We start from the raw sequence: 138,239 nt of genomic DNA, 5'->3' as shown, positions 1-138,239 counted from the left end.
AAAGCGGGAGGGGGGAGGGGGAGGGGAGGAGGAGAGGAAGCCGCTCCGAAGAGTAGAGGGCAATAAATTTAAGCCATGAACATGTCCCTCTAACCTCTGGCCTGGCGACTTCGGGATGACACCCAGTTTAAATTACCAGCACTGCGAGCGAGAAGGGGCGAACTCGGGGCCCGGGTTCGGGGCTCCTCCCCAGCCCTCCTTAATGAGTGAAAAAGCGTGAACGACACGCGAACAATTTTATCAATAGGACCATGTAAAGGCCGACTGTGAGGAAAGTTATTTATTAATATAGCCAATTGTGGCTGGTTCCCAGCCCCGCGAGAAGAAAGAGACTGCGCCAGAGGCATTCACACCAGCTCGCCCAGTTTTATTCTGTCCTGTGGCTCAGAGTTGAAGTTCCCCAAGTGAAATAAATTGTCCACAAAGGAGGAAAGGAACACATTTTCTTTTATTTTTCCTCCCCTAAAAAGCAAGGGTGAAACCAATCTAATGTGCCCAGTGGAGCAAGATGGGCCGTGAAAGGCTGGGTGTTAAAAGTAAAAGCGGGCTGTGCAGCAAATGGGATGGAAAATTAAATGAAATTAAATAGCTTGAACGGCCGTATTGTCCCTTATTAAAAAGACACATTAATTACATGGTCTCAGCCTTATTCAAAGACAATGTTGAGACTCAATCAAAACATTCCACTCGGCTTTTTTTATGAACTTAAAATGGGCGTCCAGCGGCCCTGTTGAAGCGAAATCCCTTCTGCACCGAGGTGCGTGGCGAGACGGCTTTGGGGGCGGCCCTGCTGGTTGCCCACCCCGGAACAGTGCGCGCACGACTCTGTGTCCTGTACCAGGTTGCCCCTAATGAAGCTGGGATGCTGGAGACCAGGGGCCAGGCAGAGGCACAGGCTGCCGGGCGTGAAGTCCCACCCTGTGCTGCTTTCAAACCCGGCTGTGTTGGGGGGGCGCCCCGTCCCACCCGCGCCCCCCACCTGCGCCCGCGCGGGGATGCGCCCGCGCGCGGGACGGCAGTGTGGCTGGCGTCGAGCGCGCGTGACCTGGCTGCGCTCCGCCTAGAGGAAAAGAGCCCCCTCCGGATTTCCGGGCTGCTGTCAGCGAGCCTTTCGCCACCCCATTCTCGAGAGCTGCGGGGCTCCAGCGCGCATAGTCCCGGGACTTCGGCTGCGTTGACTGCCGCCCTCCTTGGACTCTGGCCTCCAGCTCCGGCCGGAGCGCAGGGTCCCCAACGCAGGGATGGAAAGAGCGGCGCCGGCTCAGTGACCGCGCGAGGGAGCAGAGCCGGGAGACTACGGAGTCTGGGTCGGAGGTGGCTTAGGCCGCGCCCCCCAAGGGTGTCCTCATCGGCCGGGTGGGCGGGTCAGCGCGGACCAGCTGCGCGGCCCCCGAGGCGCGGGTGGGACATTAAGGTCGGGTCTGAATGGGGCGGCGGCGACGGGCTCTGGGAACGCCACCAGATGACACGCCGGCGACGGGGCCATTTTCCCCTTAATTGAGAGGCCGGTGGGTGCGCAGCGGCCGGGAGGCTCCAAGCGCGCGGCCAGGACACAGCCCGGACGCCACTGGTGGGTTTTGTAGTGCCTTTTTTGTTGTTTTTTAAGTCCTCCGTTGGAAGCGGCTCAATAAAGTATTCACAGTCCCTCTCAAGTTGCCTTTTAACCGGAGTTCCCCCAACTTATTTCTTGGCTCTTTCGGTTGACATGGTGCAAAGAAAAGTCAGCGAGCGTGTTGCTGAATTGCAATGTCTCGGGGCACCTCCACATTCAACGCTCCTCTGCCGGCCGCTGCCGAATGAGCCCGCGCTCAATTCGATTTTCCTTGCTGTTGGGCACATTTAGGAGCGCCTCTATTTGTGAAGTTCATTTCTAGGCAAATGTATTCAAGAGCTGATGGGAATGAATAGGACCGTGTGTCAGCCGCCCCTAATTGGGATTAAAGCACTTAGGAGCATATGCAGAGAGTGACAGAAATTCTCAGGTTGCATTGTATTCAGACTTCCACCCGCTTGGATACTCCTCCTCCAAGGGAGATTTATAAAGCTTGCAGGGAGAAACTGAGGAAAGAAAAGCGAAACGGAAAAGAACCGGGCTAATGGCTCACGGTGGGGCTGCGGTTCAGCAAGTGGTGGTGACAGCTTATGAGAAAAGATGCTGGGGGATAATTGAAGGCGGGCGGGGGAGCGGGTCTGAACTCTTTAATCAGAAAGGCGGAGAGTTAAAAGGCGAAATAAAGATGTTCTTGAGATTCCCAGACTTTTTTTTCCTTTCCTTTTTTTTTTTTCTTTCCCTTGAAGAACTTGGCTTTCTTTATCGTTGCCTCCCACCCCACTCCCAAAGAATATGTCCTGTCTTGAGACAATAATAAGAACAATTTGGTATTTGAATTAGGAAAAAAAGTCAAAAGAAACAGAAGTATCTTCTTTTGTATGTTAAAGAGAACTTCACACCCAAATAGGTCAGAGCAAGTATTTCCTGATGTGCATGTGTAAAATATACACACACTATCTTAAAACACAAACATAAGTACTCATATACATTCAGATTGTGTATGTAGACACTAGTCTAGTAAATCTCCACCCTAAGTGGTTGCAAGGTTTCAGAGCTCAAGGTGGGAATGTCTTTTAAAAGCTGAAAATCATCCTAGAACTAAGGCTGGGGCAGTCTTCTAAGCAGAGAGTAGTTACAGCTTCTTTTAGACAGTGAGAGGCAGAGAAGCCAGAAATGACACATGAATATTGAACAAAAGAATAGCAAAAGAAAGTGCAGATACTTCCCACATTATCTGGATTTCCTTGTTTGTTTCTTAATTTGTTTAAATCCACCTAGAAACATAGGTACTCTCGTCTGAGCTTGAGGACAGAAGGAAGATTTCTCATTGTATTCCTTTTGAAATCATTTTGGATTTGGTATCATAAGGATATATTTCCAATCACAAGTTACTTTTGAAAAAATTTTTACCAAAATCTGCATCAGGCAAATCAAAAAAGAAAAAGGAAAAGGAAGGTGATATGCAGCTCTGGAGTGGTTTTTGTAATAAATTTCTAATCCAAATTAGGTTCCCCAACCTAATATCTGTAGAAACACCTGTTTACCACACCTGTTGATCAGGCCCCTACCCTCTACCTGAGCCCTAAAGGGAAGGGGGTTCTCCAACTACAAAAGAGATTCTGGCAGCGAAGATGACCATGTGATAGAGGGACAAGCCCCAGTGGTGAGCAAAGAGCCACTGTTCTTTTCAGTTCCTCCACAGATTTAAAAACATCCTTTTCCCTAATGCTAGCCTGACGTCCTAAAAAAAAAGAATTTTAAAGTTTGTGTTCAGGAAGCACAGAAATTTTTTAAAACCACAACTCAGTTTTCAAGGCTTTGGAAAAGTGACACATAATGAGAGAAAACTCTCCTGCACATACCCTTATGTCCCCTAGGACAATCTGTGAGCAATGTCATTATGACAGCAGTAGAAACAAAGCATCAAAAATATCCAGCTTATGTCATAACTTAAAACCAAATTCAGATTCAGAACCAGCCTCTGATTAACAATGAATAAGTTCACTGGAAGGATTCCTGCGTACTCTCCTAATGTTAACACTAATTTGTATTTGTCTGATTTAAAATATAAAGCCATCACTCCTCTTATCCTGCTCTTATTATTCATGTTTTTCACTAAATGATACTTAGTTTCCTGAAAGCATATTTGAATTTTGTATAGCCTTCATTTTACAGTAGAAATTTACATTCAGACATCCTTTCATAATCACAACATTAGAAATTTGGGTTAGGTTACAAAAGATGAATTTTCATGCACATACACACAATTTTCTATATTAAACAGCTCTATTATGATATAATTCATATACCACACATCTCACTCATTTGAAGGGTACAATTCAATATTGTTGTTTAGTAAATTTATAGAATTATGAAACTATCACTGAAATCTAAATTTAGAATATTTTCACCCCCTGGACCCCATGCCCATTACCTTTCACTCTCCATTTGTTCTCAAACCACCAATGTGTCTTCTGTCTCAAAAATTTGCTTATTCTGCACATTTCATTCAGATGGAATTATACAGTATTGGTCTTTTGTGACTTAGATTATTTTTCAGGGTTCACCCATGTTACAGCATTTTTCAATATGGCATTTCTTTTAAGGATAAAAGAAATTTGTATAAATTGTATAGATACATCCCATTTTAGTCATCCATTCATAGTTAATAGGCTTTTGCCTTGTTTTCACTTCTTTGTTCTTATATCACTATGAACATTGGGCACACAAGTTATTTTTGTGTGTATGAATCTATGTTTTCATTTCTTTTGTATATATACTTGTGAACAGAATTGTCAGGTCGTATAATAAGTCTAGGTTCAACTCTTTGGATAACTGTCAAACTGTTTTCCAAAGCAGCTGTACCATTTTACTTTCCCACCAGCAGTGTATGATATTTCCAACTCCTCCTTATCCTCTAATACATCTTCTTAGACCATCTTCTTAGGGGTAAAATGGTATCTCATTGCAGTGTTGATTTGCCTTTCCCTAACGACCAGAACTAATGCTCATCTAATCCTTTCATGTGCTTACCATTTGTATATTCTCTTTTGGAGAAATGTTTATTTAAATTCTTCACCCATTTTAATTGGAGTTATTTGTCTTCTCATTGTTGAGCACACATATTTGTTATGACTTTTTAAATGTTCAACATAAAACAAGCTGCTAGGTTTAACCATCGTAACAACACTATGCGTACATTTTATTATTTATCTTCTATCAATGAGACAAGTTCAGAGAAGTTAAGAAGCTTACACAATAAATAAGATAGAATTCCTCCCACATCCTTCTGAGCTCAAAGCCCAGGCCATTTTCACTTGACACACTGCACTTAAGAGGTTGAACTGACTTTGCGTGTCTACTCTTCTCTATGAGGATCATTACACTATCATGGGATGTCCTAGTGGTTAAAAGAGCGGGTTTTATAGTCAGACTAACAAATTCAAATCCAACTTCTGATACTCAATAGCCATGGACCTGGGCAAGGATAACCTTTCTAGTTTTCAGCTTCTTCATCTATAAACTATGAATAAGATCTGCTTCATAGAGTGGTTGAGAAAATTATGAGATGTTGATGTAAAGACATGTCTAGATCAGTGACAACTCTTATGTATGGAACCGTATCTCCAACCCCAATTCATATGTTGAAGTCTTAACCCCCACTGCTTCAGAATATGACCTCATTTGAAGACAGGAATCTCATAGGAAACAATCATGTGAAAATGGAGTCATTAGGGTGGGCCCAAACCTATAACTGGCGTCCTTGGAAACAGGGGACATTTGAACACAGGTGTGACTGTAGGGAGAAAAACATATGAACATGAAAACAGTCATCTATAAGTCAAAGACTGAGACCTAGAACAGATCATTCCCTCACAACCAAGGTATTCAGGAGAAACCAACTTTGCCAGCACTTTAGTTTAGAACTTCTGGTCTCCAGAACTGTTTTTTATATCACCCAGTTTGTGGGCCCTTTGTTATGGTCACTTCAGCAACTGATCCAGGTATAAACATAGTTGGTTCCAATCTAAGCAAATGCCAGGAAGGCTGACTTAAAGGCTGTTCTCCCAGGAAAACTACCTAAACTAGATAACAGGATGACTCCACTGGAGACTACACAGCAACTGGACAGGACACAGACAGCACACACTGTCCTGCCAAGTCTGAGTGTGGACCTCTGCCATGGCAGCCTCAGGGAGTCTGCTATCTCTGTTGCTGCCCTCACAAAATGGATCCCACATAGGCATTTGCTTTTTTTTTTTTTTCCTTCAGATTCCTTATTTCTAAATCAAACTCCTTAGTGGCATCATCTGACTTATGACATAAACCACACTGCCATGACCAAGATGCAAAATAGAGACTGAGAGAGTAAGCTTCTGACTCAGAGAAGAAGAAGAATGGAGCCACAAGATACTGACAGTCATAGACAGTCAAAAGTCTTCATGATTCGAGTAACCAGAAAGCAAAACAAAAAACATGGTAAAGCACAATTTCACAATAAAATAAATAAATTAACATTGTCTCCATTTTCTGTTTGCTTTCCAAGGATCTATTCTCCTGTCTTCTAAAGGAACCTCTATTACATTGTATTATAGCTGATTACACTGCTATCTGCAACAAGAGCTATGTGTCCCAAACGCTTCGTAACTAGAGGAGATGTAAGCAGAGCATTGTCTGAGAGTAAGAAGAAAACTGAGCCTTCTTTTCCCTTTCCTCACACCTGAATGCAGACACAACAGCTGGCACTACAGAAGACATCTTGGTCCATGAAGTAACCCTGGGTATAAAAGCCATGTGCTGAGGATAAACAGAAATATACAAGGAAGTAGGGTCCCAGATGACTTTTATACCCTGAATTACCTGTGACTGAACTTCTTTAGGTGAAAATAAACAATTCTGTGTTTAGAACACTACTTCGGTTGTGTAGGGAACAGGAACCAGAGGAGGATGGGTCTTATCACTCACACTTGAAAGCAATATCTAACTGCTCTCACTGACAAATGGAAGGTACTGGTTTGTTTCTTTGGGGGGTTTGACTATATGTGTTATAAATAACTTTTTAGATTTCTTTGTAATTTCTGTTAATTTTTATATATGAGAGATTTATAAATAAATCTCAGCCTTTCATGCTGAGAAATCGTTGATTTTATTTTACCAAAAATAAAAACAAAATTTCTAGTTATTATTAAAAGAAGAACCATTCTCCTGAAAACTGCCATCTAATTTTTAAAAATAACATCGTTTGAAATTAGTATACCACTGCTATGCATTCTTGGATTTGTAGCTGTTGTCTAAATTATGGACACTAAGTTGACCCAAGGTTTAAGCACTTTTCATAGTTGCTTTACAACAGATGTTGAGGGTCTCCCCAATGGCACAAGGGGTTAGGGCTCAGCACTATGAAGCTATCTGCAGCCACTGCAGCAGGAGTTCAATCCCCGGCCAGGAAGCTAACCCACATGGCACAGCAGACCTCTTCTGTCTTGCCTGCTGCTCCCCTCAGCAGTGTATTTCAGTCAATTTGTCTCTTCTGCTCCCCAGCTTGTCTCTGGTGAATCTTCTCACACATACCCTACCCCACACCTCTGGCCTAGACCCCAGTTATTGTATGCATAAATAAATAAAATAAATCTTTTTTAAAAATAAAAATAAAAGATGTTGAACTATTTGCATGGCATCTATATTCAGTATTTTACTTTTTAAAATGGATTATTTCCAATATCAAATAGCTGTGTAATATGTTTTAGGTTTCTTAGGGAAAAGTAATAAATACAAAAACTCTACTAAGTGCAAGAAGAAAAAGAAGTTTCCCATCACTGAATAAGGAGAAAATGTTCTCTCTTTTTTTAAAGATTTATTTATTTATGCATACAAGAACTGGGGTACAGGCCAGAGGTGCGGGGTGAGAGGACTCACCAGAGACAGAGTGGGGAGCAGAACAGGAAGATCTACTGAAATATACTGCTGAGGTGAGCAGCGTGCAAGCCAGGAGGTCATAGCTCCTGGCCAGCTGGGGATCGAACTTGTGCTGCAGAGGCTGCAGATAGCTTCATAGTGCTGTGCTTAACCTCTTGTTCCCACCAGGAAAGACCCTGGTTCTCATTTTAATAATGACTTCACTTTTGTTTTCACAACCCAATGATGCTGGGTAAAGTAAAACCACTAGACAGTGAGTAAATCAGGACAAAGTTTGGTAGCTTTTGTTCATGAAAATTATCTAGGAAAAAAAAAAAGAAAAGTATCTAGGAAGATGGGTCATTTAATCCTGTAGCTAATTTTGTAACCTTTGTGCCATCTTTGAATTCACTTTTAGATAATAAACTTTTTTTTCAAGATTTATTTATTTATGCATACAAGAGCTGGGGTATAGGCCAGAGATGCGGGGGGTGAGAGGACTCACTAGAGACAGAGTGGGGAACAGAACAGGCAGACTGACTGAAATACACTGCTGAGGGGAGCAGCGGGAGAGACAGGAGAGGTCTCCCATGCCATGTGGGTTTCTCCCTGGCCGGCTGGGGATCGAACTCATGCTGCAGAGGCTGTGGATTGCTTCATAGTGCTGTGTTTAACCCCTTGTACCATGAGGGAGGCCCTTAGATAATTACCTTCTTATTAATTTTTAAAATATATAAATCACACATAGCAGAAGTTTTAGTCTGTGGACTCCATATAACTCTCATTTTTGCATTTCACTCAGTCACACCTTAGAAAAGCATAGTATTTCTCAAATCAATGACTCTTTGATTTTCACAATTCTCACAGTAATTTTTCTTTTCTCCCCAATGGTTGATCTCTTGTGGTAAAGTGTTATGTTACTGTTCCCAGTTAATCAAACCTCCTGGTACCTATTCTTTTGTATAGCGTCCTCACATAAAGACTCTCAGTTTGCTCTGGTCAATGGAGCCAACATCTGCAAATGTGATGTGAGCAGAAATTTGTTAGATACTTGCACATTGGGGCTTGTCCTTTAGACACACTGTTGATTACCATATCAAAGTCCTTGATCTACTCTCCTTAAAGGTGAAAAATCCTAAGGAGAAAGAGGGAGCAAGTCCCCACTTACCCACCCGATGATTAAAGGATCCATCCTGGTAAGTCCAGTTCAAATTGCAAAGTCTTAAGCAAATACATAGTTGTTCTATACCACTAAGATTCAGGGTGGTGAATCATTTCGCAATAGATTATAGATAGACTTCCTGTACTTGAACATAATTAAATAAACAGATTAATGAGAGAAACTACCTTGATTCAAATGAACAGTTGCTAGGAATGTGAGAGGGCTCACTATTTAGACAAAAGATGTTCAAAAAAATTAAGGTTTTGACTGATCACAAATGTGGAAAACACGGCTAAGATGTCCACCCAACAATCATTGTCTCCACTTCTTTCTTGCTAACAGAACCTTAATTTTATTTATGCATAGAAGTGGTCAAGAGTTCTAGGAAAGTGGTCAAGATTCCAAGATTCCAGGAAAGGAATCTTGATTAAGACAATGAATTGAAGTCAGTCTCTTGCCTGTGATTGCTTTAGGAATGGACATATGAGACAATTGTAGTCAAAAAGATATAAAGACAAGGTTTCTAAGAGGTAAATGGGAAAAATTTACCCTGAACTTCAAAAGCGATGTCCAAAAGGAAACCATTCCCATTATTTCCATCTTTGAGTGTTGTGTGAAGACAAGATTTCTAGAATAGCAGCGATCAATTTTGAGGGAACAAACCTGTGGACAGAAATCAACATAGTAAGCAGATAGGAGACTTGTCATTAATCCATTGTGAGTTACTTTATTTATTTATTTATTTTTTTAATTTTCTAGAGGCATGTCTTATTTATTATTTGTTTGTTTGTTTGGTTTATACATGCACTGGGTACAGTCAGAAGCGCGGGAGGGTGAGAGAATTCACCAGAGCCAGAGCGGGGAGCAGAGCAGGCAGAAGGACCGAAGGACACTGCTGAGGGGAGCAGCGGGTGGCAGGAGAGGTCTGCGCGCCATGTGGGACCCTCCTCCGGTGGCCGGGGAGCAGCCGGGGATTGAACCGGCTGCAGAGGCTGCAGGCAGCTTCGCAACCCAGCGCTCAACCGCTGCGCCACCGGGGAGGCCCTTTTGTGAGTTACTTTAAATAAATAATATGTTCTATGAAGAAGAATAAAGAAAGTGATTGGCAAGAGTCTGATGGAGGAAGGTGGGATGAGTAGGAAAGAGCTCTCTGATAAGATGATATTTGAGATGCGAAGGCAGTTAGGGGAAAGGTCATGTAATATATCTGGGGGTAACAAATAATATATAGACTTCCTGTAAGTGAATACAATTAAGTTAACAGAGATGAGGGCAAAGGCCCTGAGGTAGAAGTGTGCCTAGTAAATTCAAGGTATAGCAAGAGGGCCAATGTGACTGGAATAGAGTATATAGGGGAAGAATTTTGAAGAAATGAGACTAGAGAGAAAATAATGGGGTCTATTCGTGTAGGACCTTTTGAGTCCTCTTTAGGATTGTGGATTTTATTCCGGTGATATGGGGAATCATTATAAGGTTTTAAACAGGGCATGACACAATTGAAATTTTACCTTAAAAGGATTATAATGGCTGCAGCATGGACAATAAGCTAAAAAGGACATTGGCAGAAGCAGAAACTAACTAGGAGAATATTACAATACTCAGAGGAGAGACAATGGCGGCTTGCACCAGAGTAGTAGTGATGTCGAGAAGAAACAAATTTCTTAATTGTTTTTAAGGCAGAATCACCAAGATATCCTGATTGATTGGGCTGGAGTTTGAAAGAAAGAAGAAACAAAAGGATGACTCCCAGTTTTTTGGCACAAGCAAATTGTTAGTATGGATTTGCCATTTACTACAATGACAAAGATTGAATGACACATTTGGGGATGACACATCTCATATTAAATTTGAGATGTTTATTAGATATTCAAATGGAGAAATGAAGCAGAAAGTTAGAATCTATAAAGCCGGTCTTTAAAGGAACAGTCAGACTAGAGATATAAATTGGGACGTCATCACCACAGAGTGTGTATTTAAAGTAATAATGATGATGAGATTGTTAAAAGAATAAATGAAATAAATGAAAACTCCAAGGAATGACTCAGTTCTGGGGCACTTCAACTTTTAGAAGTCAGAAAGATGAGAAGGAACCATCAGAGAAAATAAAGGAGCAACCAGTGACATAGCAGTAATACAAAATACATCTCCATAAAAGAGGGAAGACACAGCAGCACAGCAAATGAGTGCCATTTTTGTCCTCTGCTCCCTGGCTGGGGATCGAACTCGTGGATTGCTTCATAGGTTGGGTCTTAACCCATTGCGCCACCAGGGAGGTCCATTCCCCTTCATTTTTTAGGAAACTGATATAAAGAAGATAATCACACTTGCCCAAAGCCATACAATTAGAGGTACAGCCTGGCCTTTCCACCTCATCATACTTCCTCTAGTGTAGTTTAAAAGGGCTGAGGTAAGTGGGGCCTCCCTAGTGGCACAATAGGTTAAGATGCAACCTATGAAGCTGTCCCCGCCCAGGAAGCTACCCACATGGCACAGCAGACCTCTCCTTACTTGCCCGCTGCTCCCCTCAGCAGTGTATTTCAGCCAATCTGCCTGTTCTGTTTCCCACTCTGTCTCTGGTGAATCCTCTCACCCCCCAGACTTCTGGTCTGTACCCCAGCTCTTGTATGCATAAATAAATCTTTTTTTAAAAAAAGGGGAAGGGCTGAGGTAAGAGAAGCAATGTCTCCTTTTCATCTCGATCCTCTACTCTTGGTGTCTACTCTTGGAAGTCAGAGGAATTAAACTGGCCCTAGCACTCCTCTGCTGCAGGCAGGGAGACTGAACTTTATGTGTCATCCCTCAGCATGGCCACCAGCTCTCCTGGTACCTCACAGTAAAAGGCCCACAGTGAATTTTGGGGGAACCAGAAACTAGATGAGTTGTTAGATACAATTGGAGTCTGAAATCAAGACAGTTTATAGTCTAGTTTGAATTGATCACCTCCTCTGGGTAACCATTATTTTTCCTCCCAAGCCTGCCTAAACTCCCTTTCTTTAATAGCCCTGCCAAATGACACCATATTCTAGTTACTAGGCAACACCTAAAAGTCAATTGTATTGTATCTATGAAACCAATTATCTCAGAACTAGTGGGAAATCTAGAGGCTCCAGATCCCAACCTCCAGCTCTTTTTAAAAAGATATATATGGGGCCTCCCCGGTGGCGCAGCGGTTGAGCGCTGGGTTGCGAAGCTGCCCGCGGCCTCTGCGGCGCCGGTTCGATCCCCGGCTGCTCCCCGGCCACCGGAGGAGGGTCCCACATGGCGCGCAGACCTCTCCTGCCACCCGCTGCTCCCCTCAGCAGTGTACTTCGGTCCTTCTGCCTGCTCTGCTCCCCGCTCTGGCTCTGGTGAATTCTCTCACCCTCCCACACTTCTGACTGTACCCAGTGCATGTATAAACAAACAAACAAATAAATAAATAAATAAAACATGCCTCTATTAAAAAAAAAAATCTTAAAAAAAAAATAAATAAAAAAAATAAAAAAAAAATAAAAAGATATATATGGAAGTATATATGTATATACATATATACATATACATATAAACATATATGTAAGTATAATGAAATAATTGAGCAATATCTAGGTTGCTCAATTAAAATAAATCCCAAAGGACATCTTATTCTGATACATAATGAGTGCTGATACTGGAGCAGGTGGCCATCTAACAGCGGTTTTACTTCTGTTTCTCTTTTTATTGCTGTATTCTAGACATATCTGAACTTCCTTGGTCTTGACATTTTATGATCCAACAAAAGAATAATACTTCTTTCACTATCACAAAAAAATTTACACCAGGAAATGGGGGGATGGCCTACACAGTTCATATTATAGTCACCAACCACATTTATTATTTCCAATCATACCTGTCTGTAGAAATAGCATATAGATACACCCCCAATGTGTTTAAGAAATAGGGTATAAGTAAACCCTTGGTATGTTTAAGGATAGAGCAATTTAAAGGCTTTACTTGAGAGCAATTGAAATATTTAATGTTATTTTAAAAATGACAAAATGTTTAACAGGCAGGGAAAGGGACACCCCAGACCCTGCAAACCTGCCTACTTAAGTGGGTTCTGCCATCCGCCACATCAACACAAAACATATGAGACTATAATGGCAAGGAACTTTAATACAATTAGGAAACAATACAGGAAAGGCAAAGAATATAGTTTCTAAATCAAGCACCCAAAGTTACCCATCCCCTCGTGGGTAAAAGTCCACCCAAGCAGGACTGGCCCAGAGCAAGGCCCAAAAGCCTGCCACAAGTCTAAAGCATCTTCCAGTGGGGACCCACAGAAAAGGATCAGAAACCACCAGACAAGTGTGGAAGGAAAAGAGCAAAATCAAAATCAAGACAAAAACCGCCATTGTCACCTCCCCATGGGTCTCTCACCCACATCTTTTGCAACCAGCCCACAATCAAAAGGCAAGCGCAGTTTCTTCCCGTGTCTCTTGGCTCCATGTGCCTCCTCCAGGTCTCCTTCTGCCTCTCCATCCTGCTTCCTTCCTTCCTCAGTCTCCTTTGCAGCTTCTTCTCTCCCTGCTCAGCACTACCCGCCCTTGATTGGGGCAGGAAACCTGGAAACTTCCCCTTTCCTGGGGACCACCCTGTTATAAGACTACTGAAGAAAGGTTACATTGCATTTTATTTCATTTTAAGGAACTACAGCTACTTAGATATGGCTAGATTACCCAAGATAGTCAATGAAACAACTTTTTTAAATTATTGATACTGTTTAGATGCTAGAGAGCATGACCCTCAAAATTCTAATTTTAATTCTTTTTGGATAATAGACATTTTGCCAGGGGATCAACTAGAATCCACATAACATTTACAAGGAAAATCAAGTAAATTCAGTATGTGCAGACCACTGAAACCATTCCTAATTATTATCATACTGTTTATGTAATGAAGAACAAATGTTCAAGTCTTCCTTTTATTAGAATGGAAAGCCAGGGAGAAAAGATGAAAAAGAAAATTAAATATTGTTTGATCTCAGGAGAAACTTACAGCCTCTTCCAAATTGGTAAGAATCTGTGATTAAGGTTGTTTGTGATTTTTTTTCCAAGTCCTAATCAATGACTTTTCATTCTTGGTATCCAAAGCAATAAACATAAGAGAAAGTTAAAATTAAGAATATATTCTTTTAACAGAAAAAACCAAACCCAAACAAACTCTTGATATCTGACCTCAGATCTGAAGCTACAAGAGAGAGGAGGAGGGGCAGGGTACAAAAAGGAGATGGAGTTCAATGAAGAAAATTGGTGGAAGAAAATTGGTGCTATGGTGGTGGGTGTGGTTTGATAACATACATCTGAGTCATATAGTTCTGTAAATCAACATTACTTAAATAAAAAACAATTATACAAAAACAAAAGGAAAAAAGAATATGTTCTTTTATCCTATCATCAAATACATCCCAAGACTAAGGATATTTAGATCTGACCAACTGAAATGTTCATTTTCATTTTAATTGTATCTTTTTAATTGAGGTAATGTTGGCTTCAACATTGTATATTGACTTAGAAGTATGGATTCACGTCTCTTCGGATGTATGTTACACACCACATCCACCATCAAATCACCCATATTTCTCCACGGTCCTTTGCTCTCCCTTCCCGGCTTTGCTCTCCATCCGCAATTCCCCCGTCTGATAAGCTCACTTCTTAAGTCAAATTTCTAGGGCTTGTTTTGGTTTAGTTGAATTATTAACTTGTAAAGAAAGTATTTGTATAATACTTGCACTTGTAAAGCTTGTTACTTTGCTTGGCAGAATTGCTCCATCGGAGAAAATGAAGGAAGGTTTAACTTTTTTTTTTTTTTTAAACCGGAGCTTCAATTATTGAAAAGTCTTGTCCGAGGGCAAGTTTCGGCCCGCCCTACTTATTATGACTAAGCTATTAGACCTGCACATCCAAAAATAACGTAATATTGAGGTTTTATTTGAATAATTTCACAATAATTTCTGTAATCTAACGTGCGATGAGATGTGCTTTGCTTCTTCCTCTTGCAAACTGGGGGTTAAATAGGAAGAAAATGAATGAGCGAGAATAACAAGGGAAGGTCGGTTTTCAGTAGGTGTTTTAAACTAATTTTTCTAATATTTTCCTTCTGCGCTTTCGGTTAATTTACCTTTCAGTGTTGCTTAGGTTCTTAAAACTGTTTAGAAAACTGTAACATTACAACATTACCTCCTTTTTTAGAAAAGAACTGCGAACCATCGATTCTACATTCTGGAGATACCAAATGACACCGTAGATGCTGAGGCCTCAAAAGAATCCTCTTTCTGGAGCAACTCATCGAGCTGACTTTTCCGGTAATTATAGGGGTTCTTTCCGACAACGCAGACTGCTCTAGGTATAAGATTTTCTGCAAGTCATCAAAGTGACTCTCCGGTGCACAAAGCCCCACCCAAGGTGCCTTTGTTAAACACAGAAAAGGAGTTAAGCGTGCGCCTCCATCAGTAACCTCTTTTCGGTATTCATCTGCGGAAATGCAGATGCAGAACCCCAAGGGCGCGGAAGAACTCGGGGGATTTTGTGGGCGCAGCGGAGGCCCACCCCTTGCCGCCAAAGAATCATGTCCCCAGCATCCCTGCGGAGCTCAGGCGCTGACAAGCGAGCAGGGGACTTGGCCACGCGCCCTTCTGCGGAGGAGGAGCCCCTGGACCTGCCGCAAAGCTTGGAAGGAACTTGGCGCAGAGGGACCCTTCGCCCCCTTCCTGGGTTTGGACCTGCAGACCAGTCGAGCCGTTTTCCTGCAAAGGTGGAGAGGTAAGTCCTCCCCGCTACGGCCTTTTTAGGGGTCAACTCGCGTCGCCTCGTCCCTGGGGCTGAGTTCCAGGAAAGTCGTGGAGGGCTACCGAAGTCCCCGCCTGAAAACCGTGCAGTCCCGCGCCTCAGGTCTGGTTCCGGGAGCTGCGGGCGAAGGGCAGGGGGGGCTGGGTTGACCCACACCTGCGCTGCTCACCCCTGGGCGCCCTGCCCTGCCTGGATCTCCAACCTGAAGCGTGGCTAGCCCGCACGCGGTGAGGCGCAGCCAACTACGCTCAGGGCTCCTGGGCACGCCCTGTTGATGGGGGTCCTGGGAGGAAGGGGCTGGAGTACAGGGTGCTGAAATTCAAGCAAGGCAGGTTCAGGTTGGTGTCAGGCTCCTAAAACAGGAAGTCTTTTACAATAATCTCACTAAATGCCTTTTACTGAAAAGACATAAGTGATAAAGTAGAGGCGCAGGGACTGTCATCTATAAAAGTTTGAGTTATGGCGCCTCTTCATGTAAGTGAATCCTAGGGCAAGTTGGGGATAATTAGGCCGCCTCAAGGACAGTGCAGGGACTTCAGGAGAGTTAAGGAAGGCTCCAGAGATAAGGGCCACAAATTCCAAAGGGGAGGAATCAAACACCCCAGGACTTATGACATTAGGGACTTACTTTATGATCTTAGGGTCAACAAGACATTCCAAATAGAGGGCAATGAAGGAAAAAAGATAAGGGCTAGGACACAGAGACTTAGTTCTGGGCACAGAGACATTTATTTAGGCAGTGAGTGAGACCACCGAGAACTAACCAATTACAAAGAGACTGGTGGAGCTTTAGATTAATTAGGGAAAGAAGGTGTATATTCCCTGAGACACGACTCCACTTTGGCTTCCTTGCCCCTCCCTGGCCTGGTTTCATGGTCTGGGAGTCCCACTTTATTTCTGTTCCTTTTCTCCTCAACAAAGTTTTTCTTTCTCTAAACAAGCTGCCTCTTCTCATTTGCTTGCCTGAGTGTCTGCGAAGTTCCTGCTGCAGTTTCATGAGACACCAACCCATGGTTGTCTAGAGGCTGGGGCTTGGCACTGCCAGTGCAGCCTGGGATCCATTCCTGGCTGGGAGACTAGGCCTGAAAACCTACAATTCTGGTATCATAAGGGTCTCCCATTAAGTCACATTTCCATGCTTTCCATGAAGACAAAATGAGCACTTATTTATCCACAGGCTTGACAAGCATCATTCTAGGCTCTCCCAAGCTCTTCAGATATGATCATACTTGGCATTTTCAGAAGCACTGCAAGGTAAGTAACTTTTACACAGCTTTAGAAAGGGCTGGAGAGCTTGGTGACCATTACAAAGAAAGGCATGATCATGCACAGGAAAAGGCTGTCCAATTCACTTGTAAAGTACCAGGCTCAAGTCCAGAATCAGACCCAGGTTTTCAAGCCTGTGAGAAAAAAGAAAAACCAGCCCCAAAGATTTTATGCATGTTAGTTGCTGCCTCAAAGAAAGCTCTAATCACGGTTTTTGTCATGGTTATTGTTTACTTTTCTCCTCAAAGGGTTAAATGTGTTCTATTTACTTACAGTAAACCTGTAGTCAATGTAAGTATTCATATCCTATAGAAAATTGATGACTGATTGCAGTGCTTGTAGTGGGTGATATAATCTGTGTATTATGATACACAAACAAAAAACACATTCTTATCAATAAGACAGACTATTCTTTTCTTTTGGAAAACGTTGTAGTTGAGATTGTTGGTTAAAATAACTGTTGAAGTCTAATACAAATAAAACACAGTGACAGGAGGTTACAGATGCAGTGTTCCTCATGGGAGCCTAATTCTTCCTCGGCTTGTTCAGCCTCCCACCTCACCACATTCCAAGCTTTGCTAGACAGCAGTGGCAGGGCAGGAAGTCTTTGGGGATGCCAAGCAGATGTATTATAGGGCTTCAGAGCTGTTTGCTTAAGCAGAAGATAATCGGTGCTTTCCCTGTGAGCTGAGCTGAGCTGGGGGTATGCAGGCTGGCAAAGACTGACTCCGTGTCCCCACCAGCTCCCACGCTGACACCAGCTCTCCCTCCTTAGGCTCCCTAGCAGCTAGCTGTTTAGGGTTTAAGATACGGAATTTCAAGTTCTCTTGGGACTGCTCCAGCTCGAGCCTCTGGACTAAGTGGGTTTCTCTGACTCCACCCTAACTTGAGGATTGGTAAGAAAGCCCTTACCGAAGACCCTGGAGTACCCTGAAGGCACGCGGGATAAGACCTGCAGGACTAACAGCTCCCCAGTATTTCCTCATGCTTCAAACCACTCCTATCAGGGAGCGGGACTGATGGGGGTAGAAACTATCTGTTTTGAGGCAGAAGTTCTGGTTCCTTAGCCTGGAGAGGGAACACATTGCTCCTACAGTCCCGCAGACCTGAGCCTCAGTGGATCTGAGTGGAGCTGACACAGTGAGCAAGTATGTGCTGCCCCACCTTGAAGTACAATAAGCATCTGGCCGCTCAGGCATATCGCCCAGGGGCCTGTCAGTAGGAAGACACATTTTGGAGGTCAAGCTACAGAGTGGGGTAGGGGTGTGAGTGGGGGTGGGGGCCTGGTTTCTGATGCTGGCTTTGCAGAACCAGCTGCCAGGAGAGCAGGAGCAGCCAGAATCTGATGGGGACATACCCCACAGATTCATAGGCCACTGGGTACCGCAGGTTGCTCTCAGCCAGAGTTCACTCTATTAGGCAGAGCACTTAGTGTAGTGGCTTTAGTTCTCTAGTGTCTATCTCCAAAGAAACTCCAAAGTTGCTGCCTTCTAATTCTCACCTCCTGCATTGGCCCTTGGCTCACAACAGCAATCACTAAAACAACATTTCGTATAACAAAGGTTTATGGAGTGCCCATTATATGCCAGGCACCAATACCTGTAGCACTGAACAACATTGGTGAGACATCTGACCTTAGAAGTTTATATTTCCAGTTGCTTGAATAATGAAAAAAGACTTGGATATAAAGAGAAGCTATAGAGCAAAGCAGTACTAAGAGGGAAGTATATAGTAATACAGATCCACATCAAGAAACAAGAAAGGACCCAAAGAAACAACCTAATCTCCCATCTGGAGGAACTAGAAAAAGAACAGCAATAACGACAACAGCAACAGTCAGTAGGAGAAAGGAAAGAATAAAAATTGAAGAAGAAATAAAGGAATAGAAATAAAAAAGACAATCCAAAGATCAATGAAACCAAAGGCTGGTTCTTAGAAAAAAATAAACAAAAATGACAAAATTCTAGCTAGGTTTGTAACAGAGTGATCCTCAGGAAAGGGGGGGGAGGTTCCAGGTTTCCTGCCCCACCCATAAGGAGGGTAGAGCTGAGCAGAGAGAAGAAGCTGCAGAGGAGACTGAGGAAGGAAGGAATAAGGATGGAGAGGCAGGAGACCTGTAGGAGGCACATGGAGCCAAGAGACACATGAAGAAACTGCGCTTGCCTTTTGGTCATGGACTGGTTGACACAGATGTGGGTGAGAGACTCATGGAGAGGTAACAATGGCAGTTTTTGTCTTGATTTTGATTTTGCTCTTTTCCTTCCACACTTGTCTGGTGGTTTCTGATCCTTTTCTGTGGGTCCCCACTGGAACATGCTTTAGACTTGTGGCAGGCTTTGGGGCCTTGCTCTGGGCCAATCCTGCTTGGGTGGACTTTTACCCATGAGGGGACGGGTAACTTTGGGTGCTTTATTTAGAAACTATATTCTTTGCCTTTCCTGTATTGTTTCCTAATTGTATTAAAGTTCCTTCCCATCAAAGTCTCATATGTTTTGTGTTGATGCGGCAGATGGCAGAATCTATTTAGGGCAGGCAGGTTTGCAGGGTCTGGGGTGCCCCTCTCCCTGTCCTGTAATGGAATCATAAATGAAAGAGGAGAAATTACAATAGACAGAGTGGATAATCAGAGATAACTATGAACATTTCTATGCAACGGAGTTCAACAATCTAAATGGGATGGACAAATGCTTAGAATTATACAATCACCAAATGCTGAATAAAAAAGAAATAGAAAACTTGAACAAACCAATTATAAGAAAGGAAATTGAGGGGCCTCCCTGCTGGTGCAAGGGGTTAAGCACCACACTATGAAGCAATCTGCATTCCCTGCAGCACGAGTTCGATCCCCAACCGGCCAGGGAGCAGCGCACATGGCCAAGCAGACCTCTCCTGTCTCACCCGCTGCTCCCCTCAGTAGTGTACTTTGGTCAGTCTGCCTGTTCTGTTCCCCACTCTGTCTCTGGTGAATCCTCTCACCCCCGCATGTCTGGCCTGTACCCCAGCTCTTGTGTGCATAAATAAATCTTTAAAAAAACAATGAGAATATATTATAAAAAAAAAAGAAAGGAAATTGAAACAGTAATCAAAACACTTCCCAAAACAGGGCCTCCCTGGTGGTGCAAGGGGTTAACCCCAACATTATGAAGCCTTGGGTGACCACTGTAGCACAAGTTTGATCTCTGGCCAGGGAGCTAACCCACACAGCACAGCAGACCTCTCCTGTTTCACTTGCTGCTCCCCTCAGCAGTATATTTCAGTCAATCTGCCTGTTCTGCTCCCCACTTTGTCTCTGGTGTTCCTCTCCCCCCCCATATCTCTTGCCTACACTCCAGCTCTTGTATGCAAAAATAAAAATAAATAAATCTTAAAGAACAAAAGCCCACTCCCCCAAACAAAAGCCTAGGACTGGATGGTTTCACAAGTGAGTTCTACCAACCTTTCAAAGATGAATTAATACCTATATTGTCAAAACTCTTTCAAAAAATTAAGTAAGAGGGCCTCCCAGGTGGCTCAGCAGGTTGGGCACCGGCCTGTGAAGCTGTCTCCAACCTCTGCAATGCGAGTTTGATTCCTGGCCAGCCAGGCAGAGTCCCACATGGCGTGGCAGACCTCTCCTGTCTTGCCCGCTGCTCCCCTCAGCAGCGTCTCCAGTCCATCTGCCTATTCTGCTCTCCTCTCTATCTCTGGTGAATTATCTCACTCTCCCACGCCTCTGACCTGTACCCCCATGCTTGTATAAATAAATAAATCTTCAAAAAAATTGAGAGAAGGAATACTTCTAAATACATTCTATGAGACCAGCATCACACCAAAACCAAAGACAATACACACAAAAGAAAACTACAGACCAACCTCCCCGATAAACATGGATGCTAAAATCCTCAATATAATTTTAGCATACTGAATCCAACATTGACTCTAAACAATTATATACCATGACCAAGTGGAATTTATTCCAGGAACACAAGGGTGGTTCAACATCTGAGAATCAATTAACATAATTCACCACATCAGCAAAAAGAAAAACAACATGGTCATGTCAAAAGATGCTGAGAAAACATTTGATAAAGTTCAACATCCATTTATGATGAAAGCCCTTGAAAAACTTGGAACAAAAGGAATTTATCTTAACATAATAAAAGCTATATAAGAGAACCCACAGCTAACATCATTCTCAGTGGTGAAAAACTGAAAGCCTTTCCACTAAGATCTGGGACAAGACAAGGATATCAACTCCCACCACTGCTAGTCAATATAATATTGTAAGTTCTAGCTGCAGCAGTTAGGCAAGAGAAAGACATTAACCAATTCAGTAAAGTAGCAGGTTACAAAGTCAATACACAAAAATCAGTAGCCTTCATGCAATCAGCCTGAAGAGGAAGAAGTTAAGAAAACTATCCCATTTGCAAATGTACAAAAAAAAATTAAATACCTGGGAGTAAACCCAACAAAGGAAGTGAAAGAACTGTACAAGGAAAATTATAAAACATTTTTCAAAGAAATAGAAGACACAAAGAAATGGAAAGACATTCCTGCTCATGGATTGGAAGAAACAACATTATCAAAGTAATCATTCTACCCAAAGCAATTTACAGATTCAGTGCAATTCCAATAAAAATCTCAATGGCATTCTTCAAAGAAATCGGACAAATATTGCTGAAATTCATATGGAATTACAAAAAAAAACCAACCTGAAGTTCTCCTAAAAAGGGGAAGAATGGGGGTATTGCACTCCCAGACTTCAACCTCTAGTACAAAGCCATAATAATTAAAACAGCATGGTATTGGAACAAAAACAGACACACAGGCCAATGGAATTGAATTGAAAGCCCAGAAATAAAACCACACGTATAGTCGACTAATCTTTGACAAAGGAGCAGAGAATATGCACTGGAACAAGGAAAGTCTTCAATAAATGGTGCTGGGAAAACTGGATTACCACATGCAAAAGAATGAAATTAGACTACTATCTCATACCATACACAATAATGAACTTAATATGTATAAAAGTTTTGGATGTAAGACCTGAAACCATTAAATATGTAGAAGAAACCATAGGCAAAACACTCCATGACATAAACTTCAAAAACATCTTTGAGTATTTGTTTCCAGAAGTCAGGAAAACAGGAGAACATAAACAGCTGGGACTATATAAAATAAAAAATGGTTCTAAAAAGCAAAAGAGACAGACCAAAGTGAAGAAACACCCTACTGAGTAAGAGAAAATATTTGCATACCATACATCTGATAAGGGGCTCATATAAAAAATCACAACCCAACAAAAACAAAGAAAACAACCCAATCAAAAAATGGGCAGAAGAGCTAAAAAGGCACTTCTCCAAAGAAGAAATGCAAATGGCCAACAGTTATATGAAAGAATGTTCAACATCACTTATTATCAGGGAAATGCAAATCACTACAGTGAGATACCACTCACACCTTTGAGAATGGCCCATATTTAAAAAAAAAAAAAATGCCAGAAACAAGTGCTGGTGAGGATGTGGTAAAAAAGGAACCCTCTATACTGCTAGTCTAGACACTATGGAAAGCTGTGTGGAGGTTCCTCAAAATACTAAAAATGGATCTACCATATAACCTAGCAATTCCACCCCTAGTAATCTACCAAAAAGACACAAAATCACCAATTCAAAAGGAAACCTGCTCACTTAATGTTTATTGAAGCAATATTTACAACAACCAAGGTATGGAAGTACCCCAAAACAAGATGTGGTATATATACACAATGGAATACTACTTGATGATCAAAAAAGATAAACTCATGTCATTTGCAGCAACAAGGGTGGAAACTGAAGGGAAAATAAGTCAGAAGGAAAAAGATAAATATTGGATGGTTTCACTTATGTGTAATATAGAGAAACCAAACAAAGGGTCAGGAAAAAGACAACTTGTAAGCTGATCATAGATCTGAGCCATGGGGGTGGGGGCAAAACAGGGGAGGGAAGAACCAAGGGACTATGGTGATGGATCATGGGTGCTATGGTGGTGTGAGAAACATGGGGACTACACCTAAGGGGAGAAATTAAATACTATCCAAAAATCAACACTGATGTAGGGGGAAAATATGTCTTACCTAAAAATAAACTTTAAAAATTAAAGAACAGGGCCTCCCCTGGTGGCGCAGCTGTTGAGCGCTGGGTTGCAAGGCTGCCCACAGCCTCTGCAGCGCCAGCTCGATCCCCAGCCATCGGCAAGGGTCCCACAAAATAAATAAATAAATAAAATAAAAAATAATTAAAGAACAGCTGTAGAAAAGAAAATGCTATCTCTGAAATACCTTTCTGTTGGTCACCTTGTCAATGGGTACACTGAGGGGCTCCCTGTGAGCTCAAACTTGCACACCTATATAGGTTCTGCCAGCACCATATAAAGACAAAGCAATCTTTTAGTATGAAAAATCTTTAATAGGATTAGTGTGCATAGTGGGAGAGGAGAAAATAATTATTTTCCAATAAAACACCCAAAGTTGCCCATCCCTTTTATGGGTAAATGCCCAGCCGCAACAGAGTTGCCCCAAAGCTTGGTTGCTGAGTAGATGTCAATACCATTGAAAGAAAAATTTAATGTTACCCACAGCTCCCCCTGGAAACAAGGATCAAGGCTCACTGCTCAGGGCCATCAGAGAAACACTGTATATTGGTTAAGAAGCAAAAACAGAAGAAAGCAATGGCTTTATATCAGAGTCTTTATTAAGGTTTCTGCAGGAAAGGTAAGGCAGGGCAAGGTAAACAATTTAGCTTTTAGACTATAGGCTGTGCCTTCACTGTCTGCCACAGGGACCTAGGATAATGGAGCAAGAGGATATTGTCTCCCAGGATTTAAAGTCCAGATGAGGAGGCCTGGCTCAGGGTTGGTTAGTTTGCATATCAAAGACATACTCCCAGCTGGATTGTTTGCTTTCTCTCTGATATGACCAGCCCTGGGAAAGGTAGTCTTTCTTCAGCCAGAAAGACATTTTTAGTTGTGCTATATTTTACTGAGGTAACTTTGGTTTACAAAACTGTGTATGTTTAGGGGTATAGGATCAAACCCTTCATATGTATGGTACCACACCACAGTCACCACCAAAGAACCCACATAATCCTCCACCATAATTCACTGGGCGATCCACTCCATCCCCCACCAAGAGATTTCCCCCTCCCCTTCTAAATCCCGCCCCAATATTTTTAAAGATGTCATGACATCATAATATACAAAAATAAAAAATGTGAATAGAATTTCCCTGAAATTCTAACCTCTGGGTAGTGTGCATTCTTCTCTTCAGCTCTAGAAAATGACTTTGGGAAGAAAGTTGATTGGGTAAAAGTTTGAATGGAGGTGAATGCATCAAGAGGAAAAGCCAGAAAAATAGGTTCAGGGAAGTATGAGCCAATGAGGAATTCCTGAGTAATTAATCAGAATTATGGTGGGAAGTTGAGCTAGGTTTAGACCATCATCAAGTCAATGTCATAGAGGTTGAGTTTATTTTTCCAAAGTAGTTGTTTCCTAGTCAATCACACATCTGTGACTTAGAATTTTTTTAAAGATTTATTTATTTATGCATACAAGAGCTGGGGTACAGGCCAGAGATGAGGGGGGTTGGTGAGAGGATTCACCAGAGACAGAGTAGGGAACAGAACAGGCGGACTGACTGAAACACACTGCTGAGGGGAGCAGCAGGCAAGACAGGAAAGGTCTGCCTCACCATGTGGGTTTCTCCCTGGCCGGCTGGGGATTGAACTCGTGCTGCAAAGGCTGTGGATTGCTTCATAGTGTGGTGCTCAACCCCTTGTGCCACCAGGGAGGCCCTGTGACTTAGAATTTGAAACTGTAAAGTTCCAAAGAACTCCCCAGTCCATGGTCCCTACTTGGGAAGTAGACCCACCAGGATTTGCTATTCTGATTATAAAACAACTTCAGATAAGCAATTTCTCTAAGGCCACATGATTAGCTAGTGGTAGAGTCCTTGTCAGCACCTGGGTGTGATGCTTGGTTTAATTTTCTGTCCACCCTTCCTGAACATTATCACACTTCAGCAAGAACATTAAAGAATTTTAATCAGTAAATGTTATTGAAGAATCACTAGTAACTAAGTGCTCAGTACTGTATGAGAGCCAGGGCCAGAGGAGTGTGATATTTGCTGACCCTTAATATGTTCAATGTTGTCACATAACTGGCTACTTCCTTCTTGGTAATAGTAGTTTGATACAGACGTCATACCCGGACTAGGCACAGTCTGGTACCACATCCTGGCTCCAGCATAATATACATGTAGCCCTGGTCTCCTTACATAACCTTAAGTAACCTTTCAGCCTAAGTTTAGCATCTATAAAACAAACATAATAATGACACCCACTTAATACATTTGTTAATAGGACTAAATAAAATATATACTCTAACAATTATTAACTATGGTAATTTTTCAGGGAGCTGAATTTGCTCTCAAAGATAGAAGATTAAGAATTAATCACCCGGGCCTCCCTGGTGGCGCAGCTGGGTTGTGAGGCTGCCCACAGCCTCTGCAAGGCTGGTTCGATTCCCGGCTACTCCCCGGCCACCGGAGGAGGGTCCCACATGGTGCGCAGACCTCTCCTGCTGCCCGCTGCCCCTCTCAGCAGTGTACTTCGGTCCTTCTGCCTGCTCTGCTCCCCACTCTGTCTCTGGTGAATCTTCTCATCCCTTGTACTTCTGGCCTATACCCCAGTTCTTGTATGCATAAATAAATAAATCTTTAAAAAAAAGAAACATACACAAAGCAAAATATTTACAAATTTCAAATCATTTATAAGTAAGTTTATTCTAATTTTTCAGAAGTAGACAAAGTCAGTGCTGTTTAATATGATGGGCCACACAGCATTTGAATCCCAACTGAAAACCTCAATAACAGCTGGAACTTCTTTGGGGGTTTCCTGCAACAAGTAGGTAGGATTTTAGAGAGAGTTGGTGCCAGATTGGCTATTGCCTCCTGCTCTGGGACACTCTCTGTTTATAGTTCCTTCATATTTTTTGTCCTATTCTTCATCTCTCTCTAGTTTAGTTAGGTCTCTCTTGCCTGTGGGTATCAGAAATGAAAACTAAAGGTTGTTTAAACAACAAAAGAACTTATTTTTATGTACAAGAAATCCAGGGGCATTCAGGGGTTTAATCAATGGCTCTACAACATTGTCACAACGTTCATTGTCACAACTGAAGGACAATGAACCAATTTTTTTTCTGTCCTTCAGTTCTGTCCTTCTCAGCCTGACTGCCTTGTATTCATAGTCATGATATGCCTGTCATACCACACTTATCATATATAGCAGTTTCTCAACTTTAATACCATTGGGATTTGAGGCTGTTTGATTCATTACTGTAATCGGGGGTGGGAGCTGCCCTATGTATTGTGGATTGTTTAGCATTCTCCTCACAGTTGTTACAAGTAAAAATGTCACCAAATATTGCCAAATGTCACATAGGGGTCAAAATCACCCTCAGTTACGAACCACTGACTTAACGACCCAATAGCCTAGTCAGCAACAGGAGAAGAGAAACTGATTTTTCCCCTCTGAGGGCTTCCATTTAATACCTGGAAAGACCTTGCCTAGAAGCTCTCAGTGGACTTCTCCTCTGTTGTATTGGAAGCAGGATACCCATGCCTAAAGCAATTACATACAATGCAAATAAGAACCGTGAGTGCCCTTAGACTTGATCAAGTGAGATGCTGCTTCAGCTCAGGCTTCAGAGGCCCTGTATTTGGAGCGTGTGCGCACGCGCACACGCGCGCGCGCGCGCGCACACACACACACACACACACACACACACACACACACACTTTACAATAAGCCTTTTATTTGGAATAGTTTAAACTTAAGATAAGTTGCAAAGAGGGCCTCCCTGGTGGTGCAGGAGTTAAAGTGTGAGTGCTATGAAGCTATCACCAGCCACTGTGGCCTGAGTTTGATCCGAAGCCTGGAAGCTGACCCACATGGTACAACCAGACATCTCGTGTCTCACCCACTGCTTCCCTCAGCAGTGTATTTCAGTAGATCTGTCTGTTCTGCTCCCCTGGTTATCTCTGGTGAATCCTGTCACCCTTCCACCCCCTGTACCTCTGGCCTACACCCCAGGTGGGTATGCATAAATAAATAAAAATAAATCTTTAAAAGAAGAAAGAAAAGTTGCAAAGATAGTACAGGTTTGTATATATCTTTCACCCACTTCTCCCTAATATTATCACTTCATATAACTATGGTGCATTTGTTAAAATTAAAAGACAAATATTGGTACATTACCTTTAACTAAATTTCATACTTCATGCAAATTTCACCAGTTTTCTCCATTAATGTCTTTTCCCTGTTTCAGGATTCCACAAAGATCACCACATTACGTTTTTTTTTTTTTTTTTCACATTACGTTTTATTATCAAGTCTCCTTAGTTCTCTCTGGTCTATGACATTTTCTCAGTCTTTCCTTGTTTTTTTTAATGGCTTTGACGGCTTTGAAGTTTCCTATGGAATGTCCCTTCATTTGGGTTTGTCTGATGGTTTTTTTTTCTCATGACTGGTAATGGGATTATGGACTTGAGCTATAAGACCACAGAGATAAAGTGTTCTTTCTATCACATCATGTCTGGAATACATACTCGTAACGTGACTTTTCACTGTTGTTAACCTTGATCATTTAGTTAACATAGTGTTTGTCAGGTGTCTTCACTCTAGTAGTATGAGTCAGTACCACCTTGTATTTTCCCTATTCAGAACTTTCTCCAAGGATCTTGGGTTCATTTTATTAGAGAATGATATTTAGAAATCAAGATTTGGGTGTGAGTGCACTCAAAGCAATAGGGTGTGGGGAAAAAGGTCACAGTTTCTATCTCTTTTGAGCAGACAAAACTATATACATATATAGAGATATAGAATAAATTATATATATAATCACTTAATTCTGTAATCTCTGTCTTTAGTCTGTTACAAAGGAATTCATTTTATCTTTCCTCTCTTCATGATATGTAACTTCTTTCTCTGGCAGTGAGAAACCTGGCTCCCATTATATACTATCTATCCATTTACTTGTTTGTAAAACCTCAACACACATATAATCCAAATTCAGAATTGTTAATCTATATGCCTGTAAGATACAAATTTACAAAGCAGAGTACACTGTTTACATATAGTTCTTTTTGCCTTTAGCCTAACAGTTTCCAGGGGATTGCATTTTAAAGTTAGAAAATTTATACTGAAAGAGACCCCAGAAAAAATTTTGCCCAAGACCTCTAAAACTTAGCAGGGACCTTGTTCAATTTATCCCACTAATCCCATTATTATTAATATATTAATTCATAGTTTTTTTGCAGTTCTGTCCATGTTCATAAACAAGTATGTGGACATATAAATACATGGAAATATCGATTTGCTCTATGAAAGAGATTTCATGGGGTGGGTAACATTTGAGGGAAAGAATGTTTTAGAAGCACCCTATAAGTAACTTTAAAATACAGTCACTATTAAGCACTGCCTCTCTAAGGCCGTCATAGTAATTCTAATCAGGGCTGCTTCTAATCAGGGACTGGAGTCTCAGACAAATATTTCATATGCATGACCTCTAGCTACATAAACTAACAGGCAAGTAAAAGAAGTACAGAATGAAGTTAAATAGAAGTGAATCTGAAGTTCAAGATATAGAGGTAAGCTGAAAAGCTTACAAACTAAAATTACAATGACCAGAGACTATGAAGTAGATCCAGAATGGAGAGATAGTGTGGGTCAGTGGGGAACAAGGACATAGAGAAAACACAACTCTGTGTTTTCAATTCTGGATCATTTTCTAGTTACAGTTATATTGTCAATCTCTGTTTCTTCCTATAGTGAACTATAAATTTTTGGATTTTAGCACCAAAGAGTCTTCTTAAAATATGGTTTTGATAAAAGAAAGGGAAAAGAATTAGCCAGTCCTGGTTCCCTGAGAAAAGGATATAGTGGAAGAACTCAGGAGGGCATTCTGGTCATAGTTCTTTCTTGATGAGATATAGTTTAGGTTTTGGTTTGAAAGGCATATTAAAGTCAGTCCTTTAGGAAGACCACTGAGACCAACGAACTTCATCAGGGTATGGGGATGTGGCTTTCATTCCTGCACTCAAAAATCTGAGCTGCCAATTTATCAAGTCTAGCCTATGGACACACAACAAGGCTAGGTATGGACACACAATAAATAACCCCACAGAAATTTATATATTAAAAGCCCAATATAAATATATTGATATATAGGATTATAATTGCCAAATTGACCAGATACTTCACTGCTTAGAGAATTGTATGTCTATAGGCAAAACCATTTAACTCAGAATGAAATTCAGTTAAAATTGGTACTTCTCTTGCATTAAAAAAAAAAAAAAAACAGTTCTAAAAGTTTGCGTTTTTTTTTTTTTTTAAGATTTATTTATTTATGCATACAAGAACTGGGGTAACTGGGGTACAGACCAGAGGTGTGTGTGTGGTGGTGAGAGGACTCACCAGAGACAGAGTGGGGAACAGAACAGGCAGACCAACAAAGTACACTGCTGAGGGGGGAGCAGCGGGAGAGACAGGAGAGGTCTGCTGCGCCATGCGGGTTGCTCCCTGGCCGGCCAGGGATAGAACTCATGCTACGGTGGCTGCAGAGAGCCTCACAGGTTGTGTCTTAACCCCTTGCGCCTCTGGGGAGGCCCTAAAAGTTTGCGTTTCAATGCAAAAAAAATTCTATTGAAAACGTATTGGGGGGCCTCCCCGGAGGCGCAGCGGGTTGAGCACCGCGCTGTGAAGCTGTCCGCAGTCCCTGCAGCGCAGGTTCGATTCCCGGCCCTCCAGGGAGAAACCCACATGTTGGGACAGTCCTCTCCTGTCTCACCTGCTGCTCCCCTCAGCAGTGTATTTCATCAGTCTGCCTGTTCTGTTCCCCGCTCTGTCTCTGGTGAATTCTCTCACCCTCCCGCGCCTGTGACCTGTACCCCAGTTCTTGTATAAATAAATCTTTATTAAAAAAAAAAACCAAACATATTGGGGTTGGTGCGGGTACTTAAATGCCAAAATAACCTTTATTTCTCTTTTCAATTCCAAGAGAAATAGAAACCAGGAAATCTTTTACTCAAGTATTACTACTACGTTATAGTGTTTCTTTGGACTTTAGAGGTCTGCATTACGGAAAAACAAACCCCAAACGGGGCGCTCCCTACCCTTAACCCCTACCCTATTATAGGTACTGCCCACAGACGACTAACTGCGCGGGCTCTAGACCGGAACCAGCTTGACACTCTCGCGAGACTCTCTCGGCTGCCGCGAGCCTTCGTGAGCATCTATTCCCGTCTCCTATCTCGCTGCGCCCACAGGCTAGTCTCCTCCCAGCCGGCTTCCTCCGCTACCGCGGGGCGGGCCGGAACTTTTATCCTTAGGAACCGGTTTACCCAGTACAGTGTTGCCGGCCGGCGTCAAAGAGAATAGGGCGCTATCCTCTTCCTTTCACCGTCGCCGCCGCGGAGCGGAGCCGAGCACATCAGATCGAGGAACGCGGTTACCGGGCGGGCTGGGTCTATGGTCGCTCCGCGGGCCGCTCCACCGGCTGGTGCTTTTTTATCAGGGCACGTTGTGTTCCATGGCAGGGAACTTTTGGCAGAGCTCCCATTAGTAAGTACAATTTCGTCTTCTCTCTCCGGGCTGTCCCCAGAGGGGCGGTGAGAACGGGCCTGCGACTCCCCGTGGCCTGAATCTCGGCCGCTGTCCAGGGCGCCGCGGGGTCGCAAGTGAGGGGCGGCGGCCACCGAAGGCGGGAGGAGCTTTTCCCTGCGATTGCTCCCCCCCAACCCCACGGGCCCGGTGGGAAAGATCTGTGAGCGGGAAGGGCGGGGAGAGGTGTTGTCTCTGAGGAAGGAAGAGTAGAGAGTTTAATTTTGGATTCTTGGGTTAGTAGGCCTGGAAAAGGGGGGCTGTGTGGGAATGGGGTGGGATGGGCACAGGTATGGGAAGTGTGACACCGTTCGGGACTGTGGGACTGGGTCTTCTGGACAGCTGCGGCTCGATTTTGCCTGGGGTCTTATGCTCGAGTGGATCGGCCTTGCAATCTTTTGTCTGTTTGAGTGGATTTAGTATTATTCCTGGGGCCTCCCTGGTGGCACAAGGGGTTAAGACACAACCTGTGAAGCTGTCCGCAGCCACTGCAGCGCAAGTTCGATCCCCGGCCAGGGAGCTGCCCACATGGCGCAGCAGACCCCTCCTGTCTCACCACCTTCTCCCCTCTGTGTATTTCAGTGCATCTGCCTGTTCTGCTCCCCACATTGTCTCTGGTAGATCCTCTCACACACACACCACCCCCCCACATCTCTGGCCTGTACCCCAGCTGTTGTATGCATAGATCTTTAAAAAAATATATATTATTCCGAGGCCGGGGGCAGTCAGATTTGTTTTTGCTTACTAAATACTTCCTGTTACTACCTTACGCCCACATGGAGTTTTATGTCGGTAAGGCGTAGGACCGGTGATCTGATCTGAAAATTTGTCCATTTCATTAGTCTGTACCTTATCATTTTAAAGTGTTTTTTTTCAGGTATTAGCCAATTTCTTTGACCTTTGCTATGAGTAAGTTTTGTTTTTATCAGTGACTATAAAAGAACTACAGTAATATTGAAATATTTCCCCCCAAATGCATTTGTTTAAGCACTGGTGAAGGGAAGGTAAGTGATGGGATTAATTGTACTTTGACTAGGTTTTCTACTGTACTATATTGAAAGATGAACAGAACCTGATAAGGAAGGTACCTTAATGTAAATTTTAGTGCTAAAAGAGCATTAGTAGATGTGATTTAAATCTTGATTCTATAAAGATGAGGGAGTCCTATACATTTGTCTTAGCCCTTTGCACCAGAAAAAAGGAACCAGGAATAGATTTGGAGACCTATTTTCAGAAAAGCAGGTTTTCCTCTTGCTATAAAGTGATTTTGTGGAAGTGAAATGCTAGGGAAGCTTTACTTCCAACCATATTTTATTTTGCACATTTAGATATCATTCAATGAAGTATTTACTTGAGCAAATTGAAATACAGAAACTTCAGGTTTAGTGGATAAGAAAGAAGTTGAGAAAATTGACAAGTAGCTAGTGACTAATTGTGAGAAGGCATAACCATTTCTCAACTTAAAAAATTCTTGCCTCCCCCCCCATTGATAAGCATTCTCATTATACCACAGTAAAAGAAAGCAATAACACTTACCAAAAGGTGCTTGTATTTATGGTTGGCATAATGAGAACAAGTTATCAAAAGATCTGTTTCATAAATGCAATTATTTTTTAATCTTTCAAATATAAACTTATTATACCATTAAATGTGCTTTTTGTGGAAATGTCCCTACCTGCCAATTAAAAAATCCTGGGTGAAGGGGACATTTTGCCTTACTCAAATCCCTTGAGAATTATATAGGTTTCTTATTCTGCAAAAGGTAACAAGTCTGAAAAACCAGTTTTGGGAAAAACAAATAAAAAGATTGTGAAAGCAGTGTTTTGGGTGATTTTGATGAGAAAAAATGGACTCGAAATATGCTGTATTTCATGGCTTTAGGGTGCACATTTTAACTTTTCTGAAATCAGCATAGCAATTTTTCTTGGTAGGACAAATAATGGTAAATCTTGAAGTCATGCAGTTGATTTATATCATCTTGATTTATTCTTTATTCTGTGTGCTGTGAGGAAAAACTAAAGTATTTGTGAAATTAATTTTTTTAAACATAAAATGGTAATGGAGATGGAATTAATGATAATTCTGAAACAGAGTCTTTTTTTTCCCCAGAAAATCAAACACAATACATTCTTTGACCAAAATGCAGTAAATATAGAAGGTCACTAAGTCTTGCTGGTTTGAGTGAATGGGTTAATGACTAGGTAACAAAAATAAAAAGAGCAAAAACAACTCTGGGCATCTTATTGTATCAAAGAGGAAGCTGAAAATACAGTTACATAATATCAAGGAAATAACATTTCCTTGATCAACATATATCCACACTTCTAGGATATAGCCAAAACCAAATTTGTAAGAAAATCACCATCTTGAATGACTGAGAAAAAATCTAAACAAATCAAATATCCTACTTAAGAATATTAAAAAGGAAGCAGTGACATAAACCTGAGGAAGCAAAGACTTAGTAAAGGTAACATTGATATTAATGTATTAAAAAGGGAGAACACTCAACTTATAAGAGCTGTTCTTTGAAAGGGAAAACCAAATCAGTAGACTAAAATGCTAGTTGAATCAAGGAAAAAAAAGGAATTCTACAAAAATATAAAATGAGAAAGGAGAAAAGTAAATAAACCCCAGGAATATAAAGTAAATAAACCCCAGGAATATATTTATATTTGTGTTGTCTTTATGATGATACATAAAGCCTTTTTGCCTTTTGGTAGAGGCCAAAATAAGAAAGTTACCGGAGAGCTCCTCTTTAAAAGCGCCAAGTCCACATTATTTCATTGGTAAATATTCTCCCACTTTCAAGATCTGCAATTGAATTTGCTCAAGTTCACACAGAATGAAAGAAAAATTTTCAGTTCTTTTTATGAATCCATGATAATTCTGAAAATATAGCAAATGTAACACTAAAATAACTTTTGAATGGAAACATCCTAAAGTATTACCAAGTAGAGCCCAACTTTACATTAAAAAGTTAAAAAAAGTGAGTTATTTAATTTGTTTTTTAATTATTTATTTATGCATACAAGAACTGGGGTACAGGCCAGAGGTGTGGGGAGTGAGAGGATTCATCAGAGACAGAGTGGGGAACAGAACAGGCAGATCGACTGAAATACACTGCTGAGGGGTGCTGCAGGCAAGTCAGGAGAGGTCTGCTATGCCGTGTGGGTTATCTCCCTGGCGGAGGATGGTCTGCAGTGGTGCGGACTGCCCCATTAGGTTGCATCTTAATCCCTTACACCACCAGGGAGGCCCCATGAGTTATTTTATTATAGAAATATTGCCAATATTAGGAAATCTACTCATAAACAGTGCTCATATAAAGAAGATACCTAATAAAATTCAACATCTATTCTTGATTAAAGCTCTTGCAAATAGGATTCTTTTTTCACATGATAAAACAAGTCAAGGCATCAACAACAGATGCTTAATAGTGAAACATTAGAAAAATACTTGTTTAACATTGTTCTGAATGTTACTTACTGCAATTGATAGAATGAGATGTAAAAAAGATAGAATTATTGACATATAAAGATTAAATTAACTAGAAATTTTGCATAATTGTACTTACAAGGTATTTTTTTTTCCTTTATTGAGGTAACATTGGTTTACACTATGATTTAGTGGAGTAGGCTCACATTTCAGATGCACACACCTCCCCCACCCACACCCAGTCCTTTACCATTAGACCTTTCGTTGCCTCCCTGCTTTGTTCCCACCCTGCCTGCCTTCCCCTCTAGTACACTCACTTATGCAGCCACATTTCTATGGTTTGTTATGGTTTAGTTTTGTGCTTTTCCACCCTTTTACATTTTGCATGAGTGAAATCATCCAGTATTTGTCTTTCTTCTTATGACTTAGCATAACCCATCCCCCTAACCAGTTCCATCCCATGTAGTCACAAATGACAAGAGTTAATCTTTTTTTTAGAGCTGAGTAGTATTCTTTCTGCATATAAACCACAGCTTCCTAATCTACTCATCTGTTGTTGGACACTTACGTTGTTCCATATCTTTGCTAGTATATATAGTCCTACAGTGAACATAGTAGTGCATATATGCCTTTGAATTAGTGGTTTTGTACTCTTCAGGTAAATATCTAGGAGTGGAATTACAGGGACATATGATAAAAATGTCTATTTTATTATTTTGAGGAACCTCTTTACTGTTTTCCATAGGACCTGAACCAGTTACATTCCCACCAACAGTGTATAGGGTTCCTTTTTCTCCACACCCTTGCCAACATGTGTTGGCATGTGTTGTTTGTGGCTGTGTGTGTGTGTGTGTGTGTGTGTGTACACATGTATATGCCTTTCTCAAAGGAGTGAGGTGTGGTGTCTCATTGTGGTTTTGATTTGCGTTTCCCTGGTAATAAGTGATGTTGAACATTTTTTCATGTGTCTGTTGGCCATATAAATGTCTTCTTTGGAGAAGTAGCTATTTTAAAACTGTCCATTTTTTGATAGGATTGTTTTCTTTTTGTTGAATATATGATTTCTCTATAGATCTTGGATATTAGTCCCTTGTCAGAGGTATGATGTACAAATATTTTCTTTCATTCTACATTGGGAGTCTTTTTGTTTTAACTAAGTTTCTTTTCACTGCACAAAAGTTTTTTAAATTGATGTGATCCCATTTGTTTATTTTTGCTTGTGCTTTCCTTGCGATTGGTAAAGAGTCCCCAAAGACATCACGGAAGCCAATGTTGTGGTGTATTTTGCCCGGATTTTCTTCTGTGTTTAGGGGTCTTGGTTTTTGTATCCATTTTGAGTTCATTTAGTGTATGGTGTGAGAGATTTCTTTTCTGCATACATCTGCCCAGTTTTCCCAGCACCATTTGTTGAAGAAAGTTTTCTTTATTGTATACTCTTGGCTCCTTTATCATAGATTAACTGTCCATATAAACATGGAGTTTTTTTTTTTTCTGGGCTTTCAATTCAATTCCATTAGTCCGTATGTCTATTTTCCCCCAGTACCACACTGTTTTACCTACTATTGCCTTGTAGTATAGTTTGAAATTGGGAGCACGGTAACTCCATTCCTCTTCTTTTTTTGTGATGAATCTGCTATAGGACAAGGAGAGGGGCAGCCCAAACCCCAGCAAACCTGCCTATTCTAAATGGGTTCTGCCATCCGCCGCATCAACACAAAACATGAGACTTTAATGGGAAGGAACTTTAATAAAACTAGGAAACAATACAGGAAAGGCAAAGAGTCTAGTTTCTAAATAAAGCACCCAAAGTTACCCGTCCCCTCGTGGGTAAAAGTCCATCCAAATGGGACTGGCCCAGAGCAAGGCCCCAAAGCCTGCCACAAGTCTAAAGCATCTTCCAGTGGGGACCCACAGAAAAGGGTCACAAACAACCGGACAAGCCCAGAAGGAAAAGAGCAAAATCAACATCAAGATAAAAGCTGCCATTGTCACCTCCCCACGGGTCTCACCCACATCTGTGTCACCCAGTCCACGACCAAAAGACAAGCGCAGTTTCTTCACATGTCTCTAGGCTCCATGCGCCTCCTCCAGGTCTCCTGGCTCCATCCTGCTTCCTTCCTCAGTCTTTTCTGCAGCTTCTCCTCTTCCTGCTCAGCTCCACCCTCCCTTGGATGGGGCAGGGAACCTCCCCCTTTCCTGGGACCACCCTGTTACAATTCCTCTGGCTATTTGGGGCCTTTTTTTGTTTGTATAAATTACACTAATATTTGCTTTGTTTCTTTGAAGAATTCCATTGAAACTTTGATAGTGACTATATTATATCTATAAATTACTTTGGGTAAAATGAACATTTTATTTTATTTTTATTTATTTATTTATTTATATTTAAATTTTATTTTTATATTCCCCATACAATTACAACCCCATTATTTTGACCCCAATCCCTCCCCTCCCCACCCCCTACCCCCGATAGAGTGTCTCTGGTTCATAGTTGTTTGTTGATTTTGATATTTTCTTTCTTATAGTTATTCTTTTTCCTGGTCCCTTATTTAAGTTTTCTAGATTCCTGCTATGAGTGAGACCATCCATATTTTTCTTTTTCTTTTCTTTTCTTTTTTTTTTTTTCGTATTTTTCTTTTTCTTTCTGGCTTATTTCTCTGAGCATGATACCTTCCAGCGCCATCCATGTTGCTGCAAATTGCATGTGTTTATCTTTTTTGAATGCTGAGTAATATTCCATTGTGTATATGTACCACATCTTCTTGATCCAGTCATCTATTTTTGGGCATTTGGGTTGTTTCCAAAGCTTAGCCATTGTAAACAGTGCTGCTATAAACATAGGGGTGCAGGTGCTCTTTGGAATTGATGTTTCTGTGTCCTTTGGGTAAATACCTAGGAGTGGAATTGCTGGATCATATGGAAGCTCATGTTTAGTAGGTCAAGAAATCTCCACACAGCGCTCCATAGTGGTTGGACCAGTTTGCATTCCCACCAACAATACAAAAAAATTCCTTTTTCTCCACAACCTCGCCAACATTTGTTGTTGCTAGTTTTTTAAATATGTGCCATTCTCACTGGTGTAAGATGGTATCTCTTGTAGTTTTGATTTGCATTTCCCTGATTACAAGTGATGTTGAACATAAAATGAACATTTTTAACAATGTTAATTCATCCAGTGCATCAGCATGGACTACCCTTTTATTTCTTTGTGTCTTCTATTTTTTTAACAGTGTCTTATAGTTTTCATTGAATAGGTCTTTTATCACCTGTCTTAGGCTTATTCTTAGGTATTTAGTACTTCTTAATGCTGCTGTAAATGAGAATGTTTTCTTGAGTTCTTTCTCTTCTATTTGAATATAGGAAACCAATTGACTTTTGTGTGTTGGTTTTATAACCTTCCCCTTTGTTTTATGATATATTGTTTCTAATAGTTTCTATAGTGTGTATTGTTAGACCATCTGCACGTGGTTGGAGTTTTATTTCTTTTCCAATTTGGATTCCTTGTACATCTTTCTCTTGCCTAATTACTCTAGCTATTAGTGAGAGTGGACATTCTTGTCATATACTGATCTTCGAGGAAAAGCTTTTATCGTCTCACCATTGAGTATGATGCTACTTAGCAGCTGTGAATGTGGCACATAAGTAAGGGCTTTACTATGTTGAGCTATGTTCCTTCTGTCCCCATTTTATTAAGAGTTTTTAATCATAAATGGATGCTGAATCTACAAATAAAGTTTGAGAAGTCATACTAAACTTAAATGTTTGCCTTGTACTTGACAAATGATTTATTATCCATAATAGAAGTTTTAGATTAGAAGAATATCTTAATTGTAAAAATAAGATCTCATTAGAAAAATAGTCATATTAGAAGTACAGAGTACAAAAGAAGAGCTATAATTGGCTAATAAAGGCAAGGAAAGTATTTAACCTCAGAAGTAAACTTAAAAAAAAAAAAAACTCAGTAAAATACTATACCTTCTAGTGCTAAACTGTTTAGATTGATAGTAATCCATTGGGATATGTATTCTGTAAATCAGAATTGAAATTGGTGTGACTTTCATAGAATGCCAACTTTGTGTCACAGTTACCAGCTAAATTGACACATCAGTATTACTTCTAGGAAATTATTCTAAATATATTATAATTATAATTGTTATTAAATGTATGAGGTTGAAGTGCAAAGATATTCATTTAATTATTATGTTTAATAGTGAAAAAATACAGATTAAATAATGATCCATCTGTAATGCTGTGCAACAATTTAAAAGGATGCTAGGTAGTGAATGAATTGACACAAAAGGACTTCTAATTCACACTGATTGACAAGCAGGTTGAATAATAGTTTTTTTGGGTCATAAACAATTTCTTATCTCTGCTTGGAAATAGTAGTCTTAACTAACCAGAAAGAGGGCACTATGAATAGTCAATTCTGAAGCAACCTTTAACATGAATTTGTGAAGTAGGAAAATTACTTATGAACAACTGAGAAAAGATAATTCATTTATCAAATCCTAGATACCATCAGTTTACAGCAAATTACTTCACCATTTTATGTATTTCTAAGAAAGAAATAAATGTACTGCCAATTAAATACTACTGAGGCATTGCAAATTATGAGATCCATCTTTTTTTTTAAAGATTTATTTATTTAAGATTTATTTATGCATACAAGAACTGGGGTATAGGCCAGAGGTTGAGGTGGGGGAGTGAGAGGATTCACCAGAGACAGAGTGGGGAGCAGAACAGGCAGATCTGGTGAAATACACTGCTGAGGCCAGCAGCAGGGAGAGACAGGAGAGGTCTGCTGTACCATGTGGTTTAGGTCTGTGACCTGGTTCGAACTCATGCCTCAGTGGCTGGTGATAGCTTGGTTAGCTTGATAGCACTGAGACTTTAGCCCCTTCACCACCTGGGAGGCTGGTAAGATGTGTCCTAATACTAGAGTCTTAGAATCAGTGAAATATAGTAAGAGCTAGTGATGTGGAGTGGAGAGAGAGAGAAAAAAGGAGGGGAAAAAGGGGGCAGGGAGAGAGAGACTGAGAATGAAGAGAGAAAAGATTAGAGCGGAATTTTTTCCCCAGGACTTATATACATTTATTGGTGAGACAATTCTCATTGCCAGAATGTCAAGAAATATAAGCCATACTGTCTTTCAGAGTTATTTCTTGTACATTGTATTTCTCATGTTAATAGCCTGTTCAGGGCCTCCCCGGTGGCGCAGTGGTTGAGTGCTGGGTTCCGAAGCTGCCCGCGGCCTCTGCGGCGCCAGTTCGATCCTCTGCAGCGCAGGTTCGATCGTCTGCGGCGCAGGTTCGATCCCCGGCTGCTCCCCGGCCACCGGAGGAGGGTCCCACATGGTGCGCAGACCTCTCCTGCCACCAGCTGCTCCCCTCAGCAGTGTACTTCGTCAGTCTGCCTGTTCTGTTCTCCGCTCTGGCTCTGGTGAATTCTCTCACCCTCCCGCGCTTCTGACTGTACCCAGTGCATGTATGAACAAAACAAACAAACAAACAAACAAATAAATAAAACATGCCTCTATTAAAAAAAAAAAAATAGCCTGTTCAGTCTTCAGATGTTTTCTGTGACTTTGTTAGTCAATTTTCTGTAGCATGTCTTGTTTCTTCTAGTTTGCAATGGATTTTGGATAAACAAGATCTGCTGAAGGAACGCCAAAAGGACTTAAAGTTTCTCTCAGAAGAAGAGTATTGGAAATTACAAATATTTTTTACAAATGGTAAGCGTTTTTTAAAATTGGTCAAAATGGTAGTTAGTTTTCTCTGAATTGAAATGTTTTTGTATAGTAATTTGTGATAAGCTGTTTGACTCCTTACTTCATGTTTTAATTCATACATTATTTTTTATAACTTACATTTTTTTCTTTTCAAGTGATCTAAATAAAGTATTGTTAATCTAACATGGCACAGATACTCAAGGCAGTTTGAAAGTGTTCATTAATATCCTAAGTCTTTATAGTGCATTATTAAGCCTGGTTTAAAGTTGGCTAAAGCAAAATATTTTGAGAATAAATGGTTCTTTTTTATTGGCCACTTCTTTCTTACAAGTTTGCTTTGGATGGGAAGGAATTTAGCTTTGTGACATCATCTTTCTGTTCCCTCTTATGCAAACCTACCTGTTGTTTGAGGACTCAAAACAACTTTTGATAAAGTTTATAATGCAGTAGTTTTAATGAGTTTCTTGGTTATCTAATATTTTCTTTTTGTATTCTAAAGATAATATGAAAATATTGAAAATACTTGGAAGAAAATTCTTAAGGCAAGACTGATGTTTGCTATGGAACAATTTCTATTTTTTATTGTTGTTTATGCATGTCTATATATTTTTAAGCTTAGTACTAGATCACTTGTGATCCAGGTAGAACTTTATATCATGTATAGGTTTTCTCTGTCAAAAATGAATAGTCATGATTTAACCATATAGAACTTACTGTTTAATGTTAATATTAATGATTATACCAGAACATACATTTAAAACTTTATTATTTTTCTTTTAGTTATCCAAGCATTAGGTGAACATCTTAAATTAAGACAACAAGTTATTGCCACTGCTACGGTCTATTTCAAGAGATTCTATGCCAGGTAGAATTGCTTTATTTTGGGAATATGATACCTGTTTGAAACTAATGTTGACGAATTGTGTGTTTACCATAGAGTTATCATGATATTAAATAGAGTTTTCTGTATGGATGACATTTAACTTTGTTTTTATCGTATTTTAGGTATTCTCTGAAAAGTATAGATCCTGTATTAATGGCTCCTACATGTGTGTTTTTAGCATCTAAAGTAGAGGTATGTAATAATTTTCTGTTTTTTATCAAAGTATGGTCAGTATACTTTGGGTAATCTGTCTTAGTTTTTCATTACCTTTGTAAAAATAGTAACAGATGGTAATTTATACGAAATATTGAAATTTGTACAAAATTAAAAAATATATACATATCTTTATATATATCAAGCACTTATATACCACGTACTGTGTACTTAGTATTATTCTAAATCATTTTACAATTTTAACTGACTTAATCCTCATAACAAACTATGGGACATATAGTAGTCATATCCTTGTTTTATAAATGAGGAAACTGAGGCACAGAGATTAAGAAACTTGCATAAGATCATGGAAATGTAGGTGGCAAAGTCAATATTTGAACCCTGGGAGTCTGCTCTTAATCCCATGTTCTTAAATACTTTGCTCTCTATTGCCTTTAAGACATTTATTGTTTGACAATAAGTAGTATTTCTTAAGTGCTTATCCACTCTAACCTCAGACTATCCCTCCTCTTCTATTCCCAATGTTCCTATTGCCTTCTCTCCGGGCAAGCAAGACGGGAAGGCAAGGATTGGGGTGGCTATAAGTTTATAAATTCTTACGAGGATTGTTTGGGCAGTGAGGGTTGAGAAATTGGGTGAGGGAAAGTGAAGACAGAGGTGAAATTGCAGCTGAGACCAAATCTCTTCTCACCTTTTTTACCTGTTCACTAGTTATGAGAAAACTCAGCTAAAATCCAGATAATAGTAATAGATATAACTGGTTTTCATAATAATTCAGTGTTATGAAACTTTTAGTGTTATGAAACTTTTCTATTGCTTCCATTTTTAAATATCTTTAGAATAATAATTGTATTCTTGAATATTGAATATAACTTTTTAAAATTTATTTTTATTTATACATCCAAGAACTGGGATATAGGCCAGAGGTGAAGGGAGTGAGAGGATTCACCAGAGACAGAATGGGGAGCAAAACAGGCAGATCTACTGAAATACACTGCTGAGGGGAGCAGCAAGCGAGACAGGAGAGGTCTGCTGCACCATGTGGGTTAGCTTCCTGGACAGAATCGAACTCATGGTTCAGTGGCTGGTGATAGCTTGATAATGCTGAGACTTGATAGTGCAGACTCCTGGCGCCACCAGGGAGGCCCCTGAATATACTTTTAACTTAATAAGTTTGCATTCATTTTAGTATTTAATTTGGTTAAGTTTTGTTCGAGCTATTACTTAGGATTGTTTATGTCATCATTCCCAACTATTACTTAAAATAATGAAAGGCGTCTTTTTTACAAATAATATTGAGACAAGCCATCTAGAGGTTTAAGCTTTCCTAATTGTAAGTTGTAGTTTCAGGAGGCAGAACCAATTTTGATGGAAAGGAAAGTGTTTATGAAAGTCCTGTTTTGTGTAGTGGTTTTTCCAAATAATAATCATTAATTTCATGTATCTTACAACTGGTATGAAAATCCAAGACAAAATCTTTATAAATTGTTACTCTAGTAGAGAAGTTGGGATTTTTAATTTGTCTTGTTTGTTACGTATCTTTTGCTGCGTGATTTATTGAGTGGAATCTTTATGAGTGGACATGTTCACTTTTAAGAAATTTGAACATACCCTTTCATATTTGGCCATAGCATTATTTGACCAGATCGTTTTGTCTGTTTGTGTGGAGATTGTATGGAAATGGGCTTTAGAGATATAGGTATTTTGTACTTCAAGTAGGTGGAAGAAGAATAGACTATAAACATGGGGAGAATATAGGAAACACTGATTTGAACAGACCTCAAAATCCCTTTGGTTCATTGCGTTAATATATCCCTGATCTCATCCACTTTTCTTTCTCTAGGAATTTGGAGTAGTCTCAAATACAAGATTGATTTCTGCTGCTACTTCTGTATGTAAGTGCAAAGAAGTATACCCTAGGATATAATTCTAAAAATAGCTTCATAAGACATTTTTTTAAAAATAGCTTCATAAGACATGTAATTCTAAAAATAGCTTCATAAGATATTTTTCAGTTTATGAAACCTGTGGAAGATTAGTTTGGCTTATTAAATCTTTTGAGGTAACCTTTATGGCCAGAATTAAAATACAGACTTTAAGCCATTTATATTATCTCTAAAACATTACTTTTGATATGAAAAACGGATAATAGCTACTGATCCAAAATCATCATCTCAGCAGCTATTTATTTTATAGTAAGGGTAAAGTAGAAAAAAAAAGGGGGGGGTGTAACTATTTGGGAGTCACATGACGTTAAAGGAAATAACAATTAAAGTAATAATTATAAAGTATACAAAGTATTAATATACTATACCTCATCTTTATATGTTAGGCAAAAGGCCATCACCTAAAAAGATAATTCAGATTTTTAAAAAATATTTATTTATGCATACAAGAGCTGGGGTACAGGCCAGAGATGTGGGGGGTCAGAGGATTCACCAGAGACAGAGTGGGGAACAGACCAGACAGACTGACTGAAATACATTGCTGAGAGGAGCAGCAGGTGAGTCAGGAGAGGTCTGCTGCACTATGTGGTTGCTCCCTGGCAGGCCAGGAGTCGAACTTGCACTGTAAAGGCTGTGGGTTGCTTCATAGTACGGTGCTTTACCCCTTGCACCACCAGGGAGGCCCTAATTCAGATTTTTATCTTTAATTCTGTAATTTTACACAGAAGAGGCAGAAGGCAGCTTTTGTTTTTAAGTTTATGAGCAGGACTGACTTATTTTCATATTTTGGGTCATTCCTCTTTCTGAAAAGACTATAATCTTATTCAGTCTCTCTTATTCAGTCTCTTCTGTGTCATATCTTATTCTTTTAAGGACAGAAGAATAGTCATCAGTTTTGCCATAGAATTTAATATACCAAATATATCAATGAAGTACTGAATTGCCCACTAGACAGTTGGATTATTAAAGAATTGAAAACATCTGAAAGGAAATCCTAGCAATGTTAGCAGTCCTTGTCTCTGAGTAGTAGATTATGAGTGTATTATTTTCTTAAGTTAGTCTCCATTTTTCATATTTTTAGAAGGTATAGATTTTTAAAGTGTGAAATACCTATTACCAAGATTTGTTTATTTCACATGCAGAGGCTTAAAGGCATATTCAGAATAGTGTTTGGTTACTAATGAATAGGAAAATTATAGTAGATTATTTATTTCATGAATTTTATTACATATTATAATAAGGCTTCTTAGTTTTGTATTTTAAAGCTCCAGTGCTTTCTATGTGAGAAATTGAGCAAAATGTACCCTCTCTTTGTAACCTCTTTGTGTCTGTTTACTCATTTGCAAGATAGGAATATTAGTAATAACTATTCATAGGATTTTTATGAGCATCAAATGAATTACTAGTGCAAGATCAGAGTGTCAACAATATAATTTCTCCTGGGGCCTTTCTCCCTATCTTCTTGCTGTGTCTTTTTTTTTTTTTTTTAAGATTTATTTATTTATTTATACAAGAACCTGGGTACAGGCCAGATGCACGGGAGGGTGAGAGGATTCACCAGAGACAGAGTGGGGAACAGAACAGGCAGACTGAAGAAATACAATGCTGAGGGGAGCAGCAGGCAGACAGGAGAGGTCTGCCACGCCATGAGGGACCCTTGCTGGCCGTCCGGGATTGAACCGGTGCTGCAGAGGCTGCGGACAGCTTCATAGCACAGCGCTCAACCGCCTGCGCAACCAAGGGAGGCCCTTCTTGCTGTGTCCTTACATGACTCTTTCTGTGGGTGTGTACCCCTGTTTCCTTTCATAGGGGCACCAGTCCTATAGAATTAAGGCCCCATACTTACGACCTCATTTAACTTGAATTACCTCTTTAAAAGCCCTATCCCTAAACTGGGTGGGATTGGGAGGATAGATGGAGGCTTAGGGCTTGAATATGAATGGGGAGTGGAGACACAATTTAGTCCATAGTATTAAGTGAACATTAGTGACAACTATCAAGAAGAATATCATCCCTGGAAAACATGATATTGAATGTAATGGTATATACAAAGATAAATACAAAGCGTTTAAGGTCAAGAAAATATAAGACATACATATAAATATGTGAATACAAAAGAAAATAAATGGCATAAGAGAGAACACAGTGAATGTTTTGAGAAGGAAAAGATTACTTTCTAGATGAGTCTAGAAAGGTTTAAATAGAATTTGGTGAATAATGATACAATTAACCTGGGGAAAGATAGTCAAGGAACATTGAGCAGTTTAGTCAAATACAGGGGCAGCTAATGAGTTGTATGTAATGATTGGTGAGTAAGGAAATAGTGGGTAAAGCTCTACCTGGCTAAGGCCAGAAAATAGAGAGCCTTCAATGAAGAATCTGCAGTTCTGTTAACTGGTGGTACCCTTTAAAGCATTATTTTTCAACTTGAGGGTGACACCAGAATTGTGAATTAGGAAGGAGAATATGGCAAAGTTATGTAAAATAAATTGGACGAACGTGTCGATCGAAGTAGACAGATTTTGAGGTTTTTATCCATGCTACAGCATGGGTAAATCTTGAGTTGATAAATGAAATCAGTGATTTTACCTAATAAGTGAAATGAGCTAGTCACAAACATAAATATTGCATGATCCACCTTTATGTGGTACCTGGAGGGAGGGGGAAATGGAAAGTTAAGTTTAATGAGTAAGGAATTTTAGTTTTGCAAGATTGAAAAGATTTCTGGAGATACGGACAGTGGTGATGGTTGAACAACAGTGTGAATGTACATACTACTACTGAACTGTATACTGAAAAATGGCTCAAGATTGTAAACTTTATATGTTGAGTAATCCAGGTGAGCACTCTGAAGCCTTAAAATAATGTTTTGGCAACCAGTAAGGAGAACAAGTAAGCTAGATTTGAATGACAACAGAATTTTTGAAAAAGGATTTAAAGAGTCAAAAATGGGGCCTCTCCTGGTGGCACAGCGACCCCTGCCACCTGTGAGGGTACCACATGGCACGCAGACCTCTCCTGCTGTGCCCTCTGCTCCCCTCAGCAGTGTATTTCGTCGGTATGCCTGTTCCGTTCCCTGCTCTGGCTCTGGTGAATTCTCTCACCCTCCCGTGCTTCTGACTGTACCCAGTGCTTGTATAAATAAATAAATAAATCTTAAAAAAAAAAGTCAAAAATGATTTGGGAGGTTTCATGCCTGGGCATTGGGGAGGTGAAGGTGATACCAGAAGAGAATAAATGTGTTCTGAAAAGAATTAAGTTTAATCTAGGACATTCTAAGTGGAAATGTATCATTAGAACATCCTCTTAGAAATATGAAGCCAGTGATAAAATTTGGTACTTGGTAAATTTTAAGAATGAGGTAGAGTTGCATCGTGTCTTGTATACTAAAGAGAAAAAACAGATCTTTGGATTTGTGAATTTTGAGAGAGAATGTAGTGTCATTAGACACTGTCGGGATATGAATAGAAGTCAGACTGCAGAGAATTAAAAAATGGGTAGATGCTGAGTAAAGGAGAATCTAAATACATGAAACAACCCAAGTGAAGGGAAGGTGGGTGCTGACCTTGGTTACTTTGGAAATGAGTGTATTCTTTATGACCAAAGGCAAAAGGAACTGCCCCATAAGCACCATAGTTTTAGTTGAATTATGTTTTGTTTTTTTTAAGATTTATTTATTTATTTTATATAAGAACCGGGGACAGAGCGGGGAACAGAACAGGCAGACTGATGAAATACACTGCTGAGGAGAGCAGCGGGTGCGACAGGAGAGGTCTGCCGCTGCCATGTGGGACCCTCGCTGGCCGGCCAGGATCGAACCAGCATTGCAGAGGCTGTGGACAGCTTTACAGTGCGGCGCTCAACTGCCTGAGCCACCATGGGAGGCCTTGAATTATGTTTAATACTGTGGGAGTACAAGTTAGCAACTCTAATGTTGCTATACATATATAGTGGAAGTGAACAATTTCCACTAAATGGGTATAGTAAATGGATGATAAACGTAGAGAGCCAGGTTTCTCACTTATGAAATGGGAATTTAAAGATAAACAAGAAAAAGAGACCAGAATGATACATATGGTAATTAATTGGAGACATCAGTATGAACTCATGTTTACCTTAACTTAAGTGCACGTAAATATTTTAAAATATGTGCATTTATGTGTGTATGTGTGTGTGTATAGGTTTTATCAGTTAAGAGGATCTAGAAGCAGTGACATTGTAGTAGCAAAGAAGTCACCTAATACCCAAATCTTTGTTTATAACAGCTTCAATAAAAGGAATTAGACTTCCTTAGAGAAACGGCTGATGCTTGGGCTAGAGCAGAAATATAATATACATGATCTACCTGGAGCCTATTATACTGTCAGGAAGGAAGGAAGTACTAAAAAAACTCAAACCAAAAATCATCATTAATAGGGGTGTGTCAAAGGGACAAAGGCTTTAACGGAAAGAACTCACAGAAGCCAAAGCTAGAAGAATTTGAGAAATAAAATTTTAAAGGTAGAGTTGTGTTATAACTCAAAGTATAAAATAAATATCTGTCAGTCCATAGTGATATAATTAAGTTATTATTGGTAAATAAATCAAGAGACAAATCTCCGGTGCAGAGTAGTTCAAATAATTTATGTATCTAACGCTACTCAAGTAGGGAAGCATAAATTCCCAATCTTTAGGTGGTATCTGTGCATTTTGACTTCCTTAAAAAGCAGAAGTGGATATCTTTATAGTGGAGAAGACTGACAAACACTACCTTAATCAGATGATTGTTACCAATATCAACAATGATAAATTACATTAATAGTATGTACCTTTGATGTGATACAATATGATGAAATGACACTTTACCTCTGTGGTCTTCCTTCCAAAAATCCAAAACCCCAGTTCTAATTATTAGATAAACATCAGACAAATTCCAGTAGAGGGTCAGCCTACAAAATACTTGACTAGTACTCCGGAAATATCACAGCCAAGTGGAATCTAAGGAGACATGACAAGTAAATGTAATGTAGTATATCCCGGATGAGAGCCTGGAACATAAAAGGACATTAGATAAAAATAAAGGAGAGCTGAATAAACTATGGACTTTAGTTGATAATGTGTCTGTATTAGTTCATTAATTATGACAAATATACCTTACTAATATAAGATGTTAACTGGTGAAACTAGGTGAGAGGGTGTCTTAGTGTGCTTAAGCTGCTGTAAGAAAATACCATAGACTAGGTGACTTAAGCAACAGATGTTTATTTCTCACAGTACTGGTAACTGGGAAGTCCAAGATCAAACTCCTTGCTTAATCAGTTCCTTGATCAGCCATGATTCGTTTCCTGGTTTGCAAACATCACCTTTTCTTTGTGTTCTTCTGTGACAGAGAGATCTGTAGTCTTTCTTCTTATGAAGACACTAATCCTAATCCCACCTTGGGCAGGATGGAAGATGGGGAGGGGAAGGACACCTTGTGACTTCATCTAAACCAAATTAACTCCCTGTCTCTTCCTCCAAAACACCATTACATGGAGGTTAGGGGTTAATACAAATATGGAGGGACATTAACATTTCATGTACAACAGGAAATATATAGGAACTCCCTTGTATTCTTAGTTTTTCTGTACATTTAAAACTATTCTAAAATATAAAATCTACTTACAAATATAATTTGGTAGAGATTTTTAAGGGAAAAATGTGAGCCTATTAGTAATGATGGATTTATTAGATTTATAATTTAAATTAGATTTATTAGAGGGAAGGAATGGTTAAAGGTGGAAAACAAAGTAGGAACTATCAAATGAGTGGATGAAAGCAAATGCCCAAATGGAGGAGTGACAATAGAAAGGAGGGACATATTTTCCTCCAAATCACAAGAAAAGAATTAAAAGAAAATCAAAATGCAGAGCAGTTGTATCATGGAGTAGGAGGAAATTTGACAATATAGATAAATCTAAGATCCTAAGTCATAATATCATTATAGATGTAGATATGTATACTGAGATAATTTTACCTTGTTGATTCATAACCATTTCATCAGTCTTTATTTGTATATTTTACATCTTGTTTACATCAGAAGTATTTGTAAAGCTCAGAAACCTTAGTTAGATACATTTTAAAATTTACTCAAGGAGGAGGAGAGATTAACTACAAATTTCCCAATGACATGGTAAACTGATTTAGCTGATGTTACTTGTCTAAATTAACTGTTAGGTTTATTAGTTTACAAAATAAACTTTTGAAAATAAAATATATAGAACAAATGAAATTTTTGTTAATCTCTGTGAGGTCACTTGGGCTTTATACAAATGGAAACAATTCCAGAACAGATCTAGAACCTGTGAATAGACACTTGATTGAATGAAATATTGCATCATAATGACTTGAAACAGTTTTCTCAAATAGTACTTAAATATATATATTTCCTCATTTTGAGGAAATGGAGGATGTTATTTAACAGTTTTTTCACTTGTATTTTCTTAGTGGCTTGGAAGAATAGTAACTATGTATGTGTTTGTATGTGGTATGAAAAAAGTGCAAGATAACTTTTCATATACAGTCATGCTTTTATTAAAATATATCATTTGATAAAGAAAAACCTCATAAAAAGTTTAGAAAGTGCAGATTGGTAAAAATCATTACATCTCTGAGGTAACAACTTAATTTTGTTTTGGTTGTACTCCTTCTAATATTTGTATATATTTACAAATATATACATACACATAAACTTGTGTATGTATTTTGAGAACACATATACAACCTGTGTTCCTTTTAAGCGATATTACTGGAAAATAGAGCAATGCCATTCTAGAATTAGAAAGATTTTAGAAATGATAAAGGCCAGTGATTTTCCCCCCCAATTTCTATATTTTTTAAGTAGCAGAACGCTTTTTATTTCATTAATTTATTAAAGATTTATTAATTTATGCATACAAGAGCTGGGGTACAGGCCAGAGATGCAAGGGGTGAGAGGATTCACTAGAGATAGAGTGGGGAACAGAACAGGCAGACTGACTGAAATACACTGCTGAGGGGCACAGCGGGCGAGACAGGGGAGGTTGGCTTCCGCCACATGGGTTGCTTTCTGGCTTGCCAGGGATGGAACTCATGATGCAGAGGCTGGGGATTGCTTTATAGTGTGGTGCTTAACCCCTTGTGCCACCAGGGAGGCCCACAGAACCCTTTTTAAATACGTACTTGAAATTCTGAATGTAATATAAATGAGGTCCTGGTACTTCCCTGCTTCTCAGTCTTTTCCTTTTCCTGAAAACAACAAAGAAAATCTGAATGACTAAGCATCTCCAAAAGCTCCTACTAAAAATGACTTAGCCTTGCCTCTAATATTCCATACTGTGTTAAAGAAATTAGTTTAATTCACTGTCTCATTTTCTCAGTTTAAGTTGTTCTTTTGTTTTTCACAGTAAAAACTAGATTTTCATATGCCTTTCCAAAGGAATTTCCTTATAGGATGAACCATGTAAGTATTTTGTATAGAGTAAAACTACTCAACCAAGTTGTACATAATCTAGTTTCATTGGATATTAGAATAAACTGAATAGTCTTCTAGAAATGGCAGTTTCAAATATAAAATACTTTAAAGCTTAATTGCTTCTACCATTAATAAAAAAAATAGTTCATAGCAGTGGCTATCAACCTGAGTACCCATTGAATTACTTTGAGAACTTTTAAATAAATACCAATGTCTGATTCTCTGTAGACCAACTAAATCAGAATTTTTAGGCTCAAGGTCCAGACACTAGTATTTTCTAAGAGCTCCCTGGTGATACTAATGTGCACTGGGGTTGAACTACTATAATGGAAAAGTACGAAAACCATGTTTGAAATTTTACATTATTTTAGAAGATTAATTTCTATTGACATTTTGATAGGCATGCCCTTCTTTTTGGACCTTGCAAGGGAGTTCTTCATTATATTTAAATTGCATATTTTGGTTTCCTTTTAAGTATTCTTTGTTATTACTGATTACAATGTAAAAAAATGAAGACTAACATTTAGAGATAATTGTATTTTTTTATTTGCTGCGTGGAAAGTATATGGGAAATCTAAAGTTTATATAAGATACTTTAAATAAAAAAAGTAGTAAGAATGCTTATGAGACTGACTTTCTTCTAAGGGTTAAAAAGCTTTATGATTGCATTTATTGTATAATAGTAAAAGATACTTTTATTTGATATGTTCATTCTAATATAAGCTACTGTTTATTTTTTAATTTAAAAATTTTTTAGTGATTATAATCTGTATAAACTTACATTAGACTAAGTAGATTCATTTCATTTGGTTTCATATTGACATTTATAATCTTTTTTAAAACAGATATTAGAATGTGAATTCTATCTTTTAGAATTAATGGTAAGTATATTATATATGTTTTCTGTGATTGAGAGAGAGAGTAAGGCTTATTTTCAAATTTAGTGAAGTTAGACATTATTTTAAAAAAATTATGCATAGGGAGGTGCATTTTAAAACCAAGTGATATATCATGGTGAAATTATAATTTCTATTAGCATCATCACCTACATCCTCTTGGAAGCCTGTAAAATATGTAAATCCTACTCAGGATAGGAAAATTTTTCTGTTCTATAGAAGCTATAATAAAAAGATTATAAGCAGACCAAACAGGACATTAAGCCACTGTAAATTATTTGCACAATTTGTGTATGTGTGTGGTGTTATTTAAAGATAGATTATGTCTTTGGCAGAATTCTGCTCCTCCAGTTGAGAATTATGGATTTATAGGCTAATAAGAGGTTTCAGTGTGTTGCAGATGTGACACTTTGAGTCTCTAAGGGGATGGATGCTGACTGACTGCCAACCGATTTACCAAGGTATATTCCAGAGAGAGCACTGCCTTCACTATTATAGCAAAGTTTAGGGCTGCCATTCTGCTTGCATAAGAGAATAAGTGGGAAGCAAGCATGAGTTAGAGAAAGCATTTTTGGAATATACAATTACAAATTAGTTGGGTAAGGATAAGGTTTTTGTGTTGTAATAAATCTGTTTTTATACATACACGTTTTTTAAACTGTTTCTAGGATTGTTGCTTGATAGTGTATCATCCTTATAGACCTTTGCTCCAGTATGTGCAGGACATGGGCCAAGAAGACATGTTGCTTCCCCTTGCATGGTAATTAGAACAGAAGTTATTCATAGTGTGACATGTTGTTTGCTAGGAAGGTTAACATTAAATACGAAGTTTTACATTTTTAAAGTAATTAAACTCATGTACAAGGTGTTTTATTTTGAACAAAATACCTGCTTATTGAGTTTTAATAAGTATATTAGTATAATTAATACCAGTAATTTAAGGGTATTTCAGTTATCTATTTGATGAATATTTCCATTAACATTTGATTCTTATGAAAATCAGACAACATAAACATTAAAGACAAGTTATCTTTAATACTATTCGGTGGTATTCAACATACATTTTAATTCATTATATATTACATAATTTCTGGTTTCCTATCTTAATGTTCTGATTTGTGAAAAATTAGAAAAAAATGTTTAATTTGTGAGGTTTTAAGTTTTCAAATATATGTAAAATACTGTAATTTTATTCATTAAATATACTTTTGTATTGTCATACTCATGTATCCATCTTTTTTTCTCTTGATTTTTGTACCTTTATGTTTGTGTTTCAATAGTTATAAGAGATAAATGTGTACAAAGATGGGAAATCTGGCCCTTTCTTGGGGGGAATGTGCAATCATATGAGGTAGTTCTACTTTTAGTAATAATTTAATTTACATTTTTATAGGAGGATAGTGAATGATACCTACAGAACGGATCTTTGCCTACTATATCCTCCTTTCATGATAGCTTTAGGTATGTAAACATGATGTACCTTTATTAGTTATATTATTACAAGTCTATTTAGATCATCCTAAAAGAAATTTCATCCTATTGTACTTTGTTTTTGTGATCCATGAAGTAATACACTAATCCTTGCATGTGACCTTTAAATAATAAGAACTGCAACTGTCACAAATCAGGATTATTGTCCCCCACACCCTTTTTGGTAAGTTTGTTTTGAAAAATCTTTTTAAATAGTTTTAACTAGTGTCTGAATAGAACATTTTGTCTGAATAAAACATTTCGTTTGTAAGTTTGTTTTTGAAAAATCTTTTTAAATAGTTTTAACTAGTGTCTGAACATTTTTGTTTGCTTGGGGGGAAGAGTTCAGAATTGAGTCTGCTAATTAGTTGTAACTTATAAAATAACTGGGCCTGTTTTGCATTTTCTGAGCCTAATTAAGTCTTCAGAGATTGAGTGTAGGAGTATCTGTGGTGCTTAATGCCTTGCTGGAGAAAGAAATTAGCTATACCATCCTATTATCTATGGAAGGCAGTACAGTAATGGAGTGGAATAATTCTTTTGAGCCAGGTAGTCCTGGGTTTAAACTTTGCTTCCTTTACAATTGTGGAGAAATTAACCTTTCTGGGTTTGTTTCCTTAATTGTGAAATGTGGAGGATACTAATAGCTCATACAGAAGTTACAAGAATTAATGAGAAGTCTATCTAGAAGGCTGATAGGTATATGAAAAAAGATTTATCATCACTTTCAATAAGAGAGACACAGGTTAAAACAAGAATGAGATACTATCTTATATATGTAGAATAGTACACACTAAAAAGACCCTCAAAAATAAGTGTTGGAGAGAATGCTAAGAAAGAGGAGCCCTGTTACACTGGTGGTAGGAATGTAAACTGGTACAGCCATTAATGGAATGTGATCTGGATTTACCTTTAAAAACTAAAAATGGAAATGCTGTATGACCAGCAGTCCACTCTGGGGCATCTGTCCAAATAATATGAAACTGTCAATGCAAAACAAATTTATGTATCTATATATATATGCACACTCTACAATGTTTATTGCAGCACTATTTATAATAGCTCAGATATGGAAACAGTCTTAAGTATTTCTCAACAGATAATTGGATCAAGATGATGTGCTATATCCATACTACAAAATACTGTTCAGCCATAAGGAAGGGTGAAGTGCATCCATTTTCAGCGAAATGGAATGACAGAAACAAATACCTGACATTTACATAGCAGATGATTTGATAAAGTAAAATACTTAAAGTAATGGACATTAATTAACACCATGAGAGCTCTGAGGTTAAGAACAAAGGGAGAAGGGATGTAAGGGTTGGTGGTAGGGACACAAAAAATTTTTAATTAAAAAAATGAGATCTCTTGTAGAGTATCATGTATTAGGCAGTTGTTAGTTTCTATTCTATCAATTTCCATGACTGTCCTCTTGGTTTTTCCTGCCATACTTTTCTAGTCATATTTATTTCCATTGGTTTCTCTTACTTTAATTATTTCCTAAATGTTAATGTTTCTCAATCTTCCTACATCATGGTGGCAAAAAGATATACTTGAGTAGGACTGGAGGCTCCTGAAAGCACTGTATTTAGGAGGACTCTGAAGTGACATCTAGATTCAGTGGGATCTACATGGATAGGAAGGCAAGAATAGCAGGTCCTGTGCCATATCTTTGACATCCCTTTTGTCTTTATTTTTCTTAAATACTTTCACTGATGCCCATGATTTCTGCTGTCTCTTATGTGTTGAAACATTCAAGTTTCTTTACTTAACCAAGATCTAAATAGCCTTTTAAAAATATTTATAGATAGCTCCATGCAGCATCTCAAAATCAGGATTAAATGCCTCACTTTGCTCCAAAATATACTCATTGTAATGTCTTTGCTAGCTTGGTGAATAGCATTAGTTGCCTTAGTTGGAACCCTGGTGGTTAGGCTCTTTCATCTCCTTCAATACCTACATCTTGTTGGTAACCAATACTTATTGTGCCTTGCTATCATCCCTCTAGTAGTCTCATAACTGCCTTCTCATTTCTATCCAGGTTACCACAGCATTCTCCTTACTGACTAATTAGCCTCCAGCATCCCTGTTCACAGGGAGCCAATTTTCCACACATGAGCTAGGCCAGTGATTTTCAGCTGGGAATAGTTTTGTTCCTTGAGGGATGTTTGGCAATGCCTGCAGATGATTTGGTAGCCTGCTGGAGTGGCATGCCACTGGCATCTAGTGGGTAGAAGCCAAGAAAGGAGGCCACCAAGCATTCTATAGTGCATAAGACAGCCTCACAGAATTATCGTACTCACAGTGTTGATACTGCCAAGGTTGAGTAACCCTGAGCAGAGTTTTTTAAAATTTGGAATTTGTCCCCCATTTGAAACCTTAAACTGGTTCACCCAACTTCTGGATAAAATCCACTGCTGCTTTTTGCCATTTATATACAAAACATTCTCTGCTCCCATTCTCAGCTTTTTTTAATGACTTGGCTGACATATCACCTCTTTAGTGACTACCTCCCTGACACTCTACATTGTCTTATTCTGTGTTAGGATAGCTCTTTCTCTTTATTATGTGTTTCTGTCATTACATTTTCAACTTCTTAAGATTACATTCCTTTGGTCTTTTATTCCTTCCTGGATCGAAGTTCTACTCAATAGCTTTGTTTGACTTGGAGCAATCGGTTTGTCCATTCACATTTGAGTCACTCTTTGCCTAGGATGTCATCCTTAGCAAATGTGAGCAGCCATACCAGGGATATAATTTCTAACAAGCTGGAGTGGGATCAAGGTAGCCAGGTTGCTCAGAAACTTATATTAAGCAAAATTATGACACAGATTCTTGTCTTTGGTCTTTTTTACTGTCTTTCTTAGTTTATATTGTATATAGTACATTATATTTTTAGAAGTTCTCTGATTACAGCAATCAGTTTTGTACAAGTTTACTGACTTGGTCATGTACCACTAATTTTAAAAAGCAGAGGCAATATTGCTTTTAATTGGAATATCAAAATGTAATCATATTGTTGAAATTTATCTGCATATTGATTGACAGATTTTTTTTTTTTCTTTTCTCCTTTTTCATCACACTGATTTCTGGGTGCATTTTGAACACTATACTGCTTTCTGGAATCATTTCCCTGTTCTAATGTTCTCATTGAATTTTTCCTCTTTAACATGCCCTGATTCTGAAGGCAATCTGCACCATGTTAGTACACAGCAGATGTCAAGAACCATAATACTATAGTGTAGTAATTTTCTTTCTTTTTTTTTTAAGATTTATTTATGCATACAAGAGCTGGGGTACAGGCCAGAGATGTGGGGGGGTGAGAGGATTCACCATAGACAGTGTGGGGAATAGAACAAGCAGACTGACTGAAATACACTGCTGAGGAGAGCAGTGAGCGAGTCAGGAGAGGTCTGCCCTGCCATGTGGGTTGCTCCCTGGCTGGCCGGGGATCGAACTCGTGCTGCAGAGGCTGCGGACAGCTTCACAGTGTGGTGCCCAACCCCCGTGCCACCAGGGAGGCCCAATTTTCTTCTATTTGTAGCAGCTCAAATTGATGGTATCAAATTAATGGTAACTATTATATGAACATATATAATGCTTAAAAAGAATATAGGAACATACACATGAAAAATCTAGAGTGAATATTGTCTTTAGTTCTAAGTCCATACATTACATGTTTGTAGTTAAGCATGGGTCTTTGTCTCATTTTCTTTCTAGCCTGCCTACATGTAGCCTGTGTTGTACAACAGAAAGATGCCAGACAGTGGTTTGCTGAGCTTTCTGTGGATATGGAGAAGGTATTCTTTAAAATTCTCTTAGTTGAATATAAATGTGAACATTTTAAAGTTAATGTCATATTTATTTATCATGAGCCCAAAATCTTTTGACATCTACTTGGCTAAGAAGATTTTTGGTTAAAAATATACTAATAATTAAGGATTGTGTTTGGCAAGAGGTGTTGATGTTGACTATTGAAGTTTTAGTTCTCTTTTCAGTTCAGGCTTGAACAGATGGTAAAATTTTGGTTTGACTGCTTGTAAAACAGCCTCTTATTTCCAGGATTATTTTAAAAGTTACCTAGTGGCTATTAAATAATGCTGTAAACTTCTGTTAAATGATTTCCTGGCAGAAAATCATTTTGTCCTTTTTTTTACCTTTTCTGCTAAAAGGTTGATAAAATTGATCCAAGGCTAGGTCTACTCAGGTGAGGAAGAAAGGGATAATTTGGAAATGGCTATAATAGATTTGTAGGCTACCAGGTTGGGGGGCACCTTATATTATGAGTAGTTAGTGAGAATCAGATAATTGCCTTTTGTGCATTATCTTCCCTTAAATTGTTAGTAACAAATTGGTACTAAAGAAGTGAACTCTTTAGTGACATGCTCTTTCTCACAATTAAGACCTCTATTCCTAAAGCCTCACGTTTTTGTTTTGGTTGTCAGTAGATAGAAGGAAACAAACTGCAGAGTAGTTAAGAATAAATAGTGCATGTGTTAAATGATGAGAGGCTAGGAGGAAAATTTGCCTAAATAACCATGTGGTAAGAATACTGCTTTCACTTTTTTTCAGATTTATACTTAAGGAGAGACTGTTTTCTGAGAGATGCCTAGTATGTGATGTGTGTCCTTTATATATTAAATGCTTCTTAATAGTTGCCATTGAAAACTTCTCAAATGTTTTTTTCTAGATTTTGGAAATAATCAGGGTTATTTTAAAACTATATGAACAGTGGAAGAATTTTGATGAGAGAAAAGAGATGGCAACTATTCTTAGTAAGATGCCAAAACCAAAACCTCCTCCAAACAGGTACTTTGTAGACTTTAATTACTGATTCCATTTAGTCATATCATTATATGCATTATAACATTTTTTTCATAGATGATGTATTGAGTTCTTTTCCCTTAAATTTCTTCCAAACCTCAAAACAAATACTAATTTTTAAAAAAAATTTGTGACTTGATAGGTTGAGGATATCTCATTAGTAATAATATATATTATTCTGATTATATATTTAGTGACTTTTCCTGATGCAGTAGCAGGTCATTACAGGTATCCCTCAACATAAGACTTTATAGTACACATAAGTTTAAACAGTACAGAATCAGGCAAGTTCATGTGAAATCCAAAACTAAGAATTCTGTAACAGTCACATGTCAGTTTGACTGTGCTGTTTTTTTTTCCATTAGTGACTGTTACGTTTTATGAATTTTAGTGGCAGTTTAAAAAAGATTATTGATCAAATAGTGTAAAGATAAGGATTTTTTTTTAAGATTTGTTTGTTTATGCATACAAGAACTGGGGTGTAGACCAGAGGTGCAGGAGGTGAGAGGATTCACCCACCGGAGACGGAGTGGGGAGCAGAACAGGCAGATGTACTGACATACACTGCTGAAGGGAGCAGCGGGAGAGACAGGAGAGGTCTGCTGCGCCATGTGGGTTAGTTAGCTCCTTGGCTAGGGGTCATACTCACTGCTTCTACCCTCATAGTGATGAAATTTAACCCCTTGCACCACCAGGGAGGCCCAAGATAAGGATTTTTGACCTGAGTGATCTAAAGGCTTGTGGCACACAATAGCATAATTTTGCTAAAAATGAATCACTTGTGCTATGAAGATTTTGTTGTTGTTGATGGTGGGGTATTTTTAGGGGGGAGGGGAGTGGGAGGATTGTGTTGCCCTTTTTTTTTCCCCCACCCTTTTAATAGGATTTATTCATTAACTTCAGTGGTTCTTAGCTTTTACTGTACATCTAATCACTTGCAATAGGGAAAGAAGGGTAATGAAGAAATGCTATCCCTTAATCATTTAACAAGAAAAATAATTTTTATAAACATTACGATAGATTTGTATATCTGATAAGTTAATGTTAGCACTTAGAAAAAAGTAATACTTACATAGGAGGTGTAATGAAGAAATGCTATCCCCTTAATCATTTAACAAGAAAAATAATTTTTATAAACATTACGATAGATTTGTATATCTGATAAGTTAATGTTAGCACTTAGAAAAAAGTAATACTTACATAGGAGGTGTTGAGGCAGTCATTCAAATAGCTGCCTTTGGATACATTTTTTGCAGAAATTCCCTGAATGATTCTCAACTAGTAGCAGGGCCTGAAGCTGCAAGATGATGATGGACAAGCTAAGACAATAATCCTATTGCCACAGTTACTGGTATTTTCAGTTTTAGTTGTTTTTTTTTTTTTAAATATTCAGCATTTTCTAGGAAATTATTTATTTCTGACTTATAAAGATTTGCTGTATTTACATGTGATTTTATTATGCTTTTGGACAATTTTTTTTGAAGAACACTTCTTGATTTTAATAATTAGTAGGAATAAGATCTTATGTGTAAAATTTAACTTTAAAGGGAAATTTGTTCAGAAACTCTATGTTGAGTGATACCTGTAATGACAGTGAAATCCCATACCCATATTTAAATTTGTTGAGTATATATGAATACTAACTTTCAGAATGCTTGTTATGTGTGAGGGCACTAAGTTACATTAAGAATAAAAATATAAAAACAAATGTTAAGTCTTCTGTATTTTAATTTTTCCACATTTGTGTTTTACAGTCAGGAATGTCTTTTTGTAGCATTGAACCAGAAGATAATTAATTTTAAAAACTAGTGGGCTTATTGGGGTGTTGAAAATGAGTCTTTTAATTGGTATAAAATCTCTTTCTTCCCCACTTGAACAGTGAAGGAGAGCAGGGTCCAAATGGAAGTCAGAACTCTAGCTACAGCCAATCTTAAAAACATTCCGAAGAATTCCGTAGTGGACCAGTTGGAAATAAACCATTGGACAGATTTCAGTCATGTCTTCAGTGGAACACAAATGAAAATGAATAGCTTGTTTCTGTCAAGCATATTGGGAAGTGATTTTATTTTCTGCAAAATAAGTTTTTCCTTATTTTAGTGCATAATTGATTAAAATCTCTTGATTATGAAAATTTGGGAAGGTTCTAAGGGGACCTACAGACAGATATTTCAAATTTAATAGCTTGTGATCAGTGTAGTTTTTCTTAATTTGGATAATAAAAATTACAGCTTTTTATTAAGCCAGGAAACATAATTTGTTTGAAATTCTCTTTGGTCATTGACGGGACCAAAAAAAGGACATTAAAAAAGTCAAATATATGAGGGTTTTTTTTCCCTCCTTAAGTTAAACTTTGAAACTGTATTTAAGGAATCAAATCTTATAAAATCCTGGAAGATTTTGGTAATGATGTTGATAATTTCAGGGAAATTAATCAAGTACCTATTGATTTTAAAGTGTATTTTATTCAATAGTTTTGGTAGCTTGCCATGGAAGATACTAGCCCAGTGTAGAAGAAAAGTGCAATATGTATAGCATACTTTGACATTATAAAGGTTATATTAATTCCATAACCATTTTGAAATGCTGGGCAAACTTTTTAAAAAATCCTACATCAAGTTATTTGCAATTAATTCACAGTTAATGAGGCATTTTGAAAGGTAATTAGATAAAATACCAAAATATGGTTGAAATTTGGTAACATTTTAATGTTACTTTTTACTCTACTGTGAAAAGCTTTTTATATGACACACACACCCTCCTTTATTTTTGTGTCTTAGTATGGACTTACAAATTTACTGTAGGTATCCTGAGCCAGGAACACAATCAGGTTTCATGTCAGTTTGATACTGGCTATTCTTAATTCTCATATGAGTGTAGGACTTAAGACTAAATGTTATGTCAGTGGGGTCAGTGGGACTGTGCTGTCTGTGGAACTTAATAAATTAATCATTTTCTTCAGACTTGAAGGAGAGTGATGAATAAAATTTGGAGTCATAGGATATTGATGTACAATTTAAAGATTAAAATTTTTTATAAATCAATTGTGAACAATGGATTATTAAATGTTGACATCCTAGTATAAATCTGCAAGAATAAAAGTTCTCCAGCTATATTGACTAGTGTCTTGAATTTTATCTTTTTTGAATCTGCCTTATATTGCTTTCTGAGAATCCTTTATTAAGTCTTCTGTAGTTTGCCAAGTGGGTGATTTCGAATGATTTATAAACAAGCTATTGAGTTCTGCTTCCTTGTGGAAAGCATCAAGTGAGCTGGAAAAAGATTATGTGTAAAGTTAGTCTCAATGACAGATACAGGTCTCCTAAGCTTAGGGAACAGGATAAAAAAAATAAGAAAAAAGTTCTAAGATCTGATGGAATTAAGGTTGGGTTTGGGTTGGAAGGACAGAATGATTATATATATTGCAACCATTGACTTAACCTTAATTTTTCCTTTATCTGTATTCTTTTAAAATTATCTTAAAAATTAATGCATCTGCCTTATAATATTTGCAGCCTTCTTATTGTAGAAATTGTAAAGCAACACAAGAGTAGGATACATAGTGTCTCATTCTCCCTACCTCTCATTCCCATTCCCCAGAGCAACGACTTTCAACTGTCATTTTTTTCTGCTGTTGTATTACTTAACTTTTCCAAGTAATGTATGTAACATTTATTAAGCACTTATGTGCTATCTGTGCTCTAAGCTCTCTGCATCTAAATTTATGGGAGAACTGTGGTGACCACATTTTAGGGGAGAAATTATATATTGTCCAAAAATTATGGGAAAGTACTACATTTAAACATTTTAAGAAGTTAATAAGAACAAGGGGAAAAATAAAGTTTTTAAAAAGATAATTTCAGAGATGAGAAAACTTGGGAACAGAAAGCTAAGTAATTTATTTGCCCTTTCATAGGTCAAGTGATGAATGTGGATTAGATTCTAGTCCTAAAACTTGGGCAGTGGACTCCACGGATTATGTTCTTAAATACTTTATCATGCTGCCTCTTCTAATTAACCTTCTCTTGATTTTTTTTTTTCAACTGTAAATATTGACTAACTTCCTGCTATGGTAGATGAAAATTTCACCATATCTCCTCCTATTTCCTGACCCCACGCTCCAGCTCATTTCTTCATTAGAACTTCTGTTCCCATTATCCTCCCAATTTAATTGTGTAACTTTTAGTAAACTCATAGTCAATATAAATTAAATATGGGTAATGTGTTCTGCAGTTCAATATAGTTACATTTCATTTTTAGCACTTTTGACTTTTCTGGAAGTTATAATGATCATTGCCTTGGTTGTAATTTGTTCCATGTATTTTGTATCCTTTATTAGTGTATCAGCAAAATCTTTGGTTATTAGTTATTTCCCAAATCACTTACAGTGAGACATTCTTCCTCAGGTTCTTCATCTTTTTGTTTAGGTGTCTTAGATAATGGGGAATACACATCACTTTGTTTACTTATGCCTTTGTTTTAATGGAGTAGCTTCTTGAGAAAAAGTACATCGGAGGTTCCTTTTTATTTTTAAGTGCACCTTGTTATTTGAAGAGTATTTGAAGAATGTGCTCTCATTCTAAGGACATTTAGATTTGTTTTAAAATTTCTTTGCTCCTTACATTAACACTCTTTGAAATTCCCTTTTTCTATCTGGTTCATAGTCTTTCAAGTTAGAATTATTGTGTTAGGATTCATCATATTTGAGAGGCAAAGAAAGCTAATTGGAAATTCTCCGTGAGAAGGAAGGGCTTTTCAATGGTGGGTGTCATTAGAAGGTAAGGGAGGAACAAAACTTGTATTAGCCCATCCCTCTCCCATAATCTCAAGCTTTTTCTTTGCGGTGGGCCATCTTTCTAGAGAAGGAGCTTCTGGCTTTTTATCTGAGGTGATGTGAAGTGAGCTATCAGAGTTCTCTGAGACAGGTGATGTCAGGGGCCTTAGGTATCTTGTTCAGTATTCAGGGTTCCACTATCTTCTGTTTTCAGCAAGAATTCTTCGCCATTCCTGACCCCAGATGTTTAGCTCGAAGTTTCACCTGCTTTGTTTACTGTTAAATGAAAGCACATATTAACCCAAAATATGAACAAGTACATATTGTATTGACTCACCCAGTAATATTAATAAAGCATAGTATTAAATGTTTGACATGATATTGATTTAATCTCTAATACTATTAGATAGGAACTATTAGCTCTACGTATATACTTTCTTAAATTTTCTTTCCTTGATCCTTTCTCCTTGTTATCCTTATTCAGAAAAATTTTTACTGTATGGTGAGAGAAGCATTCAATTTTCTGTTTTTAATAATACAAAGTTTTTATGGATTAGTCGCTGATCCCACCTCTGTCCAGTATTTCTGTGGCATATACATGTAGTTAGCAAAAGGGTGTGTTATCCTAGAATCCTAGAGACCTCACTGAGATAGATCATAAAGTAGATAAGAATGTAAATGAAGGAAACCCCGACACACTATAATTTAGAGCTCTAAAGCTGTCCACTGTTGCCACATTTTCCAGGATATCCTTGTTTTTTATTATAAAAATTTCTAGTACACCATAATGTCTAGTAGCATAATAGCAGATAATCCTACATTTCTATAACTTTTGACCTATTCTTGCATTAAATTTCTTTTATAAATTTTATTATGCATTTATTTCTTGCATTAAAATTCTTCAAAAGATACAAGCACTATTATATTTGAGTAAATAATGCATTCATTCATATCTATCTTGGTTTGGTTTTGTTGTTAAAAAACAACCCCCCCCCCAAAAAAAACCCCAGGAATCCAAAGGTGTTGTAATTGTAGAATCTGGTTTAAGTGTCTCCCACCCCACAGATACAAAAGGTAAGTAATCAGACACACTAAATAAGACTTTAATATTGTTAAAGCCTCACATGTTTCTCTATGCACTCCAAAACCTTTCTGTACTTGGTATTTATTATTCTCATAATGTATATTTAACATATGTACATATATAAATGATAGTGTGTCACAGGTTTGTTTTCAAACTATAGTTTCTATAACTTGCTTTTTCTCTTTTGTGAGTCAGTATGTATGCCTCAGTTTTTCCATTTTCACTAATCCTCAGCAGTGTCTGATCTGATAAACACATCTGTCATCTATCGAGTTTTTAATTTTAGTTACTGTAATTCTAAATTGTAGAACTTCCGTTTGATACTTTTTGTTAGTTTACATTCCTCTAATAAGTTTTTCCATTGTGTCCTCTAAATCATAGTAAAAGTCTGTGTCAGAAAATGCAAATATGTATGTTTCTATTTGGGTCTCTTTTTTCTCTTCTTTTTCAATAATGATATACCATTTAGTACTGTTTCTAAGAATTCTGAGCACTGTGTGTGAAAAACTGTTGGAATAATTTGTGATTCTGGCTCAGCTCTGCAAACTATGCCCATGGACCAAATCAGGACTAACTCCTGGTTTTACTTGGGTTTGCTTTTTTTTTTTTTTAAAGATTTTTATTTTATTTATTTATGCAAGCACTGAGTACAGTCAGAAGTGCGGGAGGGTGAGAGAATTCACCAGAGCCAGAGCGGGGAACAGAACAGGCAGGCTGAAGAAATACACTGCTGAGGGTAAAGTCTGTCGTGCCATGTGGACCCTCGCTGGCAGCCGGGGATTTAACCGGCACTGCTGAGGCTGTGGGCAGCTTTGCAGCCCAGCGCTCAACTGCTGTGCTACCAGGGGAGGCCCTGGGTTTGCTATTTTTTAAATTTTTAAAGAATTATAATTTTTTTTTTTATAATTAAAAAAATACTGGTGATATTTTCTCAGGCTCATTAACCCAAACTTCTATTCCTTGATGCACCTAACACCTTAATGTTGGTTCATTCTCTAGTTTTCCTTCTCTGAGACTAATTCTTCAGAGATTCTTGGTGCCTTAGAACTTTTTTTCTTAGTGATACTTGTTTATATAAATACCTAATTAAAATCAGTTTAAAGACCTGAAAGAAATTACTAAGTCAGGGAGAAAAAAGTGCTGTAGAAGGATGAACCATCTTTGAAATGTGTGTATAAAATACGTGTTTTCGAGCTTGCAAGCACTGGGTACAGTCAGAAGCGCGGGAGGGTGAAAGAATTCACCAGAGCCAGAGCGGGGAGCAGAGCAGTCAGAAGAACCAAAGTACACTGCTGAGGGGAGCAGCGGGCGGCAGGAGAGGTCTGCGCGCCATGTGGGACCCTCCTCTGGTGGCCGGGGAGCAGCCGGGGATCGAACCGGCGCTGCAGTGGCTGCGGGCAGCTTCGCAACCCAGCGCTCAACCGCTGCGCCACCGGGGAGGCCCGAGCTTTTATAATTCTTACCGGGAGTTTGGTCTGCAAGAAACCGGACTGACATCAGAAACAGAAGTTCAAGATGATCACATCACATTCCTACTCCAGACTGAGGACTTAAATTGTTTATGACAAACCAAGTTCTTATAGTTACTTGCTAGACCTTCCATAATCTGAATGACTACATAAATGAAATTAAAAATAGATGGGTGTGAAAAGGCAAAACTTCACCAGTCCACTAACATACTAACAATAACATTTAACATTCCAATATAGTCATGCCTTAGGAGTATTTACATTTGAAAGTTTTTTCTATTTTCATTATTTTTAATTGTAAAATGTGTATTATTAAGAGTTCATTTCAGGGGCCTACCTGCTGGTGCAAGGAGTTAAGCACCGCACTATGAAGCAATCCACTGCCTCTGCAGCACAAGTTCGATCCCCAGCCAGCCAGGGAGCAACCCACATGGCGAGGCAGACCTCTCCTGTCTCACCCGCTGCTTCCCTCAGCAGTGTATATCAATCTGCCTGTTCTGTTCCCCACTCTGTCTCTGGTGAATTCTCTCACCCCCCCGCATCTCTGGCTTGTACCCTAGCTATTATAAGAATAAATAAATAAATCTTAAAAAGTTCATTTCAGTGAGTTTTGATAAACATTTAATTATGTGCTAACACCAAAGTTAGAACATTTTCATCACTCTAGAAATTTCCCTCTTTACCTTTTCCAGGTATTCTCCTTCCCTCCATAGAAGCAACTACTGTTCTGCTATCTATCCACATAGATCATGTTAATTTTTTTTCAAAGATTTATTTATGCATACAAGAGCTGGGGTACAGGCCAGAGGTAGGGGGTGAGTGGATTCACCAGAGAGAGGGTAGGAAACAGAACAGGCAGACTGACCGAAAGTACACTGCTGTGAGGAGCAGCAGGCGAGTCACGAGAGGTCTGCTGCGCCATGTTGGTTGCTCTCTGGCTGGCTGGGGGGATCGCTGCAGAGGTTGTGGACAGCTTCATAAATTGTCTTAATCCCTTGCACCACCAGGGAGGCTCCTCATTAATTTTTTTAAGTTACGAATTGTATCATGACCTCGCTGGTCACAAAATTGCTGTAAGGCTTTGGATGCTATTAATGTGTTTTCATAGTTTACATTTGAGTTACTTTTCTGGATTCCAGAATTCTTGGGAACAAAATTTAAGTTCAAGATTTTACGATCAAGTCTTTTAATCTACTAATCCAGCTCTTTGATAAATAGAAGACATACTAATACAAATGTCACATTACAAATAGGTAATATAAGCAACCTGGTCTTTTGGAAGACTATTGAACTGTACCAAACTATAAATTAATTCCCAGAACCCCACCCAACCCTTATATATCCACTGGCAAATCACATACATCATCTCAATCCTCAATAGCCTTTGGAAGTAGGCAGGAAGGAGTTAAAGGTATTCACAGTTTACAGATGAGAAAAAAAAAATTTTAAATGGACTTAGACAATATCCTCTTCCCATTAGCGAGTGGTTTGAGGACTGTATTTATTATTTTGCTCATTCTGCTATCTTAGGCTGCCTGTGCACACAATCAGCTTGTATGCCAAACTTCATTTTCCTTCCTTCTTCTCTGGAAATTCATAGGTTGCCCATTCCTTCCAGCCTCCAGCATAGTTTCGAGCACTGAAAACACATCAAATAGTCCTGTAAACATTTTCTGTTTTATAAAACAACGCTGATAGAAACTTTAGAGATAAGAACTGTGAAGGTTTAGAAATGCAATGATTACTCACCATACCATTTAGATTTTAGACCTATTTAAAAGATTGTTACTTTTAAGTAGGATGAAAAGATAGAAGCTCTTAGTCTCACTATTTTGCCATTACTAAGACAGACCAATAAAAATGTAATCAAAATGGAACATTGCAATACACATTTTTATCCTTCATCTACACACCTGCTAAAGCCCAGAGATAATGCTTTATCCAGAGCTTTCTTGCTTCTCACTCCGGCTAAACAAGAAAACACTAGACTGTCAGATTTGGATGGCTTTACTTCATTGTACTTCTCTTTGAAGTCCTTTGGGTTCATCTGTAGAGCTTTATCTAATTCATTCACTGGGGAAAAGAAACATTTAAAATTTCAATTACATTTGAGATACAGAATATATATATTGAGTATATATATTCAAAGGAATCTGTTTAAGACACATGTCACTTACATGGTATATTGACAGAGCCAGGGATTTTTCCATGCTCGAGAACTTCCTGTACGTCTCTAACATCAATTAAGATAGTATTTTTGGACTTCAATAGTTTTTTAAGTTCTGTGTAAGTAACAGCTTTAGAAGCAGTACAAAAATTGTGACAGCTCCCCTTTATTGACTTCAGACCTGGGAGAATAAAATCATTCAGGCACTTTCAAAATTCCAAACAGGTAGGCTAACAGCACAGAGTAAGGCAAGTGGCATGAATTAAATATCAATTATAAGTTCCAGACACCCAGGTCAACTGCTCCATACTTTTTTCCCCCCATTTTCCCTTTTACATTCCCTCTACTGGTCAGGCATGTTTTCAGCCCCTTGCAGTGTGTCTGTGTCCTCACAATGCCATTCTTCCTTGCTATGCCACAAGAACACTTCAAAATGACATCCCTATTAGTACTGGGAAGAGTAAGTCATAGGACTCCCTCCTGACCCCCCATTCCCTCTGGTTCCCATCAGCTAACAATCATTGATCATTTGACTTTACTAAGCTGTATATTTGATGGATCTGTTTCGTACACAGCCTGGCTGAGCAGCAGGATACAGCCCAACCTGCCCTGCATGCTTGATAGGTAGCCATGTGCCAGTTCCATATTCTACTCACTCCTATATCTTTATTGAGGGAAGCTTGTAAAAACAAACTCAGCATTTGGTAAGTGAATGGTACAAATGATGTAAATTTTACCCTACTCCAACTTAACAAAATTAAGAAAATATTAATTTCAACTTCCCTTGTAAGTGAAGATAATAAGCCATATGTAAGATGTGGGGCCCTTACATTAGTAACTACACTTAGAAGCACTTAATGGCAGTATTTCTCCCATTATTCAATAGCTGGTAACAATATGGTACTGGGTAATAACCTATGAAATAAAATAAATCCATAGGTTATTTGACGTAAGGGTGTAAGTGAATAAATAAATGGGAAGAGGGATTATTTAAACTGATAAATATAGGAGTGATAGAAACAAAATCATCATTAGGTAAACACCTAATGATGTCTACCTAACAGTGATAACTGTTGCAATCAAGAAGCATTGGTAGATGCTACACTTCATGGGTTAAAGCATAATGGGAAATGGGTTAATATCTTTCCACAAGATACTTATTATCCAGTGGGGTGGCAAATGCTGCCAGCTTGAAGTTCTTGGAAAAAGATCAAATCCATCTTCAGCAGAGAAGTGTTTACTAAATCTCATTAAAGTGCTATTGTTAGCTTCCATATGATTCAGCAATTCCACTCCTAGGTATTCACCCAAAGGACACAGAATCATTAATTCAAAAGGGCACCTGCACCCCTATGTTTATTGCAGCACTATTTACAATAGGTAAACTATGGAAACAACCCAAATGCCCCAAAACAGATAACTGGATCAAGAAGATGTGGTACATATATACAATGGAATATTACTCAGCAATCAAAAAAGATAAACTCATGCAATTTGCAGCAACATGGATGGAGCTGGAAGAGATCATGCTCAGTGAAATAAGCCAGAAAGAAAAAGAAAAATACCGGATGGTCTCACTCATAGCAGGAATCTAGAAAATCTAAATAAGGGACCAGGAGAAAGACTAATTATAGTAAAGCAAAAATCAAAATCAACAAGCAACTATAAATCAGAGACACACTATGGGGGGGGAGGGGGAATTATGGTCAAAATAAGGGGGGTGGGAATTGTATGGGGACTATAACCAAGATGAAAATGCATGCATTGTGCAAAAATGAAAAATATAAAAAATATAAAAAAAAAAATAAAGTGCTCCTGTTGTTGAATGTAAATTTTTTTGACCAATAGTCCTTCACCAGTAAAAAAAAATATGTAAATATTTACCCAGATACAACACACTGAGAAGAGTACATCACCACTTTCTTAGAATTTTTACCAAAAAGCATACCCTGAATCTAATCTGAAGAAAACTTTAGACAAACTCAGTCTACAAAATAACCACTACTCTTAAAATGCCAAGGTCATGAAAGACAGACTAACCTACTATAGATTAAAGCTAAGAAGCCAGAATAATTTAATACAATATAGGCTACTGGGTTGGATCTGGTACTATTAAAATGGGAAAAGTGGTGACATTTAATTGAGGTTTGTGGATTAATCAATAGTATTACATCAATATTAATTTCCAATGCTCATAGCAGCATTATTCACTATAGCCAAAAGGTGGAAACCACCTTTGCTGTGAGCTTTATATAATCTACAGAGCACAATCAATAAAAACCTATTTCTGCCTTTCCTTCATGATTTGTACACACTGTTTTATTCTACCTGTCATAATTATTCCCCTTTAAGGCCCAATTAAAAGTTACTTGTCACCTCTTTAACCCAACAATTCCACTTCTAGATATCCATTCTAATAAAATACTTGTACATATACACAAAGAGTAAAAAAAAAGTTGATTAACTGAAGAATTTTATAACAAAAAACTGGAAAATAAAATGTCCATCAATAGGGGACTGGTTAAATGAACTGTGGAAGTCTGTGCTATGGGAATTATGCAGTGGTTGAAAGAGTTACATGTGTTGCCATGGAAAGCTTCTGAACACTTCAGTGACAAAAATAGAGAAAAGTATATCCAGTAGATCGCATTATTTATATAGTTATAACATGTTTCTATTATGCACATATGTAGACATACATTATACTTGCAATATTTTTATATGTGCCTTTATTTAGGTGTACTCATAGAAAAGCATTTAAAGGATGTGTACCACACCTCATCCGAGGAAGGTATATGGGGGCTCAGGTCAATGATGTGCTTCACTGTTTGTTTTAATGAGAACACTGTCATATGTAACCAATAGAATTTTTAATTGATGATTTATTTATGCATACAGAAATGGGGTGTAGGCCAGAGGTGTGTGTGTGGGGTAAGGATTCATCAGAGACAGAGTGGGGAGCAGAATAGGCAGATCTACTGAAATACACTGCTGAGGGGAGTAGCAGGTGAGACAGGAGAGGTCTCCTGTGCCATGTGGGTTACCTCCCTGGCCAGCTGGGGAACCAACTTGTGCTGCAGTGGCTGGCGATAGCTTGATAGCGCTGTCTTTAACCCCTGTGCCACCAGGGAGACCCCAGAATTTTTTAATTGAAAAAGACACTTTCTTTAATACTTTCTTGGACTCAGCGGAAGTCAGTGGTTCCTTCCATTGCCTTCTTACTCTCCTGGGTTGTAGGTGTGGTTGCTTGTGTGGTTGCTTCTCACCCAAAATGGGAAACAGGACACAGGCTGTGCTCCAGCTCAATTGATGACTGTTGAACAAGGGTCAAAATGACAAAAAGAATTTGCATAGAAAAGCACATTTCGGGGCCTCCTCGTGGCGCAAGGGGTTAAGCGTCAGCACTATGAAGCAATCCACAGCTACTGCAGCAAGAGTTCCATCCTTGGCCAGGGAGGTGACCCACATGGTGCAACAGACCTCTCCTGTCTCACCCGATGCCCCCCTCAACAGTGTATTTCAGTAAATCTGCCTGTTCGGTTCCCCACTATGTGTCTGGTGAATCCTCCCCCTCCCACCCCCTCACCTCTGGCCTGTACCCCAGCTCTTGTATGCATAAATAAATCAAGAAAGGAAGAAAGAAAAGAAAGAAAGAAAGAAGAGAGAGAGAGAGAGAGAGAGAGAGAGAGAGAAAGAAAGAAAGAAAGAAAGGCACCTCTTAAAGCACAGAGGGTGTAACAACAGAGAGGGAAAGGTGGAATGGGGGCGGGGAGAAAGTGTTGTGCCTTGGCCCTGTATGTATCCACAAATACAAGTTGTCGCTAAAGGAGGGGCAGCCTGTAAAGCAGAGAGGGGACTGGAGGTCTGCTGAGTTCTAAACACAACCCTTCACTAACCACCTTCACTTCTCTGGCTTCTATTTCGCCAACTGTAAAACTAGGGGTGGGACGGTCATAGCTTTTAAGTTATAATTCTCTCTCATGGGTCACAGGGTAACTCTCAAGACTCGGTTGGGTCAGCATGTCTTGTTCCGGCAGGAGTTAACCCACTGGTTCGCCTTCCGGAGTCGCTGACCTTCATTGCTCAATCAAGCACCAAAACCTTCGTAAATGCTTTCTCACGAGCTCTCTGGAGCAATGTTCAACACCCCCCCCCACCCCTCCCCGAGTCTCCCAAGAGCAACCCAGACCTCAGTCGCTAGAGAGTTGAAGGCACAAGAACTGCAAGGGGGTGCTACACCCCCATGTGCCAAGAGTAAAGGGTCCGACTCTTCATTGGAACAAAAGAGGCGAGCACCCCCACCAGTGCCACCCCTTCCCTGGTGCCTGAGGTTAGGCGCTCTCCCTTTCCCCAGAGACCACTGAGCTCACCCCAGAGCGCAGCCTCGGCGGACCCGAGGACCGCCCGGCGCGCACTCTCGAGCAGCAGCTGCGACAGCACCATCGTCCGCCCGCGCCGGGGCCGCTGACCACTTCCACTGCGCCGGCTCCGCCTCCTGCGGCGGCTCCTCCTCCCGGCGCCGGGAGCAGCGGGCGGCTCTTGGGCGCCCTCCGGCCGGCGCCGGCCCTACCCGGTAGTACTACGAGGAGTAATTGATCAAGTGTTGCCCTGCTTTCAAATTTAAAATCATTTGGAAGGAAGGTAATTGTTGAGATCGCTTTTTTTGTTGTTCTTGTTTTTTTTTTTTTTAAAGAAGAAACTAAGTTTAAAAGTGGAAAGAAAAAATATACCAAGGAGTTGAAAGGAAATATATTTCTCCAATTCTCATAATATGGGTTACTTTATTTTTTAAAAAGATTTATTTATGCATACAAGAGCTGGGGTACAGGCCAGAGATGCGGGGCAGGGGTGAGAGGATTCACTGGAGACAGAGTGGGGACAGAACAGGCAGACTGACTGAAATACACTGCTGAAGGTGTTATAGAGCAACCCGGATATTAAACGGGTTCCTGGCTGTGGGTCCTCACCCGCGCGCTTTAAAGGGACTTACGAATACTCTACTACAGACACACACAAAAGGGTTAATAAAAGGTTTATTTACAAGAGAAAAGGAAATAAGGAAAATGTACAACTCAGGGAGAAAAGAGGGAAATAAAGTCTTTAATGCGTCCTACCCGATCCGACGACCTGGAAACCCAAAGTCACTCTCAGAGCTGGCCGGACGCTGCTAGCTGGTGGAGAGCCAAAATGGGGGAGCCCCCCAAAGCCCAAGTGTCTGCCTTTTGTATCCACCTGGCTGCTTAACCCCACCCTCAGGTCCCAGCCACCTTCCCTTTGGTGGTGATGGGATTTAGAGTTCCCAGTGTCTTTGGCTTTGACCTGGGGTGGGGGTGGAGTCCACAAAGCCTATATGGAATTTGCTTTGGGACATCCTTTTCCCCCTAACAAAGGGAGCAGTGGACAAGACAGGAGAGGTCTGCTGCGCCGTGTGGGTAGCTCCCTGGGTGGCTGGGGATGGAACTCGTGCTGCAGAGGCTGCAGATTGCTTCATAGTGCGGTGCTTAACAACTTGTGCCGCCAGGGAGGCCTGATGGGTTAATTTAAAGCAAGCTACATGGACACTTCTCTAAGAACTTCTCTTAACTCCAAAAGCTGGTTCAGACTCTGTTAATATTGAGGTAATCTCATGCTATCTTCTTTTCCCTATGACTTGATGATACTTGACTATATTTGAAGAGAGCTTTGTTGGGATTATATCCAATTATTTTATAAAATGTGTCAGTTTGCAACTGCAACAAATAACCACAATTTACTGGTTTATAACAATGTAAACTTATTATGTGCAATTCTCTTGGTCAAAGGTCTCAGTTGCCCAAAATTAAGATGTCAGTTATTCTTTGTTCCTTGGTAAGGCTCTAGGTGAGAATTTCTTTACTTACCTTTTCCCACTACTGGGGAATGCCTGCAATTTTTGGCTAGTGGTTCCTTTCCCTATCTTCAAATCCAGAAATTTAGCACCTTCAAATTTCTCTCTCCGACCTCTGTTTCTATTGTAACATTCCTTCTATTCCTCTGATCTTGCTGCCTCCCTTTCCTAAGGACCATTGCAATAACACTGGTACCATGAGGATAATCCAGGATATCCTCTGTATCTCAAGCTTCTTAATTTAATCATAGCTGCAAAGTCTTTTTGCCATGTCACGTGACATTTAAACGTCCCAGAAATTAGGACATGGGGCGGGGGCAGGTTGGAGAAGCATTATTCAGCCTACCACATAAAGTTTTTATTACTTTGCTTTTAACTCATTCTCAACTTGATTCCCAAGCATAAGGAAAGCAATATTTAACTGCAAATTGATTCACTGACAATGCATAGAGCAATTTCTAAATGATATTATTAATGTATAAAGAATTTCTTTCAGCAAGCACTTTTAAATATTCTATTTCTTATAATTTAATAATTAATAAAACCACTTCAGACTTCTCAACCAGTATGATCATTTCCAATTGTTTGGCTTAATCATAGTCTCTGCGTGATTTATTTTGAAGATTAACTTTGGACTAAGATGCCAAGGGGGGGGGGTTGGCTAATGTGGAGATATGTCCAATATTTACTGTCAAGTGCAAAAACTAAGCTGTAGAACATTAGTGAAAAAAATCAAATTTTAGAATAAAATGTACACTGTAATCTACTCTGACTCTGTAGTCATATAATATGGTACAAATGCATATTGTACAGAGAAAATTCCTGAAACTATAGATAAGAAATAAACAGAAAAGAGGAAATGTTACCGCTGAAGAGGGGAAATAGGAATGTGGGAAGGAGGAGATGAGGAACTTCACACTAAACTAGAATGTATTATTTTTCTAATAGAGTGTAACTTAAAAAAAAATAACATCTGAAGAGTAGATGTACAGCCTCGAGCTTAAGAAAATATTCTGACAGAACAACATATTCTGACAACACTTCCAGACAGAACAATGACGGAAAAATTAAGATATTTAACTTTATTTGAAAAGGCAGTTAGCTGATCCTCAGTAAACTTGCTAAATTTTGGCCAAGAGCAAGAAGGAGGCCAAAGAAAAAACTCCAGGAACAAATTGCCAAGAGACAGAGGCTGTCTTCTTTGAGAGCTTCCATCCTCCAAGTCTGGGTCCAGTCAAAACTGATTTTCTATGAGTAACCAGTAAGTAAGACCAGGCATTAAAAAAAAAAAAAAATAGCCCACGACTGATCAGGCAATAACATAAAAAAAAAAAAAAAAATAAAGATCACGTATAATGTCAAAGATCACCTTAGTGTTCAGAAGACTGACGGAGAGAGGCCGGAGGAGGACCTGGCAGGCGCGGACCCGCACACCGCGGGCCCCTTACTGAGCCCCGCCGCAAGGCCTATAGGAAGAGTGGCCCGGCCTCCCGGGCGGCGCGCCCACGGAGGGCGCATGCGTGACGCGGCGCCGCCCTTCCACGCCCCACTCTGTACGCGCCGCCACAGGAGGGCGGCCCCGAACCCGCCAGGACTGCGAGGCCGGCACGGAGGCCCCGCCCCTGCCGGCCGGCGAGAGAGCCGCGCATGCGCAGTGTCTCCCGGTTGTAGAGGCGGCTGCTCGGCCCGGCGGGGTGAGTTGGGGGTGCGGTGCTGGGGTCGGCGTAGTTACCCAATCTTCGCTTTCCCTACCCTGCCCCTTATGGCGTAATGGAGCCGAAAGCGAGGCTCCCTCAGCCCTCCCGCCTTCCCGATCCCTGGGGGAGTCCGGCGGTCGCCGAGGGCCGCGCTCCGGAGGCCGGGGCGGCCGTGTGTCCGGCTGCGGCGGGAGGAGCCGGGGAGTCGGGGCGCGGAGGGGCGGCCGGGGAGGGGCCCGAGTCCTCGCCTGCGACGACCTGGGCGCGCTGCGGCCAGACATCCTTCCGTCCTTCCTTGGCGGCCTCTGCTCACGACGCATTTGCCTGTCATGGAACTTGGGGTGTTTTTGGTGGTGACTGGATGAGACGTGACCACATTTCTGACAACATCGTGTAGGGTTAGGAGCCCTTTACAAGTGCTGCCTGGGTCTGAAACCCCATCAGCCACGCTCTGCCTCCCGATCCTCTGCAAGTCACTCAACCTCAGTGTCTCGGTTTCAAGTGTAAAATGGGGGAAGTAATGGTAACCTGTTTCATAAGGTGGTTGTGAGCATTAAGTAGGTGAGTGTGTTTCAGTGCGTGTAACGGAGCGTGATAGCGAAAGTATGTAAGTGCTGGTTGTGTATTTGAACCTGGCATCTGACAGGGGAGTTGTGTCCGTCTCCTCCCTGCCCCACCCGTCTCTCTTTTTTGAGAGTATGAACTGCCCTTTGCATTTTTAATAAAAACTTGCAAAAAACTTAGTTGCACATCCTGCACAAGAGGAAAGACAGGTTTAGAGTAATGAGGAAACTGAAAACTAAAGTTGATGTTTGGGAAGCCATGTGAGAAAAATAGCCAGAACATACTTGTTCTGAAAAGATGTAACAGCAGATTTACGAATACTTTCCTTAGAAAGGCCTGCCTGCTTATAAACGTTAGCCTTTATTTGGCACTGGGAACTTGGATTTTGGAGTTCCCACTTGGGAACGATATAGTTGTTGCTTAACTATGATTCATGCTGAAGTTATCAGCACCCATAAAAATACTGGGTTTCATGGACATTGCACACACATTGGTGGATATTCCTTCCAGTGAGGGCTGGACTATGCAGTTTGACTCCTCATGGGAGAGAGAGAACACAGGGAAACCTGAATGAGGATTTCTCTGGATTCCTCCTGTGTCATTTTCCATTGTGCTCAGATTGTATGTCCATACTACATTGCTATAATAAACATTAGCCATGAATACAACTATATGTTGGCTCCTCTGAATCCTTTCAGCGAATCTACACATGTGGGGGTTCTTGGAGCCCCTAGATATAACATTGATGATAAAAGCAGTTGAAACTCTAATCATTGGACTTTGACTCTTTGCCTTAAAGGGTAATTGAAAAAGAAAGCTATCCAGAGAAGTGATTGTTAAATAGTGAATTATTGTCAAAAGTGATTCTTCATGTTTAGACATAATTGAATGTCAGAAAAATCATTGGAAATTGACACTTCATTGCCATGTTAAGTGTGAGTCCGTGTTTCTGAAAAACAGGTATAGATAGGTCTTTCTCAGAGTCTAGGTGAAATACATGTTTCTTTTTTTTCTGCCAACATTACCTATGTGTTAATGTTCATCTTTATCTAGAATTTATCTGTGTCATTAGGGAAAAATTATGACCACTTTCTCGTGGACCATTTTTCTGGGTTCATGTGGTTATGTCTATCTCTTTTCAGGGCATCAGATGGAAATAGTTTGAGGTAGGTTTGTAAGTTTGGGCATAGAAAGATCAGATTTGCCATCTGATTATGTCTCTTCCCTCAGTAAAGTAGAAGGCTAGATTACTTTTTGAGGGGTGGGGAGTTGGAGGCAATGGAGATTTGGGAGAATGAAAAAAATTTCAAATAACTTGTGAGGAGTAGGTAAAATAGGATTACCAGATAGTGTAGTAAGTAATGAATGTCTTGGTCCATTTGAGATGGTGATAATGAATGTAGTGATCCAGTCTTCTTGTAAGACTTTGTCCAACCTGTTTGGATACAGACATGGAGAAAGTGGTTACTAAGGCCATCTAGGATTGGGGTTTGTCAAAGGAGTGAAATGGTAGCAGTTAAGGCTGTGTACACATATTCTGTTCTCTCTGGGTATACATGGTAAGATTGCATTCTGTACACACACACCCATGTCTACTTGAAATTAAATGGCTTTGGCCAGTAAAATATAAGTATATATGATGTATCACTTCTAGGTAAAGCATTAAGAACCAGCACTCCATTTGCCACTTCCCCTACTCCTTGTCCAGCTGTAGTGATCATGGAAACCTGGGTATTAACGGAAACTAGGAGTGGTAGACCAAGCAAGCTGGAAGAATTTATTGGAAATTGTGATCAAAGTACAGAATATTTGAATTAGTGACTTTGCAAGTTGGAGTTGTAGGGTTGGATGAGGAAGATCATCAGAGAGAGTGAGAGAGAGCAAGGTAGTTTAAAATTAAGTGGTTAAGGAACTCGTGACCTTGTGCATTTCTGAAACACCGAAGGTCTTCATTGTTGAGGTTTAGTTGAACACTGATAACCCTTGACTTAGATAAATGACTGTTAAAATGGTAAACCCAAAAGCTTTCTTATGTGGAATATGGAATGCAAAATCAACATTCAGAGTTTATGAATGAAATATTTTTCCACTCTCATCAATGAAAGCAAATCAGATACCCATGAAAATTACAGTGTAACTTAGCTATGGAGCAGGATGATATGAAGTAAGCTACTCCAACAAAGACTCCAAAATCAAGTTTGAAAAAAATGCTTGTAATCTTTAAAATGTAATTCAAATCTTTAGAATTTAAGAAATATAAGAGATAGAGGTAAATAACACCATGAAGATGCAAATTTTCATCATGGAACATTATAAAACCTTGCTATTGAAAACATGTGGACCCCTAGCAACATCTTCTTAGGGAACTGTTAAAAATAGAATGCCGGGTCCTATCTCTACCAGACTTTTTGAATAAAAAACCACATTTCACTGCACTCTCCAATATTACTGATAAGCACTGACCTGATTTCTTTAAAAAGTTAGGTTAAGAGAGGAAGAATAATGGTCAATTAGAAGACATTAAAGAGAGATAGTATAAAGGGCAAACCTTAATTGATCCTCATTAAAGAAAAAACATTGTAGAAGACATTTGAATCAACTGAAGAAATTAAAAATATATAATATGAGATATCAGGAAATTGTTAATTTCCTTAAATATGATAATGATGTGATTATATAGGAGAATGTCTTTATTAAGAGATTCCTGCTGAAGTATTTAGGGGTGAAGTGTTACAATTTCTGCAACTTTCAAGTAGTTTAGAAAAAAAAATAAAGGTGTGTATGTCTGTGCACACATTAATATTTATATGAAACATACGGCAAAGTGTTAAGAGATATGAAATCTATCTAGTAAATGAATGTTTATTATACTTTTATTTTTTTTTTGAGATTTATTTTTATTTATGCGTGTAAGAACTGGGGTGCAGGAGGTGTGGGTGTGAGAGAGGATTCACCAGAGACAGAATGGGAAGCAGAACAGGCAGATCTACTGAAATACACTGCTAAGAGGAGCCAGGAGAGGTCTGCTGCGCCATGTGGGTTAGCTCCCTGTCCAGGATTGAACCCATGTTGCAGTGGCTGGTGATAGCTTGAAAGCGCTGAGACTCAACCCCTGCGCCACCAGGGAGGCCCTCATTATCCTTTTAAATTGTAGAAGTTAAAATTTTTTCATAATGAAAAGTGGGGGGAAATGCTAACAATGTATTATCTAAAAGAGAAATTTATTTCACAGTAATCTGGTGTTAGGTCAGAAAGGGCAGCTGTATTGTGCTCGGCGCATGGCTTCCATCCCTGGTCCTTTATGGCTCTTCAACTCCTACTATCTTCTTGTTAGCGAAATAAAAGAAATGGCAAGGTGGGCAAGTGACTCAGGAGCAGCTCTAATTCTGTTGACCAAAACTTTACTTGTTTAATTCATCGGATAGCATGTCTAGGGAGTAGTTGGTGAAAGTAGAAAATAATGTGTCTATTTGCTTTAATAAAGATTTTTTCTTTCATTACTGGTTTACTAGACCAGTTAAAACTGAAGTCATTTTAGTTTTAATATGCACTGAATCAAACATAAAAGTTTAGTTTTGAGTATTAAAGTTTATTCCTTTCCCCTCCAACTTTCCCAGTAAATAACAGATGCGGGTAAAGGAGCCATCCAAAGCTTTAGCTGAAAAAGCCAAAAGAAGTAAAAGACCTACTATACCTCATGATGAAGACTCTTCAGATGACATTGCTGGTAAATTGTGATCTGTTGTCCTAAATAGTGTGCTGTTTTTAATTAATAAATCCTTTGCTTTTTGTTTTTACCATTTTCTTCATTTGAAATCAGCTTGTCTAGTTCCAAAAAACCCTGTTGGTGTTTTATTGTGATTTTGTTTTGTTTAATTTAGAATTGGCTTTTCTTCTTGGCCCCTCATTCATGACCTGTTAAATCCAAGCCTCCCAGTCACCAAGGTGGACAGATGACCCAACTCACCATGGTGGACAGATGACCCTTGGAGCTGCTGGCTGGCTTTTAAATCCTTTAATCTCATGCTTTTAATTTTGGTCTCTGAGAATTTTTCTTACTTTCTTGCCATTTCAGATCTCCATTTAAAAAGATGTTTTTAATGTATTATTTCCATTTTAACTATTTTTAACTTAGTGTTTTAGGATAGTTTTCTTTAAACTTCTTATTTTTTGAACTAATTATAAATGCACAGGAAGGTGCAATGACATGGAGGTCCCTTTCACCCTGCACCCTGCCTTTTCTGATTTAATGTCTTATATTTGTAAGTAAAGTACAATATCAAAGCCAGGTAACTGACATTGGTACAATCTTTATAGCTTAGTCAAATTTCACCAGATATACATGCACAGTGATGCAGCTGTATGCATTTTATTATGTGTCACTTTGTATGACCATAAATAAGATACTTGACTGTACCATCAGCTTCCCAAACGCTACCTATTTATAGTCCTTCCCCCTAACCCCCATCCATTGTCTCTGGCGACCACAATCTGATCTCCAATGTTATAATTAAATTATTTTATGAATGTTTTATAAATGGAATCAAAGTACAATTTTCAGTCTTGTGTTTTGATTCTCTGCTTTCTAGTTTCAGCATTTTAATGCTATTGACTTCTGTTTACTGATGGTAGCAATTTGGTTTAGCAAAGAAAATGTTCACATTTTGTTTTGTCTTCTTCAGTAGGTTTTACTTGCCAACATGTAAGTCATGCTGTTAGTGTGAATCATGTGAAGAGAGCAATAACTGAGACTCTGTGGTCAGTTTGCTCAGAATGTTTAAAAGAAAGAAGATTCTATGATGGGCAGCCTGTGCTTTCTTCTGATATTTGGTTGTGCCTCAAGTGTGGTTTTCAGGTGAGAAAAGTGCTTTCTATGTGTGAATTTGTCTTAAAATATTCTCAAAAGCTTATGGTGAGTTGTACAGTTGTACAGTTGGTCACCCATAGAATTTTAAGGTAAATTTATTCCATGTTTAGATGTACTCTTTCCAAGGCTGAACTTAAACATGTTTGTTAAGATAAAGTAAAAGGTAAGTTATGTTCAAAAAGCAATCATGTGATTATAAATACTTTGTTGGACCTGCCATTACCTATTGGTATTTACTTAGGAAATAGAGCCAAGTTTTTCCCCCATCTTTTTAGATTTTTTTTTCTGAGAAAGTATTATTTTACCCATTTTTCAATGTAATTTATTTAAACACCACAGAAACACTTGACATCTACAGTAAAGGAATTTTTGAATAAAAATAAAAGGGTATGCTTTTTTAAAAAATAAGGGGAATCTCATAGGAAGTCCAAAGCTGTAACCACTTCAGGGTTAGTTAATTCAATGGGAAAAACTTTAGAACCCATTGAATGAGATTTCTTCCACTTTCTTGTTGGCATCCTTAATTTCACAGTTTCATTATTGCCAGAGATGTTTAATGCATTATGTATCACACAACATTCTGAAAAGACCAGAAAGAGGGCAAAAATTACATCTCTTTCCTGTGTTCTTTCTTTAAAATATATAACACTTTGCCAGAAACATCCAGGAGACTGCCTGTCATGTTGCATTGACTGAAACTGAATTTCATTCCTTGAAATTACTATGACCGGTCTCAGTCGCACCAGTTTTCAGTCAGGCTGGAGTGTATGTGTGCACAATGTTAGGTGTGTATAGGGGAGGAGCACTGTGGTCTTACTGGTCACAGCTGCCTCAGTGACCCACCATAGATACAACGAAGGGTATGTAGCTTTTTAAATGGTAGAGAAATTACTTGGTGCATGATAGTGTTAGGTAAATACTATCTAACAAAAACAAAGTTAGTTTCTTTGCAAGAAATTAAATTTAAGAAGAAAACAGTTTTTAAAACTTTTCCTTCTTGCTTGAAATTAACAACAAAACTTGTTTAGTATCAATTTTAGTATGTTTTAAGCTTTATTATTATTATTTTTAACTTTTATTTATTTTTGCATAGAAGAACTGGGGTGTAGGCCAAAGGTGTGGGGACTGAGAGGATTCACCAGTGGAAAATGTGGGTAGCAGAACAGGCAGATCTGCTGAAATACACTGCTGAGGGGAGCAGCAAGCAAGACAGGAGAGGCCTGCTGCACCAAATGTGGGTTATCTTGCTACCCAAGGATCCAACTCAGACCTTAGCAGTTATAGTGCTGAGACTTAAGCCCTGTTTTAAGCTTTTATTGCCAACAAACCTATATGTAAATTACTCAAGTAGCATTCTGTTCATCTTTAGGGATGTGGTAAAAACTCAGAGAGCCAACATTCATTGAAACACTTCAAGAGTTGGAAAACTGAGCCTCATTGTATTGTAATTAGTCTGAGCACATGGATTATATGGTAAGTTAAATTTTGTTAGTACTTAATGTCTACTACCAAAAATATCTTTTTCTTTGAGCTTTACAAGGTTAAGTATTTAAAGATGTTATCAGCTCATGCTTTTTTAGTCTGATTACAACCTGTGGAATAATTTAAGAAAATTGACATTACTCATAAGTATACCCCTCCACATTTCTCTAACATTTTCTTTGTACTATAAAGAAAAACTCTTACTATTTGATTTTGTGTAGTAAAACTTGACTAGTACAGAATTCTAGAGTTGTAGAGGAGGTAGGTACTTCAGTCAGTCAAGTGGTTTGGTGATTCTCTGCAGGGGAAAGGGTGAGTCTGGGCATGTACATAACTTCTCAGGTGATTCTGGAGCTCATTTTGTGTATATGGACACCATCATTTACCTTTTTGAGGCTGCAAAGTAGAAATCTAGGCAGTAAGCCAAATCTTTTGATTCTCTAGTTGCTTACCAACATGCTACATCGATGAAAGTGGACACTCTATGGAAAAGCTTTCCCTCCATTTTAAGTAATAATTTATTAACTGGAATCTGTAGACTCCTGGAATCACTTGATTGATTTTTAAGGAATTTTCAAGTTTTCTGTAAGACAAAGAGATTTTAACTTTTAAAAAGTTTTTTAACTTCATGTTTTTATTTCAGGATTCTAAAATTAATATAAGAATATTCTGACTTACAGGAAAGATCATCATCTTATAATTTAATTCAGCCACAAGCACAAATGATGCTTGCTCCAATTGTGTTTTTGACCCCAAGTATTGGGGAGTATGAAGAAAGACTATTGGAGACTAATATGTAAATGATATTTTTGGGCCAAGGGAGGGGGATAATACCATGATGCAGCAGCTCTGTCAGCATGTCTCTGCAGTCTGAATAGAGCTGAGGTGTCAAACTCGGGGCATATCACAGTCACCTAGGGGGCTTGTTTAAATTTTTTTAAAAATAAAAAAAAGAAGAAAGAAATAGATGGCTGGGCACCAGGCCTGGAGATCTGACTTAGTAGTTCTGGGGCAGGGTTTGAGAATTTGGATTTCTAACAAATTCTCAGATGTTGCCAGTACAGCTTATTTTGAGCCCACAGTGTTTGAGGGCCACTCAAATAGAAAAAGGTGGTGGAGAATTGAGTGGCACCTGGTAGAATAGATCGTCTCAGGTAAATATGTGTGTCCGAACCGCTGTAGAAGCTTTTAGGAACATAATTATAGTATGAATCATGATTTAATTTCAGCAAAAAGTCTTACCTAGCATAATAGTGTTAGTTTTAGTATAATTAACTTCACAATTTTACCTTTATATTGTTTATTTTTCTTTCATAGGTGTATAGAGTTATAAGGATAATGAATTACTGAGTTTTGTGATTTGATATGTTAGGTTTATTTTATAATGTTATATTATAGCGAAAATGATTTATGTCATAAAGAAATATTGTATCAGAAAGCAATATTGTAGGTTTGGTAATTCAGTCATCGCTATCAAAATATTGCTGGGGGATAGATTTAATGCTGCTTGACTGAATAATAATCTTTAGCACAATAATTTCTTACTTCTAACTTCACATCAGAATCTCACAGGTGGGGTTTGAAAAAAACATAGGTGTCAGTGGTCTGCCATTAAATCAGGGATTTTGTATTTTAAAGTTTCATAGATGACAGATGCCCTAAGAGGCACTGATTTAACACTTAAAGTAACATTAATGGAATGCTTTTAAAGTGCTCAAGTTTGTTGAAAGGTTTAATATTTTCTCTGTGCACTTATCACATTACTGATTTGCCAGCCCTTCCATATCTGTTTCTCATCTGTGAAAATCAAATGTACTTTTATAAAGCTATTTATTTTCAAAATGACAATATTTTTATGATTGTTGTGAGGAATTAAAGCAAAATGCATGCAAAGAATAGTACCTAGCACTTACTAAATGCTTTCTTAAGCCTTCTTTGTTATTTCTCATGGGAACAAGTGGAATTAAGTTATCCTGAGCTGTCCTCTTTTCTCCATATTCACTGCCTTTTTCTTTTTGTATTGTATTCTTAAAGTTAGAACAATGTATCTTATTACCCATAAAACTTAAATTGCTGTGTCAGTAACACTTTCTTGACATTACAATATTTTGCAAGTGAGGGGTTATGTTTTTATTATTTTTTGCAATAATATTGAATATTATTATGTAAGCCTGATAAGTGTAATACAGTTGACCTATTGGAAGAGATGTTTTGGAAGTGTCTCCTGTGACTCGTCTCCTTCATAGACCTACCTATTTCCTACGTATTTCTGAGTACAAGTGATGGATCCTCAATGCCTATTTGACCGAATTTATGTGCCATTTGGAAAGGAAACCCAAACTTAATTTACAGGCATTGATCTCAAGACCACTAATACTTATAGGTATGAAGATTGTGACTATGCAAAGTAGTGTTGGTATAACAAATTACACTTATGAAACACTTTCAAACACTTATTATTTGATCTCTAGAAGCTTATGAAGATAGAGGAAACAAGTAATAATAATATAGAAGAAACCGTTGCTAATATTGTCTGCACTAATGAGTAAACTTAGTGGAGGTAGTTTTCTGAAAAGGAATGTACTTTTGAAGATCTCTTGCCTAATCCCTTCTTCCCAAGTTAGCCCCAAACAAAATAAAGCACCTGTCTCTTTCAGTCTTTACCCATGTCTGAAAGCAGAACTTTCATCACTTAAGTTATTAAACCAGATGTCTGGCAATTATTTTTTCTCCTCTTTGTCTTATTATTTTTTTTTTTTAAGATTTATTTATTTATACATCCATACATACATACATACAAGCACTGGGTACAGTCAGAAGCGCGGGAGGGTAAGAGAATTCACCAGAGCCAGAGCCGGGAGCAAAGCAGGCAGAAGGACCGAAATACACTGCTGAGGGGAGCAGTGGGCCTCAGGAGAGGTCTGCGCGCCATGTGGGACCCTCCGGTGGCCCGGGATCGAACCGGCGCTGCAGAGGCTGCGGGCAGCTTCACAGCCCAGCGCTCAACCGCTGCGCCACCGGGGAGGCCCTCTTTGTCTTATTTTTTATAGCCTTATAATAAAAGTAGAAAAATGGCATAATGAATTCCTCTATACCCATTGCCCAGCTTTAAACATCAGCTCAGGGCAAATCTTATTTCATACAGGTCAGGATTTCTCAACCTCAAAACTATTGTTATTTGGGCTGATAATTCTTTGAGGAGACCGTCTTGTACATTGTAGATGTTTAGCAGCAACCCTGGCCTCTACCCACTGGATGCAAGTAGCAACTCTACAAGTGGGACAACTGAAAATGTCTTAAAACATTGCTAGACATCCCCTGCAGGGGCAAAATTGCCTCAGTGGGAATCACTGACATACCCTCAGTTCATTTCCCTTCCCCTGGCAATTATTTTTACGTTCCTTATCTTTTTCTCTAGTTTATTACTGCTTCTACTTGAAAATAAATAAATCTATATTTCGCTCCACACCCGCTGCTTTTCCCATGATCTGTTTCTATTCCTGATGCCACTCAGTCTGACATTTATCAGAATGATTTTTTTTTAGAGTGATGTTTTAAAGATGAAAATTGGATTATATGATTTCCCCACCTAAAATCCCCTCATCACATGCCATTACACTTAGGATAAACTACCAAAACTTTAATTTGAATGATTAGACTGTATGAACTTACCCCTGCTTATTTCTCTAGACTTACCTGGTGCCTCAACCTATGACTTGCCCCACATATTGGTGGATATGTACGAATTTTATTACCTGATGTACAGAATTATTGAAGATATTTTTATAATATTTTTCTCAATTTTTTTTTCAGGTGTTATGAGTGTGATGAAAAATTATCAACACATTGTAATAAGAAGGTTTTGGTTCAGATAGTTGATTTTCTCCAGAAGCATATTTCTAAAACACAAACAAGTAAGTTAAGCATCTGTTAAAGAAATTTGTATTAAAGTATGATATTTTATATTTCATAAAAGAGTTCATTAAGAGTACCGTAAATTTTATTGTGACCTCTTGGTCTATTATTTGAGTAGTTGAGAATGTTACAAGTGCCACACATCCTTTGGTAGCAGTCTTGTAGTGTTATCTTGTATTTATTTATCAATATGAGATACTGGAAAGGATAGTGACTTTTTAGATCATTGGCTTTTGAATCAAATAGTACTGAGTTTGAATTTAGATTCCACCTAAGTTACTTAATGTCCATGTGACTTTTATGCCTTAGTTTTCTTACTTACAAAATTAGAATTGTAATTCTACCCTGTGGGTTTGTTCTGAGGCTTAGAGATCATATTTTCTAATGATTTAGAAATAACGGATATAAAATGCTTGCGTATTGTCTTACACATTTTTATGAAGTGATATCTATTATTTATTCATAATTATATTCATAGTGCAGTTCTAACATTATTTGGCGTTAGGCTAACCTTACAGATTAAGGGCTCAGTGTTTGGGAGGGGTGGGGAGCACGAGCCTGGTGGGGAGGGAGCACAATGGATTGTGGTGGTGGACTGTGGGTGACTTGGTGGTGGGTGTGATGTGTAACAACCCCAAAGGGGGGAGATCTTACACTTGTAATACACAAACAACTATGTAAACTAGTGTTACTTTAAAAATAATTAAAAAAGTCTAAGTCCTTACTTCAGATACCAGTCTGTATTTAGGGATTTTCAAGCCACGCATTTCTGACCAACTGGCTACAAATTCCGGCTTCTAACTACCATCTCAGGTTCAGTAATTTGCTAGAATGACTCAGGAAACTTAGGAAAGTGTTGTACTTATAGTTTGACTACAGAAAAAGAAAATATACAAATCAGGACTAGCTGAAAGGCGAGATGCCTAAGATGAGATGTACCAAACATGAAGCTCCTGTATCTCCTTCCTGTGGAATTAGGCTGTATTACCTTCCCAACAGGCTAGTGCTTCGTGCTACACACAGCCTTGTTACTGCAGATGCTTACCCAGCTTGAGTGTCCAGAGTTTTTTATTGGCATTTCTTATATAGATATGACTGATTGAAACTTTGGCTACATGATTTAGCTCAATCTCCAGTATCCCATCCTTCTAATCACATAGTTGGTCACCCAGGAAGGCTAGCTCCATCTTGAATCATCTCATTAGTGTCATATTATAGGGGTCCACAATTTCTTACTTTGTTAATATAACTATTAAATGTGGTCTGATGGCACCATTATGAATATAAAAGATAGTCCTGTCACTCTGGGAATCCAAAAATTCAAAAGGCCCATCTCAGGAACCTGGGACAAAGGGCAGCCAAATTCTTTGTTATGTAATACTAATATACTTTACATTCTTTGTTAATTTTATACTTTTTTATCTGTCCTATAAGCAATTTATAATACATGTTCATATGAATTAGGAGTAAATAAGGAAGCAGTTTCTTCATTCAAATTTTTTCATTGTTTGTCACATGCTGTGGTAAAACAAAAGCAGTTTTAGCTTGCTGTTTGGGGGTTTATTGGAAGAGACAGACAAAAAATAATTAAATATGGGCCTCCCCGGTGGCACAGCAGTTGAGTGCTGGATTGCGAAGCTGCCCGTGGCCTCTGCAGCACCGGTTCGATCCCCGGCTGCTCCCCGGCCACCGGAGGAGGGTCCCACATGGCGCGCAGACCTCTCCTGCCGCCCGCTGCTCCCCTCAGCAGTGTACTTCGGTCCTTCTGCCTGCTCTGCTCCCTGCTCTGGCTCTGGTGAATTCTCTCACCCTCCCGCGCTCCTGACTGTACCCAGTGCATGTATAAACAAACAAACAAACAAATAAATAAATAAATAAAAACATGCCTCTATTAAAAAATAATTAAATATGTAGTAACTTCTGTGCTATAAAGGAAAGAAACAGATTGCAGTGCTAGGTAATAATCTAGTGATCACAGTGGTCAAGAAGGATCAGTATAACTGGAATGTGGTTTGCTGGAAGAGAAGAATGAGGTGAAGTGACGGCATGACTGCTCAGGTCATAAAGGATACTGGGTTAGTGCGCAGAGTGAGGGGAACTGAAGGACCCCCAAGCCTGCCTGCTCTAAATGGGTTCTGCTATCTGCCACATAAAGACAAAGCATATTCTTAATGCCTAAGACTTCCAGTAGAAAAGAACTTTAATGCAATTAGTGTGCAACAGAGAGAAGAGAAAGAATATTGTTAATATCGTTTCCAATTAAACACCCAACGTTACCTATTCCCTCGTGGGTAAATGCCCAACCAAACAGGGTTGGCCCAAAGCAAGCCCACTTGTGGCCCAGCACTTGCATCAAGTCTAAGGCACCTTCTGCTGGAGACCCATAGGAAAGGGGCAGAAGGGACCAGGCACGTCCAGAAGGAAAAGAATAAGATCAAAATACAGGTCAAGCCATAGTCAGCCTCCCCACAGGTCTCTCACCCCTGTCTCTGTCTCCTTCCATGTCCCCCACTCCCCGGTGCAAGTCCAAGGCTGAGAAGCAAACACCTTCTTTACATGTCTCTCCGCTCCATGTGCCTACTCCAGGTCTTTTCATCTCCCTCCTTCTTGTTCTTCTCTCCCAGGTCCATCTCCCAGTCTTTTCTAGCTTCTCCTCCTTGCCCAGCTCCACCCTTCCATAGGGTAAGGCAGGGAACCTGCAACCTTACCTTTCTCTGGGGATTACACTGTTACATATGGAATTCCATGGTAAAATTTTCCTGTTTTGTTGGAAGTATAATGGAAACTATTAAAGTGTTGCAAGGAGTGAAATAGCAGTCATTTCATCTTTTAAAAGTAGAAATGACTTTGCTATATGAAGAATAGACATTTCAGTGTTAAGAGTGGAGGTGGGAAGTTTACTAAGAAGGTTAAAGGAGGTTATTTAGAGAGGGCTGGTGAAAGATTAGTAGAGGCATTGGTGGAAAGTGAGTGGATTCAGTGTAATGGGGGGAGCAAGTGGGAGAATTCAAGTACAAATCTCAGGATTTTGATTAAGTATCTAGGTGAGTGGATATGATAATTTTCAGATACCTTTGAAGCAGAATTGAACTAAAAGTCTATGTAAAATTTCATCTATATGTTCCGTATATTTCTTAAATATTTTCTTAATTCATAATTGTTTTTGTCAGCCATTGTTCTGAGACAATAATGGTGTAAAAATTGGATGAGAAACTAGATGAGGTAAACTCTCATCCCTAGACAATAGAAGAAATGACCAATTTTGTCACTAATTCATTTGCTTATTCAGTAAACATTTGTTGAAATCTTACTCTGTCACAGACTGATTCTGCTAAAATAAAGAACCAGGAAATGTAGAGGTGATGGTAGGCATGTTATACTTCAGGGACTGATGTTGATGTTAATGCTCTCCTGAAAACTGCACATTAAATTTGTTTTAGTGGCTGTAATAAAAAGAATTGTAGAGATCTGATGTCAAGGGTGACAAAAATGTAATTGCGGAAATTATTTTCTCTGAATCTTTTACCTCAGAGACTCATTGAAAGTCAATCTAATTCCAGTCTGTTTTGTAGATTTCTTGAATAGTTTAGCAAAGTATGTGAAGTAGGAATCATGGAAGGATACAGTAAAAAGAATATGGACTTTTAATTGGGGGGTGTGTTGGGATCACCTCTTCTTAAATTTGACTCTTTCAGTCATTAACTGTGTTACCTTGGGGAGATTATACTTTGTCTGAACTTCATTTTTCTCAACCCTTTCTACCTCTGTCCCATGTTGCTTCAGGGAATAGAGTTTGGCAAGATAGTTCCTTTTCTAAAGCAGTTTAATTAAAAAGGAATGTGTGAGGTAAAAAAATATAAACAAAATGAACTTGTATTTTGAGTGAATTTTTAAAAAGTCCTTCAAATATTCAAAGAGTGATATAATACTGAAATGAAAGGAACTCTTAAAGGAATTATGGATGAACTGGCTTTCAAGCTGACTTTTAAATAAGGATGAACTTTGGATAGGTAGAAATGAGAGAAGAAAACATTTCAGGTGGTGGGAAGCACCGATCTGAGCCTTAATTGCATTTGTTGAGGCATAAGTAGCACCTGGAATAGTGGAAAACAGTTTCTTGAGGTAGTTTGAGAGAGTATAGTACCTTTAACGTGAGGGAGAAACAATTCAGAATTCAAGGTTTCCAGCAGTTCTTGGGGAAAATGTCACTTTCTTTGCGTTTGAAGCTACAGCATCTCTCAGGCAAGTTTGATTTAAAATAAGATTCTCTGGCAAGTTTCTTGCTTGAGACTTAGTATATTTTTATAAAATACTTAAAGTTGCTATTGAGGCTTATAAGAATGCTGGATACAATTATGCATTTAAATAATTATGAAGAAAATACATACGTGGTTAATCAAAAAGAATACAAAATGGTGTATATTGTTTGGTTGAGAGGATAAGAAAGGTAAAAATATTCTTTTTATATTTTTACCTGATTCTTTTCATATTTTTACCTGAGTGAAAATAACTTTACTGAGAGAAAAGCCTGTTACTTATACCTAAAACATGTTTTAAAATTATGCAGTGTCTGATCTAATTTCATTTCAAATACATCTAATTCAGCTTCTCTACATGGAGAATCTAGGCTGATGCTCTATCCATTTCTAAAAACAGCTAACTCAGTGAAGCCCAACTTTTGGCCTCAGTATCCCTTTAGAGTCATAAAAACTTAGTAAGGACTTAAAAGGTAGGTTATATCTATGAATATTTGTCATATTAGAAATTAAAATTAAAATATTTATTAATTACTAAAAATAGTAATAAATCCATGCCATGTTAACATGTTAATAACTTTTTTTTTAAGAATTAATTATTTCTATACAAGAGCTGGGATACAGGCCAGAGGCACGGGAGGGTGAGAGGATTCACCAGAGACAGAGCAGGGAGCAGAACAGGAAGACGACCGAAATACACTGCTGAGGGGGACAGCGGGCGAGACAGGAGAGGTCTGCCACGCCATGTGGGAATCTCCCTGGCCGGCCAGAAATCAAACCGGCGCTGCAGAGGCTGCAGATGGCTTCATCGCGCTGCGCTCAAACCGCTGTGCCAACGGGGAGGCCCAGAAATAACATATTTTTAGGAGTTATAACTGTTTTCCCAAACAACACAAACTTAATAAGTGGCATCATTTTACATTTTTACAAATCTCTTTATGCCTGACTTATTAGAAATAGCTGGATTCTCATGATTACTTCTGCATTCAGTCTCTTGTGGGATTACTCTGTGTGTACCCTCTGGAAAACTGCCTTGTATAATTGAGAATGAATTAAAGTAAGAAAAACAAATAGCATCTTAGGCTTATTATGAAAATATCTTCGACATTAAGGATCTGTGAAAGGAGGCTGGGTAGGATCTTTGGAGCATCTTCCAGAACTGCTGAATTGGCACATTTCTGTTTTCAGCCTTATTTGCCCTAAAACTCAGTTCAAATGCTACTTTGGATACTTTCCCAGTCTTTTATCTTATCCTTCTTCTGTGCAGCATACTTTAGAATCTAACACTTGGTTTTGTGGTATTTCTTCGCGTGCATACGTGTCTTATTTATAAACCTGTTTGTTCTTTGAGCATCATACCCTGGCTTATATTCTTTTTGATTCTCACATAACCAGGCTGTAAATACTTATGAATTGAACTGAATAAGGACATGACCAGTTTTTACTGAGGAAGTAGATAAATTTTGCATTTTCATCAAAAACCTATTGAATATTAATGTCAAAGTTATTTTATTCATTTGGTCTTTTAATATATTTGCATTTCTACCTTGGGCCAAACACTGTGCTAGATACGGGAGGTACAATAGAAAATAAGACAGATCTATTTCTCAGTTCCTGCCATTATAGATCTTTTGTTACATTGAGGGATATTGACAAATCAGTTATAATTGCATGTTTAAATAGTCTGTGATGGAGCAAGTACAAGGCACTATGAGAAGACTTTGTAGCAGTATCTAGTTTAGACTGGAGGAACCAGGAAATTTTTATTTAAAAAGCCTTCTAAACCATGAGCTGAAGGATATCTAAAAATTACCTAGGCAGTGGGGGCTGGACATGTATTTTAGGCAAAAGAAATAGCTCATTATTAGGGAGTTTGATATGTTCAGGGGAGTCTATAAACTATGAGGTTAAGTTTTGTGATGTAGGAGATGGTGAGAGGTGAGGCTAGATATAAGGGCCTTGTGCCTTCAGAGTTTATCCTGTAGGCAGTGAGGAACCAATGAACAGATTATAAGCAGAGAAGTGGAAGATCAGTTTTGTATTTTAGAAAGATCACTTGACTGTGTTATGGTGATAAATAGGAAAGCTTTTATATGTGTATCTACCCATTCATTTGGCAATATCGGTTTATTATATAACTATGGAAAGATTTCTCAGGCTAATGGTTAACTAGGAGTTAGAGGAATTTTGAGAATATACAGGTGAAGTAACTGTTATTTGGTTCCAAGGTAAAGGAGTAGTGAGGCTGTAGGGTAAAGAAAATATCAGGCTTTTCTGCCCTTCCGCCATCAGGATAGATGATGGATCTTTGTCCTGAATGCATGCCTGATGGCGGGCACCTGGAATAGGGTGTGGGCATAGGTAGATGGGATTCAGCTGAGCTAAGACTGCTTTTAAGGGCGGCGTCACGGGGGGACGCCAGCAGCCCCAGCCAGCAGCAGCAGAACCTGAAGGAGAAGCCGACGCAGAAGCAGAGAACGCCAGAGAGCCCAGATAGAGTAAAGACTTGCTGGGGGCTGGGAGGCCTGCCAGCCTCCCAGCCCCCCAGCCAGCACCCCTGCCTGCCATATGCCTGGTGAACCCCAATAAAAGACCTGCAAAACCATTGAGGACTCTGACTCCTCCTTTACCCGGTCTGCATGGGATCAGAAAACCTGCACCTGTGCCCAGTCCGGCCCTTACAGAGGCATCATACTTTTCCTTTTTATTCATTCTTTAAAGATTAAACTTTTCAGCTCTAGAAATAGGCAAATTACATCAATCCTACATGACTGGTTTAGGTAATTGCATTAAGCAATTGAGGGAACCTCAGTGCAGATTCCCAGAAGAATGCTTACAGCTGTGTGGATTTCACATCTGATGCTAGGATTTGCTTAAAAAAAAAAAAATCATCTCTCCACACTCTCCACCTCAAACATACATCAGAAAACTAAAAACAAATAAAATCACCAACTAACTCAAGATTGAAAAAGGGCAGGAAAACTTTCTTATGAGACCCACCCAGAAATATGTGTTATTAAATAGTGGACCAATATTACCTGAAAGGCTTATGAGATTGATCACTTTGATAGTCTTGTAAATGTCACATAAGTATTCTACAAACACTATTGAATGCAAAATTCCTGGTGAAATGATATCATTGAATATTGGTTGACATTTTGTGAACTAGATGGATGATTTAACACTCCTTCATTCTTTTCTAGACCAATAAATTTGGCCCATAGTTTTAATACTAGTGGGACTTTTCAGTGAGACTAGAGAGAGCATAAAATATTTTATTCCTAAATGTTCCTTAATTCCTATGTTCCTAATGTAAAAAGACATGGGCTATATTTGTTCTTTTGGGTTTATTATGTTTAAGTTTGTTGTGTCTTTTTTTTTTTTTTATGATTTATTTATTTATACAAACAAGAACCGAGGTACAGGCCAGAGGTGCGGGGGATGAGAGGATTCACCAGAGACAGAGTGGGGAACAGAACAGGCAGACTGACTGAAATACACTGGCCGGGTATGGATGGATCAAACTGGTGCTGCGGAGGCTGCGGATTGTTTCATTGTGCGGTGCTTAACCCCTTGTGCCACAAGGGAGGCCCTGTTGTGTCTTCTTTTTGAAATAAAGTAGATGATATATTTGCAATCTGAAATGTTGTATCTGAGGAAAATAATATTGTGTCCCTTTATAATATCAATTTGAATATAGTGCAATACAGTAACTTTTTTTTTTTTAAGAAAAGTAATACTTGGGCCTCCCTAGTGGTGCAGGAGGTTAAATCTCAACACTATGAAGCTATCAGCAGCCACCACAGCATGAATTTGATCCCCTGCCAGCCAGAGAGCTAATCTACATGGCACAGCAGACCTCTCCTGCCTCTCCCACTGCTCCCCTCAGCAGTGTATTTCAGTGGATCTGCCTGTTCTGCTCCCCACTCTGTCTCTGGTGAGTGACACACCTCTGGCCTAAACCCCAACTCTTATATGCATAAATAAATGGAATAAATCTTTAAAAAAAAAAAGTAGTACATTTTGTTCTGCCACTAAGTACCAGTTATATTCCTCAGAAACTTGCATTCTCAGAGATAAGTACTTAAAATGTTATTTCCATGTAAAAAGGGATTAGGGACAAAAAGATACTGAACATTAAAAAAAAAAAACTTTAACAGTAGAAACTTGAATGCAGGGTTCCTCATCTGAACTATGGAACACAGAAAATTATATGAGTGATTATTTTTTCTGTTCTCCCAAAGATGACATACAACTAGTGCCCCTCCCTATACAAAGTTCATTAATTGCACACAGTGGGTAACTAAGGCATTAGGGTTTAACTCTTGAGGAATCCTTAAGAAGAGCTGCTATAAACTTTAATACAAACATAAATTTATATACCAAAGACTTCCAACAATTGATTACTTCCAGCTTTTATGTAAGCACAGCCTTTCATATCATTACTAGTGTTTCACTGATGTCTTAAATGATTACACTTATTAATCTTATCCATTATTATAACAGACATAAATCATAATGGTTAAGTGTTTGGATTCTGAAGCTTCATTGCCTGGGTTTGTCTCTCTTCTCTATCACTAACTGTTATTCTATCATTGCTTCAGTGGGAACAATTATCAGAGAAGGTGGTGCTCTCAAACTTTATTTAAATAAACAAACTGCAAAATAAGTTTACTTACCCTTTTGCCTGTGGGAAATTTGAAATGTTCCCCTTTTGGTTGATATTCAAGATATTTATATTTTTGAGAAAACAGACATCCATTTATTGTTACTTGGCAGCAAATCCAATTTTCTGTTGTGATAAGCAGAACTGTATCTCTGTGTACTTGCTCTTTTATTTTTGCTAAGTAAAATATTTTGGAATTTCTGGCCAATTTGTTAGCCTGTCTTAAATTTGATTATTGTTAAACTTTTGTATCCAGAAAGATACAAAAGGTATCAGTTAATAAGAATACCCATTTTTCTATATATAACTTTGCTTATGGTTTTGGGAGACAATGATATTTTCAATATCATTATTGCTTGAGCAGTCATTCTTTCTCTGTAATGTTTTTTCAGTGTCTGAGAGTATGCTTTGAAAGTCTTCCATACTCCAGGACTATAAAGCTATCACCTAAAATATTCTGGTACTGTAGGTTTTTGTTTTTTTTTTAATATTTATGATTTAGTATCTTTAAACTTGGTTTAAAAAAAGATAAGCACAAGGTTTTTTAAAGAATTAGAGTCATTCTTTCAATACAAAAGTTTGAGTTACTTAAGATGACTCTTTAGATAGTCTTCGTCAAGTTGAAAACTTTTTGTTTTGGTTTGCTTCAACAGTTTTCAGTCTTTCAAGACCTTAGGTGTGTGCAGAACTTATCAGGTCTTCGCAAATAAACAGCAGCACTTTACATAGTCAGATTATAGACTTAAAGGTAAACTATAGAGATAAAAATTAATAATTCTATCTAAAATACCTCAAATTTTCTCTTGTTGTTCTTTGCATTTGTGGTCTGTTATTTTATTATGTAAGTGCAATATCTGATGACTGTGTTGTTAATATAAAAGATATAACTAAGATGAGATAAAGAAATCCCTTTTAATAAAATAACAGTGAAAGAAAATCTGTGATTTCTCTTTCTAATTAAGGGCATTTCATAGGTTTGGGTAAAACTTGAGAAGAACAAAACAAATGATTATAAGTCAAAACTTTGTATTATTTGTCTTTTTTGTTATTGCTGTAGCAGCATTATCCTTTTAATTATACTGTATTTCAGAATATCTTGAAGTTCAATTCTTAGTGGATTTGGTTTTATGTTTATAAAGAAAAAGTTCTTAAAGTGAGTATTATCTAAAGTCTTTACACTACCCCATCAAGAAAGCTTAGTTTTCTCTAAAAAACAAAATAACCAAAAATAGTTATCTATTAAAAGCAATAAATTGCTTTTTATTAAAAATTGTTATCTTAAACTCATAGTTGGTAGTGTTTTTTTAGCTTAATTTCCAAAAATTTTACTAAGATGTTATCATGAATTTAAGGTTTACTATCACCATGCTGTTCACTGTATAGCAACTCCTTATACACTCCTTATACGTCATAATTCGTAAGCAGTGAAGTATAAATACACTTAGTCGTTCATATAGTACTAGACACACAACAGGCATTTGATAAATCAATTATATTTGAATTGCTACATTTTATAAATGTGTTACTGGGAAAAATGACAAATTTATACTTTAAATAAAACATTTAAATAGCTCGTTGGAAATGTTTTTTAGATTATCTGATCTTTTTAAGTCCACTAGCCTAATTCATTTTGTGTATTTGCTCCCAGACTTATATGTAAAAGTCAACAGACCTTTGCCACTTGTGTGAAGTGGCTATTTAGCCATGAAATAAACTATTTTTATTGCCATTGCCCTGTGGATGTGTTCTTTCTGGCAGTGTTGTCCATATTTGGTGGCTGTGCATGGAGAGCCAGGTGGTGCTGAAAAACATCGCACAGTGAAGCGTGGCTACATCTAGGTTCAACATTTGTCATTCCTTCCTGCTGAAGGGCAGGGTAAAATCTGTTTTTCCATATGTTTATGCTTATTTTTTGCCTGTAGTTTTGTCCAGATGGTCTTATGAACATTGTTTACTTTAGGATGACATCCCAGATGTTTTGAAAACTGATGGATCAGTGTGATACACAGATACATAAATGATCTGCATGTTCTGTTTTTTTCTTTTTAAGAATTATTTATTTTTATACAAGAACTGGGGTACAGGCCAGAAGCATGGGAGGGTGAGAGAATTCACCAGAGACAGAGTGGGGAGCAGAACAGGCAGAATGACTGAAATACACTGCTGAGGAGAGCAGCAGGCACGACAGGAGAGGTCTGCCACGCCACGTGGGAATCTCCCTGGCTGGCCTGGAACCCATGCTGCAGAGACTGTGGACAGCTTCATAGCGCTGCGCTCAACCCACTGCGCCACTGGGGAGACCCTACATGTTCTGGTTTTTAAAGTGCTATTTGTTCTTATAAGAGTAAAATATTTATTTCTGGAAGAATTTCTCCAGGTGGAGTTTATTTACTTAATAGCAAATATAATCTATTTAGTTTGTGTCCCCCAACCACTCCCAAGCAGGGAGCTACCCACATGGCACAACAGATCTCTCCTGACTTGCCCGCTGCTCCCCTCGGCAGTGTATTTCAGTCTGTCTGCCTGTTCTGTTCCCCACTCTGTCTCTGGTGAATCCTTTCACACCCCACACCTCTGGCCTATACCCCAGTTCTTGTATGCATAAATAAATAAATCTTAAAAAAATTTGCATATGCCAATTCTATAAAATGACATTTTATAAGCATCAATAAAATGACAGAGTATTTACAATCAAAAGATAATCATTGTGATCTTGGGCAAATTACTTAATCTTTTGGGACTGTGTTTTATAAATATAAAATCAGTGTAACCCCCTTGCTAAAAAGATGGAGCAATGCTTGGTTTTAATTATTCTTTCTTCTTAAATGTCTTAAAAATCATTATGAAACTGTGAAATGGCAACAGCTATGATTAGAGCCTGAAATCTGCCTAAGCTAGACTTCAGTTGGCATCTCAGATATAATTAAGTGGTGGCTCTTACATACAAACCAAACAGGATCTTACCCAGTTTCTCTTGTTTGTGTACTACTTCTTAAAGACGTATGGGCTTTTTTCATTTGCTTTTATATTCTAGTTACAGATTTGAAACTTGACTGTCTTTTTCCTGCTTTTCCTTTTCTCTGTTCCTGGACTCTGCATTTTAGTGATCTGCTCCATTAATTGTGCCGGCCTTTGTCCCCGAGCTCTGTCATGGGGTTTATTTCTTACAACTTTTTTTCATATCTGAAGGACAAGAGATCTATCTTGCTGGTCCTTTTCTGCATTGACTCAGGATTCTGGAGTTATTAATTGAAAATGATTCTTTAGTATCTGGACAACAGACATCCAAAACAACCAGCAAACTTTAAAGAATAAAGCAAATAGATATAAAGGGGATAAACAGGTAATAGGGTTATAAAAAATATTGCCTCAAAGGATAAGAGAAAAGGTCTACAGATTTGGAAGAAAAATATTTTTCATACAATTTATTTGTTTAATGAAAAAAAAAAAAAAAACCACCTGAAAAACTACCAGTTCATTTTCCTCATATGAAATGTTTCCACATGTTATGAAAAGCCAAGAAATCATGAAAATCACAAAACTACTATAAAAAACAAAATGCATACTAACAATTTAGAAAATCTAATTATAAATAAGAGATAAACAAGAAAAATACAAAATTATCCAAAATGAATAAAGAGAAAAAAAATGAAAGCAGATAAACAATGGACATAAAGGACAGATGATGAAGATATGGATTTTGTCACAAATAACAATTGGGGGGGGGCGGTGTCCTTTCTGGGCTGTTTTGCAGACACATAGTCTTACCATGCCAGGTACTTTGCAAATAGCTCGTTTTTATCCTTTTGAAAATTCAGTGAGAAAATGTGTTAGTCGCTCCACTTTATTGTACTGGAGCCCCACATCTACATGCTTTTTCTTTGGCAAAAGTTAACAGATGCTGGGATGTGGTGTTTCTACTGCTTGGGGCTCTGCACCCGTGACCTCTATGTACGTGTGTGCGCGCGTGTGCGGCGTGCGCATGCAGGGTTTGGATAAGGCACTCCTGCATGACTGCCTTAAGATAACGGCCCACATCATGAGGCAGCTGGGATGCCTAGACAGCTGTTGACTGATTGTATGACCATGGTCTGAGGTGGTCTGGAAGTAGCTCAGAAATTACATCAAGTCCCTAACAGGAAGTCCTCCCTGTGTGCTTGGCCAACATCTTCCCTCCACTCCCCATAAAGTTGTCTCCCCTGGACCCTGCTCATCCTGCTGTTGTCACATAATCAGTCATGCTTGTTTATTACTGCTAATAAATAGTAAGAGGGCTGCTCACTGAGCAGCAGAGTCTTGCCTTGCAAACCTGCTTCACAACTCGTCTCTCAGCGTGTCTCCAGGTTGGTGCTGGCCTGTTCCCTACCTAGCACTGGGGATGTCTTACTTTAACCAAAAGGATGTGCATGATATATATCTGTGGTACCTGACATTAAAGTTTCTCTGTATGGTGTTTGCTGTCTGCTCTTGTCCCTGAAAACAGGGTCACCTTCCCCCCTGTTCATTTCTCTCACCTTTGTTGTAAGAAGGCATGATGGGGAGTGGGAGGCAGGTGAATGTATTTATTTCTTCATAAGAACCCATCAGAGATGTGACTAAAATTCTGCTGGAGGGGCCTCCCCGGTGGCGCAGTGGTTGAGCGCTGGGTTGCGAAGCTGCCCGCAGCCTCCGCGGCGCCGGTTCGATCCCCGGCTGCTCCCCGGCCACCGGAGGAGGGTCCCACATGGCGCGCAGACCTCTCCTGCCGCCCGCTGTTCCCCTCAGCAGTGTAGTTCGGTCCTTCTGCCTGCTCTGCTCCCCGCTCTGGCTCTGGTGAATTCTCTCACCCTCCCGCGCTCCTGACTGTACCCAGTGCATGTATAAACAAAACAAACAAACAAATAAAAACATGCCTCTATAAAAATAAAATAAAATTCTGCTGGATATAATCTTGTAAGTTTTCATTTATGTTGGATTATTATTATGTATATTTTCCCCAACATCATACTCCTTTGGAAGAAAGAGCAGTAGTAAGTACTAAGAGACATTTTCTGTGTTTGCTGAGATAGACAACCAGACTTTTAAAAGTTAATCAGCAGTGCACAGCAGTATGACTATATCAGATGAATGTAAAGAATTAAATCTGAAGGTTGAAAAAGGAATTTAAAAGAACATCCAGTTAAAACTAAAACTTTTGTGAGCATGGGAAATTCTTATCAAACTCCAAATTGTAATGATTTTTATCAGAACATAATCTGCTATTAAATGTCAGTTCATGAATGTTAGTTTTTCTCATTTTCAATTTATTATTGTTATATTTTAAAGATTTATTTATGCATACAGGAACTGGGGTGCAAACCAGAGGTACAGGGGATGGGGGTTGGTGAAAGGGTTACCTCCCTGGCTGGGGATCGAAATCATGCCACAGTGGCTGCTGATAGCTTCATAGTGCTGAGACTTACCCCTTGTGCCACCAAGGAGGCCCCTTCATTTTCAATGTATTATTAAACATGAACTGTCATAATTTTCAAATCTGGATTATTATGTAAAGGATGAACTGTGTATTTATTATATAAAGCATGAACTATGTACATACTTAGGTAGTTTACTTTTTATATTATGATATTGTTCTGTTAATCTTTTAAATTTTTTTATTTTGACAATTTCAAATTTACATAAAAGTTGCAAGAATAATGCCCCAAAAAAGCCTCTATAATTTCATCATTTATTCTGTTTATTAGTTGATATTCTCTTGTAAGGAAGAGTTTCCCCTCTTTTCCCTCCATTTTATAAGCTATTAATTCAGATTCATTCTCATTTGCTCAGTGAGTAATAATCTCTTATTGTCCTTTATTTTCTTATTCAAGTGTCCCAGATTCGACTAGTGGGAACTTATTCAAAATGGTGCCTGTGTGTTTTTACATACTCATTACTTTCTTTGAGTACTTCCTTATTTTCTGGCACAGCAAAAATGTTATAGGCTCATTTTGACTCTGGGCTGCCCCGGGCTTAGCGTCAGCATTTTCTTCAAGGAGTCTTTACTTCTTTTATTGGAAATAAAGAAACTAAGAAACCAGTTTAGAAACTAAGATCTGGATCTTTTCTTTTCTTTTCTTTTTTTATTATTTTTTTCTTTTTTATTTAATTCATCAGGAATTTATTCCAGAATGTGATATGGAACACATGCATGTTAAAATGAATTATAATTAATTGCTTTTGCAGTAAGATACAAAGTTAGAGGCATTTTTTGGTGTGTTTGTATTATTACCACCCAGGAACACTGATTCAGGTGGAAAATATTTAATTTCAAATTATGTATATTTAATTTTCATGTCAGTTATGTGTTCTCTAACTTAGGTGCAGTTTCTCGAATCATTAAACTTTGCGAAGAAAAATGTGAAATAGGTGAAAAAAAGAAGGGGAAAAAAGGCAGCAGTGTAACATCTGTGAAAGGAATTACAAATCTGGGAAATACTTGCTTTTTTAATGCAGTCTTACAGGTAAGAGCACTCAAAAAGCCTTGTAAAATGTAAAAGATTATTTTGATTTATATTTATTTATAGACCTGTAGACTGTTAAATGTTTATTTATGCCTTTCTCTCTCGCTCTTTTTTTTTGTTTTAGGCTACCTTTTGCCATCATTGTATACATTCATCTACCTTCTTTTTCCACAGTGCTTCTGAAAGGTCTTCCCTGTATTTTACCATGGCTAACTCAGTAGCTGTGACATTTATTGAATATAAGATGTACTCAATTAAATTTTTAAACGCTTAAACTTTTCTGCTATGCTAGATGAAATTTGAATTTTGAGAGAGTATTTATCCTATAAAATCAGGTGTGTCTTTTGTTTTCTTTTAGAACTTGGCACAGTCTTACATTCTTACTGAACTGATTAATGAGATCAAAGAAAATGGCACAAAATTCAAGATATTTCCTTCAGATTGTCAGTTGGTAAGAAGTGTAACTATCTAACTAATATCTCTTTTCAGATGAACCACTGATGCTGCTAGTATCTGTCATTCCTGTTTTCTTAGTTTACATAAGTAGATCATTTTTGTTCTCTAAAGGTACATTTAATTTTAATAGCATCTGAAGGTTTTCTGGAACCTACTCTAATAATAGGTTTTTAAGTTAGTGAGAACAGAAAAGAAAAAAAATAAAAAAGTCACCTCTGACATTCTGAGTTAGGCTGGCAATAACAGATCATGTTACTCAGATAATCTCTCAGAAATCCAAACCTAGACTAGTTAACCCTCAGAGTGATTAAATGAGACAAAGCAAGGCCACTTCATAATTTTGTCTGAACACTGATAAAAACAAGATTACTCTGTCACTTAGAAAATCACAAATACTGCTACTTCTTTACTATAAAAAGCAAAATACATATTAACAGCCTTACCCTCATTCTAGTCTTCCTAATAGATCAGATTTGGCAAGATACCCAATCATACGATTGGCTTGGAAAAAAAATCTAAGATTTCCAAGTAGAAAGTTTTGAAAGACAATATTTTTTTTGTTGTTGTTGTTTTTCTGTTGTTAGAAAGGCAGTCTATCTGAGGAATTGAGGATAGAGGTAGGGAGGGTACCCCTGGGCTATGGGGAGCACCAGAGGTACCTTGGTGGTGGGTGTGCTATGGTTATGTGCAACTGATGAGGTGTGATCCTGTGCCTCTGAATCATGTACAATGTTGGAAACCATTGTTACCACAATAAAAAATTAAAAATTTAAATAAGATACTTTTGAAATTAAAAAAAAAAAGGCAATCTATAAACTTATTGCTTGTTCACCCCTTAAAATTTTAGGGTAGATCCCAATGCCCTTTTCAAAAGTGCAGTGAGATATTAAGGACTACTTTACTAAATGGAAGTTAATACTTAGTTATTTGAAAAGATTTCTGTTAAATGTGATTGGATATTAAGTTTAAGTATCACATTTAGAGCTATATCTCAAGATTGCTGTATGGCAATTAGATATTATAATGGATATCTTTAGTTTTTTTTTTTTTTAAAGATTTAGTTTATTTATGCATACAAGAGCTGGGGTACAGACTGGCTGTATGGGGGGGGCGTGAGAGGATTCACCAGAAACATAGTGGGGAGCAGAACAGGCAGACTGACTGAAATACACTGCTGAGGGGATTCACGGGCGAGGCAGGAGGTCTGCTTCGCCATGTGGGTTGTTCCTTGGCCAACCGGGGATCGAACTCGTGCTGCAGAGGCTGCGGTTGCTTCATAGTACAGTGCTTAACCCCTTGTGCCACCAGGGAGGCCCCAGATCTCTTTAGTTTTATGTCATGGAATTTAGGACAGAGTTGAACTAAGCTGTAGGACAAGTGTGTGTAGATCATTATTTTTTAATCACCATATTAACTTTGTCCTTAATAATCTGCATATGATTTGTGTTTTTTTTCCTTATCTTATTGTGGTGACTTGAACCTTCTGTAACGTGTCAAAAAGAAATGATAGCAGACCTCCTTGCCTTAATCCCAAAATTAGAGGAGAAACAATCTTTCACTCTTTTTAAGAATGAAGTTAACCACAGGTTTTTCATAGGTGTTCTTTATAAAATTGAGGTCTTTCCCTTCTATTCCTAGTTTTCTGAGAGTTTTATCATGAATGGATGTTGAATTTTGTCAAATACTTTTCCTGCATCTAATGCGATTTTCAGTTTTTCTTTATTTTCTGTTAGCGTGGTAAATTACATGGACTGATTTTCAAATGTAAATCCTATCATTTATTACCGGAACAAACTCCATTTAGTTGTGATATATTCTTATATGTTGTTGGAATGAATTTGTTGATATCTATATGCATGGCAGCAGAGTGCTTACTTTTCAAAAAACCATTAATGTATACATACTTACAGAGAAATGTACATCATAAGTTCAGTTTTCACAAATTGAACAGATTGAATTGAAACTAACCAACATTTTGCTTAAGAAACAACATTACCAGTATCTGGAAGCCCCTTTCAGCCACTGCCTCCCTGTCCCACAAGGACAAACACTAACCTGGTTCTAATAAGACAGATTGGTTTTACCTTTTCTAATATATGTAAATGAAATCACACAATCTGCTCTCTTTTATTTGGCTTCTTCCTGTCAACAGAGGTTCATCCATATTGCATTCTCACCTGAAGCCTTAGTTTTGTTTTCAAGGTTTAAGCATACTTTTTAAAACTAAGGTCATTCCTTTATTTAATTCTGAAGGTTTCTTAACTTTGTCTAAGAATACTTTAGTTGGGAGTGATAGGGTTTTGAAACTGCCTTTGATTGTACTTTTGACCCTGAGGTACTTTTCAATTCAGTTAGCCTTTCGGAATACACTTTTGACATTTAAAAGTTGGGTAATTATAGCCTGTCCTTTCTGTGATTTTAGCTAGGTGTTATATTTTTAAGGATAGTTGGTATGGTATATATGTTACAGTAATGAAACAATATATTAGATAATTGTCTTAGAACATAACATTTGCTAATGTCCCAAGATTATATTGAAATCTGCTTTTTATTATTTGTAAGGAAGAGAGGGTTACTGGTGAAGGTAACATTTTAGAAAACAACACATGGTGTGGAAAACATTTTAGAATAAAGTGCATTGATTCTTCACACAATTTTGATTTTTTTTGTTAAACGTTTTCTCTCTCCTTCAACAGAAGGAGATGGTGTATCAATTTTGTGACATAATCTCACATTGTTTATTAGTAAAATACTTGGGGAATGTATGGTGTGGAATTTTTGCAAGTAAATATTATTTATAATTATTTGTGAAGATGTGCAGTATCAAGTAGATGAGTAACTTTACCTTTGGCGAGCACATTTAAGGAATAGTTACAAGCAACTGAATAACGGTGATTTCACTCTTAAGTAGAAGTTTTTTTAAGAAAAGGACAGAGAATGAGAATACCTGTGTTTTTCAAGATAAGAAATGTAATTCAATTTTCCTTTTTTCCATTTTTATATATCCATTTTATAAATGAGGGGATTAAGTTTCTTAATATACTTGAAACAATCTGTCATCTAATAAAGTATAGCCCTTAGATTTTAAATACTATTTTATTTAAAAATTGTTTATTTCTGACTTTGAGTTGATCTTCTTTTTAAAGGACCCTCTAGTGGTGGAACTTTCAAGCCCTGGACCTTTAACCTCATCCTTGTTCCTGTTTCTTCAAAGCATGAAGGAGACTGAAAAGGGGCCACTGTCTCCTAAAGTCCTTTTTAATCAGCTTTGTCAGAAGTGGGTGCATCTACATTCTTAATCTAAATAATCATGAGTTATAAAATATTAACGTATTGTTTAATATTATGTTATTTAATATACCACTAATGTAATTTTTATTTAATAATATATTAATAGTTTTACTAACTTTATTAATAGTTTTATTGCTTCTGTGGCCTAGACTATCAGGAAACGGGACTAACATTTGTTTAGTTGCAGCTCTGTGCTTACCCGAGCCCTCCAGACAGCAGGTCTCTAGGCTGTGTCTGTGTTAAGTGTAGCGAGATTTGCCTAAGGACTTCCTTTCAGGTCTTTGGTAAGGTCAACCATCCTTAAGTCTGGCTTTGGTTTTCTTTACCTTTCAAGACTGAACTCTTTCATGCCAGAATCCATCAAGGTTGGTTTTTTTTCCTCTCCTTACTATTTTGTATCCTATTTTTGCCTTCTGGAATTAATTCTGTGTTGAATCCTACTTACGCCTTTTTCGTTTTCTCTTTATATTTAATGTTTGGAGTAGAGATTTTGGATCTTGAACAGACTGATTTGTCTTCATCCCAAAGAAATCACATATCCTCTCTTGTTCTAAATTTATTTTTTTTGACAGCCTATTCCTGTTTTATGAGTGTGCAAACATTTTTCCTCATACAACTTGAAATTTTTAAAAGTTCTTTCCTATTTCCCAGAGTAACAGCTTTAGTAAGTTACATTTCCTGTTAATGTTTAGTGTTCTCCATATTTTGAATAGGGTGAATCTTTTCATTTATTTGGCAATTTTTATCTTTTTTTTTTCTTTAAGTTTGGAGATATTGGTAGCTCAAGTTGCTTCCATTGGAGAGTCTGTAAGTTAAGCTGTAACCCCATGCAAAGCCTGGGGGACCCAAAATGTCATGGTTGATGGGTTCCCACCCATGTGCTTACAACTGTAGTTGAAGGAGATGACTCGGGCTCAGGGTTCAATAGCAGGGTGTATTTACAAAGCAGAGACAGAAGCTGGGAGAAGAAAAGTATTAGAGGGAGGACCAGAGTTAGTAACGGTGGTTTGAAGATTGAAGGACATGATGGTCTTTGCCAAGGTTAAAGGTCTCAAAGATCTCCGAGAAGGGGCACCACGGCATTCAGCAACAGCAATCCGAAGTGTGATGCAGGCAGCACTGGACACCAAGACATGTAGCACCAAGAGCAACAGCACCAGGGGTTGGTGCTTGATATGTCAGAGGCAGGTGATGGTTGCGTCTGCACATACATGGTGTCAGAGGACAGGGTTCAGTACTGACAGCTCAGTAAAGGTCTTCCTGACAAACCTGACTGCCTCTCTTCCTGCCTCTTCAAGCTCCTTTCAAGTCTCCAACACCTCTCCTCCTTTTTAAACTGATCGAAGCCTGCCTTATATACTCTCCAGAGTGCCCACCTTTCAAGCCTGATTGGTCCTTTTAGTTCATGGCACCTGTGGCAGCTCCTATCAGTTTGATGCATTTATAATCCTATATCTGCATAACTGAACACTAGGATCCAAGGGTGGGGGGCAGTTGTACCAGTTGGGCTTTATTACTGAACACTGGGAACTGGGAGCAGTCGGGGGTGGGGAGAAGCATCCAATCCCAGATGTTTGATTGGTGCTGGTTAAGTTCCAATCAAATTAGTTTGTTCTCAAGCCCATTTTCAATATCCTGGAGCCTGATATAAAAAGGAAGAGGCTAGCCCCTGCCCAGATTGGACCTGCACTGAGGTCAGGGCAGGCTCCTGGGCTAGAGCTGGTCAGCTAGAGGTGGCCTCAGTGGGGCTGGAGGCAAATCACACCCAATGCCTTTCAGCAGAGCTGGGTTTAATAATTTAGGGGGCTCTGCTTCAAGGGCCTGCTTCAATTATATGACATTTTTCTCTAGTCTTAAGAAAAAGCAAAAGAAAAAAATATATAGGTTTGTTAAATTTTATATTTTCTTCATTGAATTAGAAGGCAGTAAATGGTTTGTACGTAGTTGAGATGGAGCTATCATCAGAGAGATGGTAGAGGCAGTTTTTCCTCTGTTCAGGAGTCATTTCCTTCATGTGTGTATGTGTGCCCTTCTACTTGCCAACTGATTGGCGAGGATCTCTGAAGGATTCCTCTGATTCCTCTTGTCTTCTTCCATTTCACTGACCTTCCTTGACATCCACACCACACTATAGTATCTTGCAGTTTCTGCCTCTCATGGGTTCCATCTGTGGAGGCCCAATTAGGGTTTGGACTTGTATCCATCTTGGTTTCTATTCTTATCTCTGACCTAATTGTTGGTCACACCACATGTGGAAAGAGAAGTTCACCAAGGGAGTCAGTGAAAAGTGCTCTTAACATCACGCTGTTACTCCTCTTAGCAAGAGTGAGTAATCAAAATGATGGTTCCTGTTACAGGCTAAATTCATTCCTAGTTAGATAGCTTTTTAGCACCATGGATTCATATTAGTGCATTATTAGACTGAATGTTTATCATGACTTAATGAGTAATAATGTTTAAAGTACTGGAAGTAAAAATCAAAATACCTGGACTTATGTCAGCTTCACTAACATGTTCTTCAGTTTTCTGAAGTGTAAGTAAGAGTTCATATTAATATGAATTCCCTAACAGTGCTGTTGTGTATATAAGACCACTGTAAACTTGTCTTGTGGTACAATAAGCTATTTATGCTCTTTTGTATTAGTTTGACAAAATTCTTTTCTTAGATGAAAAATTTCTTTCTAAATTGAGTACTTGTTTACATTTAAAACAAAAATGTTTATATAATTTTTTAAAGTTACTGAAATTAACCAAGTATGTACTGTGTCAGTGTTCTCTAGGAATAGCACCCAAACTTTTTACTTAATACATACACAGGAAATCTGTCAAATCCTTATAAGAAGTACATTTACAGAAATCAATTTACAGTTCTTTATTTTAATGTAAATAATCTCTTGCTTTTCTTTTAGTTATTTAAGGTAGGAAAATAATATAGTAATTTGTAATGTGTTTCAGCCTTTTTGTTTTGTTTTGTTTTTTGCTCACTTTATATCCTAAATAAATTATTTAAATAATTCCTCTTAGCCCTCAGATAGCTGGAGAAAAATAGTACTTGCCAATTTATTTAAGGATTATGTGACTTAATAAATATAAATCTGGCACTGTGCTTTGCATATAATAGCTGCCTAATAAATGATAATGACATTGTTCTTGGTGCACTTAAAAATCTCATCCTAATTAGGATTAAACAAAATTAATTTTGTTTTTCTACTTAGTGGAGTAAATGGAGTATTTGGCTATGTTATTTCAAAGTGATTTCAAATAATAGTAATGTCTTGTTAATGAATCATAATTGTTCTTTTTTTTTTCCTTTTTTAATTTTTAAATCATAGGGCCCCTGGATTTAAAAGTTTACAACAACAGGATAGCCAGGAACTTCTTCATTATCTGCTGGATGCAGTAAGGACAGAAGAAACAAAGGTGAGGTTTCTTTATATTTATCACATATACTCTTTAAGAAGAGGGCACTAAACTGAAGGGGTTAATTTCTACCATAATTTTAATATATGGTTGAGAAATCCTTTGGTTCTATCCATCTGTATTCTGTTTGTTTTTTTCCTGCCCACCTTTTGTAAGATTTTTTATTTTTTAAGATTGATTTATTTATGCATACAAGAGCTGGGGTATAGGCCAGAGATGCGGGGGGTGAGAGGATTCACCAGAGACAGAGTGGGGAACAGAACAGGCAGATAGACTGAAGTATACTGCTGAGGGGAGCAGTGGGTGAGACAGGAGAGGTCTGCTGCTCCATGTGGGTTGCTCCCTGGCCGGCCGGGGATAGAACTCATGCTGCAGAGGCTGTGGATTGCTTCGTAGTATGGTGCTTAATCCCTTGTGCCACCAGGGTGGCCCTGTATGATTATTTTTTTTAACCCTTTCACAACCCTGTTCTCCTTTTCTTAGTTAATACCCTTAAGTTATAAATAGCAGAAATCAATTTAAACTAGCTATAAAAAGTAAGGTAGTCTGAGAACCCAGCACAAAAGATATAGCTGGGGTTGTGGGAACAGGAAATTTCTTAAGAATTCAGAAAGTGTTCTCATTTCCCATGTTCTCCTGGCTCTGTGGATTTTCCTTTCATTTCTTTGCAGACTGAATTGTTTCTCTGGATGGCGGAACATGGCTACCATAGTTTGCATATTGTCATTACACATATACAAAATGAAACTGGCCATTTATGAATCTCGTTTCTAAATTCCAAAGAGAGATTTCATTTTTCCTTATTGGATTAGAATCCATTCAAATCAGTCACTTGTCTATACAAAGATAGGATTCCAGCCTCTTGGATCAGGGAACTTTTCTGAGAAAGAAAATAACTCATGAACTGGATTCCCCAGTGTTTATTGTATCTTGTTTTTTAATTGATTGCCTGTTTTGTTGACTTTAATATTAGGTTAGTTAAATTCAATTTTCTGGTGGGGCCCTACGCAAATACAACTTTCAGAGAAATGCACAATACTAAATATGTCATATGCACAGCACACACATTCTCTATTTCCCCTCTTTCTCACTCAGTAGCAGACATTGCTAATTGTAAGTTCTGCTTAATCAGCCATTGAATCTTTTCAACATAGCACTGTAGGTAGTCAGGTACAATTGTCAGAGTAGGTGAAATCCTGTTTTCTGTTCAAAGTGAATATATTACAAAATCTCTGTTAATATGAATAAAACAACCATGTGAAAATGAAGTTCTCTTAGGCTTGTGGTAGTTGTTACTATATTATGCAGCAGGCGGACCCCCTTTATTCTTAATTTTTAAAATTGTGCTTTGTTTGAATTGTAACATTGCAGTGTTTCTTTAACTGTAAAGGACAATTTTCAGTGAAGAGTCAGGTTTCCTTATGAATTTTATGAAAGAATAAGTTAATGGCTCCCTCCTACTACCTAACAGTGTATATTGTAATCCTATCCTTGATTGGCTGTTTATTGACTTTCATGTTAATTAAATCAGCATTTGAAGGTGTCACTTCTTTCTGCCATATCTCTATTTTCACATTTTGATTACGAACCCTGCTACCTTATATTTAGATTTGTATCTTTATCTGTTATCTCTTAGATTGTGATCTTTTCAGGAATGATACTATGCATTATTTTTGTAGCCCATGTGCCTTGCACATTGTGTTCAGTGAATGCTTATTGCATAAATTGGGCATAACCTTAAATGGGCAACTTCTGTTGAAAATTTGAACTGAAAATAAAACAAAATAAACAGCTTCTTAAAAAAATTATAGTAACTAGTTTCTAGGTTTGCAACTAGAGATTTGCAGTTTATTTTGAATGTGTTATACTTTGTATAAACTGGTAAATTGACAGAATAATATTGTCTTATGTTGTGTAGTTTGTTTTAAAAAAAACAGTTAAGATTTATAATTAGCTAAATTTGGGAGACACTTACCACAATCTCCCTAAGCTAGTATTTTATCACATTTATATATATAGAAACTGTTAATTCAGAATGGAGAGTCTAGTCGTTCTCACTGCCAAGTAGATGAACTTTCTAATTCTATATAGTGCTGCCTATCCAGTTTAGTTTTAATGCTTGGTCATCAGTGATCAGTATACTGATATTTTAAGTTTGCTATTTAAAATTTAACCATGATTCTTTCATTACTTGGGAAAAGTGTTAAATGTAATTAATCCTTTTAAATGTAATTCAGTAACTATGGTATATTGATATTCTTATGAAGGAGCTAGATACAAGGTGGAGAGATGCTTTGTCATTGTGTTGTGAATAGTAAATGCATTATGTGCTTCTGAGCTTACAGATGATATATGCATTTAAGGTTAATTCAGACTGTTAGTTGTTAAAATGATTTTTTTCTCTATGACTAAATAGTTGTATTTTATATGTAGTGGAATTAAAAATTGCTTCTTTATACATGGCTTTTCCTGCTGATAAAATGAATAAAACAGTAAATATCTATTCCTCCTTTCTCCACCCACCCCCATTTCACTTCTATTTCTTGATGGATTTTCTGTTATATTAAATTATTGCCTTGTCATACTAGTACATTGGGATGCACAGTATCTTAAAACCTCAGTCAGTACAGCAGGAAACATTTGTTGTATTAAAGCTCTTATCTCTCTATCTCTGTTTGAGGTATGGCAAAATTGAAATGTCAAGTCTGTGGATCTATTCAGTCTTGTAAGCAGGGACTGTCATGGGGGTCAGTTACAGTGAGTAACCAAGCAGGAGCTGTATTGTCTATCCTGGGAACTCCACAGCTGTTAATCGTGCTGTTGTTGTAGTTTGTCACTGCCGTGTGTTTTTTGATTGAAGAAAGGCTACAACATTATGTCTGCCACCAGAATCTTCTAATAATGATTAAAAACTACTGACCTCTTTTAATAATGCTTCATTAAAATCTTTTTATTAATGGGTCTTAGCTAAGGAATATAACATGCTTTTACTGAATAGAGTGCTAAAGGGATCATTTGTGCAAAAATTGTACATTTTTATGTACAAAATAAATAAAGTCATAAGAACTTTTATAGGCAATCTTTTCAACTTACAAATATGTGCTGCTGTGCTCATTTCCTTCTAATTTGAGCTGTCACTAAATTAATTTTTATTATCTTCCCAAAGAGATCTAATACATCATTAAATAGAATTATTTTAAAGGTAGACTATCCCAGCTAACTTACATGTTTCGTGCTTTCTTAATTTTGAAAGACGTTTAAGATATAGATTTGAAATCCTTGAAACTGCTAATTGATGAATATGCTACAGTTGTTAGCAGCTTCCTGACCAAAGTCTGTATCTTTTTTTAAAAACTTAAAATAGTTCAAAGCATAACCTGTAACAACAGATGTTATAGATGGACCTACACTCATTTATTTTATTCAACTTGGTGAATTGCCTATACCTATTAACACTTTAGAGAATATTAACAGTTTGGCAAATATAAATGCATGGCTAGATGCATAAATAAAAAAGTAAGTCTAATAGTTGAAAAATTAATAATTTAAATAATTTCATATTTTTACTCTTAAGAGTAGGAATGTGATGTCAAGTCTTACATTTCAGAATTTAATAAAGACTCATTAAATCATAATGAAAGTCATGTTTGAATTAATAAAATATTCAATATTCAGGGTATAAATACATTTATATGTCTCCAAGTGGAGTTAGAAGTTTTTATCTTCAGTAGCTACAGAGACTTTTATTTACCCTTATACTAAGTACTTAGGAAATTTAATATGCTGATCATAGACCAGTTTGAATCTCAGTTTAACAATTGTTGGGGGAGGGTGTTAAAACTTATTATGAAATATACATACAGGAGAATGTATACAAATATACAAAAAAATGAAAGCATGATATAAAGAAGAGTCATTTATGAAATAGCAATCATTCTCTCTACCACCCTTAGAGTAAAAAAAAAAAAAGTATGTAAGTAGGATGTTATCAGTACCTTAGAAACTAGCTTTTCCTTTTTTTTCCCCAAACACTTCTTCCTCATCAGAGGTAACCATTATTTTGACTTATGCAGAAATAAATAATCCCACTGCTTTTTCTATAGTTTTGAGAGCTACCTATATATGTCTAAACAATTTATTGTTTAGTTTTGCTGGATAGCAAGCACAAACTTTATGGATTAAGTCTCCAAGAAGATGAGGTGAGAGAGTATCTGGAGTTCCCAGAGTTTACAGGAGTTCTTTCTGTAAAGTCAGTGGGCAGGTGATTAATGTCCTGCGCTAGACTTACCAAAGCATCTTGCAGAGCCTCAGGAGAGATCAGGTACTAGCTGTCTGGTCCCAAAAGGTATTTTTGCTTCTGAATTCATCATGGCCTGCCTCAGAGCTCTCAGAAATAGGTCAAAGCAGAAAAACTGAGAGGCAATGTGTATCCTTTGCAGATCAAGATAGCAGGGCAAGGCGGGGGGAATAAGAACAATAGCTCATTTGCCATATTTTCTGTTCTCAGACTTAAACCATGGTATGATGGCAAAGGGGATTTGGTGTTGACAGTATGTTTATCTCATAAGTCTCATTGCTCCAATCTGGATTGCTTGCTCCCAAGTCTGAGGCACAGGCCATCTCTCTGGAATTCCTTCTAACTGTGCTTCTTGGAATTCCTTTGCCTCTGTTGGGTGTTGGCTCTGCTTTGTCTGTAAACCATGTTGTTGGTTTAGGCTGTCATTTGGTTGTGTGTGTCTATGTGTGTGTTCATACAAAAATACAGTTATACACGTATGCATGTATATACATTACATGCACATGTACACATACATATATGTACACACATACATATACCTATATACTCATGTGTACATATTTGTGTATGATTTAATACCCATCCAAGAACATGATATGTCTTTCCTTTTGATCATGTTTTCTTTTGTGTCTTTCAGTAATGTTTTCCTCATCTAAATGAGCAATTTCTTATATATTTCTTAAATTCACTCCTAGATATTTTCTTTTTTAGTTGCTATTACAAGTGGGGTATTTTCTTTCATATTTTTAAATTGGTTTTTGTCAATATGTATAAAAACTATTAACTTCATTGTATACGCCACTATTTAAATTATCTTATTATTTGTAGTGGTTATACATTTCAGTTGGTTCTTTTGGGTTTTCCAGGAAAAATCATATCATCTGTGATAATTTTATCTCCTTTATAATTTTTATAACTCAGATTTATTTTTCTGTAAAATGAAATCATTAAAATGCTGCTATGATGACAGATAACATTAGTGAATAAGGGATGCCAGGAGATTTGATCTTACAATTTTTTCTTCTTATGACTATTAATATGATGTCCTCTTAGATTTCCTAGTATTCCTGATTCACTGGAATAAAACCATCTTGGTCATATTGTGCTATTATTTTAATGTTCTACTGTACTTTGTTTCTGATATTTTATTTGGAACTTCTTCATAAGTGGTACTGGTGTGTGCTATATGCACTCTCTGTCAGCATTTGGTTATCAGTATGAAAATAATTTGTAAGTTTCACTTTATGCCCTAAAACATAGGTTTAGTGGCATTCATCTATGAAATTATTAGGTACCTAGGGCTCTTTGTAAGGAGTGCTATTTAGCAATGTATGCACACACACACACACCTCTGGAAGATTTTTTTCCTCTACTGAGGTTAACTTCCCGGAAAATTGTTTTTTTTTTCTAAATTTTCAAATGTAATTATGTGAGAGTTGAATATGATTACTTAAAATATCTTTAATTTTGGTAGTGGTTTCCCTTTTTCTTCATTGTAATGTTAATGCTTTTCTCTTATCTTGATTATAAGTTGATGAGCTTATTCCACTGCTCAAAGAATCAGCTTATAATTCATTTAGTCTCTTGAGTTTCTAGTTTTATCTTCATTAATTCTTTCATTCTACTTTGTTCATCTTTGATATTCTTTTTCTAAATTTGTGAATCAGCTGCTTAACACATTTGTTTTTATTCTTTTAAGTAGATTCAGATATTTAAGTCTGTAGATTGGAAATACTTTGGACTCTGATATGTAGTGTTGTTATTCTCTGGGGAGTCTGCAGTTTGGGTTAAATTTCTTTTGACATGATAATTTTTTTTAAATTTTATTTTATATATTTTTTACATCATTTTGACATGATAATGTTTTAACAACAGAATTATGTGTCATTTTCATAAGAGGAAGTCCAGGTCAAACTCTGACTTTGCATATGAAAACCTGTGATGAAGATTTTACTTCAAAATATATCATTTGAAGGATAATTGTTGACAAGCTTTTCCCTTACTCTACCATTATAATGGGAACTAGAGAAGATTAAATTCATCTCCTAATTAGGGGCATAATTAGTATAAAAGATGATCATTTGTTAAAAAATACTTTATTTTTGGAATATATAGTTTTATTCTGCAAGTTTGCTGTGAGGTTGTTAAAACATGCAAGATATGTGGAAGCATCAAGCTCATCATTAATTAAAAACTGCTTAAAGACTTTAATACATGATCATTATTGACAGGTAAATTCAAATAAAATGATAAAGATTTGGAGGATTCTTCTTGCTGTGGACAGTAATTTATATTTTAGACAATATATGTGTATGAATAATCTACATAGAGGTCAGAGTGACCAGCTTAATAACTTTTCTTAATAGCTATTAAGATTTCATATAGTCTGTTGTTTCTTTTTGTCCTCATTAATGAATATATCATTTCAGGGAAAGATGGGGGAGAGAGAACTCACTCAAAGTCTATAGGAAAAATGAGACTAGGCTGCTCGCTTTTTTTAGATAGATAAAAATATTTTAAACCCAAGAGAACCTAAACATAGGAACTCTGACTCTTATTTGGGAGAATTAGATAATTGTTCATACATGGGATTTTAGAACTAGAAGAAAGAACATGTTTAATTAAAAAAAAATTCAGTCATTTTTATTTCCCAATCACACTCTGGAATTAAAATTCAGTGGACCTTCCTGTTTGAAAGTCATTTTATTAAGAGAGTGGGGCTTGAGTTAACTATTACTAAACATGATTCTATTCAGAAGAATATAAAATAATTGCTTTGAAAGAATACATTATAGTATAGACTCTTAATAAATTCCTATTAACTTTGTTTTATAGAGAATACAAGCCAGCATTCTAAAAGCATTTAACAACCCAACTACTAAAACTGCTGATGATGAAACTAAAAAAAAGGTCAAAGGTATGTTGACACTGTTAAAACTTTCTTCTAGAAGGAAATATAAAAGTTTTCTTTTCAGGGGGGAAAGAACTCAACATGTGAACTTGTAATTCTTTAAAGTAGTGACCTTAAAAGGAGGATATGTATTTAGTCACTGCAAAATTGCTTAGCAAGGCATAGAAGGAAACAGTTAGAATGTAACCATACAAATTTTTTAAACTAAAACTATTATCAAGATTGACACAGATGCCCTCATGTGAGATGTCCTAAGAGAGACTTGAAAGGTGGTTGATAGTAATAACCTCCCTGGGAAGTTCATGTTCATATTATATCATTTTGCAGTTGACTTGTGCTTGGTTTTGTGGATTAATGAATATTATCTCATTTTAACCACTCAAAATGCTCAAGTATTCCAAAGATTCCTGCAAAGAAACCATTTATTGATGAGAGTACAAATAAATCAAATATATATAAATACTTTATTCTCAGTGTTGACTTTTTATCAGCTGCAATATGAGGCAAAAGCCATGACTATCCAGTCAAAGCTGATCTTTCAGTATTGAAGTATAGCTTTATATCCAGTTATTAGCAGTTTTTCTTATCCTAAATGTACATTTTTCCTTGAGATACTAGCTAGTGATTGTATGAATTTATCGTACAATCTCACAAGACATTTAAAATATGTTTTATTGTCTCTTTTCTAACATTTTTGTGATTTTATATGTACATATGACATGTATAACTTATAAATAATCATACATTGTGATTTTTCTATTCGAAAACTTTATTACAGTTAAGGATTCGAAATTTTTTAAAAAATGCACATTCGCAAGTATGTTGTTCTTTTGTTTTGAGATAGTGCCATCTAGTGCATGTTTAGAATAACAGCCCACTTTTTCTTTACCCCTTTCCAGTTTTGTACTCTTTTCTGTTTTCAGTTCTTTGTAGAATTTTTCTTAATGAAATGTCTTAATTTAGCATATTTCTAACGTTTTCATAATGTTTGCTAATATAGCTAGATAATGTCTCATTGTCATCCAGTGCTCCAAATACTGCTTTAAATATTTTGTATGTAATTTGAAACAAGTGGCCCAAAAAAGATAAAAGAGAAGTTTGCATGAGTAGTGAATAGCTTTGTTAATGTATTTTCCCCTTATGATTCACTATGGAAAATTTCAAACTTAAGGTAAGAGAGAATAGTTAAGATGAAGCCTCATGTACCCTTGTAGCCATCACCCAACTTAAAACTACTTCAGTTGATGATGTTCCATTTATTTTCTCCCATCCTCAGATTGTTTCAAAGCAATTAATAATTTCCTTTGATCTATAAATATTTCCTGAACAGAAAAATTTTGATCTTTTAAAAAACTGAGTCATTACTCACATTACTTTTTTATATTATGTTTGCTTGTCTGTCACTACACTTTTTGTTTCCATTGTTAGAGTTCTGCCATCTGTAGTCCCAAATTCCTTCATCAACTTCTAGGTTAGGCACAGAGGTTTTAAAGGGTTTAGTGGAGGAGTTGAGGGTGATATGAAAAGTGGTAATTGCTCTACCTATTTTGCCCTTTTTTAAAAAAAGATTTTATTTTATTTATTTATGCATACAAGAACTGGAGTGTAGGCCAGAGGTTATAAGGTATGAGAGGATTCACAGAGACAGAGGATATCTTGATAGCACTGAGACTTAAACCCCTGTGCCACCTGGGAAGCCCCTCTTTTAGCTTTTAAGTTTAAAAATAAGGGGGTTGCAATTGTATAGGGAATATAAAAATAAAATAAAAAAAAATATTTTATTTCTTGGTGGTTATTGTCACTAATAGTTACAGTTTCTCCACAGAATTGTGAAGGAAAAAGACATCATAATATCATAGAGTAAAATATAACATTAAATTTGGTACTGGACCTATGCCTTATTCAGATATTTTTGAATCAATAGAAAATAGCATGAGATATTGATAGGTGATGATTGACATATTTTTTGCATTTAAAAAGTATATTTTTACAGCATATGGAAGAGAAGGTGTGAAAATGAACTTCATAGATCGGATCTTTATTGGTGAATTAACTAGCACTGTCATGTGTGAAGAATGTGCAAATGTAGGTATTTTGGAATTCAATGTGGAATATATTATAATCACATCATTTTTACTGTGTTCTCTCACATGTAATTGTCAACAGTCTTTTATTTTTGTTTGTGATGGATGACTGCATATTAGTTTTTGAAAGTCTTTAAAATATACCCTTTACTCCTCGTAATTAAACATAATTTATAATTTTTTAAGTAAATGTGTTGTTTTATTTTTCCCTGGACAAACTAATGAAATACCTTTAAACCTATTTTAATATCATAGAATGTGTTAACTTCTTGTTTGAAATGAAAAAATTTCTATGAAGAAAGTCATTATATATTAGAAAGTCATTATATATTAGTCATTATATATAATTAGTCATTATATATAAGAAAGTCAGTATATTAAAGTACATTAAACTGTAATTCAATAGATATAATTTAATGTAGTGATATAATTTAGGATGGTATATCACATTTGGTTTTAGGTTTACACTTCTGTGCTTTGTTGAAGGTTTCTTTTTTAAGTAGGCTTGACCCATCTTTGAATTTAGTGGTAATTTTAAGTATCACATCTGTATTTTAACAATTTTAAGCATGTATAAATTTTTACAGGTTTTCAATTGGTTGGTGAAGAATGTTTCTGAAAGTGTAATGCTTAGAGAATGTCTAAACTTTTGTCAGTTTTTAATGATAAAAGTCTTTATATTCGTTTTCTTGTCCCAGATTATGGAGTATCTTTCTTCTGTAGTATATAAAATTAGGATTATGTTTTATATATCTCCTTCCAGCCTATCATATAAAAGCACAGAATGTGTCAATATGAAGTTGATTTCTTTCTTATTAGGTAGAGAGTATCTTTTAAGACAATTATCCTAAGAAACTTAAAAAACTTCGAAAAAGCTCTCTGGCTTTTTTAACATTTTATATTTTATTTATGTTATGTGCTGCTATACCTGTTAAGTCACTATTTGTTCTAGGAACATTTCTAAACTTAAAATTTTAAGTTTCCTGGGAAGTTTGATTTTTTTTTTAAGACTTTACAAAACTACGTTGTCTATATTACAATTCTAACTGAAGTTCTCAATATGTTTTCTTTTTAAGATCTCTATGGTGAAAGATCCTTTCATTGATATTTCACTTCCTATAATAGAAGAAAGGGTAAGGAGAAAAAGCTTAATGAGTCTTTTGTGAGGGGAATTTATCATTTATGCATTCCAACATTTATTCAAATATTTACGCATCATTTTTTACATATTAAATAGAACTTCTACAGTGTACTTGATACTGGGATTTGTATATATATGCATAAAGTATAGTTTTTATTCTTAAGGAATTTAAATCCTTATGCTTTATATTTTGTGAGCTAATGTTAAGGAATTTATATTTCAAATAAATTCAAAATTGTAAAAAGTAGATAATATCCAGAATTTATTTGCTGAAGTTTTGTGTTATGTACGTGCATCTATATAGGTCTCAAAGCCTGTACTTCTGGGAAAGATGAGTAAATATAGAAGTTCACAGGAGACAGATAATGGTCAGTACAATGGCACTGTTGCTATAGAAAATACTCATCAACCTAGAGCCATCCAGAAGCATTTTTCATCTAAAAATAAGGTAAGACTATGTACATTTATGAGATATCTATTTTTATAAACTTTAAAAATTCAAAAATAGAGAACAATATATACAAAAATAGAGAAAATAGTAATAAATTCCCATATACCTCTTTCTATACTTTATAATAATCAATTAATGGCTAATCATGTTTTATCTGTATCTATCCCACATTCTCTTCATTTCCATCCCAGATTACTTTGAAATAAATCCTAAATATGTCATTTACTTCAGTTTATCTAAAAAACTAAATACTCTGTTTTTAAATTATTTTTAATTATTTTCCACTGGGCCTACCATATTTGAATGTATTTGGGTTTTTTGGGTTACATGTTATCTTTGGTGTTTCCTATGACATTGTATGTACTTTGTGAACATGGCTTTTCAATAATTACATTATATTTTGTCATATGACTCTGAAATTACTTATAGGACAATTCTAAACTAGGAAATCTGTTATTTCAATTGTATTCTCAAAACCCAGCCTTGTACATATGTCTTCTTCCATAGCTCTGGTTTCAAAATTGTAAGGACAGGATACTTTTTGTCTGAAAAGGCAACCCTCTACAAAGATTTTGGGTCAGTTTTGTCAACACTTGTGTTTTTATAGAATAGTCTTTTTAAAAACATAACCATGTTACCATGAACATGGCACTAATATTAATGTTATTGCATCCTTTGTTCTCCTTTATTTCTATTCTAAGGCAGTTAGATCTAGAGGCCTAATTAGGTTCAAGTTTAGTAATTTAATTTTTGGTCAGAAAATTTTAAGTGGTGCGTATACTTCTGTTTAGGAGGTGAACGTAACGTTTGATGTCTTTCTTTCTGTGTTATGGCCAGTCATCGATGACCACTGTCTAGACCCATTATTTCACTGGGGACATCACCTGATTATTGTTTATCCCATGTAAATTTGAAGAAATATCTGAATTTTTCCTTCATTAAAAAAATATTTTTTGCATGATTTGGTGTGTATTAACAGTTGAAAAGCCTCCCTCACTGCCCTATTCCAGAGTCCCATTCCCTTCTCTGCAGATAGGTAGCCACCATTGTTGTTTCTTGTGTAAAGGTTTACTTTTAAACTAGAACTATTTGTTAGCATATCTTCTATTGACTGTAGATTTTTACAGTTTAGGAAGTAGATGTCAGAGGTACTAGTAATAATATTGATATCATGTTTAATTAAGGCTTATTGGCATTTATTTTTAGTAAGGTCACAAGATTCTTTTCTCTGAAAACACTGTCAACTTACAGAATCAACTAATTCATGGCAGAAAAAGTATAAAAAAATTGTCATCTGGAGAAGATAAAACTGTTGTCATATACCGGAAAAATGAAGACCCTGAAATGAATGGGGATTCTTCAGTGTTTGTGAGCATCAGGAGTGCTGAAACAACTCTGACTGAAAGCCCTACTGATGGCAGCGAGAAAGAAGCCAGTCACTCGGAAAGTAGCGCCGATGCCGACAGCGAGGCTTCAGAATCTGAAAGTGCTTCTAATAACTCTGTGTTACTGCGATGCAGTAATGGATGCTGTGTACACACCAACGGACACCTCCCCCATCCATCAGCAAGTCAACTGCACATCAAGAAGAATGACAGTGGTGATGAGGGAGTGGCTGAAGCTATTTCTGAACTTCATTTGAGCAATGCTGAAATGGGAGATAGAAATTTTGACAGAGAAAACCAGCCATTAAGTGTTCCAAATAATTTCTGTTTTTCAGAGGAGAAGCATATGGTGTCTCACAGCCCCCAAAATGCTTTTCAGACCCTTTCTCAGAGCTATGTAACTACATCTAAAGAATGCTCAATTCAGTCCTGTCTCTACCAGTTTACATCTATGGAATTACTGATGGGGAATAACAAGCTTCTCTGTGAGAATTGTACTGAAAAGAAACAGAAGTACCAAAAGGAAACCAGTTCTGCAGGTAAATATTTAGCTTACATTTATTTGTATTGATGAATTATCAGATAGACTGACTAGTAGGTTACAGAGGAATCAGAGAACTCTGTCTCCATACTTGAGCTGTTTGGAGGCAGGGGTTGTCTTATTCATATTGTACCTCAGTGCTGAAGATACTGAGCAGAGTAAATTTTCAATAGATTTTTGTTGAAATGAATTGAAGAACAGGACATATCCATCTCTGCCTTGAAAATATAAATCCACATAATTTTATTTCAGGGGGCACTCTGAAATCTTTCTAGGAGAATTTTCTAAAACTTAAAATTGTATCACTGGCAAGATTAATGAGATTAATGTGCTCCACAAATTCTGTCAATCCACTATAAAATCATAGCATAAGATATGTTAGCTGATTTTAAATTGTATGTTATAAAGCTAGAAATATAATAACTATGTCTAGTTGACCAAAGTAGAATAAAGGGACTGGTCAAGGAAATCTCAGTGTACTCTAACCTTGAATAAATGGAGAGAATGTTCTATTTTTAATGACTTGTTGTTTCAAAGTGTAGCCTTTATTATTACTCAGGACTGTGAAGCCAACAGATCAGGACCAGACTGCCACTGAAAAGATAAATTTGGACTTAAGAATTCCCAAGAAGAGGGAGCATGCTAACCCATGTCAAGCAGGCCTACAAGGGGAGGCACCAAGGGTGGTCAGGAGACAGAGGGATCAAGGGGGAAACTTGGGGCAAGAGTCTTTATTGTGGCTGCTGCAGAAATGAAAGAACAAGGCAGAGTGAGAAGAGTTAGGGTTGATTTTTTTTTTAAAATAATTAAAGTGGGTTCTGGGGGTCAAGGAGTGTCTCTAGTTGCCTGGTGTCTGGCCGCAGTATAAATAAGGAGGTAGAATGGTGGCATAGGGGCCTAGAATATATAAACTCTAAGAGTATAATATTACCAGGATATAAGCGTATGAAGGTGGTGGTTAGGGTATTGGCTTTAGGTTTGTTGAAAGATGCATTTGAGTTGTTTAGTATCTCTAGGAAGTTTTAGCTTTGGGAGAGCCCATCCCCACAGCACCAACAAGGCTCCAGATACCAAAGTATCAGAATAAAGACATACTTAATGCACTAGTAATTAAAGAAATGTCTAGATGGAAGAAAGGAGAAAGATCGACTTATATTCATCCAAATTATATATGCAGTTGGCCATGTTCAAATTCAGTTACAAGTCCTAACAATCTCTTATTGTAATGCTTCTTGGTCCCATTGGTGTTTGATCTCCTTTCACTGTAATGACTAATGACCATTTTTCTCAGCTACAGGTATGTTTATGGTGGTCTTTGGCTGGAGAACATTGACATAAGTCAGTAGTGGTTCATCTGCTTTCTACTTCCAAAATTTTGTTGCAAGTGTCACCTCCTCCTATTCTTTAAATTTATAAGTATGTGCCTTAAAAAAATAAATCCCTTTCATTTTAGTGGAGTTTTTGGAATGGAATAGAGGTACCCAGTAGCCAAAAGTCTACTTAACCTTTTTATAATTTTCTAAGATGTGGTCTGACGCTTCTATGTTAATGTTTATTGTATTATATTGTGGAAAATGTGTAAAATGGAATTTTATAAATAAATGTATTTTATGCAGAAAGAAAAGCAGAAGGGGTTTATACTAATGCGAGGAAGCAGTTGCTCATTTCTGCTGTTCCAGCTATCCTAATTCTCCATCTAAAAAGATTCCATCAGGTAAAAATCCCTTTAGTAGCAGTTTGGTCATTTCCATCAATTGTTTTGTGGAAACCTGTCTTATAATGTCACCAATTAGAGAGTAACTTATTGAATTTAAAGACTGTGATACGGAATTTTCTGCTTTTTTGGCCATAGGTTACAAAAACTTTTGTAATTAAAATTCTTTAATTCAGTGTATTGAAGATTTAGATGGTAGAAACCAAAATATGTGTATGTGTGTTAATGAAATATATGATTTATTAAGAACACTTAGAAGAGGGAAGTAGCAAAGCACATATAAGCTTTCTGAGCTCTCATGACCCTACTGAGGAGTGTGCAGGCTGGACATTGTGGGCTACAACTAAATGCACAAAGGACTATAAATAGCTCCTCCCCCCCTCCTTAGTGGGAGAGTCACAATTTTTTTTTTAATGTGTTAGGTTTTTCTCCACTTATTTGTAGCTTTAATCCAATGTCTTGTCTCAGTGGAATTTTTTTTTTTTTTTGCATCTGATAAAACATTTTTGAAAATGCTAGAAGGAATGAATTCTGATATAAGTTTTAAAATAAAACTATAATAACTAAAACAGTATGGTCTGAATTGTCAGTAAGTAAAATCAAGAAGAGGATTGTCAATAAATAAAAAAATAAGTAAAGTTTAAAACTATTGTTATGGTAAAGAATCATCTCAAATCATTTGGGAAAGGCACTGATTATTCTATTTGAAGAAATGAAAATTTAGAACTTTCCTCTATGATAGGCTATTTTCAGATAAACTTTGTTTTTTTAAAGATTTATTTATGTGTACAAGAGCTGGGGTACAGGCCAGAGACGCGGGAGGGTAAGAGAATTCACCAGAGACAGAGCAGGGAGCAGAACAGGCAGAAGGACGAAAGTACACAGCTGAGGGGAACAGTGGGAGAGACAGGAAAGGTGTCGTTTGGTTTAGCACCATTTGGTTTAGCTTCCTGGCCGGGAATTGAACTCATGCTGCAGTGGCTGCTGATACCTTCCTAATGCTGAGACTTAACCCCATGCGCCACCAGGGAGGTCCCTTTAGATAAACTTTTAAAATATGTATGAAACAAAATATCCCAGTACTAGCAAAAAATTCCAATAAACATTAACCTAACCTCTCTGTGGAAGTCTTTGTAAGTATAAAACTTATGATAGATAGAAATCTCAAGGTAAAAGATGGAGAGCTTTGATCATACATTAATCATATTTCATGTTATCCACAGATGGGAGGAAGAGATTTTTCTCCATCCCACTTCACAGAAAGTTTAGATTAAGTTTTTGATTTTTCTGTAGTCAGGGTTATTGAAACGCAGTGAACATGAAATGACTGTGAATAGCAGGAGCAGGTGCACCATGTCTTATTAATAACATCAGTATATCTGACGGAAGGTATATGTTTGCAGTGACTGAAACAGATCTGAGAAGCTAACTTCTTGATGTGCCACAGTTATTTTATATTGGTCCTTGCATCCCTATCTAGGAACAACTTACATAAAGAATTTATGCCTGTAAGGGGAATTTTTCACCGGTATCTCATTTCTCTCTTGTTCTCAAGATGAAATGTAATGTCAGCAAAGCTGTATTCTCATTCCTAGGGATTGGGAATGGTGGAGAGCAGTCTCTAAGCAATATCTATGCTTCTAGATTTTTAGTGCCCCTGAAAGCCTGTTTCATTGTAATAACCTTAAAGCTGTATATCAGAAATATTCACAACACTGAAAGGCAAGTCTCAAACAGAACACAGATCTTTGTTATAAAATGGTGAATGATTAATATTGTAAATATGTAAAGAACTCTTAAAGATCAACAAGAAGAATACCAAGACTCCCAACAATAGAGTGGGTCTAGAACATAAATTGACAATTCATAAAAGAAGTAAAAAATGCAAAAAGTATGGAAAAAAATCCATCCTTTTCAGCAAAACAATGAAATTACTTTTTTAACCTATTCGAATGGGTAAAAGATCATGAAGGATCATTTCAATTTATATACAATTTACTATTTTGATAGTTATGTTTTGAGGATTTTTCTTCTTTTTTAATGAATAAATATCACTGAATTTTAGAACTGAAAAGGACCTATTCTATTCATTTATACTTATTTTCTGCCTTGACCTCGATGGGGCTGCCTAGAGTCAAGTTAGCTGTTAACCAGTTATTAGTCAGACATAAAACACCAGGCTCCTGACTCTAGTTGAATATATTTTCATAATAGTGTATATGTCAGTACCTTAACTTTCATCACATTGAATTTATTTTTCCCTAAGTGTTGAAAGGCCACAGTAAAAGTAATTATTCTCATATTTGTGTAAAAATGCATGTTTAAATGAATACTCTTTTATAATAACAATTCATGAAACCAAATGAAACACTTGATTATCAATTTTTTTTATTATTCATTAGTCACATTTTTATAACTATGAAAAAAACTTTCAGGATTCCTTTTTTTACTTTAATAAACACAATGATTTAGATGTAAATTTGTTACTTTAATTTTTTTTTTTTTTTTTTTTTAGGCTGGCTTGAGTCTTCGCAAAGTTAACAGACATGTAGATTTTCCACTTTTGCTTGATTTAGCACCCTTCTGTTCTGCTACTTGTAAGGTAGGTTATTAAAATATTTAATTAGTTTACAAATAATATGCTTAAAATATTCTATGTATTGTTTATTAGACCATGGTTTTCTTTTCTAAAATAAGCTTTTCCTCTGAAAGGGAATTGTATAGTTAGTGAAATTAAATCACTAACATGAGAGACACATTCCACACACTTGGTCACTTGGGAGACAGAATAAGGGAAAGTTGTAGAGGTGGGTAAAGCATGAGGCATGGTGGTCATGAAGGTCAAAGCTGCCTGTAAATGCTACTGGAAGCACATGGCTGCTGGCAGAAGCAGGCAGAATTTGGGCCTCTCCTGTTTCTTGCGACTGATGTGCTTCATTGACAGTAGTTTTAGCATTTGTAGAGTTCTTTAATCTTTTGTAAATCAATATACTAGTGCATCATGTGCAGTACTGAGAATAGTGTGCTTACCAAAATTACTAATACTTTATTAGGTATAAAGAGCAGGCTGGTGTATAATTACCAATATGTAAGAGCTATGTAGGTGAATTGATGATTTTGTCTTTGAGAGAATTGAACAGTTAATGGGGTAACAGTACAATGAAGCCCTAGCACCCATCACCTAGCCCTCGTACCTATAGATACATTGCCAGTCCTGCCCAGGCCACACCCTTATTCTCTTCTTCCTCTTGCATTAGTTTGAAACAGATTTATAAGCTATCATTTAATTCTTAAATATTTCACGATCTGTCTCAAAAAGATGATCACATCACCCTTTTTATTTTATACTTTATTTTCTTGATTTAAGATTTATTGAGAATTCATATGATGTTCTGAGCACACTGCTAACTAGAATTTAGGAAAAGAAAAGAAAAACAATAACGACTGCTCTCTAAGAGAACAGGTTGGCTCTAATTACATTTTTGCTGTTACTGGAGAAATGTGTATAAATGAAAAATAAATATTTACATCTCAAAGATGAGTAGATACTAGAACTTCCCTCTTTTTAAAACATAACTAACAATAATTCTTATCATCTAGTATATATACAAATTGTCTCATAAATAAAAATTTTAAATGGATTAGTATCCAAATAAGGGCTACACATTATGATTGGATAATATCTTTTAGTTTCTTTTACTACAGCTTCCCTGCTCCCATCTCCCCTTTTCTCCCTCCACTTGCAATTTATTTGTTGAAGTAATTGGGGCATCTTTCTGGTAGCTGCCCACAGTTTAGATTTTGATTATTGTTCTCTGTCCTTTATTTTCCTGCAACTAGGTAGTTGGATTTAGAAGGCTTGAACAGATTCAGGTTTGATATTCCTTTTTGGGTAAGGCTGTTTCATAAGAAGACTTACATTCATTCATAGGTTGGCACATAATGCCAGTTATCTTTTTATGGTATTAGCAACCATATAATATGCAATCCATAAGCTCATTAAGAATTACATAAAGGCCATATTCTAATTCATTCTTCATTTTAGCTAGCTAGAATACTATATATAGGTAAATTCTTTTCATCCATTTAGTTATATGTTCCTATAAAAAAGGCAGGATAAATGTTCACTTCTTTTCTGTCCCCCCCTTTATAAACCAGTTTTCAAAGCAATGAATTAGTTCACTAGTGTCCTCATACTGTGATTACTTAATTTATCATTATGCAATCATGGATTTAAGCATTATTAGATGCTTCAATTTATTACACCTTTTTATTCATGGTCTGATATTTTAGTCTAATGGGGCTACTGTTTGACCCATTTCATACTGAAAGCCACTTCCATTTGGCTGCTGGGTTCTTTCAACATGACTTTATTGGTTCCTCTTTGAATAATTATGCCACCAACCGGATATTCATTTGTTTAACATTTTATTTTCACTTTTTGTTTATTAATTACATAAATTACACATTTCCTAAGTAAAATGTTTTGTACATTTTACTTACAAAATGTAAGTAAAACAAGGTAAATTCGAAGAACTGTAGCTTTTCTTCATGTCCTTTCCACCTGTTTCTACCCTTCCCTTATAGGTAACCATTTGAGGTATTATAGTTTATTAAATTATAAGCAAATAGGTGTCTATGCATCTCCCTTTGTAAATAATTAGTTTACAATATGTATCCTTTTTTCTACCTTATTCTTAACATTATAATCTGGAGATTATTCTATAACTAGTTTTTAGAAATAGTTTGCACTCCATTATTCAAACAACATGATACTTTGTTGCATGGATACATCATAGTTTATTCAACAAGTCCCCAGTTCATGGACATTTGAGTCTATTCCAGTTTTTTGGTATTACAATAATACTGATTGATAGTCTGGTGCATGTCTTTTTACGTTTTGGATATGTATCTGTGAGACAGATTCTTAGAAATACGATTGGTGAATCCAAGAGAAATACATAGCCAGATAATATGAAATATCAGTGAAGTGTGAATACTCTTTTCCCCATATCCCAACCAACAGTGAATATTGTCAGTTTTGCAAAAAAAATTCTGCTGGTCTAATATGTGTGGATAAGCATCTCAGTGTAGTTTTAATATACATTTCTCTCTTTAAAGCAGGACATACATCTGACTTCATTCTCCTATTTCAGTAAATATTACTAATTTGGTTTTCTCTTTTGTCTAAAAGAATGTGAGCGTGGGAGATAAAGTTCTCTATGGTCTCTATGGCATAGTGGAACATAGTGGCTCCATGAGAGGAGGTCACTATACTGCTTATGTGAAAGTGAGAACACCCTCCAGGAAATTACTGGAACATATCACAGGAAAGAAAAGTGTACCTGGTATGCCATCCTAACTTAACTTTGTTTTTAACAAATGAATTTATTCTTTTTCTGGAAGAGGTATATTATTTCATGGATATGTTAAGTGGATTCACTTTGCTAATGTTAAGTGAGAATCATCTTTAAGAGTACTTAGGGGCCTCCCTGGTGGCGCAGTCGGTTGAGCGCCGCACTGTGAAGCTGTCCACAGCCTCTATAGCGCAGGTTCGATCCAGTCTAGCCGATGAGAATCCCACATGGTGCGGCAGACCTCTCCTGTCTCAACCGCTGCTCCCCTCAGCAGTGTATTTCATCAATCTGCCTGTTCTGTTCCCCACACTGTCTCTGGTGAATCCTCTCACCCTCCCTCGCATCTGGCCTATACCCGGGTTCTTGTATAAATAAATACATCTTTAAAAAAAAAAAAAAGAGTACTTAGGTGATCTTGGAGAATCCTTAATATCATAAGACTGTAAGTAACCATCTGGGTGGTGTGAAGTCACACACAGTATTCCAAGGTGATAAGTCACTGTGGATTGCAATGGAGTAACCTTTTCTTTAACAATGTCAGAAGTTTCCAATGACATCCAGGTCCTCAACAGAATTAAAAATCTGTTGAGTTAAAATAGAGTTTGAAATAAAAATCTCTTGATTCTGCTTAAAGAGCAGTGAATTAGTAACTTTGTCACACTGTTCTTCTCCCCTTTAGTGAAAATGATTCTTTTCCCCGAGAAAAGGTATATTTACAAGACTATCTAATATTTCACTTGATATTAAAAGTAAAGTGATCCTGATTGTTACTCCTACAATATTAATGCTTTGAAAGAGTTCATTTGGAAGATTTTTAACCTAAAAAGAAATGGGACTTATGCAGTAAGATCTAGCATTAGCTAAATAGTTTGTGCTGAATGTGTTGTTGTTTACAATGTAGAATAAGAACATAACATAATTCTTGTTAAAAATTATACTTCTTGTTTTGTTAGGTTTGAAGGAACCTGATGGTGATGCAGCTGACCAGTGGGTCCATGTTAGTGACACTTATGTGCAAGTGGTTCCAGAATCAAGAGCACTTAGTGCACAAGCATATCTGCTTTTTTATGAAAGAATATTATAACTATTATTTATGACTGATAATGATTACTTAGGTCACTTTTATTTAAATGCTGCAGTGATAACCATAATATACAATGTGCCTTTGTAATCTTTTCGGTAGGAATAGCATGTCTCTCAAATGCTCTTTAACATTTTTACCATTTTGGTGAATCCTTTTAATGTAAATTTAATTTATTCAGTGCTTTCAAATTTATATTCTTAAAATAAATGTAAAAACACATTAAAAAATACTTGTCATGGGAGAAAAAACAATCTACAGTAATCGAAGAAAATTCCTTTATAATGTGGCTTACTATTACAGGCAATGATGTAGACTAAATCCATTCCTTAAAACAGCAGTTTCCAAATGTGAGTGACATGCCACCTTCATGATCTTACATATATGTATCTTCTGTGCCATTGTTAGCTTGTATTTTTAACCCTATCTTTTAGTTTTACTTTTTTATCTTGGACTTGTTTTGAGCAACCATATTTGGTATTTTATGTGCTAGTTATATTTTTTCTAATAAACATTAAAATATGTAACTATTAAAGAAAATTTGTTCATCCATACAGCACTCCACTTATTATAAAAAATAAATAAATAAATAAATAAATAAATAAAATGAAAAAAAAAAAAATCATCTCAGGACTGACCATTGGTATATGTAAGCATACTACTGTGTGGGAAGCATTGCTGTAATACTAAGTACATGAAATGACATTTAATACATTTTAATGACCTTGTCATAATGATTCAATCATATAAAAGGGTATCACTGTAACTTCAGTAAGAAGGGGATGCAAATAACATACTGGTTATCATATTGCATTGAGATTTTGAGCACTAGAAAAATGTTGAAATATTTCACTAACATATTTATTTGCAGCCTATTATGGTGGATTGAGAATAGTTTATAAGTGATTAGCCAAGGTTAAGATATAATTGTAGATAACTGTAACATGCAGAATTGGTAAATAGAAGTTGTTAATCCACATGGATTAATAGGATACCTTTGAAATATATATTACCAAATTATATTTGTAAATAATAGAAAATTATAATCTATTATACTTAACAGAGAAGTATATTTTCTCCACAGGTCAGTAAATATTAATCATGGTTTTGAGATCACTTTCTTTTTGTCTCCAACAGCATCATTAATGAATTCAAGTGGATTTGGCTTTTATTTTAATGGGACTTAAATGTTGGCATTTCTGATTTTCTAAGTAATTAAGTAATACAAAAAATATGATACCCCTCTCCCCAGAATACATATTAAGATGTCAAAACTTGGCATGAAAATATTATCCCTTAGGTTTACAATTTAAAAAAGTTACGGCTACTTCAAAGTCACATTATTGAATCAAAACATATAACTACTTGGTTCAGGCAATAATACTATAGGCAAAGGCTGGATAAATACCTAGTCCCAATTCATTCTCCTTGTGGAAAGGAAGATAAGAATAGTGGCTGTAGATAATATATATATGGAAATATTTAATCAAGACTCTGACTTGTAACATACAAGTATAAATAACATTATTAGAGTTACTAGTGCTGTATTTTGTTATGTGGATGAATGGGCTTGGGGATAGTGTTAAAGATGGCATTGGTACACAAAGTGTAGCACTTTAAAATGTCATTGCACAAATTCTAATTTTAAAGCTGTCGAAATTTTAATAGTGTATTTTTTGTCATTTTAATAGTGAAATATTTGAGAAATATATCTTTGTAAGTTAGTCTGCAAACTCAGACTGTTGTCTGTTTTCACTGAAATCTATTCACATGGAAGATTTTAGTAACAGCAGTGAATTTTTTGAAAAATTTTTTCTTTAAATATGCCATCTTGGTGATGACAATTACCATACCCTCCCCCCAAATATAAATATCAAGTAACTTCATTTTTCTTTTAGAAAAGAGACCATTAAGAGACATGCACTTCTCATTAGACCATCACGTGCTTGTTAGACAGACAGATGAAAGAAAAGGAAAAAGAGGAAAGAAACAAAAGCCTTCTTTTCTATTCTCCTTCACTTATTCCTTAACCAAATAGATAGTGAGTGATGGTTGATGTCAAGAATGATGCAAAGTGCATGGTTCCTCTTTTCATTGATAGAATGCTGGGAAATTCACCAGTGCTACATTTATCAAGTAGATCTTTAGCTTTATTCTGAGTGTCTATTAAGATTGATTTTTTCATTGAATGATACATTGTAGCTTCAGAACATTACCTCAGCACTCGAGTACTACCATTTTTTATACTTAACTTCACATTTATTCATTAAGTGTATATTTATTAAATACATGTTATGGGTCAGACATAATGCTGACACAGTTTTAACATGTTTTAAAGTGGAGAGACCTACGTAAGTTTTAGACATTAGGCTAAGTGTAACAGGCAAGTAAGATGCTTTTATTGTTTCCACAATGTAAAATGTGCTAATGCTGAAAAAAAAAAAAATTTTCTTTTTTTTAATGGCCTGGACTTTGTGAATGCTTCCCCAAGTCTTCTGGAAATAGATTTTGATACCTGAGAATTTTTTAAGGATAGTTTTATAATAAAGAAAGCATGTTAAGATACACATGGGCCTACATATTAATTTTATTTTTATTTTATTTTAGTATTTCTAAAGCACATTTATGGAGGTACTAAATTGTGAAGCTCCTGTAATAGCAATAGTTTTCAGATGACCCCAGGAAACAGTGCAAAATAAGTGAGAATGTTTACAGATCAACACAACTACCATGGTGTTTGGCCAAGTGAATTTAAGAAGTAAAAGAGGTTTCACAAACTTTATTTAGAAACTGGTTTACAGGGTATGTCCAATCCCAGCTTCCCCTAGTTTTTCCATATTTAAAATAAAACTTTATGAATATTTTTGACATGACCAAACATGGCTATATTTAAGATTTTGTCATTTAATGTTTTTAAAACTGGTGTGAAGACTACCTTGTTGGGTAGCCATGGAGAGTTGTAGTTGGTGTCAGTTCAAGGAGTTGATACCTGGTTTCTTATTTTAAATGTGCCACCAGAGCTATTTGACTATAATATATTTAATAGCTCTTAGCTTGCATGTGTGATGATTTTAGTCAGTGACTTTATACAACAGCTGAATGAAATTTCCTGAAGATTAAGTTGTGAAATGTAGCACCTAATTTTTGTAGTATAAAATGACATCTGCCTACCTTAAATTCATATTAATAATTGTCTGCATGTTACCTGATCAAATAAGCCTAAACCAAATGTGTATATGCAATAAAACTGAGCCTTTATATATTATGTAGTGCATTGAGAAAGACTATTTTTAGATATTTAAAATGTTTTGGTTCATGTAGAAATCACCAATTCAAATCTGTTTAAAAGACAGATGACTATATTTTAAATTTTGAATAACATTAGTTATACTATTCTTACTGTTTTTTTCTTTTTTGCAGTGTTTTTAGAAAGTGGCTATGTAACTTATTGAGTATACTTTGATGTTACTATATAAACATGCATAATAAATATTCTTACTTTGTTTCAAAATTATTTGATCCTGGAGTTTTTGCAATGCACATTATTGACAGAATATTTTATCAATTGTTTCTTGTTTTCTTAGCTGTATTTAAAATACCCTATTTTAAAAATTCATTTCAGAACGAAATATTTTATTATGGGTCACTTTCACTCAGACTTTAGTATGAGCATCTACCAAGGGTGAGTCTTTACCCTTTCAGATGTTTCTCAACATGTTTGCATTATTTAGGCAGGAAAAGTCATTAGGAAATAACACTGCCTATCTGGGTTTTTAAGAAATATATATTTAATCTTTTTTGGGTCATGAAGCACTTTGAGAGGATAATGAAAGCTATAGATCACATTTTATATTGAGCAGCAATTTAATATTTATTGAATACCTACTCCATGGTAGGCAATGGGAATACAGCACTGAACATAGAAACAGAAATCTCTCTAAGAAGTGAAGAAATATTCTAGGAAGTGAAGAGTAAGAAAAAATATATATATCAAATGATAAATGATATGGGGAGAAAATTAAGCAACATTACCCACAGAGCCATATGGGAATTAAGGTCCAGGGGATGAAGGATGTTCTAGGAATAAAAGGTGTAATATTAGCCCTGGTAGTCCCAAATGGAAGCAATGAGTGTTGGGGGAAGAGGAAGGTGTTAATTCTGGGGCACTCTCTTCACCTCTGCCAATGACAATATAGAGACTAGGAAGGGAAATCTCAGAGAAAATAATGTCCTTAGTTTTTTATGTAATTTTGGATATTCTTGGGCACCCTGCAGGCATTTTCATGTTGCACTCAAGCAGAAATATCCAAAATGTTTACATATCCATATGTATTAGGACAGACAGGATTACTGCAATAGCAAGTAACTTCACATTTCCATGGCTTAACACAATAAAAGTATTTCTCCCTCACTCAAAGTCCACCCTGACTGTGGTCAATCTTGCAAAGGCAGCTGTTTTCCAACTGGTAACTCAGGCTGATTCAGTCTTGTGGCTATATCATTTCAACACAGGCCTCCCCATTGTGGCAGGGCAAGAGAGTACTAAAAGATCTGTGCCAGCAATTAAGTTTTCATCTTGGATGTGTCACAACCCATTAGCCAAAAGTAGTTCATGGCCCTGCCTTATTGCAAGGAAGGATGGGTAGTAAAAGTAAATCTATGTGCTCAGAAGAGAAGGAGAAAGTATGAACAAACCAGAAGTCTCACATTCCACTGTTTTGATTATTTCTACAAATGGAACACAGCAAATCCCTATTCAAGACACAGCCCCAAAGTCCCATCCAGGCAAAGTTTTATTCTCTAAGACCAGATGCTAGAAGTGCTATGTCAGGTCTGGAGCTGCTTCCATTAGTGTGGAGACCAAGGAACCACTGTGCAGTTTTAGAACAGGTGGAGCCATAACCACAGTAAACATTCTCATTCAGAAAGGGGAAAAAGAATGGAGGGATTGCCAGGTCCTTTACCCTAGGCATAGAGTATGTTCATGATTTGACTCTTTTCCTATTCTCTCATAATTATTGCCTCCTTTTTTTAAAAAAAATATTTTTGTGTAGAAGAACTGGGTGTAGGCCAGAGGTGGGTAGATGAGAGGATCACCAGAGACAGATTAGGGAGCAGGACAGGCAGATCTACTGAAATACACTGCTGAGAGGAGCAATGGATAAAACAGGAGAGGCCTGCTGCCATGTGGGTTAGCTCCCTGATTGGAAGCAGGGGTTGAACTCAGTCTGTGGCAGTTGTAGCACTGAGACTTATCCCCTAGGCCACTAGGGAAATCAGAGAATTCCCCTTTTTAAATCCTCTGTAGCCACACTTCTGCCCTCTGGAAAATCTTTTATTATCCTCTGAGTAACTGTTGAGAAATATGCCACCCTTGGTTGTTGCACAGCTTGAGTCTATTTCCTAGTAAGTGGGGACTGAAATCATTGTCTCAGTTTGGAATAATCACAATAGTTAAGATTTGGGCTTCTTTTTCAGTACAACTTTCTTTTTTAAAATTTGTTTTTATTTATTTATACAAGCACTGGGTACAGTCAGAAGCACGCGAGAGTGAGAGAATTCACCAGAGCCAGAGGGGAGTGCAGGGCAGGCAGACTGACGAAATACACTGCTGAGGGGAGCAGCGGCGGCAGGAGAGGTCTGCGCACCATATGGGACCCTCCTCTGGTGGCTGGGGAGCAGCCGGGGATCAAACCAGTGCTGCAGAGGCTGCGCCGAGGATCGAACCGGCGCTGCAGAGGCTGCGTGTAGCTTCGCAACCCAGCGCTCAACCACTGCGCCACCGGGGAGGCCCCTTCAGTACAACTCTTAAAAATTTAGTATGTATCTAACCTCTTTCTAGTCAGATTTATATAACCATATGAGGTTGAGCCAAGTAGATCCTAGGTTGGTTTTATTTCTTTGATTTCCTGCCTCTATATCTCTTTCCTGTAAAATAGGTACTATCTATAATCTTTAATGGGAGAGCCATCCTCTTAACCACATCTTCATCCTCAGGCATTTTCCCAAGTGAGAAAAAAATAGGATTCCACATCTGAATTAACCATTGAAAAATTTTCCAAAATAAGTACAAAATCTGTAACTTCAGTTATAAACTTGTTGCAAGACTGAGTTTTCATGACCCTTTGTCATACGCTTTCTCTAATTTTTCTCCTACTGCTTGAAAAACCCAGCTACATGAAAATTGAAAAACCCAGCTACATGAGAGTTGAAAAACCCAGCTACATGAGACCTAATTTCTGGGCGCTGATGCTCCCTTGTTTTCAGCTTTTACAAAACAATCATTCCTCTCCGAGCTTTCTTTACTCTGGTATAATGCCTTGCTAAATACATCAAATAGTACCTAACTCACACTGTCCTGTATTGCAACCTCTTCCTTTAGCTCAAAATTCATCAGGAACATTTTCTTCCTGCCAGGTTATTGGGGTGACAGTTCTATCAAATGTCTCACCACTGCACAACGTGAAGTGCCATGTTTCCAGCTTCCAATATTAGTTTTCTATGCCTGCCAATAAAACTACATTAATGCCAACAACATATTTTAGGTTGTTTGAGCAACACCCAATTCCATTACCAATATTGGTATTTGTCAGGATAATCTTATACTGTACCAACAAGTGATTCCAGAATGTCAGTGACTTATTTGTGCTCATTGCAAAGTCCTTGCTGATTTGGGGCTCTTTCTGGCCATTGCTTCTAATGAAGCAACTCAGTGCTCCAGTTTGACAGAAAACTTGCATTTTCTGAAACATGCAGCCACCTTGGTTGATGTGACAATGCTCATGGTCTTGAAAGCTTAGGTTCAGAAATAATACCAGTTAACCCACAACCCATTCACCAAAACTAATCGACAGAGTTCTTCCCAGACTAAAGGGGACTCAGGAATGCTGCCAACTTTCGCGTATTTTAAGTCTGTGGAGAATCAGATATGGAAGATCAATAATGTAGTTCATCATACAAATGAAGTAAGTTCAGAAAGAGTAATATGAATCACAATTTTAGGTAAGAATATGCCAGTGTTCTTACTAAGTTTATCTTTCTTGCTCCAGTCTAGCCTAAATGGCCATTATCTGCATAAAGCCCAGTTTGGTTAATAGTTAAATAACTGTAGTAATTATTTTTTTTTTTTTTTTTTTTTTTTAGTAGAGGCATGCTTTATTATTTATTTATTTGTTTGTTTGTTTTACTTATACATGCACTGGGTACAGTCAGAAGCACGGAGGGCGAGAGAACTCACCAGAGCCAGAGCGGGGAGCAGAGCAGGCAGAAGGACCGAAGCACACTGCTGAGGGGAGCAGCGGGCGGCAGGAGAGGTCTGCGCACCATGTGGGACCCTCCTCCGGTGGCCGGGGAGCAGCCGGGGATCGAACCAGCGTCTCGGGCGCGGGCAGCTTTGCAACCCAGCGCTCAACCGCTGCGCCACCGGGAGGCCCACTGTAGTAATTATTAATTACTATTCTCATTCTTCATTAAGCCAAGTTTCACTACTTTCTGGTAGACGATTGAGTAACCATATTACTTAAGAGTTAAAGAACTGGGGACTCCCTGGTGGCGCAAGGGATTAAGACACAACCCTATGAAGCTCTCCTCAGTTCTGCAGCATGAGTTCCATCCCCGGCCAGGAAGCAGCCCACATGGTGCAGCAGACCTCTCCTGACTCACCCGCTGCTCCCCTCAGCAGTGTATTTCAGTCAATCCGCCTGTTCTGTTCCCCACTCTGTCTCTGGTGAATCCTCTCACCGCCTATACCTCTGGCCTGTACCCCAGTTCTTGTATGCATAAATAAATAAATCTTTAAAAAAAAGTTAAAGAGGGCCTCCCCGGTGGCGCAGCGGTTGAGCGCTGGGTTGTGAAGCTGCCCGCAGCCTCTGCAGCGCCGGTTCGATCCCCGGCTGCAACCCGGCCACCGGAGGAGGGTCCCACATGGCGCGCAGACCTCTCCTGCTGCCTGCTGCCTGCTGCCCGCTGCTCCCCTCAGCAGTGTGCTTCGGTCCTTCTGCCTGCTCTGCTCCCTGCTCTGGCTCTGGTGAATTCTCTCACCCTCCCGCACTTCTGACTGTACCCAGTGCTTGTATAAAATAAAACAAATAAATCTTTAAAAAAAAAAAAAGTTAAAGAACTGTAATTTGTAATAATTTACTTGTAGTCTATTAGCTTTAAATACTTTTCATCCTCCATTGTATTTTTTATTTTGCTAAATCATATACAATATAAAATTGCTCACTTTTTCCATTTTAGGTGTACAATTCAGGGTCAATAAAGACATTCCCAATGTGCAAACATCACCACTATTTACTTCCTCATCCTAAATAGAAACTGTACCAACTAAATATTAATTCCCACTACCCTCCAACCCATCAACTGCTATTCTACTCTGTTTCTTAGGAATTTTCCTATCCTAGGTATCTCATATAAGTGAAATTAAATAATATTTCTGTCTACTTGTGTGTGCAGTTAAAACCCCTGTTCAAGTCAACGGCACTTGCCTGACCTTTCCTTTAGATCATAACTTTACAGGGAAATACTGGATGATACGGGTAAGGGAAAGGGACACAGAATTGTATAATCTATTTTCTGGCCTGGCAGTCTGAGGGAGTGTCTTATTAACCTGGCACAGGAACACCCCATTAGGCAATGGGCTTCCAAAAATGACTGGTCTATACTGGGATCGTTTTTCAAAATATGCATTCAATCATTTTACAAATGCAAAAATTTCTGTGAGGTAAAAAGTTTGCTGGCCAGTTGGTAGACAGATTAAAAAAAAAAACTATCAGAAAATTGCTTCAACTTTACAACACTCAAACAATCACAAAATGATTAAAGGGAGTAGATACATAGTTTCACTACAGAAATCGGGTTTCACGCAGAACATAAAATGGTTCTAATGAGACTGTTTTTCATTAAAGAAACCTGAAAATCAGATCCTACGCAAAAGTTGGAAAATGACAGTAACAGAACAAAATCAGAGCCATTCATAAAGTGGTCATTACCCAGGACCATCTGCGTTTCAAGTGTTTTAAATTTCCCGCAAACATCTACATTGAAATTTTTCTCTTCCTTTACATCGATTTGTATTCTTATTATTTTATTTCTACTACTTTCGCACAATTCCCAATGAAACAATTTAAATACTGTTTCACTCTCCAGTTACACAAGTTTCCTGTTCCCCTCTAGAAAGGCGCTTTCCAAGGTTTACTTTGAGAAATAAATTTTGTATCTTTAGGCCATTTTTTTTTCCCTTGTAACTTGTAGCTCCTAGCCTGATAGTCGATACTTTTGACACTTGATGGTGGTTCATACTCAAACATCGTGGAATCAAAATATTGCATTCGAAGAAATTACATTGCATAAATCCTTTCGGGAGGCCATCTTGTAGTAGAAAGAAGTGGCAGGACGGAAACTGCACTTGCCCGCCACTTTTCCCTAAAAGTCGCGGGCAAAGAACGAAATACTGGGACAGGCTGGGTGTGGTAAGGAGAGCGAACGTCCCCGAGAGGGGACATTTTTTGGGTTAAAGAGCTACTAAAGGGTGCGCTAAGGCCTTCGCTATCGCTACCATCTAGGCCGAATGCTGCACCAACGCCCTGGCGCACCCCGCGGCGCTCAGAGCGCCACGGCTGATGTTTTCCACAAGTTCAGGCTGGACCCT

At 37.5% G+C, this 138,239-nt stretch overlaps 3 protein-coding genes across 10 annotated transcripts; 2 read left to right on the top strand and 1 right to left on the bottom strand.

Annotated features, from left to right (window-relative positions):
• The first annotated feature begins 30,024 nt into the window (after positions 1-30,024).
• Positions 30,025-60,287, top strand: CCNC (cyclin C). 2 transcript variants are annotated; one of them, XM_037520152.2, is made up of 13 exons: positions 30,030-30,309; positions 39,411-39,517; positions 40,295-40,379; positions 40,520-40,589; positions 42,415-42,466; positions 49,921-49,976; positions 50,834-50,869; positions 51,553-51,644; positions 52,278-52,345; positions 56,075-56,154; positions 57,045-57,163; positions 58,435-58,529; positions 59,058-59,096. In XM_037520152.2, exons 1-12 carry the CDS (start codon positions 30,278-30,280, stop codon positions 58,484-58,486), a joined length of 849 nt encoding a protein of 282 aa, XP_037376049.1. In that variant the 5' UTR covers positions 30,030-30,277; the 3' UTR covers positions 58,487-58,529; positions 59,058-59,096. The 2 variants fall into 2 exon arrangements, with proteins under 2 accessions (XP_037376048.1, XP_037376049.1); XM_037520151.2 differs by lacking the exon at positions 58,435-58,529 and having other exon boundaries at positions 30,025-30,309; positions 59,058-60,287.
• Positions 60,288-61,053: 766 nt separating this feature from the next.
• TSTD3 (thiosulfate sulfurtransferase like domain containing 3) lies at positions 61,054-71,132 on the bottom strand. Of its 2 annotated transcripts, none has more exons than XM_037520150.1 (4): positions 71,040-71,132; positions 66,680-66,850; positions 66,416-66,575; positions 61,054-62,225 (listed from the first exon to the last, which is right to left on the bottom strand). In XM_037520150.1, exons 1-4 carry the CDS (start codon positions 71,110-71,112, stop codon positions 62,210-62,212), a joined length of 420 nt encoding a protein of 139 aa, XP_037376047.1. In that variant the 5' UTR covers positions 71,113-71,132; the 3' UTR covers positions 61,054-62,209. The 2 variants fall into 2 exon arrangements, with proteins under 2 accessions (XP_037376047.1, XP_037376046.1); XM_037520149.2 differs by lacking the exon at positions 61,054-62,225 and adding an exon at positions 64,349-66,141.
• Positions 71,133-74,191: 3,059 nt separating this feature from the next.
• Positions 74,192-131,933, top strand: USP45 (ubiquitin specific peptidase 45). 6 transcript variants are annotated; one of them, XM_037520144.2, is made up of 18 exons: positions 74,192-74,229; positions 78,414-78,523; positions 79,479-79,651; positions 81,033-81,136; positions 84,959-85,059; positions 100,319-100,461; positions 100,820-100,912; positions 104,064-104,194; positions 107,541-107,628; positions 114,761-114,842; positions 116,830-116,921; positions 117,997-118,053; positions 118,366-118,509; positions 119,764-120,436; positions 122,055-122,152; positions 124,668-124,754; positions 127,347-127,500; positions 128,463-131,933. In XM_037520144.2, exons 2-18 carry the CDS (start codon positions 78,424-78,426, stop codon positions 128,591-128,593), a joined length of 2,451 nt encoding a protein of 816 aa, XP_037376041.1. In that variant the 5' UTR covers positions 74,192-74,229; positions 78,414-78,423; the 3' UTR covers positions 128,594-131,933. The 6 variants fall into 6 exon arrangements, with proteins under 6 accessions (XP_037376041.1, XP_037376045.1, XP_054555023.1 ...); XM_037520148.2 differs by lacking the exons at positions 122,055-122,152; positions 124,668-124,754; positions 127,347-127,500; positions 128,463-131,933 and having other exon boundaries at positions 120,233-120,340; XM_054699048.1 differs by lacking the exons at positions 119,764-120,436; positions 122,055-122,152; positions 124,668-124,754; positions 127,347-127,500; positions 128,463-131,933 and adding an exon at positions 119,719-119,756.
• Positions 131,934-138,239: the final 6,306 nt, after the last annotated feature.

Source organism: Talpa occidentalis, unplaced genomic scaffold, assembly GCF_014898055.3.
Source record: "Talpa occidentalis isolate TD23 unplaced genomic scaffold, MPIMG_talOcc4v2.1 talOcc4.2, whole genome shotgun sequence".
Lineage (NCBI taxonomy): Eukaryota > Metazoa > Chordata > Mammalia > Eulipotyphla > Talpidae > Talpa > Talpa occidentalis.
The sequence above is the reverse complement of the archived record's forward strand: the minus strand, read 5'-3'. Positions and strand labels throughout refer to the sequence as shown.

Coding starts and splice junctions, on each gene's coding strand:
- USP45 (XM_037520144.2), top strand. CDS start 78,424: ATGCGGGTAAAGGAGCCATCCAAAGCTTTAGCTGAAAAAGCCAAAAGA. Junction 81,137..84,958: donor CTGAGCACATGGATTATATG/GTAAGTTAAATT, acceptor TTTTTTTTTCAG/GTGTTATGAGTGTGATGAAA. Junction 120,437..122,054: donor AAAGGAAACCAGTTCTGCAG/GTAAATATTTAG, acceptor TATTTTATGCAG/AAAGAAAAGCAGAAGGGGTT.
- CCNC (XM_037520151.2), top strand. CDS start 30,278: ATGGCAGGGAACTTTTGGCAGAGCTCCCATTA. Junction 40,380..40,519: donor TTCAAGAGATTCTATGCCAG/GTAGAATTGCTT, acceptor ATCGTATTTTAG/GTATTCTCTGAAAAGTATAG. Junction 40,590..42,414: donor TTTTAGCATCTAAAGTAGAG/GTATGTAATAAT, acceptor TTCTTTCTCTAG/GAATTTGGAGTAGTCTCAAA.
- TSTD3 (XM_037520149.2), bottom strand. CDS start 71,112: ATGGTGCTGTCGCAGCTGCTGCTCGAGAGTGCGCGCCGGGCGGTCCTC. Junction 66,576..66,679: donor TGGCTCTGTCAATATACCAT/GTAAGTGACATG, acceptor TCTTTTCCCCAG/TGAATGAATTAGATAAAGCT. Junction 66,142..66,415: donor TTATCTCTGGGCTTTAGCAG/GTGTGTAGATGA, acceptor ATGTGTTTTCAG/TGCTCGAAACTATGCTGGAG.